Source organism: Danio aesculapii, chromosome 8 (genome assembly GCF_903798145.1).
Source record: "Danio aesculapii chromosome 8, fDanAes4.1, whole genome shotgun sequence".
Lineage (NCBI taxonomy): Eukaryota > Metazoa > Chordata > Actinopteri > Cypriniformes > Danionidae > Danio > Danio aesculapii.
Window position 1 is genome coordinate 44,448,640 of NC_079442.1, and position 137,529 is coordinate 44,586,168.

The 137,529-nt window shown below is 34.8% G+C and overlaps 2 protein-coding genes across 2 annotated transcripts in view; one reads left to right on the forward strand and one right to left on the reverse strand.

Annotated features, from left to right (window-relative positions):
- The window catches only part of pnck (pregnancy up-regulated nonubiquitous CaM kinase), a 21,192-nt gene extending 5,286 nt beyond the window's left edge, over positions 1–15,906 (reverse strand). The window contains exons 1-10 of the mRNA XM_056464449.1: positions 15,782–15,906; positions 15,253–15,348; positions 12,751–12,882; positions 12,493–12,567; positions 11,306–11,444; positions 11,007–11,130; positions 7,590–7,665; positions 7,392–7,504; positions 4,179–4,257; positions 203–290 (exon numbers count right to left, since the gene is read on the reverse strand). Coding sequence (XP_056320424.1) covers positions 203–290; positions 4,179–4,257; positions 7,392–7,504; positions 7,590–7,665; positions 11,007–11,130; positions 11,306–11,444; positions 12,493–12,567; positions 12,751–12,882; positions 15,253–15,326 — 900 coding nt within the window. The 5' untranslated portion in view covers positions 15,327–15,348; positions 15,782–15,906. The remainder of the gene's footprint in view (positions 1–202; positions 291–4,178; positions 4,258–7,391; positions 7,505–7,589; positions 7,666–11,006; positions 11,131–11,305; positions 11,445–12,492; positions 12,568–12,750; positions 12,883–15,252; positions 15,349–15,781) is intronic.
- A 23,060-nt stretch (positions 15,907–38,966) lies between these two features.
- Positions 38,967–121,366, forward strand: slc6a8 (solute carrier family 6 member 8). Its single transcript, XM_056464036.1, has 13 exons — positions 38,967–39,965; positions 63,918–64,049; positions 64,539–64,803; positions 69,451–69,583; positions 78,425–78,559; positions 79,657–79,760; positions 82,377–82,501; positions 97,789–97,901; positions 101,228–101,365; positions 105,174–105,276; positions 105,433–105,533; positions 107,882–108,052; positions 111,978–121,366. Exons 1-13 carry the CDS (start codon positions 39,668–39,670, stop codon positions 112,116–112,118), a joined length of 1,959 nt encoding a protein of 652 aa, XP_056320011.1. The 5' UTR covers positions 38,967–39,667; the 3' UTR covers positions 112,119–121,366.
- The last annotated feature ends 16,163 nt before the right edge of the window (positions 121,367–137,529 follow it).

Below are 137,529 nucleotides of genomic sequence, written 5' to 3' on the forward strand. Positions count from 1 at the left end.
TCCTATTTCCAATGAGCCTGTGTTGTCTAATATACTGGTTTTGTTTCAGGACTCAGATTTGATCTCAAGCTATCTGATGAGATCTGGCGGTTTCAGCTATTTTTGTGTACTCTGTGCATCAGGTGGTCTAAGCAGAGACTGTGGAGAATGTGTGAATGTTGGCAGGTTACATTTGGCTCAGGTTTGTTTTCATCACTCTTACCTTCCAGTGACTCTTGGCAAAGTTCTTCTGAATCTGTGCTGAAACCGAGCCATGAATGTTCCTGTCCAGAGCCGCGCCTCCTGATATCCTGCCATGAGAATAAGTAGTAAGTAATGTTCATTCAAAATTAAACATGAACATTGATGGTTGATTATGAGATTTTTTTAGAGGTTAAAATTCAACAAGGATTGTTCAAATTGAGTGATAGTAAAGACATAAGTAAGCCTCATGCACAAAAGGCCGTACAGTTGATGCCAAAATTGATTAGCCCTCCTGTCAATTTTTTTCGTTTTTCAAATATTTAAAATATCAGATATATAGATGTTCAACAGAGCAATGAATTTTTCACAGTATTTCCTATAATGTTTTTCTTCTGGAGAAAGTCTTATTTGTTTTATTTCGGCTTTTATTTTAGCTTTTTTAAGGTCAATATTATTAGCCCCCTTAATAAATGTTTATTTTTTCGATAGTCTACAGAACAAACTACTTTTATACAATGACTTGCCCAATTACTCTAACTTGCCCAATTAACCTAGTTAAGCCTTTAAATGTCACTTTGAGCTGTATAGAAGTGTCTTGAAAAATATCTAGTCAAATATTATTTACTGTCATCATGGCAAAGATAAAAAAAAAAAAAACTTTTTAGAAATTACTTATTAAAACTATTATATTCAGGGGCTAATAATTCAGGAGGGCTAATAATTCTGATTTCAGCTGTGTATTGCTTGCACTTATCATGTTCCGAGACATTTTTTGACATTCATACCGAAGCAGTTTTCACTGGTCATGAGCAATTTTATTTACACAGAATCCATTAGGGCTACTGTTTTTAATAACACATATTGTTGGCTTTTTTCTGCTATACCTGTGCTTATCATGATCTTCAGATAAAAAAAGAGGCCGTTTATTTTATGAATGTACTGTTTAAAAAAAAAATTTTTTTATTTATAGTAGCAATACATACAGTACAATGATTCCACTTAAGAGAGTGCACATTTTCCATTGCTAAACATTTTTCTTTTTTACAAACTATAACGTAACAGAAAATATATATAATATATTCAATACCTAAATATACATAGGTCAGAGAGGGTCACATCTTTATTTATTCGCTCAACTATAGTTCAGTTATTATCAGCTGTAAATTCCTAATCTAAAAAGAGGATTAAGAGGCGGAGTGCAATGGTCGCAAGTTGAAAAATGTTTGTTTTGTGGATGGGAATTAGGTAGTAATGTTTTTATATTTCTACAAAAATTTTATGGAGCAGCCTCATCCAGTATTCAGTCCACTTGGACCAGATATTTCTAACTACAATAAATTGGAGTGGAAGAGAAAATGTAATTTTTTCCATTACATAAATATCATATACTATTTTTAGCCTTTCATGGGTTGTTGGGGATTCAGGAAGTAACCAGTAAAAAAAAAACTTTTGACATTTTCAGTTTGGGTCTACAGTGCAACTGATTTACAATATGTTATTCTGAAACCAAATTTGTCTGTAAAAAATACTGAAAAAAAGGGTAGGTTTCCACACAATGAATTCATGTTGTCCCAACACAAATCAATTAATTTAACAAATTTACAGCCCTGGCTAAATTTGAATACAGCGCTCGGCATATAGAAGTACTCCCCTCACAAATCTTTCTTTTAGATTCATATTTTTAATAGGAAGTTATGCAATATTATATTTGTGCATATACATTAGATTAGTCAGTACTTAGCCAAATCTGGAACTTATCTAACAAAATAACTTATGATAACGGTCCAAAAACTAGTACGCCCACATTTATGTTATAAAAAAATATTGAATACAAATTTTAAAAAGAGGAAAAATCAAGAGAAGCAAAAAAAAATTTGAAAAATTGTTGAACTTTTGTAGGTTGTCAATTTTTTTTGCAATATTTTGCTTGAATTTAATTGTATTATTTTGGAATTTCTAAATCTGTTTGGTGACTAAAATATTATTTTAATAAATATATCTGTTTAATAAATCGGTTTTGTTTAAATGCACCAAAATACATTGCTTATATTCACTGAGAATATATTCACCCCCCTCCCCCTTCCCTAAACATAACCGATAGTGTTTTCAAAAGTAATTTAGAAAAAGAAAAGCAGTCCCGGCCGCATGATTTTAGTGTTGTTTGTTTATTTATTTAATTTTGTTTTACCTGGTTTCTGGAACTGTTCTTCCCAGACTCAAACCCTGTCATCCTAGACGTACCTCCAGCTGCAAAAAGCCTGGTTTATACTCGATGCGTCCACTAGTTCGCTTGACTGCGCGTGGCAAATGTGACGTCATTGCGGAGTTTGTGAAGGTTTGCTTTGGGTGCGCGTGACATGATTTCAGCCGACGAAGCGCATGACTTTTTTTAAAAAACTTAAGCGAACCGTGCGCGGAGCTCCGCAACTGATTTGAGTTGAATATGAAACGCTTAAGAGATATAGTCTAAAACAGTACGCCTGTACAGACATCTTTATGATCCGTGATCATAGAGACAACCAGATGACCAATAATTCTCGGCTAGAAATATCATCAGCCGTGGGAAAGGAGGAACGTTTTTGTTAAAAGGTTTGGAAAAACCTGAGGAATAAGTTTGCTAAAACCAAAAAGAGAGGCCATGGCAAAAGTGGAGACAAAAGTGTTTTTCCACCAGTCATAGGTTTTACACTGATGTATTTTGTTTAATTTTGAATTTAAAATAATTGGGCTTTATTGGTGATAATGGTCAGGAATGTTGGATCATTATTGCCTTTTTAGCATAAGAAGAAGACAGAAATTAGCCAGACAGTAATGTGTGAATTGTGGAGAGGGCTAAATCTAAAAAAACACATCTGTATTTTTTAGTAAGTGTACTTTTTTGCTTTTATTTTTGCCACAATATAGAATATATTTGTAGAGCAACCCATGTTCTGTTGTCATTAATATTTTAATCAATTATAATAGGTAGAACTGCCCTAGATATGATCAAAAGCAATTGATGCATCAAAGTTTGATTTAAAAAAAATCTTGAATGGTTATAGTAATTCTCATATTCATTAAAATAATTAATAAAAACAATAAAAATAATTAGTTTAAAAATGTTGAATGATATTAATGATATGACGTAGTGCTGGAAACTTTCTACTTCTCTGTTTATCCGTCTGATTTTACATTCAGTTTCGTTTGACCGCCCCCTGTCATTTTAAAGAGTATCACAACTGCGAATGCGGCAAGTATAAAAGCTTCGTCCTTTCACGTGGTGTGCGCGCAGTCAGCAGGGGTGCGCTATGCGGCACCAGGCAAAAGTATATATCAGGCTTAATTTGCGCTGTCCAAAAATATAGACAGGGGTATGTATCCACAATGAACCTGGGTTGCAAATTAAAGTAGATTAAACATAAAACAATTAAGTTGTCCCCTGAAATCTCAAGAATTGTGTTTTTTCAGCTTATTTTAAATAAGTAGATTGAACAAGTAGCAAAAATCTGTTTTTTTTTGTGCAAGTCCAGACTTTATGCTGAGCAGCCATCCACATTCATTGTCCAACTCTATAAACATTACTGTATAGCAACGTTTTTCTCGTTTTATTTTTATATCTCCTAAAGAACCTCCTGGAGAAACATCAGACTAAGACGACGGCCAGGAAATGAATCATAATTGCAAGCTCTTTTGAGCGAATAATGGCAACATCTAAGAAAGTACCCTAAAACAATCAGTCTCAATTATATGCATTTCTTTCTATTTCATTTAGTTTGCACAATGTAGATTATAACTGTTTAGTGTTTAGTAAATATCTCATACAATGTCACATGCAGGTGAAGAGCCTTGTGTTTATTGTACATTTGATCATCCTCCTCCAGTCTGCTCTCAGCCTCCTACACCACTGCACAGATGTGACCCAACTCTTCATCTATTCTTCAAGGTCGGCCCTTGCTTTTCAACGCAGATGAACCTTCAGCTCCCATACGCCTCTTTCCTGCTATTTATGGACTCACCAAGGATGCTGCAAGGCCTGCTCACAATTGAACCTCTTCACTGGATCCTTCTGCAGTAAGTGAACTATGAAGTCTTTCGCTGAACGTTAGTGGGCAGGGAGAAGCAGAGAACACAAGGAAATCAATACCACTTAATGTGGCGTGTTTAGGGCTGCGTTATAAAACATGAAGCATTAATACAAAGCAAGACATTTTCGAAAGCATCAGTGCTGCAATTCTATTACAGCTCATGAAATTGTTTGCTTAGAAGTTGCAGAAAGCAACATGTTGTTTGTAACTGATGTGGATGGCAATTTATAGTGGCCTTAAAAAGTATTTAGGGTCAAATGTTTTTTTAGTAATGTTAGTTTGTGTAAAACATGCTTCAATCAACCAAATGCACAATTCAGACCAAATTCACACTTATTTGAATGTTTAACTTCCATCTGCAGGCATACAGTGCATCCGGAAAGAATTCATAGGGCTTCACTTTTTCCACATGTTTTTATGTTACAGCCTTATTTTAAAATGGATTAAATTGATTTATTTCCTCAAAATTCTACACACAATACCCCATGATGACAATAAAAAAGCTGAAAAATCCAAGTATTCACAGCCTTTGTTCAGTACTTTGTTGATTCACCTTATGCAGAAATTACAGCTTCAAGTCTTTTTGAATATGATGCCACAAGCTTGGCACACCTGTCTTTGAGAGTTTTTGCCCATTCCTCTTTGCAGTACCTCTCAAGCTCTATCAGTTTGGATGGGAAGTGATGGTGTACAGCCATTTTCAGATCTCTCCAGAGATGTTTGATAGGCTTTAGGTCTGGGCTCTGGCTGGGCCACTCAAGGACATTCACTGAGTTGTTGTGAAGTCACTCCATTGATATTTTTGCAGTGTGCTTTGGGTCATTGTCCTGCTGAAAGATGAACAGTCGTTACCATACCATGTTACCATTCAGGATGTCTCTGTACATTGCTGCATTCATCTTTCCCTCTATCCTGACTAGTCTTCCAGTTCCTGCTGCTGAAAAACATCCCCACAGCATGATGCTGCACCACCATGCTTCACTGTAGGGATGGTATTAGCCTGGTGGTGACCGGTGCCTGGTTTTCTCCAAACGTAACGCCTGGCATTCACTCCAAAGAGTTCAATTTTAATCTCATCAGACCAGAGAATTCTTATGGTCTGAGAGTCCTTTTGGCAAATTTCAGGTGTGCAGTGGCTTCCGTCTGGCCACTCTACCATACAGGCCTGATTGGTGGATTGCTGCACAGATGGTTGTCCTTCTGTAAGGTCCTCCTCTCTCCACAGAAGAACGCTGGAGCTCAGACAGAGTGACCATCGGGTCATTGATCACCTCCCTGACTAAGGCCCTTCTTCCCCGATCACTCTGCTTAGATGGCTGGCCAGCTCTAGGAAGAGTCCTGGTGGTTCCAAACATCTTCCACTTATGTATGATGAAGGCCACTGTGCTCATTGAAACTTTCAGAGCAGCAGACTTTTTTCTGTAACCTTCCCCAGCCTGTCTCTGAGGTCTACAGACAATTCCTTTGTCTTCATGCTTGGTTTGTGCTTTGACCTGCACTGGCAACCCTGGGACCTTATATAGACAGGTGTATGCCTTTTCAAATCATGTCCAATCAACTGAATTTACCACAGATGAACTCCAATGAAGCTGCTGAAACATCTCAAGAATGATCAGTGGAAACAAAATGTACCAGAGCTCAATTTAGAGCTTCACGGCAAAGGCTGTGAATGCTTATGTACATGTGATTTTTCACGTTTTTATTTGTAATAAATTTGCAACAATTTCAAAAAACCTTTTTTTCACGTGTGTAGAATGATGAAATACAAGAATGATTTAATCCATTTTTGGAATAAGGAATAATAAAAAAATAAAAAAAAAATTGTGAAAAAGTGAAGCACCATGAATAGTTTCCGGATGCACTGTAGGTGTCTAATAAAATAAAAACTATGTGTCTAATTTTACTTTAATAAAATATTTTGCCACTGGTTAAATATTTTCCCACATCAACTATTGTATGAACTGGTATAAGGGTAGTCAGAAATATATTTATGTTATCTGTTATTTTAAATATTAACCCTTATTATTTAGGATACAGATCAGTGTAAATGGGCGACATGGTGGCTCAAGGGTTAGCATTGTAGGCTCACAGAAAGAAGGTCGCTGGTTCGAGTCCCGGCAGTTGGCATTTATGTGTGAAGTTTGCATGTTCTCCCCATGTTTGTGTGGGTTTCCTCCGGGTTCTCTGGTTTTCCCACAAGTCCAAAGACATGAATGAACTAAATAGGCCGAAGTGTGTCAGTGAGTGTGTATGGATGTTTCCCAGTACTGGGTTGCAGCTGGAAGGGCATCCACCGTGTAAAACATATGCTGGATAAGTTGGTGGTTCATTCTGCTGTGGCTACCCCTGATGAATAAGGAGACTAAGCCAAAGGAAAATGAATTCATTCATTCACACTCATACACTATGGACAATTTAGCTTATTCAATTCACCTATAGCGCATATCTTTGGACTGTGGGGGAAACCGGAGCACCCGGAGGAAACCCACGTGAACACGGGGAGTACATGCAAACTCCACACACAAATGCCAACTGACCCAGCTAAGGCTCGAAACAGCGACCTTCTTGCTGTGATACGACAACACTACCCACTGCGCTGCCATTATTTTTAATATTATGAAATACTTTACTGATTAGCAGTATCATAGTAATATCTATTGATATGGTTAATGAAAGTTAGTAAATATATATGGATGGTAAAGATAAATTAAATGACAACATTAGTGTCATAAACAAGTTTGTTAGACTTTAAAGGGGACCCTCTGACTGACATTCTCCCTTTGTACATGTAATCAAAGTGTTTCTGCACACTATTTTTATCAAGTCTGGTTATAAAAAATAAAATTAATACATTTTTACCATTACAAGCTGGCTATATTCACAGACTGTTGCTGTACAACTGTGTTAAAACCTCTTATAAATATATATTTTTCCTTTAAATATCGAAACATATGTTAATAAATAAAAAGTAAGAATGTTTGGACACTTGATTTTACATCAGTCTTTTCTGTTTTAATATTTTTGAGACCACATTTTTTTACATTCTTAACCTGTCTGCCTCAGTTTCAAATGTCACTACATTTTTGTATAAAAAAATAAATGCAACAGTAGAAATGAAGAGATATTAGATGTTGTTTTTCATACCGGAGTCAGAAATGTCATTCCAGTATGGAGAGTCGAATTCATATTCAGCCTTTATGATGAGCTTGTAAAGTTGTGTGTCATTGTCATCGTAGAAAGGTGGATAACCGCAGAGTCTGCCAGAACACCAAAAACTGTTGATTCAGACTCTCAGATGTTCATTCATACAGGGGCAACAGTAATAATGATCCGTTTACTCACAAAATGAACGTAATCACTCCAATGGCCCAGAGATCCACCTCTTTACCGTATGTCTTCTGCTGTAGAAGTTCAGGAGCTACAAACAGATACAGATACAAACAGATCAGTACTTATGTCTTTATTTCTATAGCGCTTTTACATGATTGTGTCAAACTGGACTTAACATAGAGGTTCTAGTTAATTGAGACAGTGTCAGTACAGTTTTCAGGGTTGAAGTTCAGTTTAGTTCAGTTCAGTGTGGTTTAATTTTCACTGCTGAAAGTCCAAACACTGAAGAGTAAATCCATCGATGCGCAGCTCCACGAGTCCCAAACCAAGCAAGCCAGTGTCAACAGTGGCGAGGAACAAACTAAAGATTATTCAGTTAATTATTAAGGAAGATTTTTAGCTGAAACTATAGTCCTTGGTCATTGCTATAACCCTGTCCTTATCCTGGTAAATTGGCTACAATGCATTGGATTTAAGTGCATTTAAGTTTATTTTAACTATGTTAATTATTCTTTTTTTATGTAAATATCTTAGGCTCAGGCTTACCAGGGTGTCCTTAAAGTCTTAATGTCTTATTGTCTTGTAGGTCTTAAATAATTTTAAAGGAGTCTTAATTTTCCTTTGTTTATGTGAAGCTATTCAATCAATTTGGCTGCTGTTGAGTCATCCAAGTGGATGCTCCACACTAGAGGTGGATGAGGAGATTTCCCACATAAATGTGTAAAGTGCTTGGAGTGTCCAGAAACCGCTATATAAATATAAGATTTTATTATTGTTATTTATTATTATTATTATCATTATTATTAATATTATTATTGTTGTTGTTGTTGTTGTTGTTGTTATTGTTATTATTATTATTATTATTATTATTATTATTATTATTATTATTATTATTATTGTTATTAATGTTTTTATTATTATTATTATTCTTATTATTATTATTATTATAAATTTTATTATTATTAATATTATTACTATCATTTATTTATTATTATTATTAATGTTATTATTATTATTATTACTATTATTATTATTATTATTATTATTATTATTATTATTATTATTATTATTATTGTTATTAATTTTTTATTATTGTTATTATTATTATTATTATTATTATTATTATTATAAATTTTATTATTATTAATATTATTACTATCATTTATTTATTATTATTATTAATGTTATTATTATTATTATTACTATTATTATTATTATTATTATTATTATTATTATTATTATTGTTATTAATTTTTCATTATTGTTATTATTATTATTATTATTATTATTATTATAAATTTTATTATTATTAATATTATTACTATCATTTATTTATTATTATTATTAATGTTGTTATTATTATTTATTATTGTTATTGTTGTTGTTATTATTATTATTATTATTATTATTATTATAAATTTTATTATTATTAATATTATTACTATCATTTATTTATTATTATTATTAATGTTATTATTATTATTATTATTATTATTATTATTATTATTATTATTTATTTTTTATTATTATTATTATTATTATTATTATTATTATTACTTTAGATTCAATAAACTAAATATTAGGCAAATATGGCAATGACGACCAGCACTTTCAGAGCCAAAAAACCCATACAGTCAAAACAAAACCAATATGTGTGGCTCCTGATGCTATATTTAAGCTCAAAATGAAAGAGATTTTTGTGACAGTTCATCAGAGAAAACATCTATTAATTTTTTTGCATGTATAAGTTTTCTATTTTAGGCGTCACTGTGGCGCAGTGAGTAGCACGATCGCCTCACAGCAAGAAGGTGAATGCTTGCATGCTCTCCCAAGTTCGCGTGGGTTTCCTCCGCGTGCTCCGGTTTCCCCCGCAAGTCAAAAGACATATGTTATAGGTGAATTGGGTAAGCTAAATTGTCCGTAGTGTATGTGTGTGAATGACAATGTATGGATGTTTCCCAGTACTGGGTTGCAGCTGGAAGGGCGTCCGCTGCGTGAAACATATGCTGGATAAGTTGGCAGTTGTCTGGTTTGTTCATTTATTTATTATTAATCTGGCCTTAGGGTAAAAAAAATGAACAGCCAATTTTAATTTTTGTGTGATCTAAACTAGGGCTGCACCATATTGGCAAAATTTCACATTGTTTTGTTGCAATATGAATATAAATTCACTAGATTATTTAAATAGCTCTATTGGGAAAGATTTCATGAAAATAGATTGACTGGGGTAATAAAGTATTTTTAAAAGCTAAAGTAGCAAAAATAAAAGCTAAATAAACAGTGCTTTATGGTTTTCTGGGGAGACTAGCAGTATTGAAATGCAGAAATTCAAATGTAATTCATTGTAAAATAACGGTCATCATTGTATAAGTAATTTTATTCAACAATATAAAATAAAATGTAATATCTTTATCTTTTAATCTTTAATCAGTGTGGCCTGATTTGGGTGGTTTTGAATTTGATTGTGCGGGTTAATGTCATTAGCAGGTTAACAAAATTTTGGCGGTTTTGAAACGTAAATTTTATACGTAACTTATTTAACAAAACACAACTGTGTGCTCCTACTCCATTCAGTTAGTAGTGACTATGTATAGCGCAAATCGAGTGGGCCCACCTGCAAGAGGGGGTGAAGGAAAGTTGTATCAAAATCACGGACAAATCTGACTCCAATTCGCGTGCACGCGCATCACACTGCAGTTAAACTCACAGCCGTTTATCATGGCACTTTTATCAATAATTTTTTCCGCAATTGACAGACAAACATAGAAGCGTTGTCGGATTGACAAGCAGCACCTAATTATGAATATAAAACACCAAATGGGACAAATTTTTACCCTTTTCTGGAAGTAGAACATAATCTAATAGGTAGTGTAATCTACACAAGTGCAGTGTGTGGGTCAGAGGGGGACAGTGTTTCGATGTGATCCGGTTATTTGGTTCTGTGGCTGCTGGTGTTGCTTGCTGTATGGTTAAATATGATGACATCTAAAGTAACTAGGTTAATTTTAATATAAATACATTTAAATAAAATAAAATATTAATCTAATATTTTGGGTGGTTTTGTGTGCGATTGGGCAGGTTTTGGACCTTTTTCGAGCTGGAAAAGTCAGCTTTATCTGGCAACACTGTCTTTAATAAACAATCTAATCTTGCGAATTGACAATTGCGGACACACATTGCGATATCGATACTCAAACAATATATTATTCAGCCCTAATCTAAACCTTTAATTGTTTTATATTATTCTTAACCCATGTGAAGATTAAAGAAATATGTTTGTCACATTATACTAGCTTCTGATCTGTGCATTTTGTTAGTTTTTGTTTAGTATAGATATATAGTATGTATGTCAAACCAAATAAGCTTGATTCTGTATTTTACTGTGCAAAATATTTGTTTATAATCATGATCATAAACGGTCTCTCTTACCAACATATGCTGGAGTTCCACATGCGGTGGACAGAGCCCCCTGCTCTTCCATTTTAGACAGGCCAAAATCACTGATGACAATTTTGGAGTCTTCTAATGGAGTCTTGTATAGTAAATTCTCTGGCTAATATAGAGAGAATGTATTATTATTATTGTAATATTCATGCAAAGCATCCGCAGTCACTTTTTAACCCAAGCACCTTGAAAGCATCAGCTAAGATGCACCTCAGCATGAGTGTAGCTCTGAAACTAAAAATGCTCAATCTCGAGACTGAAGTGTTATATTTTGTTCTCAGTACCTTTAGATCGCGATGCACGACGCCCAGCTGATGCAGATACTTCACGGCCTGCAGCACCTGGTAAATGACCCGACTGGCATCTTTCTCTGTGTAACTGCCTCTCTCCAGAATCCTGTCCAGCAGCTCGCCACCTGTCAGCCTGCGCAATACACTCAAATCAGCTGTCTGTCCGTCCGTCCGTCCGTCCTTTTGTCTGTCTGTCAGTGTCTTCTGTTAGTCTATCTATCTATCTATCTATCTATCTATCTATCTATCTATCTATCTATCTATCTATCTATCTATCTATCTATCTATCTATCTATCTATCTATCTGTCTGTCTGTCTGTCTGTCTGTCTGTCTGTCTGTCTGTCTGTCTGTCTGTCTGTCTGTCTGTCTGTCTGTCTGTCTGTCTGTCTGTCTGTCTATCTGTCTGTCTGTCAGTATCTTCTGTCTGTCTGTTTATCTTTCTGTCTATCTATCTATCTATCTATCTGTCTGTCTGTCTGTCTGTCTGTCTGTCTGTCTGTCTGTCTGTCTGTCTGTCTGTCTGTCTGTCTGTCTGTATCTTCTGTTTATCTATCTATCTATCTATCTATCTATCTATCTATCTGTCTGTCTGTCTGTCTGTCTGTCTGTCTGTCTGTCTGTCTGTCTGTCTGTCTGTCTGTCTGTTTATCTTTCTATCTATCTGTCTGTCTGTCTGTCTGTCAGTTTCTTCTGTCTGTTTATCTTTCTGTCTATCTATCTATCTATCTATCTATCTATCTATCTATCTATCTATCTATCTGTCTGTCTGTCTGTCTGTCTGTCTGTCTGTCTGTCTGTCTGTCTGTCTGTCTGTCTGTCTGTCTGTCTGTCTGTCAGTATCTTCTGTCTGTCTGTTTATCTTTCTGTCTATCTATCTGTCTGTCTGTCTGTCTGTCTGTCTGTCTGTTTATCTGTCTGTCTGTCTGTCTGTTTATCTATCTATCTATCTGTCTGTCTGTCTGTCTGTCTGTCTGTCTGTCTGTCTGTGTCTTCTGTCTGTCTGTTAGTCTATCTATCTATCTATCTGTCTGTCTGTCTGTTTGTCTGTCTGTCTGTCTGTCTGTCTGTCTGTCTGTCTGTCTGTCTGTTTGTCCATCCATCCATCCCCATTACATACGGTTCAACTATTTATAACATTATGGACTGCACTATATTCATTTCCACACTCTGCTCCACTCACAGTGTCATTACCAAATACAGTTTAGTTGGAGTCTCAAACGTTTCCTCCAGAGACACAATATTTTCGTGATTTATTCTGTGAAGAAATCACAGGGGACACATATAAAAAATCATTCCCTTCATACCATCAAATCAGAAAAGATTTATGTAAAATGCAACTCCACGCTAATAACAGACTAGAAAAATGAACAGAAAAGCGCTTTGTAAAGTCAAGCAATTTAACCAATCAGTTCAGAGCGCTGTTTGTCACATCACTGACCTGCGTAATACCGCAACCTCATTCTCCAGCATGGATTCTTTTCCCTTTAGCGCTCTCTTCCGGATGCACTTGACAGCCACCAGCTTCTGGGTGTATCTGTGCTGAGCCACTCGAACCTCGGAGAATGAGCCCCTGAGACATTACACCTTTATATTATTTATAAATCAGCCGTAATGAGTTTTGTTCACAATTAATGCATAATGACGAGTGCTGTGGGCACACTGTGAATAACAGGAGGCTCCAGAGCCTCCTTAAAGGAACAATTCACCCAAAAATGAAGTCATTTACTCACCCTTTAATTGTTTCACACCTTTTTGAGTTTGGAGTTTCTTTATTGTATTGAACACAGAAAAAGATATTTTGAAAAATGTTGGAAACCTGTAACCCTGGGGTTATATGACATATTGAGCATGTCCTTGAAGAAAGGACAGTTTATAGAATTCCTTTCTTTTTGCCATCACCACTTATGATTGTTGCTTAAATTTACGTGTGCGAGGTTACTCTAGAAACGTAAGTTGTCTGTCCTTTATTGGTGTTGTGATTCAAGTTTTTCTATTGGTCAAAACATCCTTTTTTTGTAAAGTGAGTTTTGATTAATTTTGATGTGAAAAAAAATCAATAAATGAATTGTAATTGTATTTTCAATAGGAAACTGATTTCTAGTGATATCTTTAAACTGTAAAATATTATTGAAGGGAGACCACTGAAGAGCCACATAGTTTTGGTCGAAGTGCCACATGTGGCTCGCGAGCCATAGGTTCCCTGCCACTGCTGCAACCATTGACTTCTATAGTATTTGCTTTGGCTACTATTGAAATCATTGTTAGGAAAACACTAAGTCTGCTCATCATGAAATCCGCAAATATTTATTTTTTCCTTTTTATTTGCTCATGTAAATGTGCGTAGATATGCATTTATTCAGTTTTTATTTTAATTTCAGTTATTTTTATGTACTAATATGCAAATGATCATGTAATTTATTTACAATATTTTCTGTCTTTTAGTAGATGTAATATTTGAGAGACTTGCTTTGTTAACCAAACAAATGTATTTAATTGTATTTGCATTGTAAACCTAAAACTAAAGCTAGAAAGTCATTATTTTTTTTTCATATTTTAAAGGGCACCTATTTTACCTCTTTTTTCAAGATTTAATGTGTAGCCTTCACGTAGATAAACACCACAGTGACAGACATGAGTGAAGCAGATCTCTCTTACTACAGTAAGAACTTTCTCAATGGTTATTTGATGTATTTGTTGTGGAGTTAATTAAAGCCTTTCTGCAAGGATGAGTCACACACAATGTTGTTATAAAGTTTGTGTGCGCAACACACTTAAGCTTTTCACTGTTTTTGCACAGCAAATGTGACAGGATACACGTATCCACTGCTGTATGGACATCCGTTACATTAATTAACAAAATAACCCTGATTTAAGTCCACAAACGGGGGTTGAAGTCATGTACTGACACTATGCGGCTGTGGTAATGAATTACAAATGATTTTACTGTCTTTATTACAAAACTTTAAACTTAATGTGCTGATGATCACAGAGAGCTAAACAGATCTTTTAATCCCAGTTGCTGTGCGCTTGTCCTGTCTTGTGGATATGATTTTACACATTACTATGTATACCATGTTAATACGTGTCTGTCAATCAATTTGGTGGACAGGGAAAACCGCACTCCTAGGTCACGTTGCGTTGGGCCTCAGAATCGCAGGAATTTGAATCCTATTTTAACGCCAGGAAATTAAAAAAAAGAGACTTATTGTGTTTCCATCACTCCAATATGACTGTGGACACACTGTACCTAAACACAGTTCCGTCCAAACAGCTTACAAAAGTTTTCATCATAGGATTTTCAAGATTTTCATAATAGGTGCCCTTTAAGTTTTTAGTTGCTATACTCCCTAAATCATTCAGTATATTCTGTAAATTCTGTATAATGCAGCTCTACGTTAATAACAACCTAGAAAATGCACACAAAAGCATTTTGTAAAGTCAAGCAATTTTGCCAATCAGTCCAGAGCGCTGTCTGTCAAATCACTGCATAATACAGCAATCTCTTTCTCCAGCATGGATTCTTTTCCCTTTAGCGCTCTAAGTTTTTAGTTACTATACTCTCTAAATCATTCCGCAGAATTGCAAAATTATTTAAAATGCTAATAACAACCAAGAAAAATGCACACAAAATATTTTTGTGTAACAGAATTACAAAGTTCTGCACAGAAATAGTGAAAAAATGTCCCCAAATTCTGTCTTCGGTTGCAGATTTTTTTTTGGGTTCAACAGAAAAAGGAAACTGAAAGGCTTAAAACCAATTGAGGATGAGTAAATGTATATGAATGGGTGAACTACCCCTTTAATAATATTTTCTGTACCTGTTTGACAAGACTTTCAAATATGTTGGTAAACCACAAGATCAAAATCTGCTCTTGAGTCAATACATGTTCAGAGTATTCAGGATGTTGAGCATATGAATCCATAAGGAAGGAAAACTCACTCTCCCAGTTTCTCTTTCAGCTCATAAATGGCATTGATGTCATCTTTTTTCCGAAGATCTCTCAACAGAGGCATCGTAACGCTGGGTAAGCGTGAGCTGCATATTATACACAAACACACACACACAAAACTCTAATATGTAGATGCAAATCAGCACATTCAGTTTTTCACCCTGAAGCAAGACATTTTGCATGCCCTCTACAGCAACAAGCATTCAAGAATATCCATCTGAACGCATGCAAATAGCCAAATACTGATTCCTTTTGCAGATTTCAATGACTAGCAATGAGATTTGACAGATTTTCTGTTCCATCACACAAGCTTTGATGGGAAAACATCACTGAACACACTCCCTGATTTCCTCTGGAATGAAAAGATCTTCATTTCCCCCCTCTAAAACACTTTTGACACACAGATAACTAGTGCAATTCAGTTCATCTCATACATGCGAATAAGGATTATTCATAATTCAAAATAGATCAGCAATTAGTTATATTTAGAAAAGAGATCCAAGCCAAAAGCTCAATTACCTGCTGATTGCCGCTGTGAAAATGTGGAAGGCAACAGTTTCTAACGTCACCAAACCGCCTCTCTCTACTCTTCTTCTTAATCGAAAATCACATTCATTTTACTGTGATGACCTTCAACGCCTACATGCTTTACTGAGGAGAAGTGACTTTTGAAAGAGATGAAGGACAGCAGAGAGAGAAAGTGTTCGAAAAAATGCAAGTGATGAAGAGAGAAAGAGGGCTGGACATACTACAACAGGTCTGACATAAGACTAGTTCATATTTCATCAAATATAATGCTTGGATGTACAATAAATAGCGCAGATCTGATATCATCTGCTCAGTTTCACATTAAATAAGCATTCTTTATCTTTACAGACAGGCTTCGCTGAATTGAATGCACTACGGTTTGGTTTAACATCTCCAGAAGCCACTGTGTGTGTTTACATTATGGAGGCTGTTTTGAGTAACTCTCAAAACAGATCCAGAGATCTTTCGGCTCTCCTTGTATGGGCTTTTTCACTCTAGCGTCCAAATTCCTCTGTGCATTACCATAAATCCCAAATCACAGACAGTTTCTGTTTTACTGTGTGACGTGGCCTGCTTTCTAACTAGGTATCAAAGGTAAATAGGGCAGATGCATTAGTCATATATACTGTACTGTAATAAAACTTTAGCATTAGTCATAATGTAATAAGGTATGCATCATAAGGGCTTTACACTACAGTGCAATGGGCAGTATGAGATCTTCAGTCAATATTTTCCTGTATTCAATCATTTATTCATTTTCCTCCAGCTTAGTCCCTTTATTCATCCGGGGTCGCCACAGTGGAATGAACCGCCAACTTATCCAGCATATGTTTTACACAGAGGATGCCCTTCCAGCTGCACCCCAGTACTGGGAAACATCCATGCACACTAATTCACACACACATTATTAATTCAAATAGCGCATGTGTTTGGACTGTTGGGGAAACCCGAGCACTCATAGGAAACCAACATCAGCATGCAAGACTCCACACAGAAATGCCAACTGACCCAGCTGGGACTCGAACCAGTGACCTTCTTGCTGTGAGTTGACAGTGCTAACCACTGAGCCACCGTCTAACACTATTTTTCTATCTATCTATCTATCTATCTATCTATCTATCTATCTATCTATCTATCTATCTATCTATCTATCTATCTATCTATCTATCTATCTATCTATCTATCTATCTATCTATCTATCTATCTATCACTATAATAAACATAACTATAACTATAAACTATCTATAACTATAATAAATAATAAACTAACTATAATATCTATCAATCAATCAATCAGTCTGTCTGCAACACGGGGAGAACATGCAAACTCCACACAGTAATGCCAACTGACCCAACCGGGACTCGAACCAGCAACCTTCTTTATAAACTGATGTCAAATCCAAAAACAATATTATTTTACTTAGCATATTATTTAGCTTGTTTTAGGGAAGATCTCACTTAACTTTGACTCACTATTTCTAAAAACAAAACAAAACAAAACATTTTCACTCATCTAGAAAATGCTTCTTGATTTATTTGTTTTTTATGATACATTTTTTTTCTTCAGTAATTTAACAGTACCATCAGTTTACACCAGGGGTGTCCAGACTTGGCCCTGTAAGGCCTATGTCTTGCATCTTATAGTTCCAACACCAATTAAACACATTTGAACCAGCTAATCAAGCTCTTTTTAGGAGGCAGATCCAGGCAGATGTGTTGAAGGAAGTTGGACACCGGCCCTCCAGGACTGAGTTTGAACACCTCTGGTTAACACATTTTTACACCCTTATACTGTATTTTACTTTAGCATATTATTTAGCTTGTTTTAGGGAAGATCTCACTTAATTTTTACTCACTATTTCTGAAAACAAAACAAAATCTTTTATTTTCACTCGTCTAGAAAATGCTGAATTAAGATTTTTTTTATTATTATTTAATATTTTTTTTCTTCAATAATTTAACAGTACCATCAGTTTACACCAGGCATGTCTAGACTCTGTCCTGGAGGGTCTATGTCTTGCATATTTTAGTTCCAACCCCAATTAAACACACCTGAACCAGCTAATCAAGCTCTTTCTAGGTATACTAGAAACTTCGAGACAGATGTGTTGAAGGGAGTTGGAGCTAAACTATGCGGGACACCCCTTGTTTACACATTTTTACATCCTTTTAACATCCCCTTTCCCCTCCACTTCCCAACAGCGGCAGTTACAGTAATACAGCAGTTACAAATGATGTTGCTATCATAAATCCAATAAACACAGATAAATAATATAAACTCAATAAATAAAAAAAGCACATACAAAAAATAATAGTAAAAAACTAAAATAATAATAGGGTACTGGTTCGAGCTTCGGCTGGGTCAGTTGGCATTTCTGTGTGGAGTTTGCATGTTCTCCCCGTGTTGGCGTGGGTTTCCTCCGGGTTCTCCGGTTTCCCCCACAGTCTAAAGACATGCAGTATAACTGGGTAAGCTAAATTGTCCGTAGTGTGTGTGTGTATTACAATCTTAAGATCTTTAACTTTAAAAAAAGCAAAAATAACATAAAACATACTTTCACATTACTACATTTATTAGATTAAGATAGGCCTAACATTGTAATATGATACTTAACCAACACTAAAAGCGTTTCTCTTTTAGCAGTAGAATATGTTATAATAATGAAAGACCACTAGAGGGAAGCCTTGACTAACTTTAGTTTTTATAGTAAAGAGCTAAACAAATATTCCCTCAATAGTATTTTGTCATGTTATATATACAGTAATCAAAATCCGTAGGTGCAGTGCACATGAGTGCTGTTTTAAAAAATAATAATAGCCATGTTAATAAAGACTTTTTATTTTTTTTCACCTACATTTCTAGTGCTTTGGACTTTTTGTATATCTTTATAGAGTCCCTTATCCAAAGATCACCAACACATTAACAATCCCTGAATCACTTTTTGTTTGATTCTGGATTTTATCAGGGATTGACATTATATAGTGGGAACATGTTTATTTGATAATATTTTATACATTTATTGCTTATAATGCACATGTACAACTCATACTAACCCAGTCTAACGTGAAAGCATAACTATTGATGGAATGTTGATAGATGATTTCATACATTCATTTTCCTTTGACTTAGTCACTGATTTATCGGGGGCCGCCACAGCGGAATGAACCACCAACTATTCCAGCATATGTTTTACACAGCTGATGCCCTTCCAGCCGCAACCCAGTACTAGGAAACACCCATACACTTTCTCGTTCACACACACACACACACTTGTACACTACGGCCTATTTAGTTTATCCAATTCAACTATAGCGCAATAGTTGAAACCCACGTCAACACGGGGAAGCCCACGTGAACACAGGGAAAAACATGTAAACTCCACACAGAAATACCAACTGGCCCAGCCAGGACTCGAAACCAGTGAACTTCTTATTCTGAGGCAACAGTGCTGACCACTGAGCCACTGTTCTGCCTGATTTCATACAATATGGAACAAATAAAATGTGCAACTAATTTGCCGAAATGTGAAATGGTTACAAAATGCTTTGAGAATGTGTTTTTCATTCACAAACTATATAATTAAATAGAAAAGCTTTTCTTATTATATTTTAAAAATGATTCCTATGAACCCTGACATTTTTTTGACCTCTAACAAACAACACATATATATATATATATATATATATATATATATATATATATATATGTATATATACCATTTTTGAGGTTTTGGGGGAACAATTTAATTGTTTTATGTTCAATCCACTTAAATTTGTTAAGTTAACTTAATCGATTTGTGTTGAACAACATGAATGAATTGTGGATCCCTGCAGTTTTACAGTTTAAAACAGCCTCACAATGTTATTTTGAACAAATAAATTACTAAACTTAATATTTTATTACATTTTGCATAATGCAAGAACGAATTATTATGACTGTAGGTTATTTCTTACTGGAAACCTGAACTCAAATTATTAATGCAACGATTTTTTGTTTGTTAAACCAGGTATTGTAAACTGATAAATCTGAGCATGATTTTCTGATCCCTCTTTTTCCAATTATTAAAAAGTAAGTAGCTGTTGTTCCCTTAAGACTCTTACACACATGCAGTCTCTATTGTGATTGGCTTACTACCATCGTTGCACACTGTGTTCGTCTCCAGAAAGGACCAAAAAAAATCCTGTTTCCCATTACATGTCCTGCTTTAATACGACACGCTTAAATGTTCAGTAAGTGAAGCTAGTTGTGTCGTAATTCATGTTGTTCTCACCGTGTTGAGCGTGTTTCACCTTAATACTGAACATTATGTCCAGAGTCCACAGAGAGCGGCAGCGCTGGCATTCAAGATGAGTTTAATCTTGAGAAATGCTGAACAAGATGTTCGTCATACCTCACAAGTCACTGTAGAAATATATTTGTGAATATTAGGGCAATGGTGGAAAAAGCAGCTCAGTATAAATGTAGGAAAACGTGATCTCAAGAACCGGCAAAAATTTTCTTAGATTTAACTCTTAAAAACATGCCAGATTTGTTTTGTTTCCACATCTAATGATACAATAGATATTAGGTTTGTTGGCCATTACATTTTATGTTAAACATAATCATTTATTTAGGTTTTAAAACGCATACATTTTGCTACGATTACGCCTTCCCGTTCACACTACGCCGGAGTTTTCAAGCAACGAAAACAGAGCGTTTTAGAAACGCTGAAGAGGCCGTTTTGATTCTAAAATGCTGATGCTCCATCTTAGTGTGGATGGGGGAAAACGGAGACATCTGAAAATGGAGACATGGCTGCAGACATTCTCCTACCTGATTGTGGCTTTTTCCTCAATATTAAGTAGCCACATGGTTCAGTCCTGCATCCTTTCCTTGTAAATTCAGACTTCGCAAGTTTGATATAGAACACAAACTCCCGAGGACATGTCAGGTAAATTTTAAAAGGAACAGTCTACTTTATAACCTCATTCAGATCACCCTAAGTTGTTTCACTTTCTTAACAATAAAATGAAAACATGATATGAGGAACTGCCTATTTTCATTTTGACATAAGCAATTTAACAGACACCAAAACGCTGAGGCGTCATGTAGCTGCATATTTATATGACCATCATCTTCACTGTATGCATATTTACAACAAAACTTACGACTGCCTCCTTTAATTTTTATTGAAAATACAAAACATACACTATCTCTTTCACTGAATATTTTAATAATTAATAACTGCTATTATAAAAGTATAACATACAATAAGTTTATACAATATAGGAAATAAAGGCAAGCAATCAGTCAAAAGTGCAGAATTAGTGTACACGGTTACATTAATTAATATACTAACCTAACTTATCTTAACACGTTACCTGAGAACAAGTAATATGTTGTTAGATAGAGACAACAAGATGAATTAAATATCATGCTTAACAAATATAGTGAGATTAGATCCAGCGGTATCCTTGATGAACTGTCCGACATACACAGCTCTCATATGGGTAGATGTGCTCAAAGCACGCTGCAGTGCATCCCAGAGTGTGTGTGGTCACGTAATGTGTGTTTTCAGCGGTGCAATGTAGTTGTTGTTCAGTAATGCACAAATCTATTATTGTGTAGCATCCTATAAAATATTAAATTAAAAGTGAGATCTGTGAGGCGTAAATTTATTTATGCTGAGCACTGAAATTTACAGACCACATTACAGACGCAAGTGCCCATTCATGCAGATTTGCTCGATATAACTTCAGGAAGATTAGACCTTTCCTATCAGAACATGATGTCCAACTGTTTTTGTCCTGTCCAGTCTGAATTATTGTATTGCTTTCTTGGCTGGGCTCCCAACCAACACCATCAAGCTCCTGATTAGAACTCAGCAGCGAGACTAGTCTTTGAACCAAAAAGAGTGCTATGTCACATCTTTATTAATCAGTCTACACTTGATGCCAATTGCTGCTCGAATCAAATTTAAGCCACTGTCATTTGCCTGCAAAACAACCGCTGACTCTGCACCCATTTACCTGAGCCCAAGTCTGCACTCAGCTACCGAGCAACGATTTGTCGTACAGTCTCAAAGAGGAGACTGGTGGAATGACTTGTCAAGCGCAACCAACTAAGGGCGTACTCACACTAGGCACGGTTGCCTAAAAGCATGCCCAAGCACGATTCTCCCCTCTCCCCCTCGGCCTGCAGTCACATTGCAATTTCACTTTCTAAACCCGAGCACGCTTCTGTCATCGATGAGGCAACTGTTCAGTTTAACAGAAGAGAAGCACTCACGCTCAGTACAATAGAGATTGCTTGTGTTATATTGTTTTATACTGTTTTTAAGGAGATCCACAAATTAGTATTTTTGTCATTATTTTACCGTATTTGTTATTGTTTTACCGTCATGCTTAAAAAAAAACGCTAAAATAAAAACCGCTAAATTTCACGATCTATAATCCATAATAATAACTCCTGTATAGCAGTACCACAACAGTCTGACACTCGAATACTCTGTCAGAAAAGTCTGATGGCTGAGAATGAGCTTTTAACAGTGTCTGCTATAACGTTAATGTTGTTTTCTTGTGTTTACATAGATGAATATGGCCACTGTGTAAATGCACAGTACAATTACGATCTTATTGCCACATTATATCGTTATGATAACATAATATATGCCTTCAGGGATTTCTTGAAGATAAAAAACAAAAAATAGCACAACTGGAATAACTACAGCAGTGGTGATCGTCTGATCTCATATGAAGCAAGAGCTCATAATGACATATAATGACGTGTGCAGGTGTTGTAGTGCTGTCACAGTTCTTGGGGGTAAATTTTGAAGCCCTTCCCCTTCACCCTCGGGTTTAAGGGGGAAGTCGTAGGGGTACAAAAATAAAATTGGGATTGGGCCTAACTCACTATTTATGTGTAGTTAACTGGTGATCTGGGACCTTTAGCCAGGACAGATTACTGTGCATATGTTTTGTTAAATAAAAAATATAGTATACAGCTATATTTTGCTTGTTTTGACACATTTAAAATTTGTGGCTAAGAAATAATTAATTTTTTATGTTTGGTGTTGTCGGAGATAGATTTGATATATTCTTCATTTTGAGCTCTGATAATGATGTGAAATAAAAACTAATTGTAATATTATTAAACCATGACCCATTTGCTCATGATTATTGAGCAAGCTCATAGACGACAAACAAAAGTGAAACAAATGAGGAGGCATGTGGAGATAACACAAAATCTAAATTAAGTAATTTAAGCATGTCAAACTCATATTTATGTGTATACAATATATTTTACCAACAGTAAAATTGTGGCTTGTGAAAATGGCGAGTGGCTAGTAATGTTGGAAAACTACTAGCCACAGTGGCTGGTAATCAAATGAGTTAATGTCAAGCCCCGATTGGCAGAATCGTAGAAATGGGGGGCTTTCTCCAGGTGCTCCGGTTTCCCCCACAATCCAAAGACATGCACCATAAGTAAATTGGGTAAGCTAAATTGTCTGTAGTGAATGTGAGTGTATGGGTGTTTCTCAGTGATGGTTTGCAGCTGGAAGGGCATCCACTGCGTAAAACATATGCTGGATAAGTTGGTGGTTCATTCTGCTGTGGCGACCCTAGATTAATAAAGGAACTAAGCCGAAAAGAATATGAACAAATGAATGAATGAACTTTTGACCCAATCAGGTAATGCACAACATCATTACTGTTGACCTGAGGCAGATCTTGAAGACCAAAGTGAAAAATGACATCTATATAACTGACAGTTAATCAGAAATGCCAGAGATGGCTAATCAGAAACCAGGAGTTAACCATTTAAGCCAAAAATATTTTCACTTCTGAATACATTAGTAAAACCTATTTAGCTGGAAGTGTTTACTTTTGTTGCTCAAAGGAAATAGGCACTTGCTCCTTTACAAACAGGTTTATTTTACAACTCCCCTAGGGATAAACAGTTGAATTTTACCATTTCTGCAGGAGTACTCTTAGCTTAGCTTAGCATAGATCATTAAATCAGACCATTAGCATCTCGCTCAAAAAAAAAAAAGAAAGAGTTTTGATACATTTTAAAGCTTTATACTTCTATAGTAAAAAGATGGAAAATGAAAAGTTGCTATTTTCTAGGCAGATAGGAACTATATTCTCATTCTGGCGTAATAACCAAGGGGCTTTTCTGCTGTACCATGGCTGGAGCGGGCATAATGATATTATGCAGATTCTAACTGGTGGTGCAAAATTAGTTTTTGGCGCTGGGGACTTTTTTCATGCGCTGCATAATATCATTGCAAAGTTCAAATTCAGTTTATATTTAGATAAAAATTTATATGTTTACAATAATTATTGTTTTAAAGCAGCTTTACAAAAGGTGCACATGATTCAGCCCAGGTTCATTCTAAAAATGTACCTATATGTACATTTCTGGAGTGTGCTAAATACATTCCAGGAGCTACGTCTTTTGCAGTTTTTGTTTATGCGAATCCACCAGAGGCCGCTGTGTACACTTTGTGAGATCTCAAATTTCTCTCGCGAGTGCCGTCTAAGCCTGCTGTTTTTGTGTAAATCCATCAGAGGCCACTGTGTATGCTTTTTGAGATCTCACATTTCTCTCGCGAGTCCTGTTCGTGCCTGTTATTCTCACATAAATCCACCAGAGGCCGCTGTCGACTGACCGTTTGACTGACTGACCGACCGATGGACTGACCCACCCTCATCTTTCCCTAAACTCAACCAATAGAGTTTTCAAAAGCACCGATTGACCCACCCACCGACTTCCCTAAACCTAACCGACAGTTTTAATAAGCGATCCAGAAAAAGAAAACCGCTCGCCTGATTTTAATCATGTATTCAGATTTTACCGCATTCTCACCCTGTTATTTACTTGTTTATTTTATTTTTTGGCTTCTGTTTTTGTCTTACCCGCTTTCTGGAATCATTCTTCCCCAGACTCGAACCCTTCATCGTGGTCAACTCTCTCAAGTCCACCGACGTACATGGCGAGCTGTTGGACAAACTGGTGACAGTGGGAAAGCCATCCATATGAAGGTAGATGGTCAGCTGTAAGCGAGAAAAGGCATGGCGTCATACCGCCCTTAGTGTTAGTTTTTAAAAAGGAAATGCAGCCATACATACTTCTGGCTACAAAATTCATGATTTCCAGAAACGTATAGAGGGTTAAATTTTCAGATGTTAACATTATTGAATTATTATGAAATATAAGTTGTTATATACAGACATAGTTACCCTGCAATTTTATAGCATGTACTGTAGGTGATGTGTATGTGTACATGTTTAATGAAGTGTATTTGTGCATTAAGTGTATGTGTTGTCCTCTGTAGTTGGCATCATCTCATCACAGGTCTAGGATCCTATCAATGGCACTGCACAATCTCTAGAGGTCTCGAGACGAGTATGCCCAGGTGGAAGTTGAGAACAAAGAAAATAATTAGCGTAGCTGCTGTTCATAGTGTGTTTGAACCAGAGATATCAAACATTAATGCGAAAAATGAAGTGCTAAAAATGAAAATAGAAAACATACAAACAAACAAATAAGGCATATAAGTATTTCTAACAAAATGACTGGTGCATTAAGTCAAGTCCATTCACCTGCATGGAGCACACTCGTGCATCATACCGTTATGTGATGCATTGTGTGTATGCTTTACTAAAAAGATAGCTCTTAATCTATTTTTGAACTGAAAGTGTGTCTGAGCTTCGGACATTATCAGAAAGGCTATTCCAGAGTTTAGGAGCCATAAATGAGAAGGCTCGACCTCCTTTAGTAGACTTAGCTATTCTGGGTACTACCAGAAGCCTTGAGTTTTGAGATCTTAAAAAGCGGGTTGGATTGTAGGGAGACAGAAGGTTGGTTAGATAAACAAGAGCTAGATTATTTAAAGCTTTATAGGTAAGAAGCAATATTTTATAATCAATAAGGATGTTCACAGGCAGCTCTTGGTTATTACACTAGAGTGAGAATATAGTTCCTAGCCATATCCGCCTAAAAAATAGCAATTTAGCTAAATTTGCTAGTTTTTCCATCTGTCTTAGTACACAATGTAACCACGGAGGTGTGAAGCTTTAAATAGGACAATTATTCAAACTATTTGAGTAAGATGCTAATGGTCTAATTCGATTCAATAATCTATGCCAAGCTAAGCTAAAAGAGCTCATGTTAGACCTAAAGATTGGCTGAATGGATTCAAAAATGCTAAAACTCAACTAACTCCTAGAGAGATGTAAAATGAGCCTATTTGAAAAAATAAATAAATTTTAAAAATTTAGTTTAAACCATTGATGTTTACCAGAACTAATAGTATAATCCGTTTCAAGACCGGAGAGCCTATTTACTGGAAATGTCTGGAAAGGTCAGATTGAAACCAATAAGAGAAGTCAAAAGTTGCTCTTGTGAAAGTCTGCTAGTAAACAACATAGTCTGTAGGATAAATGAAAGTCTGTGAGCTGCTCAGGGCGTGACACTGCGGCTCTGAATGGCCGTATTGATTTTTTTCCACCAGTTCTTATCTGTGCCATACTAAACGTGTGACCTAAATAGGAGCAAGTTGTACCACCACCTGTTTACTTTATTAAAGTAACACCGTTAAACTGCTGCCAATAAAGTGGACGCTGCTGCTGCAATTGGTAAATGGTTTGACCTTCTTATGCAAATGAGGCTTGGCTGGTTAATATATGGCTGAAGTGATACGTGCGTTTTTTGATAACCTCATTCTCTTGCTTTGACCCACATTGTCTCAGTTAGTGTATGATTATGTGAATGGTCAGCAAATATTGCTAGACTGGCACTGCTTTTTTTGTCATGTGATTTCTCAGACAAGAGGGTTTCTCATACAAAAAAGTCTTTCAAAATACAGTAAAGCAGAATTATTGTGAAATATGTTTGCAAATTCTAGTAAATAGTCTCCTTTTAATTTTAGAATATATTTATTCTTGTGATGGAAAATGTTGCGTTTCAGAATTATTGCTCCAGTCTAAAGTTTTACACAATCCTTCAGAAATAATTATGATATACTGATTTCCTTCCAAATAAAACATTCTCTTGGTCAAAATAGAAGTCAGATATGTTGACAAATAATATTTAGTTAAAACCATTTACACTAAAATGGCTGTGTTGCTGTAGCCCAACGAGTTGAATATTGACAGACACAACTGTTGGAAAAGAAAGTTTCATTTCAATTTAATTGAAAAAATTAACCCAATGTTGGGTTTGTAATAGACCCAGCACTGTAAAAAATGCAGGGTTCCACACAATTTATTCATGCTGTCCCTACACTGATTAAGTTAGCTTAACAAATTTAAGTGGATTGAACATAAAACAATTAAGTTGTACCGAATAAATCTCAAGAATTGTGTTTTTTCAGCACATTATAAATATGTTGTATGATAAAGCAGCAAAAATAATTTTCTTAAGCGTTGGGTTATGACAACCCAGCAGTTTTTGGAGTGTAATTTTCTAAATTTCTTCACTGTAACCTTTGATCAGTGCATTTCTGCTTTATAAAACTGTACAGTTCTTTAAAAAATAAAATACTTAAATATATATTTTTTCATTTTGACTTCGGTTGAAGTAAACGAAAAGTAAATTGTCATTTTAATTTAATTTAGTCATTTTAATGACATCTACATGGCTATAATTATTTTTTCGGTTTAGTTTTTGTAGTTGTTTTGTATTAGTTGTTTTATTATTGTCCTTTTAAATTAATTTGTTATTAGTTTTTGTTTTTACTTATTTATTAGTATTACTTTATATTATTTATTACATTTTTATTTACGTAACAAATTAATAGACCATTTGTGATATTCATTTCTTATTTAATATTAAAATATTGTCTTTTCTTTTAATAAAAAAAAACTAAAAATGTTTTCAGAAATGTTTATATAGTAATTTTTAGACAACATAATGCCAATTTTTTAACTTCAAAAATCAATATTAGGCTAAATAAACTTGATATTCAAATATAACAAGTGAATTTTCATTGCAGGAACAAAAATGTTAAAAATTTAATTGAAAATCTACAAATATTTTCATTTGAAATCTGCAAGAAATGCTGCCAGACCTCACTCAAAAAAAGATTTTTGCTGGTTGTTTAAGTACTTATTTAAAATGAGCTGAATCAACACAATTCTTAAGTTTTTGTTTTTTTGTTTTTTTTTTGTTGGGGGGGAACTTAATTGTTTTATGTTTAATCTACTTAGATACTTTAGTTAACTTAATCGATTTGTGTTGGGACAACATGAATGAATTGTGTGGAACTCAGCATTTTTACACTGAGGTAACACTAATTGAATCTTAAGCAACAAAAATGACTTTAATTGCATGGTGGTGTCAGTTAACCGTAATAACCCCATTTGACATCCAAACCTTTTGAATGGCGGTTTATCCGGTAAAGCATTTTTCACTGGACTTGATGTATCACGGTTCCAGCAGAATATACTGTTTAATCAGCATGTATGTCAAAGTGTGAGTCGGAGAAGGGTGTGGGGGGGGGATATAGTCATGCTCGGGTTATGACTCCACGCAGCTGCTATTTCTAAGGTGCTATAAAAAAGGGCCATAACCTTTGCAAGGGCAGCTGCTCCTGAAGTCACGGGGTCTATTCTGAACTAAACTTAGATAGATAGAAACGTGAAAGTGCAATCGTAGTAGTGTTTGCCCGTGCCTGGAGGCCCCAAACCAGGTTCACTTACAGTGTACTCGAATCAACTTCAACAAAGAGATTTTTTTTTTAAGAGAGTTTCAATGTGCAGACCATATGTTTTGCCACGCAGGAGATTGAAGCTGTGTGCATTTGCATGAATGTACTGCCTGGTTCTGTCTCATTTATATCTCACTAATATTTGTTAGTGTACTTGTTAGTGTAGTTTTAGTTAGTGTGGTGTATTTTGTTAGTGTAGTGTAGAGTCATTTACTTGCAATCTTTTTTTTTTCTTTATTTGCACAAGACTTTGAGGACAACACACACACTTAAATACACTTCATTAAACATGTACACAAAGACATCACCTCGCTGCAAAAAGTGTTGCATGCAAATCTGTTGCGAACAATTTATTTGTGTTGCATTTAAACTAACAAATTGAATTTAAACTTAATTTGTTTGTTTAAATTCAGCCCAAATAAATTGTTTACAACCACTTAACGTAAAAAAAATTGAGTAAATCCAAGGAATCATCTTTGAATACTTTTTTTCAATGTATATATGCTGTAAAATTGCAGGTTAACTATGTTTATAACTTGTATTTGATTGTAACTTTATCTTAATTTGATTGTAATGCAATAATGTGCAGCTGTGAAAGAATAATTATTGTAAAAAGTTCTATACAAATACAAAAATTTTAATTGTATGCAAATTATATTGGAATAAAATAGAAAAAATAAGCTACAATGTGCAGGAAGAGGCAAAAACCCAAAAGGCTTATTTAGAGCCTCTACCTAATCAGGGGTGCGTTTCCCAAACAACGACGTAACTCCCGACTGAACTGTCATAGTACGATGGAAAAGAACGTTGTAGTGACGAGTATTTCTCAAAACCTGTAGTTTCTCTGTCGCAGTAAAACGCCCATAATGATGCTCTAAACAGGGTGGTAACAACTTCTTTAGAGAAGAACTCCGTTTCCTTTCTGGAAATGATATTGTTTTACACGTATACCAATATTCCAATTCCAATATTAGTTTTGATTAAAAAAAAAAACATGCACTCGTTTTCCATTTTAATTGCAACATATGTAAATATCACATATAGAACATATGTTTCCTTTACAAATATGATTGAGAACATTACAAATTCGATTTTAAAACATAAAATCGCTTACAAAAGCTATGTAAATTTATATAAATCATATAAATAAATAAATAATGAAGCTATTTATTAGGAAATGAAATGTATTATTTATTTATAATGAAAAAATAATACTTTAATAATATTAATGATGATGACGATTATTATTATTATTATTATTATTATTATTATTATTATTATTAAGTAGGATATTGTTTATTTTTTTATTTTTTTAAGTCCACTTAAAAGTCTACTTTTACAATTTGCCACATGCAAAACACTGCAGAAATGTTCTGACCAGCAGGCTCATGTCAAATACAGTACAGATACTTAATAAATAACCTACTCTAAATTTAAACGATTAACGTTTGTATGTCTTTTGTTTTCACAAGATTTGGAGTTGTAACGTATATTCCGCTTTTAAACAAGTCATCTATAGCTTTCGTCATGAGCCACGACTGTGTTCAAAATGACATCAATGTTTTCAAAGTGCACTGTGAAGGGAGCGGAATTGTAAACATGAAGATCGGTAAAACTGAACTTTAAAAATGCTTTGAAAGCAAATTACACCTGATGACTTTACTTTTTTTTTTTTTAAATCATTCCAAGTTTAAATGTTAGAATGTTCTAAAGGAATAGGGCATAGGGGGATAACAATATCGAAACTATAATGGGAATATAGCAACCAGGAACTATGCTTCTAACTACAGCTCTAGAGGTGTAGTTGCAAGCATGGAAGTTTGCCACGCAGTTTGCGAATGTTTGTTAAAATTACGGATTTGGGAAACGCCAAATTAACGAACTATGTTTGTAACGATGCAACTTGTGACCTTAATTGGCTAACGATGGTTTTTGGAAATGCACCCCTGGGCTGGATTTAGAACACATTGCTATAGCAAACCCAAGGGCCTCATTTATTTTAGCACCTCACAAAAATATATATTTTTGTACTATAATTGTTGTTGTTGTTGTTGTTGTTGTTGTTGTTGTTATTAATTTACTAATTAACATGATTATCTAATTTTCCACCATTTGATTTATACATGATTATTATATATATATATTTGTTCTACTTCATTAAAGTAGGCCTACAAGTATACAAAATGAATAAAAACATAATATGAAAGTTCAAATAGGCTACAAAATACAGCAAAACAAAAACATTTGCAATACTTGCTAAATTGTGCTTTATAATAAATATTTGAAAAAAGGTTTTACCTTTAAAAAGTTTCTTTATCTGACTGAGAATCATTCACTTATCCCTTCTCAAACTGACTCTTTATTTCAGGTCTGGCCAAATAAAGGGATACACTCCTTTAAAGATCTTTTTACTGATAATTGTTTTTCAACATTTCAACAATTATAATATAAATTTAATCTACTGAGCACCCACCCATTTTTTAAAATATCTACAAGCTTGCAATTTTGCCCAAAATAATTTTATATCATTTCCTATTGAACTGCCAACCCCATAGCAGAAACTTTGTTTCTACAGAACCCATTAATGAAAGGAGGAATTTCATTCATTCATTCATTTTCTTTTGGCTTAGTCCCTTTATTAATCAGGGGTCGCCACAGCAGAATGAATTGCCAACTTATGTTTTACGCAGCGGATGCCCTTCCAGTCGCAACCCATCACTGGGAAACACACACTCATTCACACTCATACACTACGGTCAATTTTAGCGTATCAAATTTACCTATACCACATGTCTACCGCATGTCCCTAGTAGAAAAACCTCAAATTCCCCCCTCATTTAATTGTTATTTTATTTTTTCTTTCTGTTTTTTTTCCTCTCCCTCCCGTTTTTCTCTGTATTTTTTGTTCTCTTATAGATATAATAGTAACGTGATGTTATAAACTTTTGTTTAAAAGTAAAAAAAGGTATACATATGTAAGAGTTATCATTTGTACTGTTGTAAAAAATACAATAAAGAGAACTTTAGCTGAGCATAAATCCCTAATGATAGGATATATTTAAAATTCTTGCTTTTAATATGCAAACATGATAGTCTTCTGAGTTACAGAAGGCTAGCATCCTTATTTATTTATTGTTTGCATCAGTTATTATACCTGATGAAAGTCAGCACCAATATTTCATTGCTCCATATTATTATTCGTTTTTATAAAATTGGCAAAGAAAACATTCATAATAAGTTTTTTTTTTTAACTGGTTCTGTTAGACTTAAACCACAAACGAGTAAACTTACTTGAGATAGAAACTCCCCAACGATGGACGATTGTTTGTGTAGGCTATTTGATTTGCTCATGCACTGTCTCTGTTATAATGAAGTGTGCTGAAAGGATTGTGCAGAAGCGCACCGGTTTCCTAGCCTTAACTGTTGCACGGTCAAGACTTGTGACTGATTAAGATTTTGTGTAAATAATTTCTCAGATCAATGAGCTTCCTTAAGAAATTATTATTTACTTTTTGATTGGCTACAGAACAAGCCACTGTTGTCCAATGACTTTGCTAATTATCCTAACTTGTTAACTAACTCGGTAACTACTTAATTGCACTTTAAGCTTAATATCTGTACTGAATTCCTGCACTATAAAAAATACTGGTTGCCTTAATTAAGCTCAATCAAGCTAACCTTCTGAGTCAGTTGAACTTACATCATATTAAATGTTGTTGACATAAAACAGCATGTGTAACTTATCAAATTAAGTTAGAACATGATTAACATTATGATTGAAAGTCATTTTTGGATGAGAGCCTCCTACTACCATGCGAAAAAAATTCTTACTTAAATTAATTTGTCTTGTTTCTAATCCAAATATCAAACAATTCTTAAATTAAGAAGCGTTTTCTTAGATGAGCAAACAAATGGTGTGATTTTAAGAAATTAAATGCCAACATTAAGTGAGTTTTTCCTTAAGTAATCTTGTTTTTCCTTTTGACATAGGATTATTTTGCTTGGCCCATGGCAGATTATTTAGCTTGTTTTATGGAAAAAACTCACTTAATATTGACATATTATTTCTTAAAACAAGCTTGTCTAGAAAATGCTTCTTAATTTAAGAGCTTTAGGATATTTGGACTAGAAACAAGACAAAAACATTAAAGTAAGAAAAGCTTTTTTTGCAGTGTAACCTTAGTTTTTAGTGCTTTAGTTAACAATGTTAAAACTGGCAGCAAACAACACTCTGAGAAAGACTGTGCCAACCCTTATCATGTGGTCACTGTGCACTTTTCGCCCCATTGACTTTCATTGATATTCATACACATGCGAATGTGCCAGGCTGGAAATGCAAGCTTGTGTGACAAGTTTTACATGTCGCTGCTTTAAACAGTTCAAGCTTGTAACTCTGACCTGCAAATTTGTGCCACGTGAATGCATGAGGCCAATAGAAATCAAATCTTGGCATCTCTGTACAGAAATGTTAAATATGGAGCAGTCGCTCATTTTTTCAGTGTCGCATCACCTTGTTTTAGCCCACCTCATTTCACAGCGTCATCTGACACAATTTCATAACTCAAACTCTAGTGTGACTTTAGATTTGATATTCTATTTTTGTATATTCAGCATTCGTGGATAGAGTACTGAAAAATCATACTCAAGTAAGTCCATTACTTACCCAAAAATGTAGTGCAAGTAGAGTAAAAGTATCTGTTGTAAATATTACTTAAAGTATGAGTAAAAAGCAGTCCTTTTAAAAGTACTCAAAGGTTGTGAGTAGTGAGTATTATACTGTGAAAGTTTAATGCATTTACATGCAATTTGTGAGTGCATGTGTGTGAAAACGTAACATTCTGTAGTGCATTTAGTGATTGAAGGCCATTTCAGTCTCCATTCATCTGTCATCCTGTTTAAACAGTCTCTGGGTTAATGCTTATGATGATTTTGAACACTTGTGATCTTCTTGGACACTTTTAATGCATCCAAAAGGTTTGCTGCATTTATATAGCACCCATGTCTTGAGATAGTCCAGTATGATGCAATTTAGTTTCTATGCGCGCTTTGATTGGACTAGAATCACAGAACTTATTGTTCTACTTTAGCCAATCCCACAGGCAAGAAAGAAATAAAGTAATGACTGCAGGTTGAAGGAAAGTAATTGAGTAAAAGTACCGATACAGCACTAAAAATGCTCGGGGGAAAGTAAAGTACACCTATTTTTTAAAACTACTTAGTAAATTGCAACTCCTGAGAAAAAACTATTCAATTACAGTAGTTTGAGTATTTGTAATTCGTTACTTTATACCACTAATATTTAGCAATAAATTATGCGTCTGAGTGCACTGTAAAAAATGCTGAGCTCCACACAATGGATTTATGTTGGGACAACATGTAGGAATTGAGTTAACTTATTAGTATTTGCAAATGTAAGTGAATTAACTGTTTTCACCAAAACATATTTGTAGCCTACACACACTCAAAAAATGATTTTTGCAGCAAAATTTTGTTCAAATTACTAATTTAAAATGTGCTGAAACAACACATTCGTTTTTCTTCGCCTTAGTCTCTATTTCAGGGGTCGCCACAGTGGAACGAACTGCCAACTATGCCACCAAATGTGTTACGCAGTGGATCACATACACTTACTATGGACAATTTAGTTTATTCAATTCACCTATAGCACATGTCTTTAGACTGTGGGGGGAACTTGAGCACCCGGCCACGCCAACCAATGCCAACACAGGGAGAAGATGCAAACTCCACACAGAAATGCACACTGATACCGCTGGGACTCGAACCAGCAACCTTCTTGCTGTGAGGTGACGATGCTAATCACTGAGACATCATGCCGCCCCTGAAACAACACAATTACAACTTGAGTTGTTTTATGTTCAGTCCACTTATATTTCATTAAACAATTAAGTTAACTCGATTTGTGTTGGGACAATATGAAGGTATCATGTGGAGCCCATACTCTTTACAGTGCAAAGGTGAAAACCATATTTTTTTTTACTTTAAAACCCATTCCTAAAACTTTTTTATGCCCCAAAAAATATCATTTGTATTAAAATGAATGACCAAAATGCAAAAAATGTTGTCTGATTTTAGTTGTGTAATTGTCCCCCTTAGAGTAGTAATGTTTACTACTTCAGGAACTACTATGAATATTAATTTATTCATTTTTCTTTGGTTTAGTCCCTTGTTTATCAGGGGTCACCACAGCGGAACGAACCGCCAACTATTCCAGCATATGTTTTACGCATCATATGCCCTTCCAGCCACAACCTTGTACTGGGAAACAACCATACACACTCACATTTACACATACACTACGGCCAATTTAGCTTATTCATTTAATTTATAGTGCATTCCTTTGGACTGTGGGGGAAACCAGAGCACCTGGAGGAAACCCACGGCAACACGGGGAGTACATGCAAACTCCACACAGAAATGCCAACTGACCCAGCCAGGACTCGAACCAGCAACCTTGCTGTGAGGCAATGGTGCTAACCACTGAGCCACTGTGCCACCCCTACTATGAATATTTAATGTAAATAATAGTTATTACAAACCTATACTGCACCTATACTGTCCCAAATGCTAAAGAGAATTTAATTGGTGACAAGATTTGATATTGACATTAAATACATTTTGATTTCTCAGGGACTTTTTTTTTTAGCTCCCACATATCAACAAATGACACAGATAATATAAATAAAACAGATAGAAACCATTTGCAGGGATTTTTAATGCACTTAAAAGGATAGTTCACCTAAAACTTTGAATTACCTCATTATTTACTCTCCCTTATGTGATTTTAAACCTTTAGGAGTTTCTTGAACACTAAAGAAGATAGTTTGAAGAATACTGGCACCAATTGACTTCCATGTTAGGAAAAAAATTACAATAAAACTCAGTGGGTACCAGCATTCTTCAAAATATCTTCTTTTGCATGTACCAGAATAAAGAAACTCCAATAGGTTTCAAACAAATGATGGATGAGTAAACAATGACAGAATTCTAATTTTTTGAGTGAACTATCCCTTTAAATACAACGTCATGTGACAAGAATGTCAAGCTCTGTCTAGATAATCATGAGCATGCTCCGGAAAATAATGAGAATGTTCAATTTCGATCAATTCACTTCAAGTGTATCATCAGCGGACATGGTTATTCAGCAAATGTTCTTTGTTGGGTGGACTGTCCCTATAAATGAACAGCCCTAGTATGATAACACATGCCTGAACATATACAGTGACATAACTTGGCAAGAAGAATAGGTTTTGATCAAGTGAAGGACGAGTAAATGATGACAGAATTCAGATTTTTGTGAACTATCCCTTAAAATACAACATTATGTGACAAGAATGTCATGCTCTGACTAGATTATAATGAACACGCTCAGAATTAATAATCTAAATATTCAATTTCTATCATTTCACTTCAATTTTATCATCAGCAGACATGGTTATTCAGCAAGTGTTCATTGTTGTGTGAACTATCCCTTTAAATGAACAGCCCTAGTATGGTAGCGCATGCCTCAACATACAGTGACATAACTTGGCAAGAAGAATAGTTTTTGATCAAGTGAAGGACGAGTAAACAATGACAGAATTCAGATTTTTTTTATTGAACTATCCCTTTAAATACAGCGTGATGTGATAAGAATGTCAAGCTCTGTCTGAATTATCATGAACAGGCTCAGGATTATTAATCAAAATATTCAATTTCAATCATTTCACCTCAACTTTTTCATCAGCAGACATGGTTATCCATTTTAGATTGTATGTGAGTAAATGACCAGCAAATGTTCATTGTTGTGTGAACTGTCCCTTTAAATGAACAGCCCGAGTATGGCAGTGCATGTCTGAACATACAGTGACATAACTTGGCAAGAAAAATAGGGTTTTATCAAGTAAAGGATGAGTAAATGATGACAGAAATCTAGTTTTTTTGGTGAACTATCCCTTTAAATACAACGTCAATGTGACAAGAATGACATGCTCTGACTAGATTATCATGAACATGCTCAGAATTATTCATCTAAATGTTGTATCATAAGCAGACATGGTTATTCATTTTAGATTTGCCTTCATGCAAGTAAATGACCAGCAAATGTTCCTTGTTGTGTGAACTGTCCCTTTAAATGAACAGCCCTAGTATGGTAAAACATGCCTGAACATACAGTGACATAACTTGGCAAGAAAAATAGGGTTTTATCAAGTAAAGGATGGGTAAACAATGACAGAATTCAGATTTTTGTCAACGATCCCTTTAAATACAGTGTCATGTGACAAAAATGTCATGCTTTGTCTAGATTATCATAAACATTCTCAGAATTAATTATCTAAATATTCAATTTTGATCATTTCACCTCAGCTGTATCAGCTGTATGGTAGCACATGCCTCAACATACAGTGACATAACTTGGCAAGAAGAATCTATTTTAAAGTTACACAGATATGGTCTAATTTTAATGTATACAGTATGTGGCTTATGTATCACCTGACCCGTGAGTTAACATCTAAACTGTAAATTATGTTTACGGCCAAGGCTTCTTTATTTCACTTCTCCATTTACATTCCCAGAAGGTTTTGTCCAGCTATGCAAACTTATGCACTGAAAAAACATTGGATTTACTCATTAATTTTAGGGTAAGTGTTTGCAAACATTTTATATGGGCTGAACATAAAGAAACTAATTAAATTTAGTGATGTTCACCTTAATTTGTTTGTTTAAGTTCAGCCCACATAAATTGTTTACCTTAAAAAAATGTAGAAAATCCAATGAGCAATTTATTTCAGAGTGTTGATTAATGTGCATCAATGCACAAACGCTGTTAAAATAAAATACTGCAGTCAGAATGTCTGCAGAATGCTATATTGTGAAACACTATAGACGTAAGTTATAGTGTTGCACAATGTTTTCTGGGAAGTCTAGGTTGAGGTATTATCCACGGGTTTAATGAATGCAGATCAAAATATGTGCGTCAAATTGATTCATGCGCAGTTAGGTCTACGACATACACACATGCACCAGGCATGAGTGCATATCTGTAAAATACAGTATGTCTACTATTGAATGTGAATAGAAGTTTGCATATTTCTGGAGCTATGACTCTGTGTATGTATGAGGAAATAAAACAGGATAACCAGTGAATCGGGTTCCCCTATGACCGCAATTCACTCAGCGTGATGTTTTCAAACTATCACTAGCTTCTTCAAACCACATGTATGCTGCTGTAATTCGTGATGGTTTGGGGAGTGATTAGGATCTAGAGATGTTTACAGTATTACTCTCTCTGATGAACGTGGGGTTTTCTCAGAATTTCACTTTCAGTTTATGTCCAAAAACTTGTTATTGGACAAATCTGACCTCAGCTGAATTTTGATCCCACAAAGGACAGGCTGTTCCCACCTTTTTACCAGAAAAACAACACAAACATATGACCACTGTACTCAATACCGGCTGCTCACTTTGGTAAACAGCTTCCACCAAAACACCTTGGTGATTTACTATACAGTTATTGGCATAATATATCAATTTGGAGCTTATCAAACAATTTGAACAATACTTTTCAAAGGTGTTACTAAAAAACACAGTAATATAATAAACTAGTAAGTATTAGAGCTCTGTTTTCCAGTGCGCAAAGTGTGTGTATGTGTGTGTAAAGTGTATATATATGTTTTTATTTTTAGTTCAGCACTTGGCAGAGGTTGTCAAATCAATGAAAGAAAATCTTCTGCAGTGCCTCATGGTAGTTGTAATTTTCCAAATGGCAAATTCTGTGGTCAAGAGGGGAGGTTTGTGTAGTTTCAAATGCAAAATAAATTGACACACATACTCTGTGACTAATGGTCCTCGTGGAGCTGCGTGGGCTGTGTGTGTGTGCATTTGGAATGTCATCAACACTGACTGTGTGGGTGTGTCTTCACGGCCCTTCCTCATTCTGCTGTACTAGCTGCCTTTCTAGATATATGTACTAATGTAACAAAAAATTATGTTGTATTTTTTTAATATTATTTTAAATATTATAATATAAAATTATATTATATATTTTTTATCATTTTATATTTAATTAATTTATTTATTTATGCACAAAACTAGTGCATCTTTAGGCCCACCCCTCAAAATATCTTGTTTTATTTTATTATTTGATCATTTTTATTTCCTAATTTTATTGTTTTTGTTTCTTTAAACCATTAAATGTAAATGAAATTTATTATAAAATAAATATGTGTGTGTGTTTGTGTAGCCTATATATATACGCAATAATACAACCGCATAACGTGCTCAGACTGCAGTGAAAATCTGTCATCTCTGAGAGCGCCAGTGAGCTGGACGCGCACTTGCTGTGTAGTACGCAGGGTGCAGTGTGTAGTGTACAGTGCACAGCGTACGTGAGCTCTCCATTCCCTGCTTTCCCTAAGCGGGAGAGAGGGGGAGGGCTGAGCTCCGAGTGACGTTACCGAGCCCGTTAAAACACCGAGCGGCTTCGCGCGGACGCATCAGACAGTTCGTCCGCGCGCACAGAGGGACAGCAGCAGCCGCCGCACCTCCCGTACACCGACCCGCGTCTCGTTTATAAGTTTTAGCTGTTTAATACCGACGAGAACGATGGTCTGAAGAGATTTAGGCGATCAATTCGTGAATGTAATTCCATTACATTCATCTGATCAGCGCGCGCCAAGGGCCGCTTTGGTTTTGCCGTCTCCTCAGTCGCCTTCTCTCTGAGAGATTCACGTGCCCATGCGATTCTTCAGACTCACCTTTAAGTGTTTCGTGGATTGTTTTTGAAGGTGCTGTTTAAAATCGGTGTCATTTTTCTTTTATGATATATCATTTATTTTACAAACGCGATTTTTGATAAAAACAGACCGACCCTACCCTTGCCAATTTCGCCGAGAAAATCAAACTGCCATCCGTTGTAACCGTTTGACATTGAGGGGGAAACGGAACAGAAAATATTTATACATTCGTAAAGAATTACACTGCTGGTTGTGTTAATATAAAGGATAGAGGACCAGATCCCGCGCACCTGAAGAGGAACAAAAAGGGACATCTTGGTGTGAAAAAAAAAACTGACTTAATCCAAAAACAATAAGAGATCAAATATTTATTTTTGACTGCTGATTGAAGAAGTCCTTCCTTCTCGAGTCTCGTGAGGAGGTTCGTATTTGCTTTGTTTACACGAGAGATGGAGAAATCCTCTCTGGACGCAGACTGCTGCGCCCTGAACATGGTCCTGGTGGAGGAGAAGAAGGGCCATCTCATTCCCAATGGAAACGCGCACCCAGGCGTCAACGGGACCCTCAACGGGGGGCCCATGTCAGCGGCTACCGGAGCCATCTCGGCGGTGGAGAAGAAGAGGGAGGGCTACCCCGAGCGAGAGACGTGGACCAGACAGATGGACTTCATCATGTCCTGCGTGGGTTTTGCAGTGGGGCTAGGAAACGTCTGGCGCTTCCCGTACCTGTGCTACAAAAACGGTGGAGGTAAGAACTGCCGGTCTCTCTCTGCAGCGCGTTCATCATGTTCAGATCTTTCAGATGACACGCCGTCTGTCCCTCCCCTCCCCCTTTCGTGTGACGTCACAGACACGGTGGAGAACACCGCCTGACTCATTCATTCATTCATCCATTCATTCAGCCGCAGCTTCTAATCCATTTACTGACCAGAGAAATTACACTTAACCTGTAATTCAGAAGTGTGCGTGTGTGTTTATATATATATATATATATATATATATATATATATATATATATAATGTGTGTGTGTGTGTATGTGTGTGTGTGTGTATAAAATCACTTAAAAAATTAACATTGATAAACAACGTTTAAATATACCTTGTGTAAAGTGGATACAGTTTTGCGTTTTGACACAAGACATTATATTACAACAGTAAACATCTCACTCACTATATATATATATATATATATATATATATATATATATATATATATATATATATATATATATATATATATATATATATAACCTAACAAGTTGTTTATAAAGTTATATATTACTATTTGTATATACAATAGCTAAATCATTCCACTAATACAATAAACTATAAATAATAATTACTAAAAAAAACAGCATGTTCTTCAATGGCTGAATACCCCCAAACAACAATACATTTGTTTTATTATTATTATTATTTTTTTACTAAAGTAAACTGATTAATGTTTATTAAAAATTCAGTGTTAGCCTAAAATTGCATTATTATTTTTTTCAGTAATTATAAAAAAATAATAAAATTATATAGAAACAATATCTTCAAGTAGTAAGTTTGTATCTCTATACTGCAATTTCCCACTGAACATTCAGTCATGCAGTGGCATCATGGGGTCCGTTATTGATAGAAAAGATTAAAAAAGTGATTAAATAAAAAACATGAACATCGGTGTACAGTATCGGTCAGCCATGGTTAAAAAACACTGAATGTCATTGCATTCAATGACAAAACTATTGTCCTTTATTCAAAATAAATGAAGCATGAACCCTTTTCACGGAAGGTTTTGCCTTTAAAGTTCATTATGTCATCTTTCAACTCTCCATACTCTGTAACTTTGATGGCATTTAGCCATCAGAAAGCTGCTGTGTTTGTCAAACGCGTCTTTATAGCAGAATTCAATGGGTAATAGTTCTCACTGTACGTGCAGAATCTCAGGTTTGTAAGATGATCTTTGGGGTTTTTCCTTTAGATGAGAGGCGTGTCCTAAATCAACCTTTATCTTTTGCTGCACACTGCAATAACGCATCACCCTTTGCTCAGTGCTGCAGCATTTCAAAGCCTCAAAGATAGCTATAAACGGACACTGAAGGACAATACAGTTATATATAACAGCCTTGTTTTATACGTTATTGCATTTAATGCATTGCAGGAACGCAGAGGTCAGAAATGCCCTTACATAAAAATCAAGGTTATATCTGATAAATACCGAGGATGTCCTGTATAAATCAGAGGTTTTCAATCTTTTATATTTCATGGGGACCCCTAAATATGACCATCCCCCAACCTAAAATGTAAAACCATCTATTTTCAATATAGTCTGATTTTAAATGTGAACAAATATATATATATATATATATATATATATATATATATATATATATATATATATATATATATATATATATATATATATATATACAGAAATTATGGTATATTATATGTACCAGAAATTAAGTATATATATATATATATATATATATATTTTTTTTTTTTTTTTTTACATACATAATTTCTGGTTAGCTAGGCAAATTATTGTATAACAGTGGTTTGTTCTGTAGACTCTCAAAAAAAAATTTGCTTAAAGGGGCTAATAATTTTGACCTTACAATGGCTTTTAAAAAATTAAAAACTGCTTTTATTTTAGCCGAAATAAAACAATTAAGACTTTCTCCAGAACAAAAAATATTATCAGACATACTGTGGAAATTTCCTTGCTCTGTTAAACATAATTTGGGAAATTTTTAAAAAGAAAAACAAATTCAAAAGGGGGCTAATAATTCTTAATTCAACTGTGTGTGTGCGTGTGTGTGTGTGTGTGTGTGTGTATATATTTATTATGAATGGGATTTTATTTTTTTAAATGTATTTATGAAAATTATTCAAAATGTAGTCTAAATTAGTCATAATGCCAGTTTTTCACCTACAATTAAAATTAACTGATGGTATTGTTGTTGTCTATGATGTGCAACACAAAAACACATTGAAATAGCCGATAAAAACAATGTTTTGTGTTATTAATTAATTAATAATATTAATTATTAGTTAATAATGTTATTAATTATATACTTGTATTGATTAATTTATAATTAATTTAAACTGATTATTAATTATTTTTGTACTTGTGTGTTTATTTGTCTTAATTTTTAGTTTTTTTTAATTTCATGAATTATTCATTATTTAATTTTTTTTATACTTCTTTTAATGCCCCCCCAACCAAAGCACTCCTTTGCAGCGTTTGACAATCTCTGTTTTAGCAAATCAATACATTCTTTAAAAATTCCAGGTTGTTGTAACCCAAAGCTGGGTTAATTTTTTCAAATAAATTTAGATGACAATTTTTAACCAATTGTTGGGTCCCATTTAGCATAGTAAATAGTATTCTAAAATAGAGATATGTCCCAAATCGTTTGCTAAAATGAGGATTCCAAAGTTGCCTGCATGGTCTATTATTTCCTGTAGAAATCTGAAGTGCAAACATGTGTGTTGTTTAACATCTAATATTACCCACAATACTTTGCACATTATGTTTATTTGATTAGAACTACAAACATGGCGAACGTGCTTGAGCAACGGTTAAGTAGAGAAGCTTTGGTAAAGATATTTGAATAAATGTTAGTTAATATCCAATCTTCTGGTATATATTTATTTCACATAATCCACATTTGATTTAATCAGCAACAATAATGTGAACTTTTAGAAAGAGGCATTTGGTCATTTTAAATACTTTCTGCCTGATCTCTACTGCTGCTTCGCCAATATTGTTGGAAATTAAATATAAAAGAAATGTGGTTGAGATGATTGACAGGGCAGGGCAAGTAACTAAGCAACATAACGGTCCATTAATGAGGAAGTAGTATGTCCCAAAGCATGCATACTCTTCTGTTCATACCTTTCTGTACATACTTTTGAGCGAGACTTTTTTAAGTCTCTAGTACAAATAGGCGGATTTGGGCAAAGCAACCCCATGTTTTTAGACTTAACCCATTGTTTTTAGACTTATTTGCACAGTTATCATTAAATGTATCCAAAAGTGCCGTCTAGTTAGACATCCCAGTTTTTGGGATGCTGTAGTTTTAGTAGTCATGGTCAGACTCTTATCTTCTGTAATTCTTCACTGTTTGGGCTTTGAATCGCTCTCTATGCACTCTATGATTTGTTTTCTGACGACTCAAGAAAGCGAAGGCCAAGTCTGCGCAACACTTTAAGACCCCATTAGAAAGAGATCCTTTGTATTCATCTGAATGACGGAGCTGTGTCTCTGTGTCCCCGGCGCTCTGGATGGCGGCCAGCGGCCACTCAATGAAAGGCCATACGTTAGCGGAGATGAAGTATGTTAAAGAGGTTTTGTCTTGTTAAATGGGGATGTGCTATATATGATGAAATGTATGTTATATGAGACATAAAGTAAGTAAGGTAGGCTTATTGACTGATGCAGTGGCTGTATATCTATAGAAAATGGCAATTCACTGTATGTACCATAGTAATACTTACAAATATTCATTCATTTTCCTTCAGCTTAGTCCTTTTTTCATCAGGGGTTGCCACAGCGGAATGAACAACCAACTATTCCAGCATATGTTTTACGCAGCAGATGCCCTTCCAGCTACAACCTAGTACTGGGAAACACCCATACTCTCTCACATTCCCACAAATACACTACGGCCAATTTAGCTTTTTCAATTCACCTACAGCACATGTCTTTGGACTTCTGGAGGAAACCCACGCCAATACAGGGAAAACATGCAAACTCCACACAGAAATGCCAACTGGTCAAGCCGTGATTCAAACCAGCGACCTTCTTGCTGTGTGGCAACAGTGCTAATCACTAAGCCACCGTACCACCCCTGCCTTCTTATATATTACTGTAATAGTTTCCTCTCAAGATCTTAAACTGCTGGCCAAAGTTTGGAACAATTAATTTTGAAAGCAGTTTAAAATTTCTTATGCTCACCAAAGCTGCATTTATTTGACCAAAATACAGTAAAAATTAAAAAAAATAATGCAATTATTAAATATATTTTATTATCATTATTTATTATTATTATTATTATTATTCAGCAATTTAGATTTAGTGTTGAACTGAATTCCTTAGAAATCATTTTAATAAGCTGATTTTGTGGTCAATTATTAATGATTCTCTCTTATTTATTATGGTTGTAATATATGTCTAGGTAATAATTTTCTTGAACAGTTGTAGTGGCTTAATATTTCTGTAACAATTCAGATTTTTCAGGATTGATCAATGAATAGAAAGGTAAATGAACAGAATTTGTTTGAAATATAAAAATACAAATAATTATATATAAAAAAAATTCTATATAAACACGATCTCACTGCAATTCACAACTTTTTGATTTAGTGGCTAATTCATACAGTATGAATTCAAACCATCTCATTCATACAATGTAGTACGATTTGATTATCCCCGATGATGGTTGGGTTTAGGGGCGTGGTCTGATGCCACGCCTACTTTTCAAGATAATACGGTCATAAAAGCGTACCGAACCATACCATACCGTACACTCAGTGGAAACAGGCCATAAACAGACAAAGCATACAGTACCTTTCCTCGTGAGATCATGCTGGTATATATAGAATTATTAGTCCTCCCTTTGAATTTTTTTCTTTTTTATATATTTCCCAAATGATGTTTAACAGAGCATGGAAATTTTCACAGTATGTCTGATAACATTTTTTCTTCTGGAGAAAGTTTATTTAGCCTAGAATAAAAGCAGTTTTATTTTATTTTTTTATCAATTTTAAGGTCTGAATTATTAGCCCCTTTAAGCTTTTTTTTTTTTTTTCGATAGTCTACAGAACAAACCATCATTATACAATAACTTGCCTAATTACCCTAACCTGCCTAGTTAACCTAATTAACCTAGTTAAGCCTTTAAATGTCACTATAAGTTATATACAGTAGAAGTGTCTTGAAAAATACCTAGTCAAGTATTATTTACTGTCATCATGGCAAAGATAAAATAAATCAGTTATTACAGATAAGTTAATAAACTATTATGTTTAGTAATGTGTTGAAAAAATCTCTCCGTTAAACAGAAATTGGGAGAAAAATTAAACAGGGGGACGAATAATGCGTTTATACAACAGTTTGGCGGCATAATCATGTATATAAAAAAGAACGTCAAACACGGAGTCTAAAAATCCTTTTGTATGAGGAAACTACTTTCTTCTGCCAATATTTATATTAATATAAATAATATATTAATATTGATATAATATTTATAATAATTTATATAGAAGTAAAAAGAAGGATATTTTACAGTACTTTTATGTTTGAATGATTTTTATTTTGATCAAGTAAAAGCATCCTTGCTGAGCATTGGATATTTTATAAAAATATTATTCTTTACAGTTTGTTTTTATTTTTATATTATCTATTATATTATCTATTTAATTATTTTGTATTTTTAATTAAATAAATGTGTGTGTAAGAGATTTCTGAATTTCTAGTAAATTAATGTAAAACTTTAGACCAGCAGTGTAGACAGAAATGTAATGTAATGTGATGCCATTCTGAAAATTCCTTTATTCGATTGCAGACTCTAAACCATGTCATGAAGTTATATATATAATATTGCGTTAAATATGTGAGCTGTAACAGTGATCATGGGATCTGATCCAAAAGCAGTGTTTGTCTTCAGCTCTTTCCCGCAGTGAGCAAAATGTCAAGACTTGGTCAATGTTGTGTTTGCACTTGGGTTGCACTTCCATTCAGTCCTGACGGATAACCTGATTTCATTCTCATCTGGATATTTAGACAGGGAAGATATCAGTGTGTTTTTGATCTAAACTCTCAACCACCTGCGGTAGAGGCGAAAGGTCGTGGAAAAGCGACCGCTGGGAACATTTCTCCAAGACCATCAATTCTTCCGTAAACAAAAAGCGATTGAAATAAGATGTGCCAGCTTGAGAAAGATGAGACGCACAAACACCTAGTGAGATTTGGCTGACTTTTGGAGTTCCTCTTGCTCAAATACTTACTTTACCCCCAACAAGGAGCTCTAAGGTAACAGAATTACTGTCGCCAAATCTGACGGTTCGTCTTTGTGTGTAAAACTGATAGGGCCAAATCAAATCAGGCCTTTCGCAGAACCAAAAAGGTCGTGCTGGCAGGAGGAGAGTAAATACAGATCATGTCGCACATTCTTGACTTTTACTCAGTGTTCACAGGTTGAGTCTGTGAGAGACTTGTGATATTTACTTTCCACACTTTCAAAAGACTAATTTTGTCACAGGGTAGATTTAACTCTGAGGAATCTTTTATTTTTGTGTTAGGGGCTTTTGGGCATGTCATTATATGGTTCATCCAGAAATAAAAATAAATTGTATTTACTCACCTTCGTGTGCGTACAAAAAAAACCCTGCATCATTCAGTTTGCTTTTGAAAAGGAATGGCAATCATTACTAGGGATATCCAGATCCAATCACGTGATCAGAAATCGGGTCCGATCACGCGGTTTCAGACTCAATCAAAATTGGACGTTACCTCCCGATCAGGACTCAAATATATATATATATATATATATATATATATATATATATATATATATATATATATATATATATATATATATATATATATATATATATATATATATATAATAGGTGGGCATAGATTAATTTTAAAATCTAAATTAATCTTGGAATTATTCCAGATTAATCTAGATTAAAACGGCTCTTTTGAATCCTGCGAAGGCATTCAGAAGATGTGTGCTACCCAAATAATAAGTCTTTGAGAACGGGTTACTCAAGCCAGGTGGCGCATTAGACCAGTGGCTCATCTCCTTTTCCAAAATGCATCACAAACTGCTTGAGAAACTCTTCTACTATGATAATTGGTGATAAAAATAAATTCTGTTCAATAAGATGTACTTGTGTTTACTAACTGTTTATTCAGTTAAACATCAGTTTTAAACTGTAGGCCTACATAAGCTACAAACAGCTATTTTTGATCACCTTAATGCGACTAAAGTCATAACTGAACTAAGCAGAAATGTAATTAAGACATGGAGTATGCAGATATTAGTGGCGTTCTCAATCTCAGCTTGCATCATAAAGGCTGCATTCAGATGCTACTGATATTTTCCGACAAGATCCACACACGCAGCTGTCAGTAAAGGACCACACACACAAACACACACACACGCATGTCGCGAAATGCGGAATTTTTTTTGTCTTTCCATTTGGCATGCATTATTAAATTCTATAACACTCTCACCAGTCCTTACTCCTTATTTGCATCTAATACCCCAGTTTGTCACTGAGGCATGAATGAAATGTTCATGAGTTAAAGTGAAACTGCCGAACTGCAGTTAAAGTCAGGTATCCTACTGATTTGACCGTTCAGGTCAAAAATATCAAGGTGAAAGTCATCATAGCTTGGTAGAATAGACCCAGCTCCAAACCCAACTTTGAGAATAGATTAGCGGCAATATTTTTTTATGGCAGGATAAGAGTCTTGCGTTAACGGCCCACCACTTATATATATATATATATATATATATATAAATTTTTTTTCTCTTTTTCATGTGGTCTTCCATCCAGGTACTGACCGGGCACAGCCCTACTTAGCTTCAGTGGGCAACTATGTAAGAGTTGCAGAGAGCTAGCTGCCAGCTGTTAGCAATAGTTGGTGTAATTCATTCATTTCAAGCAGATTCACTTGCCACACTTCAACCTTAAAAATACACACAGAAGGATCTCTGAGCTTAAGAATGAGAAATGGATATATCGTTTACAGGCACAACAGCGGGGGTTTTAACATTAATTGCTCCTCATCAAGAACTTCCATCTGTTTTAATAGAATCAGATTTCTCTGAAGGGAATTATAGAAATTAGAGCTTCACTGCAGGTGCTGAGAAACTCCTGTGAGGTCTATGGGAAATCAATTAGCTTATCAAAACCGCAAAGTCTCCAGATTCAAACAGAGGGACAGTGAGAAAAGCTTGAGGCTTTAGAAAGTACTGCTATGTCTATAACGAACTGGTCAGCTAACAATTAAAAATGTACAATTTAAGGTCAAAGTAGTCATGTTAAAAAAGGAAAAAACATACTGCTTTACTCCTCCTCATGTCATTCCAATCCAATTTGACTTTGTCTTGCATCGCTTTATTGCTAACCAAATTCATTCCTTCATTTTCCTTTGGCTTAGTCCCTTATTAATCAGGGGTCACCACAGCAGAATGAACCGCCAACTATTCCAGCATGTGTTTTAAGCAGCAGATGCCCTTCCAACAGCAACCCATCACTGGGAAAATGATCATTACATATGCAAAGATTAAATAATTTTATAAAGTAGCATATAAAAATTGCATTTCTCTAGGGAAATGATATGTTGTAAGAAATATCGTCATCGCAATACTCAACATCATAACAAAACATAACATAACCAAACCTAGTCACAACTGGCTGATAAAAATTCACAAAATGCGACCACCTACTGGCAGTCCTGTAACCGCAGGTGTAAACAGGGCCACAGTCTCATGCTTTACTGTAAGACGTTATGGTATCGGTCAGAGTTCACATTAGCTGCTTCTTTATATAGCCCTGCGGTCAATGCAATCATCTTCTCACTCCTCTGTCTGTCTCTCTGAGGTCACAGATCGTCCGTTGAGCTGTTTTGAGTGACACAGTGTCGTCAGTAACACATATCCAGCGTGTACCTGTAATTCCCGGACGTTCTGTTGCCAGGTTACCGACTGTTTTTGCAGTATTTGTAGCGGTGCGTAAGGGTTAAAAGGGAACAGAACAGAACAGGACGTTGGTAGATTTATGATCTCTGCAGTGAAGTCCTCTACCCGTCCTTGGCAGCTGGATCCGCAGTACAGTATCACAGTCATCCTTGAGCATTAGCACTCTTTAATAACAATCTGATATTGTTGTTGATGTAGAGGAGGAAAAAAGCTGATTATTTTAGTTTTCTGGTATTAAAATATGTTGTTTGTTTGTCTCGTTTTAAGAAATGTGATGGTTGTGTATGGAATTAGTTCACAGACGCTTTACAGTGTGAATCTGAAACATATTTCCAAAGGAAAATAATTAAATCTTTATCAAAGACCTGTAACATGTCTCTAAAACAGACATACAGCAAAAAATTAAATAAAAATCACCTTGTGAAATGGTCTCCAGAACAGACCTATGACAAAACAAATAAATAAACTACTGTGTGTGTTTGTGCCATCAGACTCAAGTAAGGCTCTGATGTTCTGCTTGACCACATATCAGAAGTAGTTGCGTGCACTTTTCTAAGTCTCCACAGATGTTTTTGCCAATAATAAATCATAGACCTCTTTGTGACGCTGCCGTGAAATAGGCCGTTTGCATATCATGTCTTTCGGTAGACTAATTACCTCAGACAAACACAGAATACCCAACCACTGCAATGCTTTTTCATTTTATCCATAAATAAAACTTGTATCAGAGCTGCAGCAATGTTTTGTTAGTTTGTCATTCTATAAGAAAAGGATTTCAATGACAAACGGCAAAAAATCGTGAGCGCAATTTGTGTTGAAAATGTGAAAGTGATATGCTTTCCACCCGCTTTTAGATGCAATATACTGTAAGACTGACTTCCAAATTACCTGGTTCTGCGATACATCAGCCTTCCTGTATCCAGAGTAATCCCACACCACACAAGCTGCGTTATGATTGGTTCAACTAGCATACTGTGTGAAAATCTAAGCCATTTAGAAATCGCATATATCCAAATTCGTGATTTCGATACGATTTCAATTAATCACAAAGGCTTATATGGAATAACGTGTTAATTTATCGATTTAAATTTTTTTGTGATTCATATCAATATGACTGATTTAGTTTTGGTCGTTTTCATAAATCTGCGAACAATGTGCAACTTTTATAAACAAACAAATAAATGTGCAAAGGTTTATTTAAGAAGCACATTTTAGTACAAAACAAACGGTAAGACTTTACAATAAGGTTGTATTAGTTAATGTTACTTCAAGTACTTACTAACATGGAGTATTTATTCGTCTTTGTTCAGTTCATGTTAACTCATTGTGCATTAACTAATGTCAACAAGCATGAATTTGATTAATGCCTTATGCATTTAACTGTGACTTAATAAATGTTTTACAAGTATTGTTCATTATTAGGCCCTGTTTAGTTTTAAAACGCATGAGTTTTGCTACGGTTACGCCTTCCATCCACACTACCTCAGAGTTTTCGAGCCCCGAAAACTGAGCATTTTGGAAACGATGAAGAAGCCATTTTTATTTTAAAATACTGCTGCTCCATGTCGGTGTGGAGGGGAGAAAACAGAACTAAATAACTACAAAATCAAAAATAACTAGTTCAGTCGAAAAACAGTCGCTATAGTTATGAAGTGACATTCGTCTGTTCAATACAGCACGAGCTGCAGTTGAAGGCTGCGCAGAGAGTGAGTCACCTGACATTAAGTGAGTGGAGTAAGCAGCCGAAAACATTTGGATATGTTTGTAGAAAAGGCCTTTTGTACAATACACTGATATGGTTATTAGGGATGCAACAATTAGCCGATTTCACTATTATCTGCACTTAAATTGTGATGGTTAATTAATCATAAAGGCTTCTCAATGCCACGTTTCTGTTGCACGGAAAGAAACTGCTGCAATTAAACAAAGTTATGCCAAGTTGCCAACTGTGCGCTAGTTTAAAGTTCCGAGCTTGTACACCGCGGCTAATACGCACGCACACTGGATTAACTATAGCAGCGAGCTGATCCCATATCACGTTTTTTCCACGCACAAGTTTGTTATTTCTAATGTAAGATTATATGCCAATATGCATGCACAAATGGAGCAATGCACTCGCGGCTTTCCGGGCGCATGCAGTAGAAAACATCTCACGCTGTAGCGGTGAGAGATGTGGATGGCTTTCAGTGCAAAGTAAACAAAAGATATAGACATAATATTATTAAAAGGAATATGTATGTATGAACGCAAATGATAACAACAGTTATTCTAAATACTTACCTAAAGCTTAAATTGAGATTAGACGTGATAACCGTGAAACCATGATTATTCTTCAGACTATATAATCGTACAACCAAAATCTATAATAGTTGCATTCATAATTGTTATGCAGTTTAAAACATAACATATGATTGTGTCTGAATGTAGAAGAAGCCTATTAAGCAATGCACTGTTTTGTTGTGCTTTGAAATGCAACATTTGAATATGTTTGTAAAAAAAAAAAAAGCCTATTGTACAATGCTGTGATCTTATGTAGTTTCCAAATACAACATGTTAACATGTTAATGAAGAAAAAGCCAACATGGGTGTCTTAAGGAGCAAAAATACAACATATGGGCTCTTATATGCTGTTGTGTCATCACTCGTATTGCAAGTCATATCTATTATATTATATTATATTATATTATATTATATTATATTATATTATATTATATTATATTATATTATATTAAATGATATTATATTATTTTAATTATTTTATATTATATTAAATGATATTATATTATATTAAATTAAATTATTTTATATTATATTATATTATATTAAATTATTTTATATTATATTATATTATATTAAATTATTTTATATTATATTATATTATATTATATTATATTATATTATATTATATTATATTATTTTATATTATATTAAATGATATTATATTATGTTATATTATATTAAATTATATTATATTATATTATATTATATTATATTATATTATATTATATTATATTATATTAATCATGAATTCATAAATGGATCATGAAGTGAGATGTTGCATATTAATTTTTAATGCTGGATATTATAATATGTACAGTGTGACAGGGTTATTTCTCACTTTTCTGACCTTTTTGGTTTATCGCATATGAATTTATTTATTTTATACTCATAACACACTTCAAAATAAAAATGTAATTTGCAGCTGTAATAATCTTACAGACTGGATTAGTTTATTGCAGATTAGATTGGAACAGGAGTGCCATTTAAACGTGTGTTTCTCAATGGTGCGGCATGAGAAGGCCAGTGATGCCATGCAGCGCAGCAGGAGATGTTGGCATCTTGCCTGACTGACATCAGTTCTTTGCTCCACGTGGACCGGCGATTAAGGAGAGCGTCTGTTAATCTTTTAATCCCCTTTTTCTGACTGGGGCCTAACCATGGGTGCTTTAAGGTTCGTCTATTGTGTATTCAAATTCGCTGTGAATTTATCTATCATTTTTAGTATGCTGAAAATGTAGCTGCTGCTTTGGTACTTTAATAGTAGCAATAGTCACATTTTTTGGACGTTTTTAGAAACTGAAGTGCCATCACTAGATTTCGACTTAAATACAGAATCTTAAATAGTCAACAACGATGACTTGATTCATACCTCAACTATCCAGAATTACATTTAAGCTGTCGCCTAGGAGCTTTAAAGTAACACTCTGCTTATTTTGCTTTCTTTTTTTTTTAGAAAATAGGCTCATTCTACAACTGAACTAGAGTTAAATAGTTGAGTTTCACCGTTTTTTAATCCATTCAACCGATCTCCGGATCTGGCAGGTGCACTTTTTAGCTTAGCTTAGCATAGATCATTGAATCAGATTAGACCATGAGCATCTCACTTTAAAATGACCAAACAGATTCAGTAATTGTCCTATTTAAAGCTTGACTCTTGATCTAAGACAGAAAGTGAAAAGTTTACTGCTGTACTATGTCTGCAGCTTTCTTTTTTAAATATTCCCCAAATGATGTTTAACAGAGCAAAGAAATTTTCACTGTATGTCTGATAATATTTTTTCTTCTGGAGAAAGTCTTATTTGTTTTATTTCGGCTAGAATAAAAGCAGTGACATTTTTTATTAACCATTTTAAGGTCAAAATTATTAGCCTCTCTCATTCTGGCATTATAATCAACATTTACTGCTGCACCATGTCTGCAGCAGGCACAATGAAATCAAAACGAGCATTTTTTAAAATTATTATGGATGCAAGTATCATCACCCATATTTTGACTTAAATCGTAAACAATTTCAAAAACATTTTGTGTAATGACGACACTATTAATACCACAATTATCCAAAATACATAAATCTCCAGTTCTGCAGGAGCACTTATTAGCTTAGCTAAGCTTAGCATGGATCATTGAATCGGATTAGACCATTAGCATCTCACTCTAAAATGACCAAAAATTTTCAATACTTCAATAATTTAAAGCTTGACTCTTCTGTAATTACATTGTGTACGGCTGAAAGTAAAAAGTGCTATTTTCTAGGCTGATATAAGTTGATATCAAATTTTATGCTATACCATGTCTGCAGCAGGCCACAATATTATCAAAATGAGCAAACTTTTTAGTATTATTATGGATGCAAGTATCACCTTCAGAAAACATTTTGTTTAATGATGACCATTAATTACCACATATATACAAATAAAACATATCTTCATTTCTGGCAGGAACATTTTTTAGCTTAGCATAGATCATTGAATCGTATTAGACCATTAGCATCTCGCTCTAAAATGACCAAAAAGTTTCAATAATTGTCTTATTTAAAGCTTGACTCTTGTACTAAGACTGACAGAAAAAAAAGATTTCTATTTTCTAGGCTGATATGGCTAGATACTATACTCTCATTCTGGCGTAATAATCACTTTTACAGCTGTACCATGACTGGAGCAGCACAATGATATCAAAATGAGCTACCTTTTTGTATTATTATGGATGCAAGTATCATCACCATAGTTTGACCTAAACCCTAAACAACTTCAAAAGCATTTGTGTAATGACGACACGGTTAACAAATATCCAAAAATCATCCATCTTCAGTTCTGGCAGGAACATTTATTAGCTTAGCTTAGCATAGATCATTGAATCGGATTAGACCATTAGCATCTCACTCTAAAACGACCAAATAGTTTAAATAATTGTCCTATTTAAAGCTTGACTCTTCTGTAGTTAAATTTTGTATGACAGAAAATAAAAAAGTTGCTATTTAAAAATTTTTACTATTAGCTTAGCATAGATCATTGAATCGGATAGACCATTAGCATCTCACTCTAAAACGACCAAAATAGTTTAAATAATTGTCCTATTTAAAGCTTGACTCTTCTGTAGTTAATTTTGTATGACAGAAAATAAAAAAGTTGCTATTTAAAAAAATTTTTACTATTAGCTTAGCATAGATCATTGAATCGTATTAGACCATTAGCATCTCACTCTAAAATGACCAAAGAGTTTCATTAATTGTTCTATTTAAAGCTTGACCTTGTACTAAGACTGACAGAAAACAAGGTTTATATTTTTCTAGGCTGATTTGGCTTGATACTATACTCTCATTCTGGCATTCATACATTTATCATCTTGTTTTTGCCAAACTACACCTAGTCGTCAACTTCGATCGCAAAACTAAAGCTATTATTTTAGCACGTCTCCAACAAGGTGATGAATTTCCTGATCCACATATCTCGCATGCATTGTGAATAAATGCATGAAAGACATAAAGATTAATCTTATCAGTAAGCTCGCGTTCAGAGATCTGATGAGCGTGCGTGGATTAGAGTTTTGGAGAAACGTTCGGAAATCACGCAATATGTACAAAAATAGGGATTATCTATTTATTTGGCTTGATCTATCGTATGCATGTGGTTTCAGTAATCCAAAAGTGCATTCTGACACTTGAGACAAGTTCATTTTCACCTGGTAATACATGAAAACAATGTCATAGGATTATGAGCGCTCTGAGCCATATGTGTTGACAGAGCATCCATATCCATCTGTTGTGTAAAGTGGGGGGAGGAGTGGGGATCTATATTTATAGCCTCCCCTCATCACCCAAGAATCCAATCAGTTCTGCCTGTGTTTTTCTGCCTGCTCTTTAGTCGGGTGTGAAAGCGCTTGATGGGCGTGCTTTACAGGATGATGTGAACTGCTCAGCTGCGCTATTTCACCCACACCGCACTCCCATTGCACTTTTAGCTCATCCAGAATAGAAGGCTTAACATATTTTCTTCACACCTGAGGTGGCTGTCTGGTCATGAGCTAGTGGACGTTAAGTCTGGGATTGTGTACAGTCATTATCGCTAAATAAACTATATTTTGTGATTTAAGGAGCTTCCAAACAAACATCATCCAGAAATAGTACACTGTAAAAATATATGATAATTAACCCTTTCCATATTTTAACAGTGTTTTCCATTTACAGTTGAAGTCAGAATTATTAGCCCCCCTGAAATATTCACCCCCTGTTTATTTTCCCCCCAATTTCTGTTTAACAGAGAGATGTTTTCAGCACATTTCTTAACATAATAGTTTTAATAACTCATTTCTAATAACTGATTTATTTTATCTTTGCCATGAGGACAGTAAATAATATTTGACTAGATTTTTCAAGACACTTCTATACAGCTTAACGTGACGTTTAAAGGCTTAACTAGGTTAACTAGGCAGGTTAGGGTAATTAGACAAGTTATTGTATACCGATGGTTTGTTCTGTAGACTATCGAAAATATACTGTATAGCTTAAAGGGGCTAATAATTTTGACCTTAAAATGGTTTTAAAAAAAAATGAAAACTGCTTTTATTCTAGCCGAAATAAAGCAAATAAGACTTTCTTCAGTAGAAAAAATATTATCAGACATACTGTGAAAATTTCCTTGCTTTGTTAAACATCATTGGGGAAATAATTAAAAAAGAAAATACATTTCAAAGGGGGCTAATAATTCTGACTTCAACTGTATAGCTGTAAAAACAGCTCATTATGGTGGAAACATAATGTTTTTTATTTACATATTTTTATTTATATGCATCATCATAAACACAATGCGTTATAAAGCAAGTAGTTTGACCGCTTAATATCGTTTGATATTCCTATTAATTTCCCAATAGAATTATGAATCAGAAGTCCTAAAACAATCGCAGCTAAGAGCGCACTTCCGCATTGCAGAGTAAAACCATAGTAAAGTACTTGACTTAATCTGTTGTGGTAATTCTGTAGTTGCTATAGTAACACAACAACTATCTAATAGCATAAACAAATAATCCAAATGCTGTGTATTATAATCATAACACCACTGTTTACTGTAATATAAACTAAAGTATACTACAGTAAATATTGCAGTTCATCACAGTGTTCTTGAGCATTCATTAACAAATACTATAATATGTACAGTATAATACACTACATAATTTTATTGTATGGTTTGGAAATATTTAATTACTAAAACAGTATTTACTTAAATTACTATAATTATTTTCATGTAAGCGTTTAGCAGTATCTAATTGTAATCAATCACATCCAAAATAAAAGGGTCACTTTATGGTTTGTGTTTCGACAACATGCCATGAAGGAATTAAATCAACTTATTTGTTTTTACAAATTTAAGAGAATTAAACATAAAATAATTAAGTTAAAAACTCAAGAATTGTGTTTTTTCAACTCGTTTTTATATAAGTAGTTTGAACAAACTGCAAATGTAATTTTTTTAATCAATAACACTAATAATGAATGACTTTATTGTTGTTAACTAACATAAACGAATATATATACTTTAATAATAGTATTGTCAATTGTTTGTTCATGGTAGTAAATACCTGGAATCTTACTGTAAATTGTTATCGTATAATAAACACATACATAAAAATATACATAAAAAGCAAAAATATACATATAAACGTTATGTGCATTACTGTTACATCCCAGGACGTATTTGTTAGCCCCCAAATTCTGTTACATTCCCCTCAACTCTGTCTAGGGGGACACAGGTACTCAACAGAATATTAATGGTGTTTATGTGTGTGTGTGTGTGTGGAGGTTTTTTTATTTTTTATTTTATTTTTTTTTATCAATAAAACAGAAACAAATACATCCTGGGACGCAACAATTACTATATATCATATGTATTAAATATAAATATGTTATATATAAATAGAAATAAGCCTTTCACATCTGTATATTTACTAAACATACAGTAAGTAGGCTGTGAGTTATTAACACCTCAGATCATTGAATAAACCATAAATCATCTTGTTTTCCCCAAACATGAACCCCACCTTGCGTGTATTTGTTATTCGTCACCTTCTAGAACAAACATGACCAGTTCAGATTGTCAAATTGTTACCATAGCAGCTTCAATAAGGTTAATGAATTTTCTGATCCAAACCCCTGACATGCATTGTGAGAAAATGTATAAATAACATGAAGATTAATTTTGTCAGAGATCTCGTGAGCCAACATGGATTAAGAGTTTGAAGAGCATGAATGGGCATGACTTATTGATTTCTGTATTAACTGATGTGTTGTGTTTGACCTATCAGAATCAATTATTCCATAGCTTTTCTTCTCACGTTTTAAAGTATTTAAAAGTATTTTAGACTAGTCACTGTAATGATATGTAAATTAGCAGTTTTCCTTATTTTGTTATTCATGGTTTTATTTTTATTTTCCCGCATTTATTATGCTGTTGAATTGCATTTATGGTTGCATTATTGAATTGCATTATACCTTGATCTGTCTTCCCACGGCTTTTAACCTGGAAAAGTTCAAAAAAGGGATATTTATTAACATTTTTAATAGTTTAAAGTGATAAACTGTCTGGGTTTGTGTTGTATATTACGGTACCAAACCTTGTAATAAACTGCCAGTACATTTTCTGTTATTCTGTTATCTCTTATTTCTCTATATATAATTTCTTATACGTTATATTATTTCAAACTACTAAAATGTCATAAAAGTCACTTTGTTAAATTGTAGAGTTGAATTTTCAACATCAAAAGTCGACAGAGCAGAGATCAACATCTATAAAGCAATTCACAACCATAAATAAATGCAAAACACCACAAAATATGGAAATCTTTAATGTTTTTTTTTAGTTGTATGATTATATCATATTTTCATTATATAAAGAGACAAACTCTATCTCCAGAGCTGCTTTGACAGACATTTACCATGCATTTTTACTGGGTTTGTAAGAAAACCTTTAATGTTTACACAAAGATTCCCGCAAGCATTTTTTACAACTGTAAAAGTTTGGCTTAATTTGAAGAAATAATGACTGAATATATTCAATAGCACAGTGTACTGTCCTTCTCTTAACGAAAAAATAGTAAATACACGCTTCATCCATGTTTGAAATGTTAATAAAAAGAGAATATTGAAAGCTAAATGATTATTTAATGTATTGACATGCTTTTAGCTTGCTATGACGTACAATTAACCATTAAAATTGAGTGCAGAAAAATTCCAAACATTAAAATTATATTTACGTATTTTAGGATTTACCAAAGAACAAAATGAAAATTCAGTGATCAAGAAAGTGCGTCATTTAGCCATTTCTATTTCAGATTTTTTTTTCCTTTTTTTTTTTTTTCTAGATTTTTTGACCCCAATGTAACTTATTTACTCTTTTCATTCTACCTCTCGACTGAACCTGGGGTCTAATTTTGCTCATGTAACGGTGTGTTGTGAACAAATAAAGTCTTCATCATCATCAAATCATCATCTTCAATATTCTATTCTTCAATTTCTATTTTCAGACAACATTCATCATAAAGAGTGATAAGTAAAATCATGCAATGTATTTAGTAAGCTTTGCTGTACTTATTTATGGTTTGCATCTTCATGTAATGCCTCAAAAATGCATTTTAAACCTGTTTGCATTTTAACGGCACGGTGGCTTTATGGTTAGCACTGTCGCCTAACAAAAAGAAGGTTGCTGGTTTGAATCCCAGCTGGGCCAGTTGACGTTTCTGTGTGGGTTTCCTCCGGGTGCTCCGGTTTCCCCCACAGTCCAAAGTCATGCGCTAAAAGTGAATTGTGTAAAACAAATTAGTTTCCCAGTGCTGGGTTGCTGCTGGATGGCATCCGCAGCGTAAAACATATTTTGGAATAGTTGCCGGTTCATTCCGCTGTGGTAACCCCAAGAGTTACCACAGTATATATATATATATTTACAACCCTTTTCCCAGGTCTGGGTTGAATCTGGAAGGGCATCCGCTGCGTAAAAAATATGCCAGAATAGTTGGCGGTTCATTCTGCTGTGACGAACCCTGATAAATAAGAAAAAAGAATGAAAATGAATGAATGACTATTTATAACCCACTATGTGCATCTAATACAGCTGTTTCCAGTTCAGTTATAGCAGTAGAAACATTAGCATCTCTCCAGAGAATAACAGGGATAAAAAGAGCCTATAATGAAAGCACAGTCAAATGCTCCACGCTCTCGACGTCAGACACTGCAGTACGCGCAACCGCGTGTGTGTGTGAGTCATGCTTGTTCTTATTCAGCTCTACATGTTCACGCATTGACCCGCAGTCACATTCTCATGCATCATCCTCTCGCGGGGCATTAGCCATGCCATCTTCTTTTGTTTGCGAATCACAAGCCCACATATGCATATTTTCCCTCATCCAGCGAGCAGCAGAATCTGGGTTTGTCATCGGTCAGTGCAGCACATTGTGTCCTCCGCTTATTTCAGTAGGCAGTTCATCAAAAGCCTTCATTCTGAGTCTCGACTCCCAACAAAAGCTGTTGTTTTCTCAATGGAAGAGCTCCCGGACACTATGTTTCATTCATCTCGCTGCTTGTTGCGTTACGTTTTTAGATCTTCTCACTTACATGCGCCTTAAATTGGCTGTGTAGTCGCTAGCCTGCAGAGCTAGCATTACGTAAGCGTATCACTTCATTCCTTTTTTCACTCTCCTTTGTATTCATTTTTTTCACACTCTCAGTCACGCACAAATGTCCTTTTTTATTTATTTAATTTTAATTAAGAGCAATGTAGAAATAACAGCACAATACAAAGAAAAACAAAAGAGATAAAAATAAATATAGAAAATTGTGAAACAGATTAGATATGGAGTTTGCATGTTCTCCTCGTTTTGGTGTGGGTTTCCTCCAGGTGCTCCGGTTTCTCCCACAGTCCAAAGACAAGCGCTATAGGTGAATTGGATGAACTGAATTGGCAGTAGTGTATGAGTGTGTGTGTGAATGTGGGTGTTTTCCCAGTACTGGGTTGCGGGTGGAAGGGCATCCGCTGTGTAAAACATATCCTGGAATAGTTGGTGGTACATTCCGCTGTGGTGACCCCTGATAAATAAGGGAATAGGCCGAAGGAAAATTAATTTACAGTTTATCTAGAATGGAGAAGGGGTTAAAGGATTAAATAAGCATATGCTTCTTCCTATGTCTTTTTCGGACATGGATGGGTTAAATTTGTTTCATTTTGAGTTGTATTATTTGCTTTGCTTAACAATTATATTTATTTAATTTTGTTTTTAACATGTTTGAAATTTGGGCGTCACGGTGGCGCAGTGGGTAGCACGATCGCCTCACAGCAAGAAGGTCACTGGTTCGAGCCTCGGCTGGGTCAGTTGGCATTACTGTGTGGAGTTTGCATGTTCTCGCTGTGTTCGTGCGGGTTTACTCCGGGTTCTCCGGTTTCCCCCACAGTCCAAAGACATGCACTATAGGTGAAGTTGGCGGTTCATTCCACTGTGGCGACCCCAGATTAATTAAGGGACTACGCTGAAAATAAAATGAATTAATTGAATGAATGTTTGAAATTTAACAAATAAAGTCTAAAGTCTAAAAAAGCTAAACAAAATCAAAGAAATCTAAAATATACAAAGGGGTACAAAAATAAAAACATCGCCTCTTTAAGGAAGATTAAACAAGACAGTTGTTGTTTAAAGCCTTTTATTGTGACTGAGTTAGAATAGACTTAAAATAACGCAGCCTCTTGAGTAAGAAAGAAATAAAAAACAGGTTTTTAGGTTATATCAATTTTGTTGATTTTCTTTTTTTACGTACAGGTTCTGTTTTGCAATTAACAAAACCAAACAAAATGTTTTTACAGTGACCAAGAGAGCTTAACATGCTGCAAATCCTCACAACTTCTCTGCGTTTTCTTACAATGCAAACAAATTAAGGAAACGCGCTGCATTTTCTCACAACGCAAACAATTTACGAAAACATGCTGCATTTTCACACAACACTTTCAAATAATTCACCTTTATTTGTATAGCGCTTATACAATGTAGATTGTGTCAAAGCAGCTTCACATAAAAGGTCACAGTAAATAGGAACAGTGTAGTTCATGCATGAACTAGCATGAAACACAATGAAAATGTTTCAAGGAGACCCTAAAACATGAGAGACCCAGTTTTTTAGGTTATAGATAATTACGTTAAAATACAAGACAAGCCAATCAGGATTTTAAAATAAACAAACAAAAAACTCACCTTTCAAAGATCACCTTCAACTTTACTGAGCAATATTATTAATAATAATATTAATAATATACGGTACAGCGACGTCCGTCACATTTTTGGGTCCCCTTGAAACATTTCAGTTGTGTTCTGTTCTTGTTGTGTTATGAGAAAATGCAGCACATTTTATTAATTTGTCCTGTTTGTGTTGTGGGAAAATGCAGCTGATTTTTTTGTGTTTGCGTTGTGAGGATTTGCAGAACATGTGCTGTCCAATGGATGAAGATCTTTTCTTAATTTGCTGGCGTTTTTTGTAATTGCATGTGTTTTCTTAAATTGCAGCACGTTAAGCTCTCTGGGCCACCGTATGGTTTCCCAAAGTGAAGAAAAATATTTATCAGTATGCCAGAATAAATGAACTAAAATCTCTGGGCGATGTTTATTTTAAAACATTGTTCATTTCTGAATGTGTCTCACACAGGTGAGTGGGCTTGACAAACCACCTGTAGACAACACAATCTCCCTTTTCCAGACACTAGGCACCAGTTTTCTTTCACCATATCTCTAGATAAAAACACTGCATTTCTGAGTGTGCCTCACACAGGTGAGTGGGCTTAACAAACCACCTGTCAAAACACTCTTAGTACTTGTACACTCTGTTAAGTATTTATAGTATATGTACAATTAGTAGTTAGTATAGTTAGATTAGCACACTGGTATGTTAGTTATGTTTAGGTTAAAAATAGCTCTTACATTCACCAGGTAGTTCTGTCCAACTGCTCGTTAATGCAAATTTCAATTAGCCAATCACATGGCAACAACTCAATGCATTTAGGCATGTAGACATGGTCAAGACGATCTGCTGCAGTTGAAACTGAGCGTCAGAATAGGGAAGAAAGGTGATTTAAGTGCCTTTAATGGTGGCGTGGTTAGTATATAGTATAAGGTGTAGCTAATAAAGTGGCCAGGTGAATGTATGTCCAGTGTTGTTGTTTTTTTCAGTCAATACACACAAACGTCCTCACTCAAGCCAATGAGTGCCAGGTGACATCACAAAGACTTTTCATTTAGCACGCTAGTGGATAATCTGCATCGCACTAGCGTCCAGCCCCCTCCGTAAGCCGCTGCTGTGTCTGTCAATCTCAGATCAGTGGAGCGGAGGGTTATTGCTGCCGACGCGTCAGTGTGATGCCGCAGACCGCATGATGAATGCTAATGCAGTCAAATCCACTCTTGACGTGCCAACATGTGAAGTAGCTCATAATCACAATGGATGTCGTAATACTGTAACGATGTGTTTTTGCATGGGGTCGATTGGCTTCATGCATCATGAGACTTGGTTATGTTTCTAGGTATTATTTTATTGGTGCTTTATGATCCCTCGTGACTGGAAAATGCAGTTCTTTGCATGTCATAGGCAGCATTTGACCTTCAAAATCAATCAGGTTTATTTTAAGACACGTTGCTGTTCTCGTTGTGAGAAAACCGTTAAAGGGATAGTTCACTCACCATTTACTCACTTTTAAAGGGATAGTTCACCCAAAAATGAAAATGATGTAATCGTTTACTCATCCTTAAGTTGTTCCAAATCTGTGTGTGTTACTGTTTTCTGTTGTACATGAAGGAAGATATTTAGAAAAATGTTGGAAAACTTTAACTATTGACTTCGGTAGTATTTAGTAATATGGATGTCAATGGTTACAGGCTTTCTAACATTCTTATCAGTATCTTCTTTTGTGTTCAACAGAAGAACAAACATGTAAAAGTTTGGAACTCTCGAAGTTGAGTAAATAGTGAGTAAACATTTTCGGCTGAACTATCCCCAAAATGATTATTCAGTCATTTTCCTACTGCTTAGTCCCTTTTTTATCAGGGGTCCCCACAGCGAAATGAACTACCAACTATTCCGGCATATGTTTTACGCAGCAGATGCCCTTCCAGCCGCAACCCAGTACTGGGAAACACCTACTGTATACACACATTCACACACATATTCATATACTACGGCAAATTTGGTAATCCAGTTCACCTATAGTGCATGTGTTTGGAATGTGGGGGAAACAGGACACTCAGAGGAAACCCACGCTAACACATGCAGAACATGCAAACTCCACACAGAAATGCCAAATGGGCCAGCCGGGACTCAAACCAGCAATCTTCTTGCTGTGAGGCGACAGTGCTAACCACTGAGCCACCATGCCACCCCAAAAATGATTAAATGATTTTCTTTTTTGGTGCGGGTTAAATCCAAAAGAAGATATTTTGAAGAATGTTGGTAAAAAAAGTTGCTGGTTCTTGTTAACTTACATAGCAAGGGGTAAATACTTTGAAAGTCAGTTGATGACAATTTTTATTTTTGGATCTACTGTCCCTTTAATGCATTCAATTATTTCAGATCTTTTCATCTAAAACGCACTAACTTTTCATTGAACGTCTAACATGTTTCACTCAGAAGGGTTATACGAGTTGCAAATGTTGTTTCATGTTATGTTTAACCCTGTTTGTCCTCTTTTTCTGTTTTCCAGGAGTCTTCCTCATTCCCTATGTGTTATTCATATTTCTGGGAGGCATTCCGATATTCTTCCTGGAGATTGCGCTGGGACAGTTTATGAAGGCTGGAAGCATCAACGTGTGGAACATTGCCCCTCTTTTTAAAGGTTTGTCTTTTACATCTCGTACTTCAGCTGCACTTAAAACAATGCGTGTTCATTCTTAATTTATTAAGTAAATATTATATATTTTATATTTGAAATAAAGTATTATAAAAACTTATATTTTCAAAATAGATATTCATTATATTTGGTTTCCTTTAATGTTATTTAATCAAATAAAAATGATTTTTTGCCACTCAGGCAACTGTAAATGAGACAATTTTAATACAAGTCAATAAGTGGGAGGCTTGAATGTTTAATTAAAGGTGTGTTTTGGTATGTACATTTGTAAAATGGTGATGTACAATTTACCCCATGGCAGTTCCACTGTTAAAAACAACTGTAAATCAAAGATGACTCTTTTACTGGCATGAATCATCAGCACACAATACTGTACACCTGAAGGGGTTTCGTTTGGGGTTTTGTTTGGTCTGAAACCAAATTTCTGGAATGTTTTTACCTTGAGTAAATCTGTCATTTGCTGGTTTGTTTCAGGACTCGGCTATGCCTCCATGGTGATTGTGTTCTTCTGCAACACGTACTACATTATGGTTTTGGCCTGGGGTTTCTACTACTTCATTAAGTCCTTCAACGCCACACTGCCCTGGTCCACCTGCGACAACCCCTGGAACACAGAGAACTGCATTGAGATCTTCCGGCAGGGTGACTGCAAGAACGGCACTATTGGAAACTCCACATTCGGCAACCTGACGTGCGAAGAGCTTGCTAATGGCCGCTCTCCTATCATTGAATTCTGGGAGTGAGTCTTTTCTATTGCCATGAAACATAAGCAGGGCCGGTCAGATTCTGCAGGCATTATTTGCTACAATATTTCTGCACAGAACTTTGTACAAAATCTCTGAATTTATGTAGAATGGTTTTGAGAGTATATCAACTTAAACACTTAACACATGAAGTAAAACTTTATGTAAGGTTTACAATGCACATCCAATTAGATCCACTCGTTTGGTAAATAAAGTCTCTTAAAAAACAGATCTTCTAAAATACAGATAATAGTACTTTACCAAACTACATTATACATAAACCATATAAACATTTGCGTATTATTTGATATTTCTGAATACTGATTTAAAATCTTATATTGTATACTACATTATATATTTTTGCAGTTGAATTATTAGCCCCCCTGTGTATTTTCCCCAATTTATTAAATGATTTAATAAATTCATAATAACTGATCTTTGATGATGACAGTACATAATATTTTACTAGATATTTGTATTTTTTTTACTTTTTACATGGTAGTATTCAGCTTAGTGACATTTAACCCTTTCACGTGTGCGATCACACCGGTGTGATCAGCCTTGGCTGGTCCCTGAAGCGTACGATCACACCGGTGTGATTAGAACATTCAGAGCGCACGTCATCAACTGCTAAAATTAAAATCTGACGGTGCGCGCTGAGGCACAGAAAAAGGTGTGCAGTGCTTGTCATAAATCACAGTTTATCCATGCTTTCAAACAAATAACATTCATTTTAGGTTTCAGACATTTAAATACACATAATTATATATTTATATATAATATATATATATTATATATATATATATATATATATATATATATATATATATATATATTTATATATATATATATTGCGATCTGGATTTTTGAAAGCATTTCGTAAACATTTATTATTACCATTTGATGAATCTCATTTGATACGGTTTGATATAGCGCTTGGACCAGGAAACCGCTTCGTGATACGTCACACTTAGCAAGCCAATAGCATCATTTTTGTGACACTGTACAACAAATAATGTGTTTAAACACGTGAAAGGATTAAAGTGCAATTTAACCCTTTCACATGTTCAATCACATTGGTATAATCAGCCTTGGTTGGTCCCTGAAGCGTACGATCACACCGGTGTGATTAGACCATTCAGAGTGCACGTCATCAACTGCTAAAATTCTAATCTGATGGATTAGGTGTGCAGTGCTTGTCACAAATCACAATTTATCTGTGCTTTCAAACAAATAACATTCATTTTAGGTTTCAGACATTTAAATACACATAACTACAAGCAAAACATACCATTTAAGGTTTGTAAAATATACGCAGATGTCTGTGGAGACGGCGATAATATTTGTTTATCAATATAACTTGATGTGATGTTCTTTGTTCTTGTAAGATACACACTATTTTATATCTATAATTTTCTCTGTTGCTTACCTTCATATATTTCAGAAAACATTTATGAATAAACATGACGTTAATCCATCTGCGATTGGAAGTTAACGAGAATTATTTATATTATTTATTAAATTATGCTTGAATTGTATTTTATTAGCGTCTATCTAAAGCCAACCCTCACGGTAATGAAAAATTGTATTTTTTGTACCGTGTCACAAAAATTATGCTATATTGGCGTGAGTATCCTCAGCTTTATCCCATCTAGACTTCACTGCGCTGTAGGAGATACAGCTGAGGATACTCACGTCAATATGCATAATTTTTGTGACACTGTACAACAAATAATATTTTTACTTTACCATTAGGGTTGAGGTAGGGGTAGACACTAAAAAATACAATTAATGGGTAATTTAATAAATAATATAAATACTTCTCGTTATCTTCCTATCGCAGCCATATCCCTTCTAGCAACATCAGCAGCACCTTTACCCGTCATATAACAAATATTACGATCATTATTAGGCTGTTAAAAGACAAAATATATGTTCTATCACATATTTCAGAATCAAAGTATCAGATATTTCACAATATAATTAGAACATTTGTCAATATTTACTGAAAAAGTGAAAAAGAATGCATTTTGTCTTTTTTTATCCCACATGTTAAAGCCGGTTTGACGCTTAATTCACACTCTGGCCGTTATGAACCTGTGGCATTACATTTGGTCATGTGGACTCTAAAATCCTTGATCTGTGTTTGCAGTTTATGAATCTACATAGGCATTGGTTATTCAAGGTGAAACCTTAGATTTGGAGGGACATCTGTTTTCAGAGCTCATGGATTGACCGTTCAAAGCAGCTCATGATTAGTTTTAATGTCATGAGTGACAGAGGATTATATATTATGGGTGTAACAGGTTTAACTTTAATTTTAAAGTCACGTCAGTAAAATTTCAAGTACAGAAGCGGGCAAAATTATTGTCTTTTTTTGGTAGTTTTACTTACTACCGAACTGAACTTTACTGAACTTTACTTTACTAAACAAATTGCGGCTCTTTAAATAAATACATTTTTTAGCTACAGTTTAATTACAATGTCTCTTAAGGATTCAAAAAAATGTATTACAATTAATGCTGTAAATCTTGTAGTGAGTATTTTTAATCCACATTTATATAATGATATTTTGTAATATTCTGCAATCCTGTAAATTATATATACTTAATAGAATATTTGAACTCATGTTGTTGGTAGTTTATGAACTAACACAAATGTACATTTTATGGCGGCCGCACATAGTGGAATTTTTGCTGTCGTACAAGCTCAAATGTGTTTGTTTTATTCCTACAGAGAAGTCGCATGGAAATCATTGATGCCCATATGGTAGTAGTGAGAGTGTAGTTCTTGTCGGGCTAGAAAATATCAACTTTTAATTTTCTGTTGGTCTTAGTATACAATGTAACTATATAAAAGTCAAGCTTTTAAAATAGGAAAATTATCAAAACCCATTTGAATTATTAGAGCGAGATGCTAAGCTAAGCTAAAAGTGCTCGTGCCATACATAGAGATTGGCTGAATGGATTAAAAAGTGCTAAAACACAACTGTTTATTTCTAGTTGACATGCAAAACTCTTTTAAGAGCAGTTTTTAACACTAAATGGTTACATGAGACATGAGATATTCATTATTGTTTATTTGTTTCTATAACCAGTAGAATAGATGAAAGTAATAGTTGTGTTTCATTTGCATTTTTACATTGCATCATAAAAGTATTTGTTTGTCGTTCCTGATAAAAAAACTGTGCATAATTTAAAAGCCTCAGAATCGTACCGTGTGTAAATTAAAGCATCAAACCACAGTGAGGAATGTTTCCCATAATTAAATTTGATACATGTAAATATTTGCAAATGAAATACAAGATCATATTTGGATTTCGCATTTGTTTTGTCATATAAACATACATTTCAAAATAAAAAAATGGTCATTATACAACAAATATACACTCAACCCGGCCACTTTATTAGATACACCTGTCCCAACTGCTCGTTAACGCAAATTTCTAATCAGCCAATCACATGGCAGCAACTCAATGCATTTAGTGATGAAGATATGGTCAAGACGATCTGCTGCAGTTCAAACCAAGCATCAGAATAGGGAAGAAAGGTGATTTAAGTGTCTTTGAATGTGGCATGGTTGTTGGTGCAGACGGGCTGGTCTGAGTATTTCAGAAGCTGCTGATCTACTAAGATTTCTAGGGTTTACAGAGAATAGCCCAAAAAACGAAAATATTCAGTGAGCGGCAGTTCTGTAGACGCAAATGCCTTGTTGATGTCAGTGGTCAGAGGAAAATGGCCAGACCTGGTTCGAGCTGATGAAAGGTAACAATAACTCAAATAAATACAAGTGAGATATGCAGAAGAGCGTCCAAACCTTGAAGACCACACCGGGGTGCCTGTCTGATGAGTCTCGATTTCTGCAGCGACATTCGATGGTAGGGTCAGAAATTTGGGGTCAACAACATGAAGCTGGATCCATCCTGCCTTGTATCAATGGTTTTGGCTGCTGCTGGGGGTGTAATGGTGTGGGGGATAGTTTCGTGGCACAATTTGGGGCCCATTAGCATCAATTGAGCATTGTGTCAACGCCACCAGCCTACCCTAGTATTGTTTCTTGTCCATGGTCCATCCCTTTATGATTATCCTTCTCCAGCAGGATAACGCGCCATGTCATAAAGCGCCAATGATCTCATACTTGTTTCTTGAACATGGCATGAGTTTCACTGTACTCAAAATGGCCTCCACATCACCAGATATCAATCCAATTGAGCACTTTGGAATTTGGTGAAACGGGAGATTCGCATCATGCATGTTTCAGCTGACAATCTGCAGCGTCTGCATAATGCTATCATGTCAATATGGACCAAAATCCCTGTGGAATATTCCAGGACCTTGTTGAATCTACGCCACGAAGGACTAAAGCAGTTCTGAAGGCAAAAGGGCGTCCAAACCATAAATATAGAATTATAGCTAATGTTTTTGAACATATATGTACATTGTAATCCCAATAGCTGAAAACATGTATATGTAAACGACCATTTATTAAATATTTTGCAGTACATCTTGCATCTACAGTAGGACCATTTATACAAGTGAAAACAAAAATGAACTTGTACCACATGTACACAGAATTGCCATATATCAGATTTCTATATGGGTTTCTGAGTGTTTTTGACTCATGACTATGTTTCTCTGTCTTAGGAACAAGGTTTTGAACATCTCTGATGGGCTGGATGAGCCAGGCGCCATTAACTGGGAGCTGATGCTGTGTCTGCTGGCTGTGTGGGTGATGGTTTACTTCTGCGTCTGGAAGGGAGTGAAGTCCACAGGCAAGGTGAGAAGCTTCTTCTTTCTTTAGTGCTTCATTTTAAACGTGTGAACTCAGTGTGAGCTGATGGCAGGTATAAGACGCACTCAGTCACATGTACAGCAGAGAATCACATCCTGTCGCTGCATCTTAAGCTCAGTTACATAACACTGAGAACATGCTCATGACCAGAACTGAAGAATACACTAGCTAAACTGACTGCAAGCAAATCCTTTGGGGAAAAAAATCTATAATTAATGAAGTTACATTAAAAAAGAAGCCCACTGTTTTGAAAAAAGGTGATTCCTAAAACTAGGAACTGGGATCTTTAAATATAAAAATTGCTTCAACACCATGTCCATTAATAATTTGTTAGTCAAAGCCTTTTCATTCAGCACATGCTCTCAAGCGCAAATTGACTGTCTTGTGTAACCTTCCACATCATACCCCCCTCCTTGTGCATCTCATTATCATAACTCCGCCCACCACTGCACTATCACACTTGCACAGAACAGCAGAATTACAGTCCCTGCGGTGGCTCTGAAGGGACATCAGAAAGTGCCCCGTCAGAGCGTGTGTGTCGTCGCTCACGAGTGTGTGTCTGCAGTGGGACGTGATCAGGTGCTCGTACTAGTGGCCGACAGCCATATATTCACTCTCTCTTTCCCTTTCTCTCTCCGGGAGGCGGGATCATATGATGAGCATGATATAATCACTTCATTTTATTACTGCTGTATTAAAGGTCATGCTTGTATTATCAGCACACTTCACTGATGTTTGCTTATTACTGTACATTTTAAATAGGGTCAAACTGAGAGTTATTAGCACATTTTCTTTGGTGTTTGATTAGATTAGACATTGCAAATATTTTATGGCTTTTTAAATATGCAAATTAGTTTTTATGTTAGACATTTCTAACGTAAGTCAGGTTCAAAAGTGAGTATAGTGGATTTTGTGACACTTTTTGTCACACTGTATTTCAAAAATACTGAGGAAAAAGTGTATAATCATGCTAATTATGTTTGAACATAACCCTCTGTAAAAAAAACTCCTGGACATAGATATAAATCATTTTTAACAGTTGCAGAATTGGAGATTTATAGTAAAAATATGCATTATAATTGAATCTACAAATTTTTGATTAGTTGGCGGTTCATTCTGCTGTGGCGAGCCCTGATAAATAAGGGACTAAGCCAAATGAAAATGAATGAATGAATGAATGAATCTACAGATGCAAAGTGATAAAGTGTGATTAAAGAAGCATATATTTAGGGAGTTTTGTTTATATTAAGGCTGATTTATACTTCTGCATCAAGCACACGAGTATGGTCCGCCGCAGTCTTTGCACAGTCGCATAGCCCTCGCCGTGGCTGACGCAAACAATGACGCACACCTCTCAAACAATGTAACAACATTGCATAGCACAAGCTCTGTGATTGGTTGGCTTAGTAGCAGTGACGAGTGTGGCTGGTGCTGAGAGTCGCGAGCTTGATGGAGCGAGTGTTTACAAGCGTCGAGTCCCGTGAAGGAGCTTCAGATGGAAACTTTTGTTTTGTGTTTACCTTCTGATTAAAGTTTTTGCACGGTTCCCGCCTTGAATGAGCGAGTTTTAGCAACTTGTACCCGTAAAGAAAAAACTCGACACAGTAATATAGGCAAGGCAAGTTTATTTATATAGCACATTTCATACACAATGGTAATTTAAAGTACTTTACATAAACAAGAATCGAATTAGCTAAAAACGAATGAAAAAAGAATGAAAAAGAAAAGAAAAGAAAGACATAATAATGATAAACAATATAAAAATCTACTGTCAGCTAGCGTTTCTGAAGAGCTATTGCAGAGTAATACAAATAGCGCACAGAATTTTAAATGCACGACTATCTGTAAGGCAGGCGCCATTGGTCACGCCGATCACTGCCTTAAGTCTGAAAAAACACAAAAAACTCACCCAACTTTTTGCCTGCAGTATTTTGCGTTAAAATGATCAAAAGTGATCATATTTATTCACATATTTTTCAATAAAAGCTCTTTGACGCTTTACATTAATCGAAAAATGCTGACCAAAATGTATTATGGTTTCGACAAAAATTATATATATGTATCTGATTTTAATATATAATAAATATGTATAATAAATATAATATATAATAACAAATACAATAAAAATATTAAATATATAAATATTAAGTATTTTCTTATGCTTTACGAAACGTACTCATCTTTTTAGTGATGTTTAATGTGAGATTTTCCATTTGCTAATTGCTAATTTATTTTTTATTTTTACCGATTATTGCAGTGTGATTTATCCCTGCGATTTTATGCAAGTTTGTTATTTTGATTTTGGTTGTATTTATTTTTGTTTCTATCTGAGTTTAAGAAAAGTGTATCGTAAATGAAATATATTATTAATAATTATAATTTCTGGAGTAAACGATTCTGAAAATTCAGCTTTGTGTCGCATACATAAATTACATTATAAAATACATTAAGTTTGAAAATAGTTATTTTAAATTCTAATAATATTTACAAATAGACAGCACAATGGCTCAGTGGTTAGCACTGTCGCCTCACAGCAAGAAGGTCGTTGGTTCGAGTCTGTTTGCATGGGTTTCTTCTGCGTGCTCTGATTTCCCCCACTGTCCAAAGACATGCACTATAGGTAAATTGAATAAACTAAATTGGCCGTAGTGTATGTGAGAGTCCACTGAATAAAACATTTCCCGGAATAATTGGCGGTTCATTCAGCTGTGGCGAACCCTGATAAATAAGGGAAAAACAAGCCGAAAAATAAAGCATGAATAAGTTGAAGGAAAATTAATGAATATTTACAAGTTTTATTATTTATATTGTATAAACATATCTCCCATATATTGTCACAATAAGCATTAGACTGACCATTACTGGAAAATAACCTGATTATTACTGTATCAAAGACCATGCTTGTATCACCAACATGTATCATTAACGTCTGCTCTGTTATCAAAACGCAGGTCGTAGTTTGTAGTAAACAGTTAAAGAAGGTAAACTCTGTGGAAAGTAGGTCACTCGAACTCATATTTAGTTGCCAACTTGTGTTTTTCCTTCATAGTCTTTCATTGATGGAAAGGACAGAGTGAGTAAATGTTGAGTCAAGCTCATTCAGACGACTGACACATACACACACACAGACTCACACACATAGACAATAAGCCAGTGTTACAGTGAGCTAATTGGCTATTTGGGAATCTTATTATTATTACGGGGCAGCAGATTACCCCAGATTCACAGGCCTGATGGGAATTAGAGCGCGGTTTTGTTTACTGGCTGTATTTTTAGTTCAGGTCTATTTCTGCATCTTTATTGACACTTGATGAGTATTGGATTAAATACGGAGATTATTTGATTTATATTAGTCAAAATGGCTAATGTTGACTCTATTTCTCAAACATATAGTTTAAAGAGGACCTATTATGCCCCCTTTAACAAGATGTACAATACTTCTCTGATGTCCCTAGAGTGTGTATGTGAAGTTTAAGCTCAAAATAACACACAAATAATGTTTTATAACTCTTTGAAAATGCCGCTTTTAGGCTTTGATCCTAATTGTGCTCTTTTCAAAGAGGGCGGAGCTACAGATGCGTCAGCATAGTGGTAGATTCAAAAACATAAATTACATCATATGTTAATAAAGGAGAGATCTTCACTAGTGGGCGGGGCTTCCCACCTCTGATGACACGCACAAAGGGAGAATGTCAATCAAAGTGTTTCTGCTGACTGTTTTTATTAAGTGTGATTATAAAAAATAAAATAAATACAGTTTTACCATTAGAAGCTGGATATATTCACACATTACCACACAGCTGTGTTTAAACCCCTAATAAAAAGCGATTTTTGCATAATAGGTCACCTTTAAGTATATGCAGTAGTTGTATTATTAAATATTGTGTTCTATGCAATACCATTTAAATGTTTTTGAAAGGGTTAGAGTGTCCTATGCTTATCGAGGTTGCATTTATTTATGAATACTATAAAATAAAGCATAAAGTTGCGCAATAGTGTAAAGTAAGTTTTTTTCACATTGTTGTGTCTTTTGTTTTAGATGTAATTTGTGTGACGCAAAGCTGATATTTATACATCAGAATGGAGAGCGCTTAACAAAGTATTTTAAAAAAATGTATTTAAAAAACAAAAGAATATATCTAAAATGCATATAATATGTGTTTGATATGTATTCCAAAGATAAATAACAACTATATAGACATTTTAAAATAATAGTAAAGTATTTTGGCAAGTAAAATAAAGTATTTTGAACAGAAAATATTTTATTGATATGTGATAAAAGTGCAAATTATCCAATTACTGTATTTTAATAATAATATATAAAAGATAAAAAATATGTGCAACAATTTTAGTTTTTTATGTGTGCATATTTATATATTTAAAATTAAACAAAAATATAATAGTAAAAATAATATTATTTTATTAAACTGTTATTTTGATGATACTTAACAACTATATCTAGATTATAAAATATTCGTACTTTTTTTGTAAAGTTAAATATTTAGAAATAAAATATTTCTGTATTTAATAATAAAAATTGTATAATTTTTATCATTATTGTGTGTGTGTGTGTGTGTGTGTGTGTGTGTATATATATGTATATACACAATTGTGCCGTCGAACTGTTCTATAAATGCAATATCACACTCGTAGCAGTGCGATATGGCTGTATATCAGCACTGGTGGGAGGCGTGCGTTGACACAAGGCAGCAAGCCAAGTGCCTTTGTATCCCACCAGTGCTGATATACAGCCATATGGCACTGCTACGAGTGTGATATTGCATTTACAGAACAGTTCGACGGCACAATCGTGTATATAAAAAAGAAAATCAAACCCCGAAAGTCTAAAAGTCCTTTTGCATGAGGAAATACTTTCTTATTCCATTCATTCGCATCTGCAGCTGACGTCAGATCAGCAGAACCTGTTACTAATTCACCAAATTCGCTTTAGAGCTAGTGTTTTAAATGATTCTCTAGCATAATGTCTTCAGTATTTCTCTGTTGCAATCGGGAAATCACAATAATTAACCTCGAAAAAAGCAGCGCAATCACTACTAGATTTGCTGTTGTGTTTACAATAAGGAAAACTGTTAAACACATGCAGGCATTTCTTCTTTCTTTCTGCCATCACAACACACATTCCTTATATGCGAGTCCCATCTCACACTCAATACACTACAATTATATGGTATAACTACAACACTACAACATACAGTTGTAGAGTGAGAGATCAAGAAATTCACTTACCAGTATAATAATGGTCAGCTATAGTTACAAATTATGCAGTTTTTCTCTTCTAAGCGCTTATTATGCAGACCTGTCGCCATCTTGTGGATAGACAACGTCAACCGTCTTTGATCTGCTCAGGATGGTCTCTCAGAAATTATAAATATTTTAAAATAGGCACTATCCTTATAAACTGCATAGTTGCAATCTAAACAACTACATTCTCGACTAAAAAGCCTCAGAAGTAAATTATGTTGTCTAACAGCTGCAATATTTCTCAAACTGCAGAGTGTCCTCTGTTTGTTGCTGTATGTGGGCGGAGTAATACACAAAAGTGCTGTTTCTGGCAGGATATTGCACGGCTGTCAGCCAATCTGATTCAAGAACCAGACAGAACTGTTAAATATACAATATATATATATATATATATATATATATATATATATATATATATATAATATATATATATATATATATATATATAATGACAATAATAATAATAATAATTACATTAATGTTACACATTATATGTTATTAATGTAATACTATTTTCCTATTACTATTATTACTATTATCCACTTTTATGTCCAAATGTCTTCAATAGGGGAACTAAAATGAATGCTGTGTTGTTATAATATGTTGAGCTAGATCTAGAGCGCCTGTCCTACTTTTCTCTGTGTCTATGTGGAGCACAGTTACTGAAGCTGCAGGCCAGGTCTATAAACCAGCAGCAAGACTCATGTAAATGCTCAGCGATAACAATCCTATCATCAGAGCTCAAAGTACAGAGCGTTTGGAGTCACCGTCGCTGCTGAATCAATAAAACTCTCCTGTCTGAAGAAAGACTGATAATGCGAGAGAGAGACGTGAGCTTCATGCTTCTCTTCATCCACATGACAGAAGCACAACATGTGACTGAGAGTCAGATAAACTCCTAATACAAATCTGATCATAATATTGGCTGGAAAGAGATTATGGGGCTTTCTGTGATTGGTCCAGCAAATGCTCTTTATCGCATGCAAACGACTGCCCCAACAAGGACTTTTATTAATCAAGGAAAATAGCATATTATTGTCAGAAATCTGATGTTGATATTTTCAGAAGAAAATGTGTAGTGCATTCTTGTGCACAAATATGCTAGCGTGTTGTGGATGGTTCCCAGGGCCTTTCAGTGTCATTGCTGGGGTGATTTTTTTTTAAAGAAGAAATAAAAGAGCATCTTAATTTGAGAGATATTTTCATTTGAAGTGACGTACTAAAATAAGACAAATTAAAATGTCAATAAATGCCACAACAGTTCTTAAATACTACTAAGTAACACTTAAGTTAAATGTCAATAAATTAATTAATTAATTAATTAATTAATTTATTTATTTATTTATTTATTTATTTATTTATTTGACGTGGACATCACAATATCACTGGACAATTAAATGCATTTGGGGTTAAGTGTTTTAGCAAACTTGCTAATTCTCAACACCTGTCCACAGGAGGCTTGACCAAATTAACAAAATGGAACTATAATAAAAAACATATACACAGCATTATAATTCTTTGCATAAAATGACTTGAGCAAAAGCAAAGGCGACATGATCCAACAAACTAATAGTAGACTATTTGTGCAAACACTGCTGGTTTGCTTTTAACCACTTTTTAAGAACACTATTAAAAATATTTAGGTTACGTTCTAATATTAAGCTAACAGGTAAATCATTCCACAATTTGGCTCCCTTTACAGAGAAGACAGATTGACCAAATGAGGTCTTACACTTTGGCACTATACAGTCACCATTAGCTGTTGCTCGTGTGACTCTGTGAGAGGTTTGATGCCTACTGATTAGATCAGAAAACAGGATTGGAACATGATTAACATTTAAAAACCAAATAAAGTATCATAATGGGCCGGTCACACCGAACATGATTTTACCTTCTAAAAGCGCAAGAAAAAAGAAGTGCAGTACGATTATTATGTTGCTAGGCAATGACTGAATCAGCTGCGTATTGTGCGCGAGTGTTGTTGTTGATATTAATATAATTTTAATATTTAATAATATTGTGATATTCAAGATTTGGGAAGTCACACAGCTCCGGATAACTCAAAACACTAACCACTAGTCTGTCCTCTATCTTCAAAAGTCTCCGTAGTCGTCTTGATAACACAAACACTGCTGTCGCCTCAACGTAAACCAACTCCGCCTCTGCTTTCATTTGATTGGAGAATGAAAAAGACGCGACTGACGTAATGTGCTTTTTCTGCACAGAGTTGACTATTTTCAACTGTGAGCACACGCCACACAAGTGCAAAAACGCAAGGTGCAGCAGGCGGTTAAAACTCGAGGCGCGCAAGGCGTATTAGCAGCGCGCAAAATGTTTACGGCTGTTAGTAAATCATTCAACAAAGGCGCCTCTCAACACAAAAAGCGCGTTCGGTGTGATCATTCTCTATGGTGATTTATTATTTATTTAACATTAATATAAATGAAATATAATTTATTAATTAGATTATTTATAACAATACATGGTAATAAAATCTGTATTTGTTTAAATTAATTGAAATAAATATTTAATGAAACAATGATTGATTTATTTTCATTTTATTACAGTATTTAATATATATATATATATATATATATATATATATATATATATATATATATATATAAAAAAATCATATTTAATATATATATAAAATCATATTTATATGAAGGCATTATTTTTCAACTAAAACATGATGATAGACCTTTACACTGACGCTACCAGTCAAAAGTTTGGGGTCAGGTTTTTTTTTTAATTATTATTATTATTATATTTATTTGATCATTTTACTAAAATGATTCTGTTTATCAAGATGGCATTTATTAACTATAAAAAAGTTAAATTGTTAAATATTTATTAAAAATTTATTTATTACTCATTGTATGTAGTTTAAATGAAATGATAACTCTAGTGATTATTGCATTTTAAGAGCGATTTCTGAAGGATCATGTGACTGAAGACTGGAGTAATGAAGCTGAAAATTCATCTTTAAAATCACTGAAATAAATGATTAAATTAAATGATATACTACTTTTAAGCAGTTATTTTATAGTGCAATAACATTTCATTATTTCACAATGTGTACTATATTTTTAATGAAATAAATGCAGCCTTGGTGAGCAGGAGAAGCTTATTTTAACACATTCAAAAATCCTACTGACCCTAAACTTTTGACCAGTAGTGTATGTGTGAACTGAAAGTTGCTAAGACTTTTATTTCAGTATGTTGATGTATTTCTAACTGAAACGGAATTGAGTTGAGTAGGCGCGGGGCTTTGTTTTTTTGTGCATCATTCCCTCATAGCAAACTAACGATTAAAATGGTGTGGTTAAGAATATTGTGGCTGAGAAATCAGAGAAAGACCTCCCCTCCAAACACACAAACAAATGTCCAATTTTGATTAAAGTTTACCAAAATAGTACCTAAACAGCGCTGATTAATTGTTAACCCAAAGACTAACAATGTGCTCTAACCAAATAAACTTTATAAATTTAGATTTTTCAACAGTGAGTTATCAATCATGAAAAATCCATGAACAATCCTCGTTATTTTTGTCTTGGACAGATTGTGTATTTCACTGCCACGTTCCCGTATGTGGTCCTGATCATCCTGCTGGTGCGAGGCGTCACTCTGCCCGGCGCTTATGATGGCATCCTCTACTACGTCAAACCAGACTGGTCAAAACTAGGAGAAGCACAGGTGAGATCTTTACCTTTCTTTACCTTTTTTACCGTGAATTTTGCTAAATGATTTTGTGAATATAGATTTTTCAAAAATGTTGTGTTGGTTTTGATAATTTAGAGTGCTTCCTGTATCAGATATGTGATCTTGGACATTATGTTGCACAAAGTTATAATTTTTATTTCTAAAATTATTATAATATTAATGTAAATATGTCAAAACTCCATTTTTAATCATAACTCCAATATTTATAACTTTTAATCATAACAAAACTCAATTTTTAGTCAGTAATGTTGTAAATATTGTCCTATCCTAAGAAGTATACATCGAACAAAAGCTATTTTATTGAATTTGCAGATAATCCATAAATCTCAATCTCCAAAAATGTGGAAACGTATTACTGGTCATGTGGTCTGGGGTTGGCTCTATAGGATAAACTACATGTTTTCCTGTTTCTTTTTATATAAATTACAGAGCCCAATAATTCTTGAAGTCAGAAATAAATAAAATGATTAAAGATTGCTGTAGGCGATGCAGTGGCGCAGTAGGTAGTGCTGTTGCCTCACAGCAAGAAGGTCGCTGGTTTGAGCCTTGGCTGGGTCAGTTGACGTTTCTTGTTCTCCCTGCATGGGTTTCTTCTGGATGCTCTGGTTTCCCCCACAAGTCCAAAGACATCCAGTACAGGTGAATTGGGTAAGCTAAATTGTCCGAAATGTATGTCTGTGAATGAGAGTGTATGGATGTTTCCCAGATATGGGTTGCAGCTGGAAGGGCATGCGCTGCGTAAAACATGTGCTGGATAAGTTGGCGGTTCATTCCGCCGTGGCGACCCCAGATTAATAAAGGGACTAAGTCGAATAGAAAATGAATGAATGAATGAAGATTGCTGTAAAAACTGCAAAAAACAACCAAGAAATAAAAAATATTGCTACAAATTTTGACAAAACGATTCGCAAATTCAGTCTTTTTATGCCTCAAAAATCCCGCAGGAACTGATTCAGTACACTTCACTCTTTCTCAGTCTCTCTCGCTCTCTCTTTGAGCTTTTCGAAGCACTTGAAAAGTTTTCAGCTTGACCTGGAGTGCAGTAATGACTTGTGTTTTATGTCTCTCAGGTCTGGATCGATGCCGGCACTCAGATCTTCTTCTCTTACGCCATCGGGCTCGGGGCCCTGACAGCCCTCGGCAGCTACAACCGATTCAACAACGACTGCTATAAGTGAGTCTCAATTACAGCCTTCAGCACGCAAGGACAGCTTCTGTTATGACGCCTTGCAGACCTTCTGTTTTCTTCCAGAAAGACATTGTGTCTAGTGCTTTCACTATCTGAAAAGCCTGACCTTGTCTTCTGGATTTGAATGATGTGTCCGGCAGAGAGCAAACAGTCTCTCGCTGTATTAGCAGATCTCAGATGTCCTGGATGCATTAGCTAACCCATACAATAAATCAGCAGTTCTTTCATTTGACGTTAATGTTCAGGGCACTTTGGCTGCTTATAAATCTCATATAAATCAGTTGCATAAGAGATACATGAACATTTCAACAAAAGAAGTGAATAGTTTTTAGTTAGCTAAAGAAACTTCCTAATATGCACATCATTTACTTGTTTCAGGTTTGTACATTCATTTTTGTAAGAGGTGTAGGCATTTACACATTACAAAGAAATATGTCATTTTATGGAAAATATATTTAGCGTATTACCCATGTTTTTACACAATTCTGGTGTGGTATTTTAGGAGTGCAATGTCTTAGTCAATGTCAAATTTCAAACTTTTCAAACTTTCAAACAATGTCAAACTTCTGCAGATTTATGTGCCGTCCAGAAACTTGCGTTCTGTGAATGAACGTCGCCTCATTGTTCCAACTCTAAGAGGGAAGAAATCACTTTCCCGAACTCTCACATTCAATCTGCCCAATTGGTGGAATGAACTCCCTAACTGCATCACAACAGCAGAGTCACTTGCTGTCTTCAAGAAACGACTAAAAACTCAACTATTTAGTCTCCACTTTCCTTCCTAATCTGTAACTGCCTCTCGCTATACCACTAACTGTACTCTCTCTCTCAAAAAAAAACACATTACTAATGCTTTGCTTCTTAGACTTTACACACCTGAAACTTGTGTATAGCACTTGTTCACTGTTGCTCTTATAGTTGTGTAAATTGCTTCCTTGTCCTCATTTGTAAGTCGCTTTGGATAAAAGCGTCTGCTAAATGACTAAATATAAATGTAAATTGTAACAGTAAAAACAGCAAAAATCAGTCCAAGGCACTCGAGAAATGTGCAAAAAATCTTCAAAAGCCTTGGACTGATTTTTGATGTTTATTCTGACGAATCCGTTACCCAAAGAGCACCGACACATTATTTAAGCTACCCCTGAACAATCTTTTTTGATTTTGTATTGTAACAGTAATTTGAACTAGGGATGCAGTGAAATAAAAATTCTGGGCCGAAACTGATAAATCTTTGCATAAAAAAAAACAAAAAATATTTGTAATTATTATTTATTATCTTACTAAATAATACAAAATAATTTTGTAATACATTGTTAAATGTACTCGATAAGACTGATAAAAAAAAAAAACGAGGCAATAAAATAATAACATTTTATTGACAGTGAATTAGTCAGTGAATGGCTTCATTTTACCAGCATTGCTATGACAGCATAGTAGCTCTATTGCAAGCAGCAGGAACAGCAGCATATTACATAGAAATGTCCTGTCGGCACATTATTTGAGTGAACTTTGCTTTTAAGGTGACCATGTGAGGTTTATTTTCCAAAAAGTTCAATATTGATTAATTTGATCTTTGATCATGGCAAGAATGCTAGCTAGTTAACAGTGCGCTGCGCTGCTCTTGTTGTGATTGTCACTGCAACAAACCACCCTTGTGTGGCTCAAGCTATTGAAATGAATGGATTTCATAGCATAACACTTAATGCGTCCAGTGTGAAAGCTGCTTCATGGCTCATATTTTCCAATGATTTTTCTGATTCTTTCAACAGAAAATGTCAGTTTTTGCCAATAATTTGAGACACTCCTTGCTGCAGCCTTTAGCATGGGGATAAAACGTATGTCAAGTCATATACATCGACGACACATATGTCTACATCACGTTAGCAAGCATGCGTTGCGACTATCCTGTAGTACTTTCATCAGTAAATGCGTGTGAACGGTTACGTCCCTTACGTCAATGTGCATGCAAGTGGTTGTCACTCAAAACGGTAATTATTTGTATTATTTTTTTTAATTACTCATTACAGTGTGTTATTAACGTCTACACCCACTCTAACCCTAAACCTAACTATCACAGTAGGCATGCGGGTTACAACCTTATAAAATACAACCTTATAAACATTATAATAGATGTCTATGGTTGCGAGTTGTGATGTCATCATGTTTTTTCTTCTTGTATTTTTACGATTGTTGGCATCTAGAGTTTTGGTGCATTACCGCCACCTTCAGCTTCGGAGGTTGAATTTACAGACTAAAGTAATGGACTTGAGTATGTACTGCATTTGAGTTTGAATTTACAACACAACCATATGCAAGTATGTGATTTCAGACGCAGTCATGCAGTACGTCACGTTGCGCATGTGCACTTCAATGCGCGTGACAGTGAACACATGATATTACTGCGATACAGGCCGCAGCGAGGACTATTTGAATCATTTTGGTGGGCAAAAATCTGGTGCATGCCTTGTTTTAGCTGTTTACTAGCTACAGTATAAGATAGTATTATTATGCATTTTAACATTCTCAAGTCAAATATCTACAGTGCGTACTGTAGTTTTCCTACAAACATAACTGATCTCTCTGTTTCTCTTCTCCACACAGGGATGCTTTTGTTCTGGCGCTTATTAATAGCGGCACCAGTTTCTTTGCTGGTTTCGTGGTGTTCTCCATCTTGGGTTTCATGGCGTCTGAACAAGGTGTGGACATCTCAAAAGTGGCAGAATCAGGTAAGAGTCTGCCGTCGTTCACTCCATTACAGCTCATGACAGATTGTGTACTGTATGAATATGGTAAGATCAGCTAATGTACAGACTTTAAAAGTGTGCGGCATCCAGCCCTGATCCTGAAACAGCGTGCATCTTAATGCAGGTGTTTAATAATTCACTTTGACTTGTTTCTAATGCTCATAAGTGAATGCATTTCTGACCTGGGGCTGGTTCTCGTCAATCATTTATGAAATCAATATTTAATGCCAGAATGATCTGCTGATGTTGAATGAAACATGCATTGTGTGAGTCATGAACATCTGTGATATGATGATGATGATGATGATGATGATGATGATTATAGTCTGAAGTAATGAATATTAGTGCAGTGTGATATGTGGCTTGTATTATGTTTTATTGTAAATGTTTATTGCTGCTTTGACAATATCAATGAATGCAGAATATAAATGATCATTACGTTTATTGACGATGCTATATGCTCTTAGTCATATTACTATAAAGGGAGCAGACAATTAGCACTTTGTTTTGTGTGTGCGTGTGTGTGTGTGTGAATGCGTACTTGTTTTATGTGTGTTTATGATGATGAATAATAGATAATGTATATCACTTATGTTTTTAGTTGAGTGGGATTGTGTGTGTGTGTGTTTGTGTGTCTATGTGTGTGTGTGTTTGTGAGTTTCCACTATCAAAATTTGTATTGCCTTCTTTCTGTATGTTGTCCTCCATCAACACAATATTTTATGAGGCCTACAAAATTCCCTGATTTGCACACACAAAATCAAAGACGTTCTAAAGTTGAACTATATAATTAAGTTTATATTGAGCATTGATAAGATTTATTTAATCAGTAAAATGTATAGTATTTAAATTATTGCATTGATATGAACCAGTTCAGTTCAGTACAAGGGGCAAATTTTAAAAAGGCATCAAATTTTGTTGTCCTAATTAAAATTGAAAAATTAAATGTTGTTTTAAAATGATAGTAGCAAAGTATAAGATATAAAATTGTGATTAATTAATATTTTAGGGTTGTGCTGTAATCCAAAGATAGTTTATTATCTCATCTAGTGATTCTTGTATGAAATGATTCTGGGCTCGATCATAAACCTGGCGCTATAAGGCGTAAGACGTGTTTTGCGTGATTTGTTGCTATTTCCCGACCAGCGCAACCCTAATTTTCACGTTTTGTGCCACATTGTTTAAATAGCAAGTCCATTTGCAGCACTTTGTGGACTCATGGGTGTGCTGATCTATAAAGGGTGTGTGTTAAGGTGCATTGTTGGAACGTTTCTATTTTGAGGAACTGAAATAAGACCGTACCTTTGACCAACTGAAAGCTGGTCTAAAGTCAGGGCAGAGCACGTTAGTTGTGCGCCTATGTCCAAATGCTTAATACAAACAGGATGTACAGCAACACACAAATATCATTACAGATGACTTTTTTTTTATTAAATGTAATAAAAATTATTGTTTTCTACATAAATATAAAAACCACTGCCTCCATGCCTCATCTCAGGAGGCTTTTTCAGTTTATTCATGACAATTTGCATTTGTATAATGTTATTATTATTAGCAGTGTTATTTATTATATGCATATTTATATTTGTTTTAATAAAAAGCTTAGATTTGTCCACCTGTCGGGTTTATTTGACCACACTTCGTTATTATTGTCCATTGCTGGAAATTAGAACTAAATTTAAATTTGAAATAAATCTTTGCGCTTAACAAACTAAATTAAATATGTAGGGTAATGGATGTCTTCAGTGGAGTGCGTACAATGTCGTTTCCTTACTCCACAAAAGTAAAGGAGTAAAGTAAAGAGTAAAAGTAAAGTAAAGAGGTCGAATGGTGGAGGCTTGTTCTTTATCCTCGCGCTGCAGATGGTCTCTTTAACGTTTTCTCACTAGTGAAGCGTTCAGGTTTTCCACTTACAAAGTCCACCATGTAAACAGCAAATGCACCATGGTTGGACGCAACTGACACTTAAAGGGAATGTGAGATGAGACTCTGATTGGTTTAATGCACGTTATGCTTAAAACACACCCATAACTCATTAAGAGAATAAGCACAACCCTGTAAGACCATGTGCCATGGCGCCAAGCCTATTTTTCTGTCCTTAAAATAGCAAAAGTGGATTCAGACTCACCCTTAATGCTTTTGCACCATGCGCTTTAGACTTTGCGCCTAGATCGTTAAAATAGAGCCTCTGTCTCTGACCCATGAAAAACCTGGTTTAAAACCTCAGAGGTCTTCATTTAATAAAAGATAGAATGAAATCCTTATCCTTGATAACATAACTGAGGATATCCCAGACTGGGATAATAGTATTCAGCATGAATTTAACACTTTAACACTCCGCATGTTCATATCTGACGCTCACGCATGTAGACGTGTCAAATCATCACACATAGGCCTGCATGTTTCACATTTCATGTGTGAATAGCAGATGTACTGGAGGCTTTCTGTCGCTTTTAGCACTAATGCATAACATGTACATTTGACCATGCTACAAGATACACGCTAGATTAAAAAAATAAATATATACACACATGTCTTTAACTATAATGAGAATGGTTTTAAATGATTAGTATCTTTATTGTTGTAACTCAAACAGATCATTAAAGTCAATCATTGAATTCTGTTTTTATTTAATTGCTATTATTTGTGTTAGACTGTACATATACTGTATATATTCTTTTCTGTTGACACATTAGGCCATCTAATATTTTATTTTATGACATTTAAATTCTTTATAAAGCAGTTATTCTCAAAAAAGGCTTGCCAAAATTATAATTTATCCCAAATTATGGTTCTAATTTGTTATTTTATTCTATTAAAGCAACATTTTAGTCATTAAAAAAAGTCGATTTTTCATAATAGATTTTAGGAATAAACCCCCAACCATATTTATCGAGCGGTTTTGGATTCATTTAAAGCTGTTGACATATCGGCAATAATATGAAAAGTCTGATTTAGTTTTATTAATGACATGGAGACAATAGCTACATTTCCGTCCACTTCTTTTATGCGCATTTTTGATATGCGCATAAAAAACTGATGATGGAAAGGCCAAGATGTGCATACATTTTGAAACAATTGCATAACACACACACACAGGTATGCGCAAAACTGAGTAGGATAAAGTTTTTATTCGGTAAGAAAAGATGCGCATGAACTACAATGGAAACAGTATGCGCATTAAAGTCATGTGGTTTTGTGATAGATCTTGTGATGATAAAAATGTGTGTGAATGGATGAACCAGCAGGCTGACCACATTGTTAAACATCTGAAATGTTGTTTTGGTCATTCTAAAAAGCCTTAACCATTTCAGTATTAGTGTAATTATATTATTAATAAATAACCTCCAGAATTGTAAAGAGCATCTGTAATTGTAAAGGCATCTCACGCCTTCAAACGCCACAATGCGTTCATTGCATGTCGGCATACTGTCTTCTAAAGCGCAATTCATTTATTAAATAAAGAAAATAATCACGCAGCTCCTACTGCAGCAAGTTCTGTTTTGGTGTCAGTTAATCAGGAAGTGACGATTTTGTTCTCTTTGACTCATTGGATGGAAATGCTGCTGTATTCGCATGTCTTCATGCGATATTCCAGATTTGCGCACACATTTAATTCGCATCTTGCGATGGAAACAGCTATTTAATAGCCATTTCTGAGGGAAAATCGAGTTAGGCTGTAAACATACTGTATATATTTTTTTCCAGGACACATTAATCTGACTTAGAATTTATTTTGTGACATATATAAGGCTTTGCTAAAACCATTATTTCTCCCAAATTATGGTTTTTATATGTAATCTGAGCATCCTTTTACAATCTCATCTTGCAGTCTCATCTCAGCCATGGAAAAAAATTTTGTAATAAATTTTAAGGATAAACGCTACCGATATTTAATCAACCGATACTGTATTCAAGCTGATGACATATCGGCAGTAACAAGAAAAAGGCATGTACTGATTATTACAGATTGGTTTATTAATTACATTATGTCTTTTAAATAATCTAAATATTTCTTAGAGCCATGTATGGGTGTTTCCCAGTACTGGGTTGCAGCTGGAAGGGCATCCGCTGCATAAAGCATATAGTTGGCCGTTCATTCCACTGTGGCGACCCTTAAAAATAAGGGAGTAAGCCGAAGGAAGGTATAAAATTTCTTAGAGCCATTTCTTAGTCATTAAATGGTTGCAAAAAATACATTTAATATGTACAAAATGTCAGATGTGCGTCGAGAAAGTAGCTGGTATGCACCATGGCTCGAGCGCTGGCACAAAAACATTGGTTAGTTTGTGCTGAATAAATTGAATTGTAGTGCAACATTATAAATATTGAAAAGCAAAAATTATCTTTGAAGATTGTCATATTGTAATTTTTCTATGTTAACTTGTGCCTCTCTTTAACCTCTTAAGGCCCAAGGTGTTTTTTACATGCATTTTTTTTATTTCTCTTTGCTATTTGGGCTTATTGGAACCTAATTAGAATAAAAATCTAAGTATCATCTTTTGACATGATGCACTTTTAGAGAAAAATTATGTCCATATATGTGGACTCGGGGTCTGAATTTACATAAAACACTTTTCCTGAATTTTCTAATGCATATTTAACATAGATTTTTTTTTTAACTTGCTTTGACTATCCAGAGAGCAAAAACAAATTTTTTCTCCCGTTTTGGACAATTAAAAATAGTGTTTGGGACATTTCATATGCTGCAACAGTGCAGGATGACACTGTATGTCTGTAACAAAATATAAAACATTCAAAGTATTTTAAATAGCCACTTAAGAGCTAAAAAGTGCTGTCCGCGTTTGTGGACACTCAAGCCCTAGGAGGTTAAATGTTCGACGGTTAAATGGTAATTTTAATTAATAGAGAAAAAAATGCTAGTACTGTAAACACTAGACTAATATCAATATCGTCCGATACATATTTTCTTAAAATTTGTATCTGTCTCGGCAAAAAAATCCTATCATTGCATCCTTAATAGATTTAATTAGAGAAATGAACACTATTCTGAACAGTATTTTCAATACATGTCAATATTTCAATAAAAAAAAATCCAGATTTACTGCCTCGCCAACATATCCTCTACATGCATTTGCATTTAAAAAACGGACCTTTAATGAAGAATCCTTTGGGTGTTCAATGTGACTTTGTAAATAAAAGTCAACACTTAAAGTAAAAAAACATAAACATAATTGTATATAAAATTAAATATATATATATATATATATATATATATATATATATATATATATATATATATATATATATATATATATATATATATATATATATATATATATATATTGGTTCAGTAAACTGGTGTAAACCTGGTTAAAACGTGCTGAATCTGAGCTGCAGTTGGAGGTAATGGTTTGGCTCTTTCTCCTGCATGCTTCATTAGTGCTGCCGGATTGAGCGTGCGGCACAGAAGCAGTGCACTGGTTTGTTGAGGCTTCAGTAAAGGACAGCATGTCCTTAGCCTGAAGGAGAGACTGTACAGTCGACGACAACACTAAATGAGTATGAAGAGATAATATTTTTAAATGACCTGGCAAGACGCCATGCACCGACCTTATACAAAGTGACCACAGTGTCCTTGAAATTAATGAGTTTCTATATGATGGCTGCTTTCACATACCAGTGTACTGCATGTGTTAAAGGGGTCAGATCATGAGGAGTCACATGTCTGGGCTCTTTTCACTGGGCTTTTCATGATGACAAGTTTTAATGTCAATATTAATAATGAAATGAAGTTGTAGTTTTGGATTATACGTGCATATTAGTGTTTTAAAGTCAAAACGTAATACACCTCTACAAATTTATACTTCTAGATCTGAATGATCCAGACACGTTTTGTACTTGATAGAAGTAATATCGCAGTCATGGTTATTATTCATAACTGAAATCATTAAAAAATAGATGACACAAATAAATGATAATAAATTATATTAATGATAACTAAAAAATGAAAAATATATTTTAAAAATTAATTATATATTTATTTATGAAATTATTATACACATTTACATAATTATAATAATGGATTATTCTAAATTTATAAAAAAATGTGCACAAGATTTAGTTTAGTTGCCACAGCTAAGTTTATCATTTTACTTTTACTTTGTACTGTATCTTTCATTTATTTTAAAGTGAAATAATAATTAATAACAAAATTAATTTAGAAAAATGTCAAAAATTAAAGACATATTTCATAATAATGTATAGCAAAAGACAGACATCGAAGTATCCTCTTGGACTTTTTCTAGCTGTGGTGGCAGGCCTTTTACACAGATCTTCCAACTACCTATGGCTGCATGATTTAGATAAAAAATCTAATTGCGATTTACCTGATGAAAATTGCGATTTAAAATGTGATTTACTATAATTTCATAAAAGAGCTGCAGGTTTGATGTGGTTGTGGTTTTAATAACACCAAAGAAAGATCACGCATAATCACAAAGTACGCTACACTATGCTACTGTTTATTTAAAACTAATTTTTACAATAAAGTTGTCAGTTGTCAAGACAAATTAAGAAAACAACTACAGTATTTTGAATTCAATTAAATAAATTATATCTAAAATCTTAAATATAGATTTATAAAACCTTTAAAACCTTTACATTTAGATTGTGTTACATTTTTCATATTGATTTCATGACATTCACGCTTTCCATACACAATTTTAGATTTTACTTCACAGCACAAGAATTCTTATATTTAATCGCATAATTTCTAAATACAATTTTATTTAGAAATTATTTAATACAATTTTGTTCTTTAATAAAAGCAGCCATATACAGTTGAAGTCAGAATTATTAGCCTGCCTTTGAATTCGTTTTTCTTTTTTAAATATTTCCCAAATTATGTTTAACAGAGCCAGGAAAGTTTCACAGTATGTCTGATAATATTTTTTCTTCTGGAGAAAGTCTTATTTGCTTTATTTCGGCTAGAATAAAAGCAGTTTTTAATTTTTTTAACACCATTTTAAGGTCAAAATTATTAGCCATTTTAAGCAAATTTTTTTCGATAGTCTACAGAACAAACCATCGATATACAATAACTTGCCTAATTACCCTAACCTACCTAGTTAACCTAATTAACCTAGTTAAGCCTTTAAACGTCACTTTAAGCTGTATAGGAGTATCTTGAAAAATATCTAGTCAAATATTATTTACTGTCATCATGGCAAAGATAAAATAAATCAGTTATTAGAGATGAGTTATTAAAACTATTATGTTAAACAGAAATTGGGGAAGAAATAAACAGGGGGGCTAATAATTCTGACTTTAACTGTAAATGAACTGTACCTTTAATTTTACCTGCTCAAAGAAAACACTCTTTTTGAATGCATCAAACAAAACTCAAGTACATGCACAGAAAAACATGAGCCTTTATAGCAAATAAATAAATGTAAATATAGTCCCGCTTGCTTTTTGAGCATAGTCGAGCGAGTTCTTAAACACCTGTGATTAGTCACCTGTGTGTTCCCGCACTCAACAAAAAGGGCTGCGATTGACTCTAACGGTTAGCCATTATTAGGTCTGGCATTATTTACCGATGAGTGACGCAGTTACAGATAGATGGATGCGGTTGTAGACTATAATGCGCGGATATCACAGCTGATCCATAACAGACGGGGTGGAGAAAACTCGCAGCGCAGAAACGCTAGTGTGTGGATGCACAACAATCGCTGTAACAGATGAGAGAGGTTATGTTACCTCCACTGTTGCCAACTATTTTCAATTAAAAAGTTGCTAGATTACGTCATACGTCAATTTCCATATTACTGACGCCATCACGTTCTACCGTTTCTGATTGTTTTAAAAGCCTATGGTTAATAAAGGGGTATTTATATTTGCACTACGCTTTATAAATGCATGTCAATTTAACTAAATTTATTGCTGTTTGAATACAGTATATCAGTATAGATGTGTAGTTAATTTGCAGGAATCTCTCAGACGTAATAAACTCAGACAAGTTCAGAAACTCTCACTAACATATCTGTGATTGTAAACAAGAAAAGAATAAACGGTCAAATTAAACTGTTAAAATAAAGGAGAAGCAGATCAGTTTGACTGTACAAATAATGCAAGTTATTAATAAACCTGTAATTGTATCTCACTCATACTAAAATAATAGCTTTTTACTTTGGATCCTTTGACTTCAGGTAACAGCAACCTGAAATATGGCAATTTTCATAACAAATATGAAACAAAACACGAAAAACTAGATTATTTATGTATTTTGTGACCCAAATGGAATATTAGAATGGGACAAAAAAGTTATGGTATACAGTATATGGAAATCTTATAATAAATTATAATACCTACATCTTATAATAAGAACTTATAATGAATTATCAAGCAAATTTGAAATAATAACCTTAAAAGCATTTGAATTGGGTATGAAGAAAACTATGATATGACCCCTTTAAGAGAACATTAAAATCGCACCCATGCACATCGCACACACAAACATGTTTTGAACGTGTGTGTGTGTCAGAATAAATGAGTGTGTGTATGAGTGTGTGTTGGTCCTCGTCTTCTAGTGTGTCGTCTGTGTCAGTATGAAACGGATCTTAATGAGTTTTCCTGTGTGTGGTGATGTCCGAGTGGGTTGTGATGTGCTGTACTTCCAGGCGACTTTGAGAAGGAAACCATCCACACATCGTTTGTGGCTTTTTCTTATTTTTCATTTTCCTGCAGCACACAATCGGATGACAGTTACAGTTAGACAGCGAACCAGATTCCCCATCATAAACTTGATGCTTTGACTAGTTTTCCTTGATTGTCTTCAGTCCCGTTCTATATATATATATCATATCTTGTGATTCATATATATTCATTTATATCTCTATATCTATATTTTGGCTTTATTTAAGTATTAATTTAAGGATTATTTAACCAGGAACTTTGCCTCTTGAGATGTGCACATCTCGATTTCAAGAGGGGTCCTGGAGCAGTCTGCCAACGCAGGTAAACCTCTGATATCTAATGTTAGCATTTACACCTCTACTACAGCCCAGTCCTAAAGTCAGCACCTATGAGCCTCTGCCGACTCTGGCAGGCCTGACACGCACCGCTTAGCCTAGCGCCATTCCACATTTAGGGTCACCCATTGTTTTTTTGAGAAACACAGCCAAAGTGTGGACAAGCTGTAAAACTCGATCTGTTTTTAACCCCCAACACAAGCGCTAACGTCTAGCACTAACCCTCTTCAAACAGTTCAGTGTTGAATGGCTTAGAACAGCCGCCGCTTGACGTTAATATACGTATAAACAGTAAGACACATCCTTCTTCTGCCTGTTCACCATATATTTCCATCATATTTCTTACCGGAAGTCAAATAAAGTCATGTAAAAACAGTGTCTCATTGGCAGTATTCCATCAATATCCTGCTTCTGTAGTTCTTAAAGGGGTCATATACAGAGAAATCATTTTACACAATTGTAAAAATATCTCTTTTCAAACTTAAAGTGCCCCTATTATGCCTTTTTTGGATATTATTTTTTCTTTTAGTGTGTAATATATTGAATATAGTCCTGCAAAGAAGCTTTCAAGGGAAGTCTTGTTTATTTAGTGGCTGTATTTCCAATGCTTACTGTCTGCTATTTTAATCGCCAAGACCAATGTTGCGTCCCAATTTGCCTACTTGTATTACTGTACATTCTAAAAGTATGAGTACTTTTGAGTGTGTAAAAGAAGAGTATTCAAGCTTTTGGACATACTACCAAAGACTATAGAATACACAAGACAAGTCACTCGTATAGTTTTAAATGGGAAAAATTGTAACTGTCAATATGACGAACAAAGCCCTGCCTTCTAGTACAGGAGCCAATCATCGATTGATATAGACTGACAATTCTTGGGGGGAGGGGCTCGGACCAGACATGATTTTTCTTGCAGATTTTGGGTGACTTAAACATTTAGAAATTAAACTAAAGAGTTAAATTTAAGTTTAATTTTATTGGTGATTCCTACACTCTCAGAAGATACTGTCACTGGGGCAGTACCTTTTCAAAAGATACATATTTATATTCAAAAAGTCCACAGTGGTACCTCAAAGGTACATATTAGTTCCCAACTGTACCTAAAAAGTACCTTTGAGGTACCATTATGGACCCTTTAGGGAAAAATTGGTACCTTTTGAAAAGGTACTGCCCCAGTGACAGTTCCTGTACCTTTATTTCTGAGAGTGTAATGTGAAATTTTATCATAAGCTTGGCAAGCTACTTTGGAGAATTTATGTTTCCACATTCAAACAGAATGCCCGAGCATACTGCCTGAGAGGTGTTTCAAAGATGGTCGCCGAGGTGAATTCATTCATTCATTCATCATTCATTTTCTTTTCGGCTTAGTCCCTGTATTAATCCAGGGTCGCCACAGCAGAATGAATCGCCAACTTATCGAGCACACCTTTTACGCAGCGGATGCCCTTCTGGCTGCAACCCATCTCTGGGAAACATCCACGCACACTCATTCACACTCATACACTACGGACGATTTATGTAGCCTACCCAATTCACCTGTACCGCATGTCATTGGACTGTGGGGGAAACCGGAGCACCTGGAGGAAACCCACGCGAACGCAGGGAGACCATGCAAACTCCACACAGAAATGCCAATTGACCCAGCCAAGGCTCGAACCAGCGACCTTCTTGCTGTGAGGCGACAGCCCTACCTACTGCGCCACTGCGTCGCCCCGAATGAAATTACTTGCCTTAAAGGGACTTTGATACTTCTTCCTCATTAATAGACAGTTATGTTGCTTAATTACATTCCCTGTCAATAAAATCGATATCATCTGTGGGTTAATCTAACATTTCAGACTGAGAAATCACCTCAGGTGTTTACATAATTATGCATTCAGAAGTTAATGACCAAACCTGTCTTTATGAAAGTTCACATAGAGTACGTTCACATGGATAACAATTATCCGATTTTATTACGATTAAGACAATACTCTGATTAAGATTCTACCATGTAAACAGCGATTTTTGATTAATTTAATCCGTTTAAGGTCATAATCGAACTAAACAAATCGGATTGAGACATGTGGAGTATACCGATTTTAGTCGCATTATTGAAGTACAGTACAGACATGTAAACACTTTAATCAAACTATTACCGTCACGTAAGACTTGTCGCCTCATTATGCGTCAGGATATTGCGACACACACATGCGACACACGCCTGTTTGACACTATTCCCTGCACCTACCGATTCAGTGAAGGACCACTGACACCCGCATCATGAAATGCAGAGTTTATTTTTCTTTCCAATTGGCATGTGGTATCAAATTCTATTAAAACAACACTCTTCCACCAGTCCTTACTTCATACACGCATGCAATACATCAGTTTGTCATGTGGGGTCATTCATGAAGTGTTCCTGAATGAAAGTTAAACTGCCAGATTGCATGAAACACCCAAAATTACATGAAACTCTAGAGGAAACTCCGATTAGTTCGATTAACGTCATTGCGTCACTGTGCTATATGCTATAACATGTAAAACGGGATCAAGAAAGGAACATTCAAATAGCAACTCATCTAAACACTTTAATCATATTACTGTCTTATTCAGATTAAGGCAAATAATTTGATTACTGATGTCCATGTAAACTTGTCATTGTTGTTGCAGATGAAATATAATGTGCAAAATGTGATTTTAATATTTTCCAGTAGGTTAGATATTAAATAGCAATCATTTCAACATCTCCATCTAACAGTTTGTCTCACATATCCGCCATGTTTGTAGTTTTTAGCCATGATTGTAGTTCTAGATGAATTCCGAATCTGCTCGTCGAATTTCAACAGGAAACAGTAGATGATCCGGGTAACTTCAGAATACTCGTTTCAACATACGATTATTTGGGACACACTAATTATTTTATTCAAATTCTGTTTTGGATGCATAGTATGTGAATTGGGACGCAGCACAAGACTTGTATATTTGAATGCACGAATATTGAAATCTCCAAAACCGTACTTTAAGTATTTCAAATCTGTAGTTTCTTGCACACACACAAAAATGTGCACCTAGAATAATCTTTTGATAAGTCTCTGTGCTTTTCACAGCTTCTAACAATTGACGATTTTTTTATTTGAGAGGCTTAGCCCACCATATTGCTACTATTCATAGTAATACTTAGCTGTTGTTGTATATGTACAGCCATCAGTAATTCCAGTCTTACTCCCTGCACAAACCTACAACAAATGTGCATAATGTCAGTTTATGGTCTTCAAAAGCTGCCAGCAAAAAATGTAATGTACATTAAGTGACGAGAACTATCGACATCATGACTGCTCATATCTCTGTTTAAAAGTGCTTTCTTTTGGTTTCCGACATGCACCATAAGACCAATCACAACAAAACATGGCCATGATCTAACCAATCAGAGCAGAGCAGGGTTTTGGAAGGGAGGAGTTTAATGAGACTGGATACTTAAACCAAACATTACAGACACTGTATATGTATATTATACAGTATGTGACCATGGACCATAATACCAGTCATAAGTTGATATTGATGTATGGTTTGCTATGATAGGACAATATTTAGCTGACACACATTTGAAAAAAAAGTAGAATTTGAGGGTTCAAAAAATCTAAATATTGAGAAAATTCCCTCTAAATTTGTTCAAATTTAATTTTAGGATGTATATTACTAATCAAAAATTGTGTTTTTATACACTCACTGGCCCATTTATCAGGTAAACCTGTCCAACTGCTTGTTAACGCAAATTTCTAATCAGGCAATCACTTAACAGCAACTCAGCCTTGACAGCATTTGGGCATGTAGACATGCTCAAAACAATCTGCTGCAGTTCAAACCGAGCATCAGAATGGGGAAGAAAGGGGATTTAAGTGACTTTGAACGTGACATGGTTGTTGGAGTATTTCTGCGGGTCTACTGGGATTTTTCATGCACAACCATCTCTAGGGTTTACAGAGAATGGCCAGAAAGAGAGAAAATATCCAGGGAGCGGCAGTTCTGTGGACACAAATGCCTTGTTGATGCCAGAGGTCAGAGGAGAATGGCCAGACTGGTTCCAGCTGATAGAAAGGCAACAGTCACTCAAATAAGCACTTGTTACAACCAAGTAATGCAGATGAGCATCTCTGAACGCACAACATGTTGAACCTTGAGGCAGATAGGCTACAGCAGCAGAAGACCACACCGGGTGCCACTCCTGTCAGCTAAGAACAAGAAACTGAGGCTACAATTGGCACAGGCTAACCAAAATTGGACAATGGAAGATTGGAAAAACGTTGCCTGGTCTAATGAGTCTCAATTTCTGCTGCGACATCCTGATGGTAGGATCAGAATTTGGCATCAACAAACATGAAAGCATGGATCCATCCCACCTTGTATCAGCGGTTTATGCTGATGGTGGTGGTGCAATGGTGTGGGGGATATTTTCTTGGCACACTTTGGGCCCATTAGTACCAATTAAGTATCGTGTCAACGCCACAACCTACCTGAGTATTGTCGCTGACCATGTCCGTCCCTTTATGACTACAGTGTACCCATCTTCTGATGGCTGCTTCCAGCAGGATAACGCGCCATGTCATAAAGTGTGAATCATCTCAGACTGGTTTCTTGACTGCTTTCGTATGGAGATTTGCATCATGAATGTGCAGCTGACAAATCTGCAGCAACTGTGTGATGCTATCATGTCAGTATGGAGCAAAATCTCTGAGGCATGTTTCCAGTACCTTTTCAATCTACACCACTTTGACAATTTTACAATCATGGATTAAGGCAGTTCTGAAGAGAAAGGGTGTCCAAGCCGGTATTAGTAAGGTGTACCTAATAAAGTGGCCGGTGAGTGTATATTTACTGTAGGAAAATGACTAAATATCTTCATGGAACATAATCTTTATGATCCAATGTTTTTTGGCATAAAAGAAGAAAAAAAAAAATTTGCTTCCTTTTTTTGTGTGTGGTTCAGGGTCACATGTTTTTTTTTTTTTTTACCTTGGATGGGTGTAAACCTTTTGTAGGAGACCTTGACAGCACAGTTATAGCATAATAGGGGCATTTTAACACAACATCAACACACGACTGACTCTTCACTTATAATATGGCCTTTACATTAAGATGGTGTAATGTCTTGAAAATATCATGAAATACTCCAAAGTGTCTACAAAACTACATGCATTATACAATAAAGCTACAAACAAAATACATGAAACCACATGCTGTTCTAGCTTTAACAAAACAATCAGTGTTATAAATCAGTGACCCTGATCATTTCTGGAAAGGGTTTAATGGCACGTTTCCGTGCAGATTGTGATCTGTCACAGTGTAATTCAGGCTATGCTGGTTTTGATGAACAGAACAACTAAAAACATAAAATATAGATGATGTCAATGAGCACAATTTTGCTTTGAAAGAAGGCTCACACATAGAAACCCCAAAAGCAAAACCAGCAATCAAATGTAATTTATTCTAATGACAAACTAGGAATTTCATATTTTGTAATTGTTTTACCTTTCAAACAGTATTGGTGAAATATATATATAAACTGTTCAAACATTCAAACTGTTTAATTATAAAGTAATGATATAATTATTACTTTATAATTAATTTATAATTATTACTTTATAATTATTACTTTATAAATAAATATAAATTTTGTTATAAGTATTTTAGACCAAAATACACAATCTTATGCCATTTGATTATCGGTTAACATCTACAATTATTTATTTAGCTGATGCTTTTTGTGTTTCTTTTAACTTTAGGACACAAAAACTTCTTAACCAGCTCTTTCATTATCACGTGACAGTAAACTAACAGTATAGTTAATTTCTAGTCTTGTGTGCTGTGATACTTACTGGTATTATGGCCAATGACTAATGACACTGATAGATTTAGACGCCCTCAATGTTAACACGCACTCACACGCCTCTAATGAGACACTGCCTACACTACATTACACATCAATGACAATAAAAAAACATCAGAATAAAATATCTGGATTAAATGTGTAATTGTGAAACCTGCCTTCGATATACTGTACCGGAGCAATAAAAAAAAAGATCGAAAAATTAAATCCCCCGCCTCTTTTTTCCACAAGCTATCACTTCGTTTCACCTCATCCAGGTGCTTCTATCTCTCATTCTCTCTCTCTTTCTCTCTTTTATTGAGTTCTATCTCTCTCTGTTCCGTTGGTGCTGTACGTGTGTATGTGTGTCTGAGTTGCGGGCGGCCTGTTGCCCGTGGTGACACGTTTCTCATATTCTCTTTTCCCCACAGGCCCCGGTTTGGCGTTCATAGCGTATCCTAAAGCCGTTTCTATGATGCCCGTGGCTCCGGTGTGGGCTGCCCTATTCTTCATCATGCTGCTACTGCTGGGACTGGACAGTCAGGTCAGTTCACAGGCCAAACGTTTTACAGAAAGTTTAGCCAAAAAATTGAAAATCTGTTACTGATTATTCGCCGTAATTCATTCCAATCACTATTCGTTTATCTTTGGAACACAGATTAAGATCATTTAGATGAAATCCGAGAGCTGTCTCATCCTCCTTAGACAGCAAGAGTCCTGAGACTTTCAAAAAACAAACATTCCCTGTGACTTTAATGGTTCAATTGTTATCATATGAAGCTCCAATTCAATTCAATTCATCTTTACTTGTATAGCGCTTTTACAATGTAGATTGTGTCAAAGCAGCTTCACATAAAAGGTCATAGTTAATTGGAACAGTGTAGTTCAGTTTTCAGTGTTTAAGTTCAGTTCAGTTTAGCTCAGTTCAGTGTGGTTTAAAATCACTACTGAGAGTCCAAACACTGAAAAGAACACGTCCAAGAACACTTTTCTGCACCCAAAAACTGTAAAAATGACTTTCACATGAGGTCAGGGTGCATTTTTGGTGCACAACAGTTTTCTTGGAGCATTATATTATTAGAGGAGAACCACTGAAGTCACATGGAATGATTTTGCACTTTTCTGGACTTTGAACGTCGTGGAACTATTGCTACCTATGGAGGATGAGAGACCTCTCGGATTTCATCTAAATGATCTTAATTTGAGTTCTAAAGCTGATGAAAGGGCGATTGGAAAGACATAAGGGTGAATAATTAATAACAGAATTTTCATGTTTTGGGTAAACTACAGTTTGAAATAACACGGTCAGAGTTCGGTCAGAAATGTTGGAGTAATCTTAGATGACCAGCTGATCCTCAAACACCACATTGCAAGTGTTTCTTGATCATTTGGTTCTTCTAGTCCTGCTTTGACCCCCAACCATCAACTGCTTATGTGCCTTCAAGGTCTACACTAGGGCTGGGCCGATAAACAATATTATATTGAATTGCGATAAAATGTATGTTAATAACAATTATAAACTCTGGACTCTTTCACTATATATTGATCTAAGAGCCAATCACACAGCAAAAATGTGCAACAATGGGAATCTAGACGTGTGTTGATATTAGAGATGTGCCGAATCGGCCACCCAAAATAGGTTATGCTATTTAATGGACCCTCTAATTTGTGGCTTCAGTCATTGTTGGGGTACTCTTTTAAATCTGTAAGAATTAACAACTGATATTGAAATACATATTATTTTTGTTTAATATGGAAAAAAATTTATCGAGATTGGATTTTTGCCATATCATCCAGCCCTAAGCCTACACTACACTCCTACGCCTAAACCTCACTCCTATCTGGGTCACAGTACCAATGTAACCCCTCTGGTTTTACAAACCAAGCTCAAAGCAGCAGTTGAACTGACTTTCCAGCAAGCGAAGTGGACATTTTGTACATAAACGTTAAAAACCATCCATAGCATCGGTCATAAGTGTGCCACTTTTACAGTCTAGATTGTGTCTAAGCAAACCATATATGAAGAAAAAAGAATAAGAGAGCGCAGTCACTCAAGACTGTTCTGGAGTTCTGGAGGTAATAATACTGAAACCACTTTGATGAGCGACTTTGGCTAAGGGATTTTAATATAACTGAAACAACATTTCAGATGTTGTCCAATGTGGTCGGTCTGCTGGTTTGTTCATTAATGCCATCCCAACGCACCCCAGTTCTGATTTGAAAAAAAAGCTTTTTATCATCACATGATATGTTAAATCATATGTTGATGCTGTTATGACCCGCTCATTTGAGTCGCAACATAAAATAGAGGCCCACCTACAAAATAGTATGAATGCAAATTATTTATAATAAATGAAACTAATTGAACAATCAGTCAAAGCAACAAACAAATATCTAGTGTTAATAATGATAAAGAAATTAATGAAGAACTTTAAACAAACTTTAACTACATGATAGAAATAATTCAAAACAAAACCAAAAGTTTAAAGAGTCATTGAGATGGTAGGTAATGACATGAGCACTCCTGAGTAACCACACTATCCTCTCCCAACTAGCACTACAACTCTTATACACACATTTACACAACTAATTAATGATTGGTTATGCAGTCATCCTATCAGGATCTGTCACATTTCTCCTCAAATGAGGTCTGGATACTTGTCTGGATTGTCACAATGCACACAATGGAAACTATTCAGTAGATGTGTTTCCATCGTAGTCTATTTCTCATCCTATTCTAAGTTGTGGACATATTATGCACATTTTTAAATCTGTGCGCATTTTGGTGTTTCCGTTTGGTGTATTTTTTAATGCCTGGTCCAAAATGCACATAAAAATAGAGGATGTTGGAAACGTTGGCTATTGTTGAAAGACGATCAACTGAAGAACTGCTCCACCAACCACAACCAAGCAAGCCAGAGGCGACAGCAGCAAGAAAAACAAAAACAAATAAAAAACTTCACCAATATACTTTATACTCTCCTTAATACCTCCGCTCTAATAAGGGTCACGGCACCAATGTAGCCTCTCCGCCTCAATTTACCCTGCTCTCAGCTGGATGTAAACTAAGAATATAGAATGCACAAGACGTGTCACTCATATAGTTTGAATGGGGGAAAGTGTAACGTCAATATGGCGAATGAAGCTCCGCCTTCTATGATAGGAGCCAATCAGTGGTCGCTATAGACTGACGAGTCTCCGGGAAAGGGGCTCAAACCAGACGTAATGTTCAGCAGATTTTGTGTGATTTAAACATTTAGAAATTAAACTAAAGAGACAGTTGTTGTTTAAATTTCTTGTTGATTCCTAATATAAAATTTAATCGTAAGCTTGGCAAGCAATTTTGAAGAATTGAATGTTTCCCCATTCAAACAGAATGCCTGAGCATACTGCCCGAGAGGTGTTTCAAAGATGGCCACCAAGTGAAATGGCTTGCTTTAAAGGGACTTTGATGTAAACCAGCTTTTCAATGCATGGGAGATGGACACAAGGGCAAATCCCCTTTAGTATCACCTGCTAGTGTGGCACCAGGTTGTTCTCTACAAAAATGACCCCTCCAGATCTACTCACTTCACTATCATCTGCATCTCAAGAACATTTCAACCCCTAGCAATCTATAACCCCTGCCTCTATAGACATAAACCAAATATATAATAATAAAATTGACAAAAACAACAAACAAAATAACTGAAATTTAAAATTGAAACAGAAACCAGTGTCTCAATTAGATTAAGCTCCTAATCTTGTTCTGTGAATGAATTACATTTTTTTTCTCTCTTCTCAGTTAGCCCTTGGTGTTATCGATTCATATCAAACTATACAACAACTATATATCCATTACTAACACATATGACTTTTTTTTTCCCACAGTTTGTTGGTGTGGAGGGTTTCGTAACTGGCATTCTTGATCTTTTCCCTGGAAAGTATTACATGCGCTATCAGCGCGAAATCGCTGTGGCGATCTGCTGTTTATTATGCTTCATTATAGATCTCTCCATGGTTACACAGGTGAGTGTCTTTAATGAAACACCCATTCATAAGAGAGAATGTCAAGCGTGAGAATATCAGCATCTATTTCCCCTAACGATCAGCAGCGTTCTACTCCATTAGTCAGACAACAATATAATGGTTTGTCACGAGTCCTTTCACTGAGCATTACATCATCATGCTCTCATTCAGAGGCTGCTCTTCCAGCAGTCAGAACTCTTACTGTACACAGAAGAGACGTGACTCGTAAGCTCACAATGACGCAAAAGTTTACACAGGAAAACTTCAAACAATCGCTGACCTGACAAGTAGCATTTGAGATTGATTTGTTTGCTTTATCAAACACAGATGCCATTTTGACTTTCTGTTGAGTACAGACAACATTCATAACGCATTTAACTTGCATAAAAATGACTAATAAAAGGTGGGACTAGGCATTCATTTGTGTTACGGAAAGTGTGTAAGGGCTATCCGAACCGTGCCCGGGCACGTTTCCCGGTTCATTTGACAAGTGTGAGTGCTCTGAATCGGGCTCAGGCATGGTCAAGGGGTGGTTCGGTTGGGCTTTGGCGCCGTACGCTTGTAGTGTGAGTGCAAAGCACACCTGAGCCTGAAACTGAAGACGCGATGTCACCTTTAAGGGACTGTTTCATGTCATTTTATTATACATTTTTACTTTTTAAAGAACGCCAACTTTCGTAGTTTATTAAAGACGCAAAACCCTTGCTGCACATCAGCTGCACCTTCAGCAAACCTCCTAATACGTGCAGCTAGTTGTGGATCTGTTCAGCAACATTTTTGACTGCGTGTCACTGCATCCCAAACGACTAAAAATAATAACTAAAGCAGTCTCCACTGTGCTGAGCGAGAGCGCTTCTCTCCTGTTAAACTGAACAGTCGCATCATAGATGACGTAAGCGTGATCAGGTCCGTAAGGTAAAAAATGTAATGTGAGTGCAGGCCGTCGGGGGAGAGGGGAGGGGGGTCAACCGCGCTTCGGCATGGTTCAAGACAACTGTACCTAGTGAGAGAAGCCCTAAGAATGTTACTGGTCAATTTTTAAAGTTGGGAAATGATTTTAATATGTCTGTTTTTATAATCATTATTAAAATAAGTCGGTAATCATAATCATAGTTACATAAATCTAGAATTACTATAATTGTAATTAGTGAATACTTATTTATTAAAACATTTGGCAATTCCTATGCTTTTTATGACATATTAGTAGGATTACTACTATTAGTAGTAACGATTCACCTGTCTCACGATGGGATATGATTGATCATACTAATCTCACGATTCACAATTTAGTCAGGATATTTAAACTAAATTATTTGAAAGAAATTTAAGGTGAAGAGCACTTCCATTTTTTTTTTTAAACACTGCTCTTTTTTGCAAAATAATAAATTTCCTGTCGCAACTGAACTGCTATTTCAAAAACAAAATGGCTAGAGAATAATACAAACTAGAGAAGACTCGTTAATATAAACAAACTAAAAGTGTGACTGTGTAAAGACCTCAGCTTAAGCCAGAAAACAGATATGCTGATATTTCTTTAAAAATATGTAAAATCCCAGCACACTTACATAGCCTTTCCTAAACCAGAGAGCAGAGTGTACAGAGGTGGTCAATAGGCCCTCTGATCCAGGGGACTGGCCACTGGCATAAAATACCAGTGCTTCCCACAGGTTTAAAATATACTTGCGGTGGTATCTCTAAAATGATCATAATTGCAAGATTAAAATGAGTAGATTTTTAAAATAAGACATATGCATTGATTAACCATTACTAATGGTATATATATATATATATATATATGTATATTTCGCAGCAAGTTTAGTTGTTATTTCATCCTCTCCGAGCATATAGTAAAGTTTTTCTGAATCGTTTAGATTAATGAATGACTTACTTTTTCTCCCTGTATCACGGCTGTGTGCGCTGTCAGCTGTGAAACCAGGCGGAAAGTAGTCTTTAATAAAAGAGTAATGCAAAAACGCATACGAGCTTTAGAAAGCGAAAGCAAAAGCTGAATCCCGGACATTTTAGGAGATTTAGAGACCAGGGCCGGACGAATATTTTAAGTCTCAAAACAGCACGTCTCTGGGTTTGAAGAGCACGTGAAATTGTCTGCATGATTGTTGACAGGTCTCACAGGCACAGAACGAAACTGGTAAACGAGAGAAGATTTCCACTACTTAATCGATCGCGGATGTTTGGTTATATTGAGCGGATACAAAAAATGTAAAGGATGTTAATAATAGTAAAAAAATGTGTCACTAAATATACTTGGGCGGCTGTTAATATGCCTGGGCAGCCCACACAAGTAAAGTCTATGGCTGTCTCTCAATTCCAAGAATGCAGAGAACGGACTTGCGTTCTTGTGGAGACCGGTCTTGCCAGGTGTCCTCGAAAGAACGAACTCGGGAGACCGCGAGGGCAGAGAACGCGTCCTCTGAGAAATGAGATGCTGCGTTCTTCCTGATGGTCACATGACCTTCACGCGTTTTAAATGGTAAATTATCTAAACATTACAGCATTCACACAACAATTTATTGGTTTTCCCCTTTTCAAAATATATACTTTGCATAAAAACATTATAAATATACGTTACACAATATAAATAAAACAGATTTTAATACGAATTTCAGCAAACAAACACCCTTAATGTGTTTATTCCTTTATTAAGATGTTCATGGTCATGTTTACGTTCACCGTTTCATTTAGGGAAACTCCTGAGGTAAATAAATGATATCTCCGAACTTTAATAATAAATCTGTATAAAATGCTGGGCTTCCCACCTCCAGTCGCAATGACTTCTGGGACTTCCAGAGCGAGTTCAGTGCTCAAGTCTGCATCGGTGCGTCCTCAATATTAAGAACACATCCGGGAAGTTTCACGCGTCCTCTGTTCTTGCAGTCTTGAGTATTGTAACTGAACTTTGGCAGTTGATGATGACCTTACACGAAAACACGAGGACATAAGAACGCTGAAGATCGCATATTGAGAAACAGCCTAAGTGTGGGAAGCACTGAATAATGTTTATAAAACTACTAATTATATAATAGGAAAGAGACAGGAGTTGAACATGATTATGAAGGTGAATAATTAATTTTATTGTATAATTAAATAGTATCAGTGTGATGCACTTAAGAAGAGATAATCTTGAACATTTTTTAATATTTAATAATAAGAAGAAAATTATTAAAATATGCATAAACTCATTTGAAAAGGAGAGGGTTAAAAATAATCTAATACCTGCTTCTGTAAGCGAACAACTTTCTCTTTCAGTCTGAAAAACATCTTCACACTTTCACTATGAAAACACTGATGCACTGTGTGATCTCTGTAGCACTCGTCAGATTAAGCGGAGCTACAAATCATCTGGTCCACTTGTTTTTTTTAATAGTTTTTTTTTGTGTAAAGACATCTGTGACAGCAGTTTTCACTGTGTTGACGCTTTATGTACATAGTCATTGTTCTGTAAGTGTAAGTGAACGTCTTTCTGCAGTATTTGCACACAGTTTGTGTTGTGTCTGGCGCACTTCACCGCTGTCATCGCCTCTTGTTCACCGCTGATGTGCAGGTAAAGCTAATTTGTAAACACAGCGCCCCCTCTGTTCAAAACATGTATCGTGATTCGTTCAACATTCTTAGCGGTTTGAAATCGATTTTTCAACTAGCTCACGGTGAATCGCTACATCCCTACATATTATAGATTTTTTTTTCTTCTTCTGTGGAACAACATGCACTAATCGTGAGAAATGTAGCTAGATAGTGCTTGTTGTAATGTAATGTCAGTTTTTTTAATCTCTCCCTTAATCAATTTCAGGGAGGGATGTACGTCTTCCAGCTTTTTGACTACTACTCAGCCAGTGGAATGACCCTACTGTGGCAAGCATTCTGGGAATGCGTGGTTGTCGCATGGGTTTATGGTGAGAATCAGCTTTTATTTTCTCACATCTCATCAGTTTATCATGAGCAGCGCAGACATTTATCTTTACAATGTTTGCTGCATAAAGAGACAAAAATAGCATGTAGGAGCCTGTTCTAATCACACACACACCTAAAAGACTGCTGACTTTGTGCAGGTGCTGACAGATTCATGGACGATATTGCTCGTATGATCGGTTACCGGCCATTCCCGTGGATGAAGTGGTGCTGGTCCATTATAACTCCATGTGTTTGCATGGTGAGTGTTGAAAACCTCTCGCCTGTTCATACAGTATTTTTGTTTATAAGGGAATAATGTATGTATATAATGGGGGGTATTTTCCTTTTATGGGTTAATTGTTGGCACTGAAAATGCATGTTAATAGCAGATGCAAACATGGTATATTATTGAAGTAAAAAATTTATATAATGGCATTTTTATGTATATTTTTAATATATTTTTAACCTTGGATATGTATAGACCTATTCAAGGAGAACTCCTAAACATTATTAAGGTCCTTTAGTATAATAGAACCACTTTAATGCATGTATTATTCAGTCTGGTGTTCGTTTAATTATTGAAAATAAGGATAAAAATGTTCAATTATGACTTTTTTTTTTTTTTTACCAGACTGAGATGGGATGGAGATAGAACTACATGGATATTAATAGTTAAAGTGACAGGGGTAGTTTCTGTCACTTTATCTAATTTATTCTTTATCTATTATCTAATCTAATCAGCATACAACATGATTGACTAAAGATGAGACTAAATGTAGTCAAAAGAATAAACACCAGTGTATATTTTTGTTATAATCTACTGGGCATTGCGCTGTTCATTCAGAGCATGCGCATTTATAGTTTTCAGTCATATTACTGGTGCAGCAGACCTGTGAAGGCAACAAATGTTTTAGCTATGTTTTCATTAAAAGATAGGAACTAAACTGTTGAGCAAAACTGGAATATCTCATAAAACATTTGAGAATAAAGCACCGTTTCCAGCAAATCAGTTTAAAACGAACAAAATCATTCATTCCTGATAAACCGGAGCCAATTATCAAAAAGAAAAATAGAATTTGCTGCAGTAGAAGACACTGTGGGCCTTTTTTATATAATAAATTGCTTGCACCTCAGAAGACTAAACGCAATAAATGTGCAGTGGCTTTTGAAGGCGTGAGATGCTTTTTAGGAGCGTATATACTCAAGGCAGTTCTGGAGGTGATCATACTAGTGGTGTAATGGATCACGAATCTCATGGTTCGGATCACATTATGTTTTTATTGTCACGGATCAAACCATTTTTCATTAGAGGAATAAAAATAAACTGTAAACTATTCAGTACTGTGAGAAATTCACTGTTACTACAAATGTTGCTAATGACACTAAATGTATGAATCTAACATTATCATTTGTACAACCCAAATTTCTTTTTTTGTCTCATTTTCAATAAATTATTCAGTTATTCACTCATTAAACTTCATGTTTCATTGCTACATGATCATTTTTGAAGAATTATTCAGTGGCATATTTTTGATTTTGTCAATTATTAAATATAGTAATTGCTGCTTACGACTTTTGTTATTGAGCGTCAAGTTAAATGTATATGTATATGGTTTTAATCCTTACCATAAACATCAGTGGTTTTATTTACACTATAAACTATTATCTCAGTACTTCTGTGTTATTTGATTGTTTGTAACTTCATAACTAACTTAAAAGACTAAAGACTGAACCTCTTTCTTGATTTTTGTGTTTTTCAAACACAGATTTGAATGCAGCGATTCGATGGATTAACAAATATATGCAAATCACCATCATTTATAATTTATGTAGCATGGTTGTTGAGATCCCGATCTTTTAATGATTAATCCTGCAGCTTACACTGAATGCATTAAAGCAGGCTAAACAAGTACTGACAGAAAACACCTTTAATGACCTAAGAAACCCACCACATCCTGAATAACCAAACACAACTTCTTTTGTCATCATTATATTTTACAGGAAAGCCTAAATGCTTTCAGACATGTGATTTGAATGGCGTGAGAGGCGATCTCTCTTTGATCGTTACAAATTTAGGATTAATCTACAAGTAAAAATTCCAAGGGTCACGTGTGTTTCGAACCATGGGTTGTGATCCGAATGAATCATGTATCAACCGTGATCCGTTACAGCCCTAGATAATACTGAACCACTTTGATGAGAGACTTTGGCTGAGGAATTTTAGAATGACCAAAACAACATTTCAGATATTCTATAATATGATCAATCCACTGGTTTGTCCATTAATGCTGTTCCATCACAGCCATTTTACTTATCACATGATCTCTTAAAGCAAAATCACATGACTTTTTTGATGCGCATGCTGAAATTTATTCAGTGTTTTCATTGAAGTATATGTACATATTTTCTTATCCTATAAAAGGTTCATCCTACTTAGTTGTGCACATCAGTGTTTATGTGCATTTAAAAAAAATTATGTGCACCTTAATGTTTCCATTAGGCATTTGTTTTTATGCAATATTCCAAAATGTGCATAAAAATAGGTGGATGAAAACAGCTAGTGATGCAGTCAGATTGTTGACGGATGCCTTTTTTCTTGGTCTTCAGGGTATCTTCCTATTTCACCTGCTGAACTACAAGCCTCTGACCTACAACAATGTGTATGTGTACCCATGGTGGGGAGAGGTGATCGGATGGTGTCTGGCTCTCTCCTCCATGCTCTGCATCCCCGTCAGCCTCGTGTACAAGCTCTCTGGAGCTAAGGGAACATTCAGAGAGGTACGCACCATTTCAGACATTTCAACTCTCTAATAGGGCTGTGAGATATTGGAAAAATCTGACATAGCAATATTTAGTTTTTCTGCGATATATGTATGTATGTATGTATATATATATATATATATATATATATATATATATATATATATATATATATATATATATATGTATATATATATATATATATATATATATATATATATATATATATATATATATATGAATGAATATAATTTATTTTCTTATCAAGGATAGTTCACCCAAAAAATGAAAATTTGTCATCATTTATTTACCTTTTTCTTATTTCAAACTGTTGAGTTTCTTTCGAACACAGAAGGAGATATTTATAAAAATGTTGGAAAAGATATTTTAAAGAAAGTGAAAACCTGTAACCATTGACCTTCATAGTAGGAAGAACAAGTACTATGGAGGTCAATGGTTACAGGTTTTCACTTTCTTTAAAATATCTTTTTCTGTGTTCAACAGAAGAAAGTAAATCAAATGTTTGGAAACACTTAAGGGTAAGATTTCATCATTTTTGGGTGAACTATCCCTTTAAGTAGCTCTGTTTGGAGAGAATTCATTCATTTAGACTGATTTCGCACGTCATGATTTTGCCTAGTACGATGCGATCCTGGATTAACATCTGTGTTGATCCTGGAACATCATTTTTGGTGGAAAATGTTATCCATACCTATTCACTACCCCCTACACCCAACCATAACTGTAAATTATTCCCAAAACCAGAGGGAAATAATAGTTGGATAGCACTCGTGTAGAAGTGCATAACCCTAACCGTAAGCCTAAACTTAACATAACTGTAAACGTATCGCTTAATTCTGATTGGTTGATTGGAATGTTGATCCAGGATCAACATAGATGTTAATCCAGAAACATGTCCTACTTTATGAAATCAGGTTGGCTTATTTCATGCAAAAAGTATACAATAAACAAATTACAAGCAAAGATAAAAACAACAGAGCAAAGATACAAGCAAAATAAGCAGTGCTTTATGGTTTTCTGGGCAGTCTATTCAGATTAGGATTGGGCGATGTCGACTAATTTGGCATCGTAGATGTCTAACGTGAAACATTGAAATGGATGATGGCATCGTCGTCGTAGGCGGTGGTTAATTAATTATTTATGAATAACTAATTAATTATTTGAAGTCTACCATTTCAACAACCTGACCAGCATGGTCTTTGTTTTACCCATAACCCATAAATCATAAATAAATGAAGAGAAGTCACGCACAAATTACCACCTGTCAATCACTTTTTCCACGGGACTGTGGCATGAATAGGCATAATCTATGTCGTTATAATGGCGTCAACAAACTTGGTCAGTAAAAAAGCTGCACAACCAACAGCAACCAACAACAGTGTCTGAGGTTTTCAGTAAAATGACTAAGTACAAGAGTGTAAGCGAAAGATTGAAGCAGTGTACTGACGCTGTGACACGTTACCTCATAGATTCAAAAGACCGGAGTCATTAAATAAAGACAAGATTAATTAAATATCACATTTAACAACTATAGTGAGACACGATCCAGCGGTACATCCTTCATTACAGGACGACGTGCACTACTATATATTGTGCAGCACTCCTCTCTAAATACTCTGATAGTCGTGGAGAGGCTAAATGATCCAAACTGTGAGCAACAACACATAAAACAGCAGCAGTTACTGTGAAAGCGGCAGTTTAATGTTGCTGTTGGTGTCATTAGAGTTGGACTATGGGTCAGTTACATCAGTGAAAGCATCATGAGAAAGCGATGTGTGTATTTATAGTAAGTAGGCTAATGGTTGTCATTCCTCTGCAGACCACAATGCTTCACCGCCTCGGTGTTTGCATTCAAACACACACACACATACACACAGAAGACAAAAGTGAGGGTTTGTGGCTTGTATGTTGTGGGAATAAGTAGAGCTGGATGCTGGAGGAAATGTAAAACAGTAGGGCTGCCAGTCACAGATTAATACTGTGGTTTTGTACTGTCTTAAGGTGTATGGTTACTTTTTAAGGAAGGAAAATGTCATTCGAGTGTGGATGATATTAGGACATCATGATTGTTTCTATTAAAAGAGTTTGGCCTGAGGTAGAAATGTGGTTCAAAGATGAGAAGACCCATATTAAATGTACAGAATGATTTCATTTTCATAGAATGTGGATTAACAAATTCAGTGAAAAAACAAACGGGTGAAATAATGATCATTATGATTCAACCTAATGAACTGAACTGAACCTAATGAACTGAACTGAACCTAATGAACTGAACTGAACCTAATGAACTGCATCACAACATATATGAAATACAAATGTTAAAAGGAATGTTTGACTGGAGACCATTTTCTGCTCATGTATGGGTAATATTTAAAAGCAGTTAGTATTATTTTAGTATCATTAATCGAATTATAAATAGTAATAATAATAACAATAAAAATAATAGTGCTGAATTAAAATTAATCGCATCCAAAATAAAAGTTTGGTTTGACATAATATAAGTGTGTGCATTATCTATATTGCTAACACTTTATAATAACTACACAATATAAATCATTTATTAAGCATTAGCATCTAGTGAATTCATTATTTGTAAGGCATTAACTCTACATTAATAAGCATTAGTAAGCAGTTTATAACTCCAGCTACAAATGCTGTATTCTTGACTTATAAACACATTTTTAATGTGCTTAATAATTGTACTTTCATACTTTGTTAATGATTATTTTTCATTACTAAATTAAGTAGTAATTTAGGTACGTTAGGTATATATATATATATACCTTCTGATGATCAAATGATACCAAAGGATCAACTAGAAGACTTTTGTCAGGTAGATCAAATAAATAATCTATAATTTCATATATGTGTTCATATTTGGGTAGTTATATCTAATATATTTAAACATATATGTACTTCCAATAGTAAAAAAAAAAATGTATATAAACATCCATTTTTGCAGTACTTTGAAATATATGTTGCCTATATATGACCTATATATTTTATACAAGGTATATATATATATATATATATATATATATATATATATATATATATATATATATATATATATATATATAAAATTCTGACTTTAACTGTATATATGACAGTAGACATAGTATGACAGTAAATAATATTTGACTACATATTTTTCAGGACACTTCTATACAGCTTAAGGTGACATTTAAAGGCTTAACTAGGTTAATCAGGCAGGTTAGGGTAATTCGACAAGTTATTGTATTACGATGATTTGTTCTAGTTGGAAATCTAGTTGGATTTCCTTGATTTAATAAACTACACAGCATCCTGATATTTGCAGATTTAATTCAGGCAAACTTTAGCGTACAACCATACAATGTATATTCAAAAATGATTTCAAAATAATACCTTACAAAATAGCATTTAAGACTTTTTAGGGCCTTAAATTTCACTACGTTCATTTATCAACTTTAATACTTTTTAAGACCCCGCGGACACCCTATATATAAAATGCTGCGCTTCCCACCTCCTTTATTCAGCCGCTGCGCTCAAGTCTGCATCGATGCGTCCTCAATATCAAGAACATATCCGAAAACTTTCACGCATTCTCAAATCTTGCCTTCTTGAGTTTTGGAACTGAACTTTGGCAGTTGATCATGATGTTACATGAGAAGACGAGACTGTAAGACTGCTGAAGAACGCATATTGAGAAACAGCCAAAGAGTCAAAGCCAAGTAAAAGAGTTAAAATGCCCACGCACTACCTCTTTAAATCAAAACAACAGTCAAAAAATATGCTTATGATATGATTATGATATATGATATGCTTTGTTATGAATGTTTAGCATGCTTATAATCAACAGTAACTGTCACAGCTACTGTAAGTGAGCTGTCAAAATGTACGCATTAAAACTAATTAAATATTGTCCTGTTTTTTTTTTCAGCGGTGGGAAAATCTGACCAAACCAGTGTGGGGAGCCCATCACCTGGAATACATGGCCCCCGACACTGACATTAAAAGCCTGGCCTCTCTGTCTCCTGGAATGGAGGAGAACAAGGTGATCATTTTCGAGAGTGTTATGTAGACGAAAAGGGAAATCCTCCAACAGCCCTCCTAAGGCAAGCTGGTTGAAGAGATCATCAGTATTTATTTCTTTGTATGGAATTCTGCATCATCTTACAGTCTTAAAATCAGCCGATGCACATGTACGGTTACATCCGTTTCATACTACAGATCCTCTAGCATGCACAGTTCCAGATGTTCTTCCACTTCCACCAGTCCAAACTGCATATAGAAACACACACGAAAAAAAAAAATATTGCAGATATCAAGACCTGCAGGGTGTAATCAGCATGTCTTTGGAGGGGGACATTTTAGCGTAGCCTAAAACATCTGATGGAGCGGCAGAATTTCCACAGGCCACCTTCCTGAACATAAGAGTCTCTTTGCACTGACACATTCATTGGGGGAGGAAATGCATCCTTGAGTTGAATTGACATTCACAACAGTGGAGGATTAATATTCACGCTATAATAAAATCTACAATTGAACTAAAACATGCAAAGTTTCACTGGTTGGCAAAAATAGATACAGATCAAGCAATCAAACTAAATGTGTCTTTGCAGATATTAATACCCATGTGGAAATCTAACATATGACAATATGCAAATTACATATAATATGACAGAAGTTTATATTTGGATTTCACATATATAATATATGTCGTATAAGCAACATATATTTCAAAATATTGCAAAAATGATGTCATACACAGTGCTCAGCATAGATGAAGTTGAACCTCCTTTTGAAAATGAATATAGGTAAGCATTTTGGGTGCATTTAAACGGTTTAATTAAAGAGTTTGGTCACATAACATCATTAGGAATAAAAAAAAATGTATTTAAATTCAAGTGAGTTATTACAAAAACACTTTGAAACTACAAAATTACAACATTTTAAAAATATTTGTTATGTTTCTCTTGTTTTTCCTCTTTATTATGTTTCCCCAGGATATTAATTTGGGTGTACTCATTTTTCACCATGATCTTACATTTATTTTTGTTAGATTAGTTTTGGCTCTGGTACGAACTAATCTAATGTATATGCACAAATATATTATTATAAAGCGTCTTATAGAAAATAATTAATTAAAAGAGAGATCTGTTAGAGGTGTACTATTTAATGCTGAGTACTATACATTACATTAGCTGACACAGGTCGTGTTGTTGATCCCAGTTGTAAGAGCAACAAATACTTTAATAACTTGACTTCTAGTTGATCATTTGAAAAAGTGGCAGAAGGTAGATTATTCTGATGAAACATCTGCTGAACTGCATCCCAATCATCACTAATACTGTGGAAGACCTATTGAAACCCACGTGGACCCAAAATTCTAAAAGAAATCAGTCAAGTTTGGTGAAGGACAAGTCATGGTTTGGGGTTACATTCAGTATGGGGGCGTGTGAGAGATCTACGGAGTGGATGACAACATCAACAGCCTGAGGTATCAAGTCATTTGTGCTGCCCATTACATTACAAACCACAGGAGAGGGCAAGTTCTTCTACAGGCTAGCACTGCTTCTTATACTGCTCATGCATAATATTAATTCTTTTTCCATTGCAGCATGACTTTATATTCTATACTGGACATTATTTCTGTTAAGTTACAAGACTTTTGTCTAAATAAAGTCAGACCTTACTGTCCTAGTTAAATAATTAAAAATCAAGGCATGATAATATTTTATTCTGGTAAAATAAGCGTAATCTAGAGGCCTTTGCCTTTCATATAAGCCACTTCTGATGATCAAATGATACCAATGATCAACTAGAAGTCAAGTTATTATTTGTTGTTCCTAAAATTTGGAAAGCCAACAAGACTTTTGTCAGGTAGTTCAAATAAATAATCTATAATTTCATATATGTGTTCATATATGGGTAGTTATATCTAATATATTTAAACATATATGTACTTCTAATAGTAAAAAAAAAACGTATATAAACATCCATTTTTGCAGTACTTTAAAATATATGTTGCCTATATATGACCTATATATTTTATACAAGTGAAATTCCAAAATCCAACATGTCTGTCACATATGAAATTTACACATTTCCAGATTTCTACATGGGTAAGGCCACATGTAGTTGCCAAATGTTGCCAGATCACTTATCACTACAGCTTTGGCTCGATGTGTCTTCATCTGACCTCATTACCTGGTGCATGTTTTGACCGCGTATGTGCCAAATGAAGCATCGCTTTCCATCTCTGTTCAGGAGATGGTTTTGGTTGCCATTAAAAATAATAATAAATCAATATCTTCCTGTTCAGCTTGAATTTGCTATGTGCATGATTTGCACATGTTTGGAAACATCTGGAGAGATTTTATTAGACACGAGCAAAAGATATTGAATGGACAAGTTGCTTGTGAACCAAAGATTGCATTTTGTTATTTTGAATTATTAAAGTCAGCATGAAATCATTCACTTTTTACAGTGCAATCAATTACTTATTTGACTGCATTTAATGGGTTTTAAAACAAGACTGCTTGATATACAGTTAGGTCCATAAATATTTGGACATCGACACAATTCTAACATTTGTGGCTCTATGCACCAACACAATTGATTTGAAATGAAACGAACAAGATGTGCTTTAACTGCAGACTGTCAGCTTTAATTTGAAGGTATTTACATCCAAATAAGGTAAACAGTGTAGGAATTACAACAGTTTGCATATGTGCCTCCCACTTTTTAGGGGTCCAAAATTAATAGAGTAATGAACTCTGGACCTTTTATCTGTTCATTGTAATTGGGATAATGAGGGAATAACACACACCTAACCATTGAACAGCTTAGAAGCCAATTTGTCCAATTACTTTTGGACCCTTAACAAGTGGGAAGCGCATATGCAAACTGTTGTAATTCCTACACCGTTTACCTGATTTGGATGTAAATACCCTCAAATTAAAGCTAACAGTCTGCAGTTACGTTGTTTCATTTCAAATAGATTGTGTTGGTGAATAGAGCCAAAAATGTGAGAGCTGTGTTTGTCCAAATATTCATGGACCTAACTGTACGTCAATATAAAATCAAAATCAAAGTGTTAATGTCCAAATTGCAATGTGTGATCATTTATTTATTATTATTATTTTCAATATGATTATTTAAATACAATTCAATTTGCAATGCTTGAAAAAAAGCACTTACATTTGAAAATGAAGATGGAAATAAAATTATTAGTATTACTCTTTATTTTCCAGTGCATTAGTATTATAGCAGTATATTTATTTGTTGTTGTTTTTATTTGATATTGCTTAATTTTATTAATAATCCCAAGTTGTTGACCACTAAAAGCATTTTGCACAAAATTAAGCAATATTTCCACTTTTTGAATGATTTATATTTTTATCCAGATACGCTCTCATATTTAAATTGTAATATAAATGCAGAAACATCCGATTTTCACTTTAAGATTTTCCTGCAATTTGGTGTTTCATGCTGACTTTAGTAGAAGTTTACACTTTTAGTTTGTTCTACAGTACATTTTGAGTGCCAGTATTAACTATTGTTCTGATGTTTTCGAGTTGATTTAAATCATAATAGAAAGGATTACAATATCAGTCAATGCACAAAAAAAAAGTTTAAGAGAAACAAATGCTCACAGAGATTCTTATAGCTTACAACAATATCATTTATCCGTTTGAAGGCACACTGGAAAATAAAATGATTCCTTGGATTTACTTTTTTTTTTTTAAGGAACGTAGTTGCAAGCAATTTATGTTGGCTGAATTTAAAGGTGCTGTAAGTTTCTGACTCTTCTAAAGCATAAAAATACCATAATATGTTTGCAGATAATTAAGAAACATGCTAAGTGAACAGTTTTGCTGAAAAACAATGCTGAAGTCAGATATTCTGCTTTGACAATGTGAGTTAAGTGCCAGAACATCTGTCTTTGTTTTGGTCATTTAACCCGTACACTGGCAGTTTAGCCAATTATATTTCAGCACCCTGAGTTGCCTTGGTGGAAAACAGCGTATTTCATTAATTCATTCAGAAAGGCTCTAAAAATATGCGTGACCGAAATGCGACCTCCAGTGGACAGTAGCAGACTCCGAAATGAGACGCAGATTCAGAGTTCCACATGAAGTGGTCATTAATTAGCAAGTAATATAAATATTACGAACATAAACATTAAGTGAGCAGGTTACATTTACATTGTTAAGCAATTTCGCTGTTTGCGCCAGGCGAAACACGACAGGATTGTAAATACAGCCATTCGGAAACACAGAATAGTGCACTTACTGCACTCCAAAAAAATTGTAAGGTTTATAATCTAATTAATACATATTAATCACAGTCACAGTCCTAAAGTTTAGTTTCAGATGATTTATTTTAATTTCAAGATCTGAGGTGAACTATCTGCTGCTGCTTTCAGTAGTATGGCAATAAATCTTACGTAAAATGGCATTCAAACTCACATTATTAGCATTTAACACTGAATAAAGCACATGAGGTTTTCCTGAGGTGTTTTCTGTTGTTCATCTGCAAGAAATACTGTAGAAGCCGTTTCTAAAATAGAAATTTCAGGTGTTGGTTAGAAGAAAAACTCATTTTGACATGGAAAATATTCCTTCTATCACATGTCATTGCTTTTATTTAGAATATGACTTAAATCAGCCTTTAGGCTCGATAGTCAGGCTCGCTCCTATTGTTGTCGTGCTTGCGTGTGTTTTGAACCAGGCATGCAATATCTAGTTCAACCACTGGCTGTCAAACTTACATACTGCACCTTTAAACAAACCAATTAAATTTAGTAGCGCTCAACCTAATTTGTTTAAATTCAGTCCATGAAAATTGTTTGCAAACACTTACCTTAAAAATATTTCGTAAAAATCCAATGAATCCATTTTTTTCAGGTTGCGGTGGGAACATAAGAATGAAATGACAAAATCACGTTTTCCACGTAGAACCAGCAGGTTTTTTTTTGCCAATGTCAGATGCAGAACAGTAAATATCTTGAATTTGTTTTTCTGCTTTGACAGTAGGTGAACTATAGACACAGTTGCCAAACTCTGCCTTTATTTGTCTTAAGTTGAGAACCCATAGACAAATAGCCAAGATCAAACCGGCCTCAGAAACTGTAGCGGACTGTGGAAATTCTGCCCTGTAGAATCAACTCCAACACTAAACCATTGTGACATTATAGATGTAATCAGAATGTACAAATTAGACTACATAATGTAAGGCTTCAGAATACATTTGCACATTGTTGTAAAATAATCTGCTAGCACTTTTTAATCGTGTTAGAAAGCGTTTTCATTTTGTTTTCCTCTCTCTCTCTTGTTGTGATTTACATACTGTAAAATAAATCAGAGATTTATTTTGTGAAGGCTATTATTTTGCTTATATGCATATAAATATAAAGACATATTGATATCTGTGTGTTATATTTTAAACGTTTGATGCTGTATGTACTTTTGATAAAGATGATAACATGGAGTGGGAATTCTTACTGAAACGCTGCAATGCAGTTGAACAGAGGCATGAGAGACAGATAGCACATGAAATTGATTTTTATTTCAAATATCAAGTGCTGCAGTTGTTAAATGTTTTAGATTTGTGCGTGTAAAACTCCAGTATTTTCTACTGACCACCCAGAAAGCGGCTCGATTTGGGGTTTCTGTTAAATAAATCATCTAAATTGGATTCCATTTAATTGATGCACCTACGTCTATGGTTTCAAAATAACATTCATCTGTTTGGTTAAATAATATCAACCCTCGGCCATTTATTCATTCCCTTACATGCCTTTCTGAATGTCTGTAGTGAGAATGATAATAAGTGCCCTTCAGATAATCTGACGACCGAGATAAAACCTCCTCACCGCTTCAAACTGAGAGCTACTGGTTTACCAAAGGCCTTACTCACTAACCGTTTAGTCCAATTTGAGATGAACCAACCAAACCCCCAACAAAATTATCCTTTTTTTTTTTTTTTTTGTAATCCATCCAAATTGGAGCCTGGGTCGGTCAGTAGACCAGTTATTTAATAGTGATTATATGTAGAAATGTTTATCTAGAAAAAAAGAAAGTATATGTTAACAAAATAAGACAAATGTTGTGTCATTTTTTCGTGCTCTGCCAAATGTTCTCGACAGTATCTTTGCACTGAAGGTTTGCCGTTTGTTGAGATTTAGAGCTAAATGAAACATGAACTTGTTAAAGGGAATGGTGAATAGCACAGTAGAATCACAGCTGCAGAAATGATCTTTGAGTTACTCAATTAGTGTTCATTTAATGATTCCAAACACGTGTCTTGAGTTCGAGCTGCACAATTCTGGATAAAGTCAGATATTTATTGACAGATTTTTTATTTTGTTTTTATTAAATATAGAGATCCCATTCAAACATGAAGAGTAGGATAAACTGGTAAAAGTGTAGCATTTAATTAATTGGAATGAATTGTATTTTTAATCGGTTGAGTGTATAATTCAATGACTCACTTCTAAAAACTTGACAGTTTTCATTACTGGATGATATCGCGCACAGTTTGAGCTTGCGAAATTCTGTCATATGGCGCTGCAAAAAGGGGCGGGATTAAACAAGATGATTAGACATTAAAAAAAGCAAGCGATTGGTCCATATTTAAAATTTCTGACTAGAGAGGAAATGTTTTGATCTTCAATTGGTCTCACGCAGTCACGTGATGCGATTTCACAGGTAAGAGTTCACCAAGCTTAAGCTTTGCGAACTGTGAACCTTGTCACATGAGCTTCCGTTTCCGGTCTGCCGCATTCGCATGCGTGTGAATGGAAGTCACTGGGGAGAAAAGTGCAGTGTGACCGCAGCTTGAATCCGCATTATTGAGTGAATCTCTTTAATGAATATGATACGGTGAGATACAGTGTTGCCACCTACTGGTGTAACAATATAATTTCTATTTTATAGTTTCTCATTTTTTTCATTACTTTCAACTCTATTTTGATTACTACCACAGTGTTTATATCCAATCTATAAATGTTCATCTTAGCACATTTGGTGATTTTATTAAACTTTGTTTTAGTTTTGTTTGGTCGAAATAACCATACGGTATAGTTAAATAGACTAAAGACTGAGCAAGACGTTTACACAACAACATTTCTAACAAAAACTTTTTTTCTTTTTTAGTTCTGACCATTTATTTATGCAACAAAGGAGTTTTATTTATGGCGTAAATATGTATTGCTTAAATAAATGGAAAAACTGAGACATTGCCACCTACTGGCCTGGCATGCATAATCAGCATTTTGTGTTTTAGATGAAGCTTGATGAAGTTGTCTCTATATGCAAAACTTTTTAAAACTTTACTTTGCTTAAATAAATGGCCAGAACTAAAATTAAATTGTCACAAAAATTGAGACATTGCCTCCTACTGGCCTGATATGCATAAACAACATTTTAAGTCGTTTTAATGGCCCATTTGAATGGGGAGCAATTTGACAAAGTTGTCTCTTTGCTAAACTTTTCAAAACTTTTCTTTGCTTAAATAAATGGCCAGAACTAAAATAAAATGTAAAAAATTGTCACCGAAATTGAGACATTGCCTCATACTGGCCTGACATGCATAAACAACATTAAGTCATTTTAATGGCCCATTTGAATGAAGATCACTTTGATGAAGTTGTCTCTTTGCTAAACTTTTAAAAACTTTGCTTAAATAAATGACCAGAACTAAAAAAAAATTTTTTTAAATTATAATAAAAAATGTCACAAAAAGTGAGCCATTGCCGCCTACTGGCCTGGCACTTATAAACAGCATTTTAAGACATTTCAATGGACCCGTTTGAATGGGGAGCACTTTGACGAAGTTGTCTCTATGCAAAACTTTTCAAAACTTATTTTTGCTTAAATAAATGGCCAGACCTAAAATTAACTATATTAAAATGAATCTTTTCAAAACTTTACTTTGCTTAAATAATTGGCCAGAACTAGAATAAAATGTTTAAAAATTGTCACCGAAATTGAGACATTGCCACCTATTGGCCTGTCATGCATAAACAGCATTTTAAGTCATTTTAATTGACCCGACTGAATGGGAATCATTTTGACGAAGTTGTCTCTTTGCTAAACTTTTCAAAACTTTACTTTGCTTAAATAAATGGCCAGAACTAGAATAAAATGTTTAAAAAATGTCACCGAAATTGAGACATTGCCTCCTACTGGCCAGTCATACATAAACAGCATTTTAAGTCATTTTAATGGACCCATTTGAATGGGGAGCACTTTGACGAAGTTGTCTCTATGCAAAACTTTTCAAAACTTACTTTTGCTTAAATAAATGGCCAGACCTAAAATTAACTATATTAAAATGAATTGTCATAAAAGTGAGACACTGACGCCTACTTGCCTGGCGTGCATAAACAGCATTTTAAGTCATTTCAATGGAACTGTTTGAATGGCGATCACTTTAATGAAATTGTCTCTTTGCGAAACTTTTCAAAACTTTACTTTGCTTAAATAAATGGCCAGAACTAGAATAAAATGTTTAAAAAATGTCACAGAAACTGAGACATTGCCACCTACTGGCCTGTCATGCATAAACAGCATTTTAGGTAATTTCGATGGGCCGGTTTGAATGGGGATCACTTTAACGAAGTTTCTCTTTGTGAAACGTTTCAAAACTTTTCTTTGCTTGTGTAAACGGCCAGAACACAAAAATAAAGTTTAAAAAACTGTCAAAAAAAAGACATTGCCACCTACTGGCCTGGCATGCATAAACAGCATTTTAAGTCATTTTAATGAACCCGTTTGAATGGGGATCACTTTGATAAAGTTGTCTGTATCCGAAGCTTTTTAAAAATTGCAAACATTTTCTTTTTGTACGTTATTTTTGTGTAAACATAGATGCGATCTTCTATGTGTGAAAAGTGTAATAGCTGAATTGTGATTTAGTAACGACATTGCGAAAAGTGTCCAAATTGTAATCTTTTACAAAAGATTTGTGCAGCTCTACTCTGAGTAGTTAATCAGCCCTGGAGAGGATGGTCGAATGACAGAGTCAAAGCTTTGGGTAACGATACTGTCTTGAAACTTCACAGTTGACCTGGTAATAAGCTCATTGACGTCTTTCATCCTTGTGGTTTGTAACACACTGTGATGTAACCATGGTTGTCTATTTAAAAAATCTAACAATAGTAGAGCTAAGGTAACTGTAGCGTGTATGTTAGTGTCCATCTATCTAACAGGATCCCTGTCATGTAAAGAAGGGCCTCATGCTCCACCACTGTGATCTTGTGCTGATCCACCTGCCCAAATCAAAGCAACAAATGGCAATAAACTAACTCCATGAAAAAAAGTGTAGCAGTTCTTGTCATCATTGTCTCAAAAGTTGCTGTCTTCATTTGCAACATCATCAAAAACACAGCTTAATAAAAAGCTATGCTCACACTTTGGTGCTTAAATTAGATTTCTTCTCACATCTGATTTTTTTACTCATAACTGTTAGTACTTAAATCAGAAGTGTATGTATTTACACAATGAGTACATTGTAACCAGTGATTAATTTCAGTGTAAGCACATATTAGTTAAGGCCACTTAAAACAAAGCTGGACCAAATATGATAATAAGACACAATGTGAGGGAGTACACTAAAAATGCAGGATTTCACATAATTCTTTCATGTTGTCCCAACACAAACATAATCGAAAACATTTATCAAACGTAATCAATTAAGTCAACTTAACTGATTTTACGAACTTAAGTAGATTGAACATGAAATAATTAAGTTGTCCCAAAAGAAACTTAACAGTTGTTTTGATTCAGCTTATTTTAAATGAGTAGTTTGAACAAGCAGCAAGGTATTTTATAGTCTGCTACTGTTAAGATCTCGTTATTATTCTAAAAGAAAATGTTTGTCAAGTAATATGAGCAATTAAATCATGCATCACACAAGAAAAAAATCAGTTGAAGGAAAAATCATTAGTCCTTTATTAGGGATCTCCCGGTCAGTTTTTTTTTTTTCCTCAAGTCTGAGTCATTTGATTTAAAAATCATATATCCCATGTCACAAAAACTGCCTTCTTTCATCTGAGAAATATCGCTAAGTTACGAAGTATGCTATCCATCTCAGATGCAGAAAAGCTAGTCCATGCTTTTATGACTTCTAGGCTGGACTACTGTAATGCACTGTTTGCTGGCTGCCCAGCATCCTCTATTAACAAACTTCAATTAGTACAAAATGCAGCTGCCAGAGTTCTAACCAGGTCTAGAAAATTTGATCACATCACCCCAATTTTATCCTCCTTACACTGGCTGCCTGTTAAGTTTCATATTGAATTTAAAATATTGCTTCTTACCTACAAAGCTTTAAATAATCTAGCTCCTGTTTATCTAACCAATCTTCTGTCTTGCTACAATCCAACTCGCTCTTTAAGATCTCAAAACTTAGGGCTTCTGGTAGTACCTAGAATAGCAAAGTCGAGTAAAGGGATCTCCCGGTCAGGTTTTTTTTCCCTCGAGTCTGAGTCATTTGATTTCAAGTATCTACCGATATCGAAACCCGATCAGATACTTCTATAATACATCAAAAGAGAATAGAGCGAAGAAACAGATCCGGGATGTTCGCTATGTTTTATTTAATTCACCTTATTTTAACATTCAACATCTCTGTTGACAAACAAAGCACTTCTGTGAGGTAGCTTGAACAATCAAGTAATAAATAACATCAATTCTTCACTACAGTGCATTAGTAAAAAAAATCTATTCTAAAAACAAACAGCACCTCAACTTAAAATATCCAGCAGGCAATCCCGTTTACATAATTACTTTCTCAGCATTTAACCAATAGCGTCTCTGCAACAAAGTGATGTCATGCCACACGCATTGCTGTTTCTGTGTGAAGTCAAGAAGTCTAACTCTGTGCCACCGCATAACTATAGGGGTGTTAAAAGTAATGAGAATATATATATATATATATATACACACACACATAAATATTCGAATCCTGATCGGAAGGTAACGTCCGATTCCGATCGAGTCTGAAACGTACACTTTCATAACGTTTAAGACTCGATCGGAATCTGATCAGATTTCCGATTACATGATCGGATCTGGACATCCCTATTCTTATATATATATATATATCATCATTGGTCATTTTACGAGTATGTCCTTTTTTTCTCAATGAAGTATTATCCAGAAGTAAGTTTTAAAGTAAGTTTATAATAAGTAGTTTAGCTGGAATGAAATCAGTTTTTATTTATTTTTTTAATAATAATAATAAAAAAAAAAAATTTTCTATTGGCTGCAGAACAAAACACTGTTGTTCAATGACTTGCCTAAATAAAATAACTTGCCTAGTTACAATAATTTAGTTAAGTCTTTAAACTGAATGAACATGAATGCTAGTATTTTGTAAAATATCTAGTAAAATATGATGTCATCATGGAAAAGACAAAAGAAATTAATTACTAAAAGTAGTTTTAAAATGTGTTGGGAATAGATTTTCCATTAAAACCTAAAAAAAACTTCTTTACATTAAACAGCGCTTGAGAAATAATGTTACCATCAAATTAAATATCACAAGAGGGCCGGTAATGTAGCCTTCAACTATATGTACTTATTTTTTAGGATTCCATCAAAAGATTTAATAAACTGTTCAATAACAATCGTATTTTTTTAAAGTAGTGGTATTAGCTTGACTGTATAAGACCAATTCCATGCAATGTCAACCTTGCCATGAAAACAAATCAAGTTTTTGTGTAGGCTTGTATTTTACAGTACTGTAGAAATACCTAAAAATGTCTGTCAATGATTTCAAACAATTATATTTGAGTTACCAAAGTCACACAAGTGCCAACTTCACATCCGTCACATCCATAACAAAGCATTTTCCTCATAAATGCAGAAATTAAATCAATCATTTTGTTCATTCTATAGTGAGCCGACTCTTATCCTGTTGATCAGCATTGTTTCTTTTAAGTTGTGCAGTTTAATTCACAGAATTTCTACACAGTACAGTATGTTGTACACTGTAAACTCGTATATGTTTTTGGTCACATCCATAACATGTTTATTTTCCTCATTTAAAATCTAAAATATGTTTACAGATTGATATTTTTCTGACCCTATAACTCTGTGGTTAGTAGTTTTGGAAAATATAAAGAGTTGTTTCAATATAACCTTAACATACATTCTCTGTGAATTTATATTTTAAGTTTTTACTGCAAATGTCACCTCCATCATAACGCTGGAATAGCTCATAATCACCGCTGCTTATATTTATAAAGTCCATTGGAGAGACAAGATCTTAGTCAGTTCTGCCGTCCACAAGACGAACAGCTCATTTTTCCTGGCATCACAGTTGTTGTCTGTTTCAGACCTGTTTGCCGGAACGGGTGGTGATACCCATGCGGCTCAGACTGGTTTTCAAGACAAATGCTAGTTTGTCAGGGGAGCGCAGCTGCCATATTAAGCCGGGCTGCGGTTGGCAGAAGTTTGTTGACTATGTTTAGCTGAGCAATGTTACTCTATTTCTGCCCAGAGCCAGAAACAGATGGGCGTTCAGGAGCACAAAAGCTGAAATCAGCTCCCACTCACTGAAACACTCTTACATCAGCTACTGTAGCAAGCACTGATCAACACTTTGAGTTTTACTCTTGAAAACGTTGAGGAGATCTGATGTTATATCTACGCTTGGAAGAAATTAAATATTCAATTAGAGGTTCTAGCAAATTCTCCTATGCTTGTCAACCGTTATTGTCATATTTCTCCGCTATAAATGTACTTCCCTGGGGAATAACGTGACATCTTGTATGTAACTGTTTTTACTCTCTCTGTACAGATTCTTATGCTTATAGTCTACACAAGCCTACCATTGTAAGATATCACAGCAGTATCACTGATTGTAACACACATTATTGTTGTCTATTTATTTATTTTTAACAAAAATACTATTTTATTTTATGCAACTTTCCTGTTTGTTTGGTTGTTTGTTTTTTTAATATTATTTTTTTTTTCTCATGTCCTTACTATTTGTATTATTGTTACTATCTATATTCATATTTGGCAGTGTATTTAGGGATTATTGAAGTGAGTTTAAAAAAATCTATCTCTGTGTGACATCTGCATTTGGCATAAAAATAAAGAATACAAAAAAATTTGCATAGCTAAATGAAGAAAATTATAGTTTTAATATTGGAAAGCAATATATGGTATCATTTCTGACTGAAAATATTTAAACTTTTTAAATTTTTTAATTAATGTACTTTGTTGAATTGGTACAGAACTTTGAGTATATATTGATATATGATTCATTATAAAAAAAATCATCTTAATAAAGCTATATATTTTGCAGTACATCAAAGCATTTTAAAAAGTTTACTGTAAGTGAATTCATGAAAGTGGTGAATTTTCAAGAACTCAAAAAGTAATCAAGTTTAAAATAGATTACTGTCTATATTTATATTAGGCAGTGTATTTAGGGTTTGTTGAAGTGGGTTTAAAAAATCTATCTCTGTTTAAACTATGACATCTGCACTTGGCATAAAAATGAATAGGGAAAAAAACATTGAGGGATTACAGTTATTTGAAAAGCTGAATGGAGATAAATGCTAGTAGTTTCATATTAGAATGTAATATATGGTATCATTTCTGACTGAAAATATTTACGCTTTTTAACTTCTTTTAACAAACATACTTTGTTGAATTGGTACAGAACATTTTTGAGTATGTGAGTATTGAGTATATTGGCACTGGTGGGAGGCGCGAGTGCCTTAGCATCCCACCAGTGGCGATACATAGCGATATCAAACTGCTACTCGTGAGATATTGCGTTTATACAACAGTTCGACAGCATAATCGTGTATATAAAAAAGAAAATGAAACACAGAGAGTGTAAAAACCCTTTTGTACGAGGAACTACTTTTTTCCGCCATTCATTCACATCTGCAGCTGACGTCAGATCAGCAGAAGCCGTTACTAATTCACCAACATCACTTTAGAGCTAGTGTTTGAATGATTCTCTAGCGTAATGTCTAAAGTGATGACAAAACAGGTAATTTTGCTCACATTTTAAGATTATAAGGCTGAACGTGACATGACATGCCATCCGTCTACAGAGATATCTCCTTACAGTATTACAGTCTACAGTATTTCTCTGTTGCAATCGGGATATCACAATAATCAACCTCGAAAAAAGCAGCGCAATCACTACTAGACTGCTGTTGTGTTTGCAATAGAAAAAAACATTAAACACATGCGGGCATTTCTTCTTTCTTTCTGCCAACACAACACACATTCCTAATATGCGAGTCCCATCTCACACTCAATACACTACCATTACTATTGTATAAACACCGCACTACAACATACAAAAGAGAGAGAGATCGACATATAATATCACCTACCTGTTTAATAATATTTTGAACAGCTGTAGTTTAAAATTATGCTGTATTTTACCTTCTCTAAGGGCTTATTATGCAGTCTCTGTTGCCATCTTGTGGATGGACAACGTCAACCATCTTTGCTCAGTATGTCAGGCTAATGGCTGCTGCACTATCCTTATAAAACAAACTGCATAGTTGCAATCTAAACAACTACATTCTCGACTAAAAAAGCCTCAAAAGTACATTATGTTGTCCAACAGCAGCAATATTTGTCAAACTGTAGTGTGTCCTCTGCGTGTTGCTCTATGTGGACGGAGTAATTCGTAATACACAAAAGTGAAGGGTGAAGAAGCGGTACAAGTGCTGTTACTGGCAGAATATCGCATATATATATAATAGCTAAAATATATACATATATATAATAGCTTATATATTATATATATATATATATATACATACATACATATATACACACACACACACAATGCCGGTAATTGTTAAATATTTGTTACACTTTTAAATAACTGCTTTCTAATAATAATAATAATAATAATAATAATAATAATAATAATAATAAATATTATAGTGATTTCTGAAGGATCATGTGACTCTGAAGACTGAAGTAATGAAAAGTCATCTTTAAAATCACTAGAATAAATGATTAAATTTAATTATAAACTACTTTTGAATAGTTATTTCATGCTGTAATCACATTTTTGTACTTTACAATTTATACTCTATTTTTAATTTTAAAAAATGCAGCCTTGGTGAGCAGGAAAAGCTTATTTTAACACATTTAAAAATCCTAGGTAGTGTGTGTATATGTATATATACAGTTGAAGTCAGAATTATTACCCCCCTTTGATTTTGTTTTCTTTTTTAAATATTTCCCAAATGATGTTTAACAGAGCAAGGAAATTTTCACAGTGTGTCTGATAATATTTTTTCTTCTGGAGAAAGTCTTATTTCGGCTAAAATAAAAGCAGTTTTTAATTTTTTAAAAGCAATTAATTTTAAAATTATTTGCCCCTTTTAGCTATATATGTTTTTGATAGTCTACAGAACAAACCATCTTATACAATAACTTGCCTAATTATCCTAAACTGCCTAGTTAACCTAATTAACCTAGTTAAGCCTTTAAATGTCACTTTAAGCTGTATAGAAGTGTCTTGAAAAATATCTAGTCAATTATTATTTACTGTCATCATGGCAAAGATAAAATAAATCAGTTATTAGAAATGAGTTATTAAAACTATTATGCTTAGATATGTGTTGTTAAACAGAAAATAGGGAAAAAATAAACAGGGGGGCTAATAATTCTGACTTCAACTGTATATGTATGAGATATTATTCATAATAGTAAAAAAGTAGTCATCTTAATAAAGCTAATATTTTGCGACACATCAAAGCAATTTTGAAATTTTATGTGAATTAATTTAAGTGCTGCATTTTCAAGTGCTCAAAAACAAATGAACAGGTTTAAAATGGATTACTATATATTTATGTTTTATATTATTACAGGTTTAAACTTCACCTATTAGAAAAGGCTTTTAAAACCTGAGTTTTCCATTTCTATTTCATGTTGTATGTTGTTTTATTCCTTTGATATTATCTAATAATTTTTAACACGATTTGTGTACAGCACAATGGTCAACAACTGTTGTTATGTTGCGCTTTCTAAATAAGGTAAGTCTGTCTACTACTGCATAAACCTAAATTAGTACCACAAATCCCCTAATTCATTTCCCTTTTGTGAAGTGTTAGTGTCTGAGAGGAACATAACATGCATTACATAACCATTACGAAATATTACATTATGCAATATCTTTAAAATGTCATAAAAGGATCACTTTGTACACTCAAAACATGATTTTTTAAAGTGTTTAAAGTACTTATTTAAAATGAGCTGAATCAACAATTCTTGAGGGTTTTTTGGGGGAGAACACAATTGTTTTTTTATGTTCAGTGCACTTAAATTTGTAAAAACAAAGTTAATTTAATCCATTTGTGTTGAGACAACATGAGAGAATTGCGTGGAACCAAGCATTTTAGTGTAATTATATCAATTTGAAACAACTGGCAACAAAATTCAACGGTATGCACTGAGTTAATTTGATTAACACGCCCAGAATCTGATAACATAATACTTGTCATTTTGCAAAAACAAATATGACGTGTGTGTGGGTTATCTCTGTTCCTCCTCCTCATTCCCTCTGTAGCACGTAGTTCACGACTCTGATGAGAGCCTTTGGCCCAGATTTTAGTTGTGGTATGTAGACAGTAAAAAAAGACCAAACAGTCATCTGTTTAATATCAACAGCTACAATAATTACCCGCAGAATACTGAATATAAGACTGCAGGACAGCAGGAAAAAATCCTGCAGGAGATGCATAGCAATTCAGTCCGACCTCATTTCGTTCAGAGTCGTGAATCATTTAACAACTCGAGCAGGAATGTGCATGAAAAAGTTTGTGTTTATTCTTGTTGTGGATCTACAATACAATTCACTTATGAATAGTTCAAGTGCATGATAAAGGAAAAAAAGAATGTATAATATTTTTGGCATTTTAACTGGTTAGTGTCTGATAGAAGCATAACATGCATTACATAACCATTGTGAAATATTTCATTATGCAATATCTTTAAAATGTCATAAAACGGTATCTTAAAGTACCTCTGAGAAAATATTCATAGCGCTTCACTTTTTCAAGATTTTTTGTTAGAGCCTTAATCCAAAATGGATTAAATTCCTTTATTTTCTCAAAATTCTACACACAATACCCCATAATGACAATGTGAAAACAGATGTTTTGAAATTTTTTAAAAATAAAAAACCTGAAAAAACACATTTACAGAAGTTTTCACAGCCTTTGCTGTGAAGCTCTAACTTGAGCTCAGGTACATTCTGTTTCCACTGATCATACTTGAGATGCTTCAGCAGCCTAATTGGAGTTCACCTGTGGTAAATTCAATTGATTTTACATGATTTGAAAAGGCATACACCTGTCTATATAAGTTCCCAGGGTTGACAGTGCATGTCAAAGCACAAACCAAGCATGAAGACAAAGGAATTGTCTGTAGACCTCTGAGACAGGATTGTCTCGAGGCACAAGGCTGGGGAAGGTTACAGAAAAATTTTCGCTGCTCTGAAAGTTCCTATAGCACAGTGGCCTCCATTATTCGAAAGTGGAAGATGTTTGGAACCACCAAGACTCTTTCTAGAGCTGGCCGGCCATCTAAGCTGAGTGATCGGCAGAGAAGGGCCTTAGTCAGGGAGGTGATCAATAACCCGATGGTCACTCTGTCTGAGCTCCAGTGTTCTTCTGTGGAGAGAGGAGAACCTTACAGAAGGACAACCATCTGTGCAGCAATCCACCAATCATGCCTGTATGGTAGAGTGGTCAGACGGAAGCCAGTGCCTGGAATTTGCCAAAAGGCATCTGAAGGACTCTCAGACCATAAGAAACAAAATCCTCTGGTTTGATGAGACTAAAATTGAACTCTTTGGAGTGAATGCCAGACGTTACACTTGGAGAAAACCAGGCACCGCTCATCTACAGGCTAATACCATCTCTACAGTGATGCATGGTGGTGCAGCATCTCGCTGTGGGGATGTTTTTAAGCAACAGGGACTGGAAGACTAGTCAGGATAGAGGGAAAGATGAATGCAGCAATGTACAGAGACATACTGAATTAAAACAAGCTTCAGAGTGCTCTTGACCTCAGACTGGGGCGACGGTTCATTTTCCAGCAGGACAATGACCCAAAGCACACCGCCAAAATACCAATGGAGTGGCTTCACAACAACTCGGTGAATGTCCTTGAGTGGCCCAGCCAGAACCCAGATCTAAATCCTATTGAACATCTCTGGAGAGATCTAAAAATGGCTGTACACCGACGCTTCCCATACAACCTGATAGAGCTTGAGAGGTACTGCAAAGAGGAATGGGCAAAAACTCCCAAAGACAGGTGGGACAAGCTTGTCGCATCATTTTCAAAAAGACTTGAAGCTCTAGTTGCTGCATCAACAAAGTATTGAGCAAAGGCTGAGAATACTTATTTAATTGTGATTTTTCAGCTTTTTTATTTTTAATAAATTTGCTAAAATTTCCAAAACTCTTTTTTCACATTGTCATCATGGGGTATTGTGTGTAGAATTTTGAAGAAATATATGAAATTAATTCATTTGGGAATAAGGCTGTAACATAAAAAATGTGATGCTCTGAAAACTTTCCGGATACACTGTACTTTCTCTTATTTAATGTTATAATGCTTTAATAAATAGAATAAAGGTTTAATTCAATGTTTTATCGCATTTTTTAATGTAATTTATTCAAGCATCATTTCTGGACATTATTGTTTTTATTTATTATCACTAGAGCTGTGAATCCCTTAACAAATTACAAATGAATCATTTAACAACTCGAGGAGGAGGAACGTGTTTGAAAAAGTTTGTTTTTTATCTTCCTTGTTGTAGAACTATAATACAATTCGCTTATGAATAGTTTAAGTGCATGATAAAGAATGCCAACTGCGAAATGCTTTTGGAGCACAATGCGAATACAGTAGCTCTCTGTGCACTTACAGCACAAACACATAGTACTGCCATGTGGTTTAAAACAAGAGGATCATGTGTTTGAACTCATCTGAACCTGTGAGTTAGTTAGTCACAGTACGGGTTAACCCAGTACAGACACACACTTAAATCATGAACACACGAGGATACATTTCCCAAAGTTGAATTTAAACACTTTCCAGGTGCATTTGCAAAGTTTTCAAGCACTTTTCAATTACACATTTACACAGATGTTGTTGTTTTTGTCATAGTATTCTAAGGAAACATTTTGACGGTATATTAGGCCCAAGCACAACACTGAGTTACTGTCATTTACTCTTGTTAACGTCATTTACACACATCTTGAATGTGTAATCTTAAATGATATTTATTTGAATTATTACGTGTATTGTTCACACATGAAATTGTAATCTCTGTGCATTTTGTCTTCTCGACCACTGTTTTAAGCAACGAGCACAGATCACAGGTTGATCACGCTACACAAGTTATCATGAAAGCAGCACAATTACATTTTCAAGCACTTTGTCAAAAATCTAAGCACTTTTTAAACATTGAAAACACTAGATTAAAATAAAAGTCAAGTCTTTTCAAGGATTACCCAGCACCCTTAAGAACGTTGAGCCAAAGACAATACACAAGACATGTCATTCGTATCTTTTGATGGGGAAAAGTGTAACTGTCAATATGGTGAATAAAGCCCCACCTTCTAGTAAAGGAGCCAATCAGCGATCGCTATAAACTGACGATACTCTGGGGGAGGGGCGTGGACCAGACGTGAGTTTCTGCAGATTGTGTGAGATTTGGATGTTTAGAAATGAAACTAAATAGACTGTTGATATTTCATTTCACTGGTGAATATGAAATTTAATCACAAGCTTGCCAAGCAATTTTGGAGAATTTGATGTTTCCCCCGTTCAAACAGAATGCCCGAGTATACTGCCCGAAAGGCGTTTCAAAGATGGCCGCCGATTGAAATGACTTGCCTCAAAGGGACATTGGCTGAGCCCATAGTAAACAATAAGACAAAAAAATTAACAAAGATCGTTTTCATGAATCTATTTTCATGAAAGTAGGCCTAAGTTATATTATCTTAAGGTTTACTTCGCATTTAATGTAATCGAAGGAAAAAGGATGTTGTTTACTCACCAAAGTCATCATGTGGGTCCAAACCAAGCAGCAACCTCCCGCTCTCCCTCATGAAGCAAATATGGTGATTGTTGTAACTGAAACTGCAATTCATCAAAATTCTGCTAGTCTGAGCACATTTCTATTGAGCCCACTGTTAAAAAGGCCAATTTACAGAAGAAAAAAGGTGCTTAAAGCCTAGTACAAAGAACGATTTTGGTGCATATAGCTAATATTACCCTTCATGACAACTGTGAGGGGGGTGAATTTTTTTATAATCATCCTTTCTATTAGGTTTTATTAAGTCTGCATAATTAAGGGCGTGGCCACTTGAGTGACAGCTAGGTCTCACCGGTCACTGTCTCGTCACCTCAGCTGATTCCGGCTGATAAGCCGCTGAACTCAGCATATTCATCGTATTTTTGTTTTGTTTTATGTGGCATTACACAGTCAGTTGCTGTTTGGAATTATTTCCTACAATTATCATATCTCCGCTCATGCTCCGCCTCTTTGCCCTTATTTGGTATCACCCGGTTGGAGCGATGATGCATGAACAAAATGGTGCTGGTTGGCCATGCCCACTTTATTTGCACCCTTCAGAAACCTATGGGTGACGTCATAGATGCTATACGTCTATATCTTCTACAGTCTACCGCCCAAACACTGACTTTTGAAGAGTAAACGTTAGTTTACCGGTCATTTCTTTTTCCTCAGCGTGATCACAATACAAACATAAACAAGCTTTCCCACGAATTTATACATTATAGTAAATTTTTCAAGTTGTTTTTTAATACGGAAGATTTGTGTGAGGAAAATATTTAAATTAACCGGGATGTAATCCCTGAAGTGTTCATGAGCACAGCCATGTTTGATTCATCAACGAATCGTTCTTTTGAGTCAAATGTTGTTGATTAACGATTTGATTCCATTTACATGGTAAATGATTGTGGTCAAAATTATTCACTTTCGCTCACGTACAAGTTCAACTCACCAAAACAACGATAAATTTGGAAGAAATTGTCTTTTTTACTCAAAGAAAGTTTTCGTATGGCGTATTTTAATTATAGCGCAGATATAGCATATATGTAAGCATTACGTTTATAATACTTTTACATTTTTGGAGAATGATGACAATTTGTTTAATGTTTAACTTACAAAACATCAATGCCACTATTAAAGAAGCTCAAACTACAGCATAAAAAGCATTCATGACAACTTTATTTTTGGAAAAAAAAATCAAGATGTATTTTCTTTCAACTCAGATTTTATTTCTAGCTATTCTTTTTTATTTATTATTTATAATACCGTTCAAGAGTTTTTCTTGCACTTCTGGCTTTATTTTACCTCTGAATTATGAGAGAAACTGTCTTCTTAAAAATTAGAGTTTATTTTCTCACTATTTTGGCTTTATTTCAACTCAGAATTGAGAGAAATCTAATTTTATACCTTCAAATTCTGCCTTTTTTAGTTTATTTTTGGTAAATCAGACTTTTAATGTATGAATTAAAATTCTAAATAATAATCATAAGACAATCATTTCTCACAGCAGATCATATTTTTGATTTAAATAATTTTTCTGAACAATTATGATTATCAGATTTTTTAAACATAATCTGCAAAACGTCAGAGTGTAAAAAAGTTTATAACAAAACAATTGCCAACCATATTTTCTTGTGAGGCACAACAAGAATGATTTGATGTATATAAAAAAAAAATTAATTTACAAATATTCGTTGTCATTTTAAATCTTTTTTCATACATACAAACCACTGGGTTTTACAAAATAAGCTAGCAAGAAGTATTTAATAATTTAAAACAATACAAAATTATTAGGATCTTTTACACATTTGCTAAGTACAAGACATAAGCTCATTTTGTTTTTCCATCAATATATGTTACCCTGCATCACAATATGGGTAAATTATCTGACCCATATTTTTATATTTTACACCCATATTTTTATTATTTTTAGATTTTAACATTTTTTTTTCACAAATGTTATTAGGAACATTAAAGCGAACACACAGGCTCAGTATAATCAAGATGAATTTATTGGTTTGGTTTATCAACATCCCAACTAAAGCACATCACATAATACTCCAATTTCATGAAGTGACGTGATGAAACTTTCCTGAAGATATTCAAGGCAGATAACAGCATCACGCCAACAAAAAACCCAACAAAACAATGCATCGCGCACAACTGCGCAATCACACAGAACTCCATGAAGGCAAACATACTATCATAGTGCATTTTTAACTTTGTACAAGACAATTACAAACAATAGTTAAAGGGATAGTTCCCCAAAAGCGGAAATTCTGTAATAATGTACTCACCATTTACTTGTTTCAAACATTTATGAGTTTCTTTCTTACGTTGAACACAAAAGAAGGTATTTTGAAGAATGCTGAAAACCTGTAACCATTGACTTCCATAGCATTTGTTTTCCTACTATAGAAGTCAATGGTTACAGGTTAATGGTAATTATTATTCTTGGTAACCATTACTTTTTTGTGTTCAACAGAAAAAAGAAACTAAAACCACTTGAGTAAATAAACCGAATCTTCATTTTTGGGGGTGAACTATCCCTTTAAGAAAGAATAAGCTACATTTGGGAATGCATATAAAAAGAAAGAGCGCATTTAACAGTATCACACAGTTTATTTATCAGAAAAATCACACAATATGATGTAATGGTCCAAAAAATGGACTCCTGCTATTTTCATCAGGTATGCACTGACGTCTGGTTAACATTTCACGAATCTAACCAACGGTTGAGTTGATGAAATAGTAAACTAATGTCATGGTAGCAGATGGCATTCCTGCCGTTCTCATTACTGGGATCCGTCCAGGAGGTCTTGACCATGTATTATTCGACACTGTGCCAGCAAAGCGATGCCCTTTCCCCCCCGGGGAGCCCAAAACAGCGCTCACTTTGTTCCCACACATCTTTAATTCGACACGGCGATGATGTAATTCCGTTTTTCAGGCCATACAGCTCTAAGATTGCAGATATATTTTACACTGAAGGCATTTAAAAGAGTTCATTGGCGGCGACCTTAAGCGTTATCTGCAAACTCGATGCAAAACTAAGGTGCGGGTGTTAGTATCACTTCAAAACCTAGAGGACGAGAGATAGAGTGTGCTGTGTTTTGAAACACAATATCAGCTGTGGATGCTTTACTGTTCCTGCCAAAGCGGCGTCCTTACCCACTGTAACAGGCCTGCCGGGCTCATATCAGATTATACCGACTCAGTGGCCTCAAACCAGACTGGGCCGGAAAGAAGCAGTTCGCTTCAAGCTTTGCTCTGCTCTACAATAGGCCAAAAAATTTAATAGAGTAATCCAGTACACAAGCACAAAGAAGTGAAGATAAATATACTAATACAGCATGACGAACGATGGTTAATCACCACAATCAAAGCTCGCCGATTGTAAACAGGAGGGATTTTTTTTGTGTTAGTGTGTGTTGGGTGTAAAGTGTCGTACACAGTAGATCAAAGAGCTAAAATTAAGCAAGACTTGTTACCAAATCGCCGTATCCATGAGGAAAGATCAAAGGTGTCTCCCAAAAGGCAAGGTCAATTAAAAGGAGAAAATGAAACTGAATATTTTGAGCAGATTAAAAACGTATCTAGAACATTCAAAGCCCATTTATGAATCGCAAGCCGAATGATTTTTTGGAAATAACTTATTAAATTGTTTAATTTATTGTTTAATTGTTTTAATATAGCATGATGAACGATGGTTAATAACCACAATCAAAGCTTGCCAATTGTAAACTGGAGGGATTTTTTTGCTTTAGTGTGTGCTGGGTGTAAAGTGTCATACACTGCAAATCAAAGAGCTAAAATTAAGCAAGACATGCAACCAAATGGTCGGATTCATGAGGAAAGATCAAAGGTTTCGCCCCAATATGTCATTTGAAAGGACAAAAAAAATATATATATATTTTGAACACATTGAAAATGTATCTACATCCAATGATTTCATGGTCCTTCAATATAAACAAATAAGCCCATTTATGAATCGCAAGCTGAATGACTTTGTGGAAATAGTTTATTAACTTGTTTCATTGTTTTGATTTAGCATGACGAACTATAGCTAATAACCACAATCAAAGCTCGCCGATAGTTAACTGAAGGGATTTTTTTTTTTTTGCTTTAGTGTGTGTTGGCTGTAAAGTGTCGTACACTGTAAATCAATGAGCTAAAATTAAGCAAGACATGTGACCGTGCTGCAACCAAATCGCTGTTTTCATGAGGAAAGATCAAAGGTGTCTCCCTAAAGGTCATTTAAAAGAAGAAAATGAAACCGAATATTTTGAGCAGATTGAAAATGTATCTAGAACATCCAAAGCCCATTTGTAAATGGCAAACTAAATGATTCTGTGGAAATAGTTTGTAAAATCGTTTAATTTGTTTAATTGTTTTAATATAGCATGACGAACAATGGTTAATTACCACAATCAAAGCTCGACAAAAGTGTGTGTTGGGTGTAAAGTGTCGTAGACATGCAACCGTGCTGCAACCAAATCGCTGTATTCATGAGCGTACTCATGAATACAAAAATCTAAGGTTTCTCCCAAAAGGCAAGGTCATTTTAAAGAAGAAAATTAAATATTTTGAACACATTGAAAATGTATCTACATCCAATGTTTTTCTTGGTCCTTCGATATAAACAAAAAAGCCCATTTATGAATCGCAAGTTGAATGATTCTGTGGAAATAGTTTATTAAATTGTTTAATTGTTTTAATATAGCATGACGAACGATGGTTAATTACCACAATCAAAGCTCGCTGATTGTAAACTGGAGGGATTTTTTATATATTTATTTTTTGCTTAAGTGCATGTTGGGTGTAAAGTGTCGTACACTGTAAATCAAAGAGCTAAAATTAAGTAATACATTCAACAGTGCTGCAACCAAATCACTGTAATCATAAGGAAAAATTAAAGGTTTATCCCCAAAGGGCAAATTTAGTTAAAAGCAAATGAAACCGAATATTTTGAGCACATTAAAAACATTTCTATAGAATATCCAATGTTTTTCTTGGTCCTTCTATATAAACAAAAAAGCCCATTTATGAATCGCAAGCTGAATGACTTTGTGGAAATTAGTTTATTAAAAAAGTTTAATATACAAATTTTTCATGCGAACATTATAGAAGCTTGTTCAAACTACAGAATAAAAACATTCATGACAACTTTATTTTTTGATCATTCAGATAAAAAAGTCATTTCAAGATGTAATTTTTTTCAATTCAGATTTTATTTCTAGCGATTCTGGCTATTCTATTTTTATTTTTTAACAGTTCAAAAGTTTTCCTTGCACTTCTTACTTTATTTGACCTCTGAATTATGAGAGAAACCATCTTCTCTGAAATTTGAGGTTTTTTTTTACTATTTTGGATTTATTTCAAATCGTGAGAAA

Excerpts from the sequence above, each read along its gene's own strand:
- slc6a8 (XM_056464036.1), top strand. The coding sequence starts at position 39,668 with ATGGAGAAATCCTCTCTGGACGCAGACTGCTGCGCCCTGAACATGGTC. Across the intron at positions 79,761-82,376 it reads TTCAACAACGACTGCTATAA|GGATGCTTTTGTTCTGGCGC; the intron begins GTGAGTCTCAAT and ends TTCTCCACACAG. Across the intron at positions 108,053-111,977 it reads CTAAGGGAACATTCAGAGAG|CGGTGGGAAAATCTGACCAA; the intron begins GTACGCACCATT and ends TTTTTTTTTCAG.